This window comes from Pelmatolapia mariae, linkage group LG10_11 (genome assembly GCF_036321145.2).
Source record: "Pelmatolapia mariae isolate MD_Pm_ZW linkage group LG10_11, Pm_UMD_F_2, whole genome shotgun sequence".
In the NCBI taxonomy this organism is placed as follows: domain Eukaryota; kingdom Metazoa; phylum Chordata; class Actinopteri; order Cichliformes; family Cichlidae; genus Pelmatolapia; species Pelmatolapia mariae.
The window spans coordinates 69,990,802-70,116,479 of NC_086236.1; the positions used below are offsets into that span (position 1 = coordinate 69,990,802).

The 125,678-nt window shown below is 41.5% G+C and overlaps 3 protein-coding genes across 7 annotated transcripts in view; 2 read left to right on the forward strand and 1 right to left on the reverse strand.

The window, feature by feature from the left end:
• efhb (EF-hand domain family, member B) overlaps positions 1–6,581 on the forward strand; it is a 9,300-nt gene extending 2,719 nt beyond the window's left edge. The window contains exons 5-13 of the mRNA XM_063487848.1: positions 169–279; positions 396–525; positions 659–736; positions 848–915; positions 1,020–1,174; positions 1,501–1,708; positions 1,855–2,067; positions 2,387–2,568; positions 6,435–6,581. Of these exons, the coding sequence (XP_063343918.1) occupies positions 169–279; positions 396–525; positions 659–736; positions 848–915; positions 1,020–1,174; positions 1,501–1,708; positions 1,855–2,067; positions 2,387–2,568; positions 6,435–6,581 (1,292 nt within the window). The remainder of the gene's footprint in view (positions 1–168; positions 280–395; positions 526–658; positions 737–847; positions 916–1,019; positions 1,175–1,500; positions 1,709–1,854; positions 2,068–2,386; positions 2,569–6,434) is intronic.
• Positions 6,582–9,497: 2,916 nt separating this feature from the next.
• si:dkey-82o10.4 (uncharacterized protein LOC797793 homolog) lies at positions 9,498–14,945 on the reverse strand. 2 transcript variants are annotated; one of them, XM_063486370.1, is made up of 5 exons: positions 14,435–14,945; positions 13,648–13,719; positions 13,326–13,452; positions 13,098–13,242; positions 9,498–10,742 (listed from the first exon to the last, which is right to left on the reverse strand). In XM_063486370.1, exons 1-5 carry the CDS (start codon positions 14,828–14,830, stop codon positions 10,658–10,660), a joined length of 825 nt encoding a protein of 274 aa, XP_063342440.1. In that variant the 5' UTR covers positions 14,831–14,945; the 3' UTR covers positions 9,498–10,657. The 2 variants fall into 2 exon arrangements, with proteins under 2 accessions (XP_063342440.1, XP_063342441.1); XM_063486371.1 differs by lacking the exon at positions 9,498–10,742 and having other exon boundaries at positions 13,136–13,242; positions 13,331–13,452.
• A 37,875-nt stretch (positions 14,946–52,820) lies between these two features.
• On the forward strand, positions 52,821–111,435 carry satb1b (SATB homeobox 1b). Of its 4 annotated transcripts, none has more exons than XM_063487025.1 (13): positions 52,821–53,144; positions 66,637–66,875; positions 69,693–69,869; positions 70,762–70,888; positions 75,184–75,307; positions 80,791–80,902; positions 82,074–82,151; positions 85,049–85,548; positions 87,790–88,002; positions 91,038–91,109; positions 91,559–91,714; positions 106,929–107,135; positions 108,970–111,435. In XM_063487025.1, the coding sequence occupies exons 2-13, from the start codon at positions 66,662–66,664 to the stop codon at positions 109,588–109,590; spliced, it is 2,601 nt and encodes an 866-aa protein (XP_063343095.1). In that variant the 5' UTR covers positions 52,821–53,144; positions 66,637–66,661; the 3' UTR covers positions 109,591–111,435. The 4 variants fall into 4 exon arrangements, with proteins under 4 accessions (XP_063343095.1, XP_063343094.1, XP_063343096.1 ...); XM_063487024.1 differs by lacking the exon at positions 52,821–53,144 and adding an exon at positions 63,776–64,752; XM_063487026.1 differs by lacking the exon at positions 52,821–53,144 and adding an exon at positions 63,776–64,752 and having other exon boundaries at positions 85,052–85,548.
• The last annotated feature ends 14,243 nt before the right edge of the window (positions 111,436–125,678 follow it).

The following is a 125,678-nucleotide window of genomic DNA, read 5'->3' on the forward strand; positions in this document are numbered from 1 at the left end:
ATGTGGAGGCCAGGTCCCAGGAGGCTAAGTTTGTAATGGTTGTGTGTGCTGTCATTGAAACATTTTAAAACTTTTACATTTTTTGTTTTACATTCTAAGTTTTCTTATATTTTTATATTTCTTTATATTTCTTATATTTTCTGAATATCTCCCATTCCTTTCATCAAGGTTTGGGTGTGCGTGAGATCATTAACCCTGCAAAAACAGCACAGGAGGTAGAGAGGGAAGCTGAGGTGGCACATGATGCTTACATCCGTAGCCATAATGCCTATTTTGTTGGTAAGAATGAAGAAAATCATACTATTGATGCTGTCTTTACTCTTTCCACTAACAGTCTATTTCTGGAATTCATTTCATCATTTTCACCACAGTGTGATTATCTTACTTCATTCCAGGTGAACAAATTAATAGAAATTATGACTGGACTCGTTACAGTGAAGACAGCAGGTTTGGGATCCTCACACCTCATTTCAACGATGGCCGTAATCTTGGCAAAACTCTTCATTGGCTGGGGGAATCACAGAAGTAAGCACTGAAATAAAGTGGCCATGCAGCAAATTTTTTTTGTTTTTAATTTCCTTAACACTGCATATCTGCTCCTTGTCCTTCTAATTTAAAAAGTGAAAGCCAACTCGAATTGTTCATATTTTTTTCTTAGGTTTTACAATCCAGCTGCTTGGAAGAGATCTGGGAACAGAGAGAAGATAGCACAACAAATGGGCAAAACTATCGTCAAGTACTTTTTTTCTTTTTTTTTTTTTTAACTGTCTGTAATGAAACATATGACACCTGTAATTATCTCACTAAGATTTTATTTAATTTTCCCATTTCTTTTCGTGTTCTTCAGGAGAGAAAAAACGTTGCCTGTTCCGCCTGATCACACGTTTGGAATGGTCTTACCACCGGATGATTTTGGTAAATTTTGTACAAAAATGTTCTCCCGCCTTACATACGGGAATATGTGGTGTGTCCTTAGAAAAAGCTTTTTCAGTTGAAGACAACAAATACTTTCTTTGCAGGCATTGGAGAGCTGATCTACTCCACAGATCCAAGGCAGTACACGAGAGGCCCAGACAGACAGCGCAGCCTGGTGAATGCAGTGAGGCATCACCTCAAGAAGGTCAACTTTGAAAACTTCCCCTCCTTGCTAAAGGCATTCAGACATTATGACAAGGTATGAATAGACTCACAACAGGTTGCCAACTTGTGTTTGATAAGTCAAAGTGCTGGTAGTAAGGAAGTCAAGCTGTTGGTTTTAAGATAAAGCCAGTGATGTGTGACTCTGTGGTAAGATGATTTTTAAAGTAATAAAGCTTTAATTCTCATTTTGCAGACTTGTGTCACACTTCTAAACACATACCGAAATCGGTATGGGTTCAAAGGGTTGTTATTTATGAAACTAGAAACCAGTACGAAATATTTTGCCCATTGCCTACAGATTCTACATGTTCAAAATGTGTTTATAGGGATTATGAATCTGTTTTTTATGTTAATTACCAGAAAGGAAAGGGGATGATTGACAAAGAGGACCTGCGTGCAGTGTGTCATCAGTTCCAGCTGAACGTCAGTGAGTCGGTCCTGGATGACCTGATGAACTACTGTGACACAGACAAGGACGGGTTTATCAACTTTCTGGAGTTTGCCAACTTTCTCAACTGGAAGGACAAAATGCCCATCAACAGTCGAGAGCAGTGCATTATTACAAATGGTAAGAAGAAGGCAATTTAATCTATCAGTTTATTTTATGCTTCGTCACAGACCTAAAACTGCACTGATACCACCGACAATATGGAATGCCAAAAGACGACAGATTTAAGTCGTTTTTACATTTTGGTCTGATTAATTTATCTGCAGAGCGTCAAACCAGCTCAGCTCCAGGTGACATAGAAAGACTGACAGCACAGCTTCCTGCCTGTCGGTTGGTTGATCCTGAGGACTTGGAGCCTGTTGAGCCAGGCAGCTCACTGAAAACTCTTAGAAGCCTTAGGCAGACAAGGGCAGCCCCAGACCACTTTAGAACTACCTCCTCCCTCATCGGGGCTGCAGGTGCTGGTCGTTTCCCATCAGGTAAGTCAGGAGACTTTAAGCTGACAAATATGTTTTGCACTATTAAAGCTGCCTCTCGCTTTGGACAAGATTAAGGAAGGAATATACCAGGAATCCACTGTCATTCACTTCTTCTTAAACACACATCTTCCTCATGACACAGTTCAAATCACTGTCGTACCAACTTATCAAAACCAGCCATTTTTAATAAAATCTAATACATGAGATATTTTAGATTGTGCATATTTGAAAACATCCTTCTGTATTTTAGAAATGTTTTACGTAGTTTGCTTACTTTTCACTTCCTTCCTTGTACATCATCTGGTCTCTCTTTAAATAGATGGACGTAAGTACGGGATCCCATCTGTGCGCTCAGATCTTCCAGCTCCTCGCATTAAAAGAGTCAGTGACAAAAACAATTATGGCGATACATCCACAGCTGCAGATCTTCTACATCCATCAGTTCATGCCCTGCAAGGTGTTTATGAGGAACATTTCTTCTGTCCTCGCAGCAAGGAGGAGGTACAGCCAATAGATGAGACTGGGATGGCACTGTCTATCTTTAAAATCTCACCATCTTTTATTATTTGTATGAAAAAGAACATTATTGTTATTATTATTTGCCGATAGAAACAATTTTACATTTTTTTTCTGACACAGAGGAAAATTGCAAGTTATTACAGCATTGTGTTTCTGAAGTTGAGATAAGTGATGCCTCTGTTAAAAAGTTATTACACTATAGGTCGGTTGATGCACAACAATGGGGTCTGTTCCATAAAATAAACACAACTGATGTGATGTGGGTAATCTCATTAACTGCATCAAAGTCTGGCCCATATAATGTATCTGCCTAAGAAAGGCTTATGTTTGAGTTTTTCTTTTTTTTTTTTAAAGCTCAATTCAGAATCTTTGCTGGCAGTAAGTCAAACTCATTTCTCATGGGTGCTGAACTCTGACCTCTGCCAGGGCTGCCTTTTGTCACTGATTCTGTTCATAGTTTTTATGGACAGAAGATCTACACATAGCCAGGTGGTGGAGGGTCTCCATTTTGGTGGCCTCAGCAGTTCATCTTTACTTTTGTAGATGATGTGGTTCTGTTGGCTTTATCAGACAGTGACCTCCAGCTTAGACTGGAGCAGTTCATGGCTGAGTGTTATGTGGTAGGAATGGGAATCAGCATGTCCAACTCAGAGACCATAGTTTTCAGCCAGAAATGGGTGGAATACCCTCTTGGGTCTCGAGACGAGTTGCTGATCATTATCAATCTCAGCTGATATGTGCTCAAGTCCAAAAGAGCATCCCAAAACACAGATAATGTATGTGTGTGTTTTGAATGTGCACAAAAGTAGCCTTATATCTTGTGTTCTTGTTAATGAGTGAGGGGAGAGTGGAGCATGAGACTGACAAACAGATTGGTACAGTTTCTGAAGCCCCAATCTGTTGTGGTGAAGAGAGAGCTGGGTGTAATAGTGAACCTGTCGATTTATTAGTCAATGTACATTTCTACCGACACTTATATCGTACCCACAGATACAAGCGACGGAATGGAGTTTCCGTATAAGGATTGCTGAGATCTGCCTTTGGGATAGCAGCTTGGTTATTCAAGTGGGACTTTTCATAACGAAAAGAGCCAGCTGAGGAGGTTCTAGGAGGTCTTCTATGAAAGATGTTTCAGGCATGTGCTACTGGGGGGAGGCCTTGGGGCAGACTGAGGATTTGCTGGAGAGATTTCATGTCTTGGCTGGCTTAGGAATGACTTGGTGTCCCCCCCAATGGTGGAAGAATTACATGCATAAATACGTCTAAATGTGAAATTACTGAAGGCAGGGCTCTAGAGTGCGACCAGTTTGGTCGCAAATGCGACCAAATTTTTCAATTTCGTGTGTACTTTTGAAAGTACAGGTGGATAGAGAGAGGTGAGTAGCTGGAATAAAGCGATATCGATTCATTAAATCGTGAATCGACTTTTAAATATAAATGTATTTTGCCAGAAATGGCAGAATCTCAGGTTAAAGCTCACAAAACTATATGAACAACCACCAAACAGTAAATGAGAGCAGGTAAACGGATTCCACACAAAGATGTAAACACAGAGCGTGGACCCGACGCATCAGAATCAGCTTTCTCTTTCTCGGCGTTCTCACCTGACAGCATGGACACGCCGTCGGGGCTGAAAGCCGACAGCTCACTGATTCTGAAACATCGGCAGGTCCGCTTTGTGTTTACGTCTTTTTTGTGCTAGATTCTGAGCTGCAGGTTTTGTCTCTCTCCAACCAAATTCACTGAACCAGCGGCAAAACAAGATCCAAACTACGCTTCACATTTAATAAATGTCGTCATGAATTCCCTCTTACCTTTGCTGTTTTGCTTGCACCACGATAAAAATCACACTTCATGCACAGTTCTCTCTCTCTCTCTCTCTGTGTACTTCAAGAACAGTTTCCCATCTCAAATCTCTGGTGGGTAATAATAAGTGAATGAATAATGCAGAAAACAGTCTACCGTTGTTTACAGCGCTGTTGGCCGCTGTTTTGTTTTTTGTTTGTTTGTTTGTTTGTTGTTGTTTTTTTGTTTTTTTTTTTTACTTAAATGACCTCTGATGAGAAAGCCTAATTTATGCTGTTCAATACTGAAGAAATTTAAACTTTTTAAAATTATGCAAAATATGCATAATTACTACTGCAGTATATTTTCAAGGTTATCTGCTAGAAAAAGCCAGGCCAGGAAAATCTCCTTCATGTTTTTCTGTGTTTTATCCTCACTTACTTTGATACAAAGGCATCTGCTGCTGTGATGCTACACCTCTGATAAAGTCTCACATGTATCAGTACTGATAAATGATCAGAATTATAATATTTCTGACTGTCTGAGTCAAAATTCAATCGAATCGAATCGGGACCTTGTAATTTGGAATCGAATGGATTATAGAAATCAGTGACGATACGCAGCCTTAGTGAGTAGCCTAGGCCTGACAGAAGTGGATGTAGCTGTGGGTAATAAGAAAAGATGAAAAGAACTATTGATAACTTTTTTGTTAAGTTAAGGCCTGATACGTCTGAAATTCATAGCCAGTGCTCTGACACGGAGCCATCAATCTTTGAATGCTGAAAAAGCACAGTGTATCCAGAAAACACATATGCTGCAATAAATGCACTGCCCAAGTGTCCCCTCTCCCCACTGCCTTTCAGTGGCAGGCAGCAGCAAACAGGTCGTCAAAGGAGGCCAATGTGATGATTAAGTTTAACATTGTCTACAATATTGCCAAAGAGTGCCAAAGCATTTTAAGCACAAGCACTTTTTCAGTAACTTATCTTTCTTGTAGAACTGTGCTCCAAATAAAGAACTTTGTGTTGACAAGATTGTTAGTTAATCATTTGCAAATCAATATTGTCTGTATGGACAGCAATTTCCCCGCCCCAAAAAGTGCAAAGTGTAAAACTGCGGTGTTAAGCGATGCAGTTGAAAAATTTGGGTGCGCCTAAACTTAGTGCTGGTGCGCCTAAGAAAAGGCGCACCAGTGCAACCGTGGCAACAAGTTAGTCTAGAGCCCTGGAAGGTGTAGAAATACAGTATAAAATGCAAATGAAATGGTGAAAGTAATCAGGAGTCCTTCCAGAGAGCTGAAAAATAAAGTCAGAACAGAAGTACCAGAAAGTGCAGTTCCTCTAAGACCACTTAAGGCTGGCTTCAGAAGTGTGTCAGCTCCTCTAGAATCTCATGTTTAAAGTAGAGCAGATATAAACCATTTTGGTATCCACAGCTAATTTCCCGCTTCATTAGAACATTTTTAAAAATAACTAGTTTAAACTAAACGCCAAATGTAGGAATAATTAAGTGCATGGCTGCTCTGAGTGTCACGTAGGTGCCAAGACACTCTTCTAACCTCAATTAATTCAAGTTACTGAACTGTATGTTTCAAATATATTTGCATTAATAGACTGTCCAAGAGGTTTCTACTCATGATTTTTCAGTTAAATTGAAGTAAGAATTTTTTATGTTAGCACTAATTAACAATCTGTGGATGCAGCTTACTGTCAGGTTGGTAGCATTAGCTAATAGCGTAGCCCCCCCTCACTCTTGTCCATTTACGAGCCATTCTGGTTCCAAACACATAACCAAAGATTCAACAAACAAAATACCCGTCAAAGTTACTGTCTATAGTCCAGTCCAGTCTTTTATACATATTATGGTCTTTCTGTTATCAGTCTGCCAGATTTTAAAATATTTTACCATAGAGAGTTGGGGGCTGCCAGACTCCATTTATGAAAGAATAACAGAGCGATGACAGTGATGAGTAAGAAATGGCAGACAACAGTGTGCCTGAGCAGCTTCACTGCTTGACTTCATTGCTTGAATCTTTCTTACTGTTACTGACATATTTCTTACAGATTGCAACGATCTTCAGGAATGCTGGTGTGAATATTTCGGAGGAGACGTTTGAGGAAGCCTGGGAACTCGCGTCAATGAAGCAACCGACCAGGGAGGTTTGTGTGGAGAATTTCCGCAACGTTCTCAGGGAAATAAAAGCAATGTAATACTGAAGGGTTTTTTTTTTTTTTAACACTAGCAATTTTCCTCATCCATAGAAGTTTGTCCTTCTCACAAAACATTTTTTAGTTTGTTAGGAAAGCTTTTTTTAAACCACCATTCTCATAATTCTCACAGCTTATTGTCAGCTAAAGTCTTTTTTAAGAGCAGGAAAGAACGCTGTTTGCATTTCCTCTGTCTTTGCAACAGGGAAACTTGCAGTGCATAGGCTGTTTAAATGATTTCAGAGTCAGCTATGAAAGATCTGCATTAATATGAAAATATTCCAAAGAGACTGAGTTAAATTTGAATCCTTTCTGTGCTGCTATAGTCTTTAACAAAACAAAAACTACTGCTGATGAAAACTGCATCTTCTACACAATCGCGTGTTATATATTTTATGGATAAAGATCTACTTACCTGAATTAAAATTAAAATGTAAAAATATATAAGGAGGACACAAGAAATGAAACTGTTTTTAAAAATCTTGACCTATTTTTTGGATTAAGGCTTTGTAGGTTGCTGCCTTTTATGTTATTTAATGAATTTGCTGGAAGCCACTTAACAGTTTCTGGCAGAACACCCATTCAAAAAGGAGGTTATGTGAAGAGACATACTGCACTTGCTGTGGTATTTATTTATTTTTTTTCACTATATGGAATTATTTCTTGCGTCATTGAATTGGTCGTATGCAATGTTACGCTGAAGACCTGAGATGTTCTTTGAAGCTCTATTTTCATCACTGGGAACAGCAACAAACAACTTATCTCCTTTATGCATCACAGAGCAGATTTTACAGCCATTAAGCACATTTTTTACTTTAGGCACTCTTGAGATTTCCTCAAAGAGCCCACACAGGTGTACTTTTTCATACCAAACATCACAGATTTTTGGGTCCCATTCAAAACTTGTTTTGATCTATAGTTTGTTTATCTTGCCTGAATATCGTGTCTGTATCAGTATAACAAAAGTGCACACACACAAATAAATGTCAGAGAAATTGTGATGCTGAGTGGCATAAACAGTTTTAATCAAAAATACTTCATTGTTCAATTAATTTGTTTTGATTTTTGTTTTAAAAACACTGATCATGTTTTGGGCTTTGTATGAAGTTGATGTCACCCATCATTAATAGGAACAGCACATTTGCCACGTCAGCATTTCAGTATTATGTCAAAATTGTTCAGATTGTAGTGAGGTTTCTATCCACTGATCAGAGTGTTCAGGTGCTTCAGTAGTTCAGTCCCTGGACCCTTCATGTGCTGACGTGACTACTACATTGCAACTTGCTCCTAGTAGTTGCCAACCCTCTCAAATGGCAGCAGTATATGAATAAGTGAATGAAAATCAAGTTGAGTGTTTTTAGGCGTGCTTTGTTTGAGCAAACATTTTCTGTTTATTGGAAACAACATGCCATCCTTTGTTGGCATATAATAAGCTGCTGTGAAGCAGTGTTCAGTTATGATTAAAAGGCAGTTGTCAGTAAATACTAAGTATGTTCTCTGAATCTTATCACTTTTTTTCTGTCTAGAAGTAGTATTAACTTTGATTTCCACACATATTTATCCCTTAATTCTATTAATCAACCTTATAATGAGACTCTGACAGAGATAGCACAATGAATCTGAAGCGTCCTGGAGCTGGGACACATGCAAACATACAAATACACATTAAAGAAAGCATGAGGAATTGTTTGCAATCTGCTTCGCTAACCAGATTAATGAACTAGTTGGCGTCTAGCCTGGACTGATTCACACGTCAGAACATACAAAAAAAAAACCAAAACAATAAAATAACTAATAAAAACATTAGCTTTTGTATATTCACCACTTGTTTATGTTTTCTTGTTAATTTCCATTGAAGTGAGTGATGCACAGGCATGTTAAATTGTTTAATGTACTCTCACCATATCCATGAGCATATTGACACATGCTAAGCTAACCACACTCATTTAATCTCATTATGACTCGGTGAGATGCTTGACTGGAACTATGAAAAAAAAATAAAATAAAAAAAAAATCCCCCCCCCCACGCAAACTTCCGCAGACCCCGCGTATTACCATGCAGGAAAATTAGACTAATCCTCAGCGTGTTTCATTATGCATGAATTAGCGGACGCTAATGACAGAATCCTCTCTGTTTGTCAGATATGTTGTCAACATTAATAATACTGCAGCAAGCTTTAACAGAATTGGATGACACGCAACATTCACGAGCCTGTCAAATGTGATGTCTTCGACAAGTGACACATTGCTGGCAGTGACTGTGGGCACAAACACAAGCTAAGGTGGAGAATTTTATGGCAGAATTAGTCATTCTTGCTTGGAGCAAAACTGTACTATTATAACTATTTTCATTTTGTACAAGATTTGTGTTATGCTCTTTTTGGCCCATCAAGAACTGGCTTCAACTTTGTCGCTGGCAGCCATCTACTAGAACATATGTCCCTTTCTGCTTGCTACAGAAAGTGGATTTTCTTCCCTGATGCTTTTTTATCACTAACAGAATTCCGGTATTAGTTGAATACCAGAATACAGATCTAATATTAACTGTATTCCTCATTTTTAACAAAGTTTTCTCTTGGCCTTTATATTAGTCACTTGTGGGAAAAACTATTCTGCAGTGCTCCACAAAGTACCAAAGTACTCCACAAATTTGGCACTCCATGTCTTCACAAGTATTCAAAACCTACTTTAACAACAATTTAACCACTAACAGGTGGGATTTCAATGTGTTGTTCTAGTTGCTGATGAAGCTGCAAGCAGAAATGAATAAAGAAAAAGAAATGCTAAACTGAACTGCAGTGTGAAACCTGAGCTATTAGCTCACATGGATTACTTTTACATACACTGACTTTATTTAAAACTTTGGCCACTCTAGCAGTATATATAAAGCAGGAAGTAAGGAGCATAAGCCCTTAGGTTTTCTTTAAGGCTTTTTAATGTGGGGATAAGAAACTGCAGAGGCAACCATTGGTGTAGAGCAGGGGTGTCAAACTCCAGTCCTTGAGGGCCGATGTCATGTCAAACTTATAAATGTGTCCCTGCTGCAAAACACCTAAAAAAATGTAGCAGGTCTTTAGCAAGACTCTGTAGAACTTGACTGCATGCTGAGGTGGCAGCCCCTAATGTAAGTGTTTGGAAAAATGTACTTCTAAAAAGTACTTTTATTGCACCATGCTCATTCACTCATGAGCTGCTGTAACATGAATCAAATGACTGAATTGCCACCTCAGCATGCAGTCAAGTTCTGTAGAGTCTTGCTAATGACCTACTAATTTTATTCAGGTGTGTTGCAGCAGGGAGACATTTACAAGTTTCATGACATCAGCCCTGGAGGACTGGAGTTTGACACCTCTGGTGTAGAACAAATGGAATCTGTTGGGTCCTGATTTTCATCAGGGAAAGGCCAGAAATTGGTGATGTAGTTTATAGATAGAACATACTGGTACTCAGACACCAATCAGATCATTATTACTTCTTAGTTTCTAGAAAAAATACCTGTGTATCTCCATCATAATTTGTAGTTTATTTTTCAGATTTAATAAAAATAACTTTTGGAACGTGACAAAAGATATCATGGTTACAGCTGTAATACAATGACAAATGACCAAACTCAATTTAATAAAGCATGTAGTTGAAAGGTCCCAAAAAAATAAGCATGTACATGAAGATGGTCAATGATCCAGAAAATAACTTTACCAATCTGTTCATATACTGTTTTTGTCTTTGGAGTGTCTATTAAAGGGATAACATTTTCAACAGGAAAACACAAACGAGATAGTCAACAGACCATAAGAAGAGTAATGGTGAAGCATATACAGAATCTCATTTAAAAACACCTGACGGTGGTCGACAGGTGAATCAGAGAGACTGTACAGTACCACTACTTCTAGTCTGACATGTAAGGCTTTAGGGGCATCAAAGAAAAACCATCAGGTAGTACTCAGTGTCTGCACAGCTCCAGCACTCTGGGTCCCATTTAATGTGATCCAAATGGAAAATGATCAGTACAGTTTCTCACTTTGAAGGTTGCCTTCCATAGGAAAGCAAAAAATGACAAATCTGAGCAAAGCTGAGTCAGATTATTCAGCTAGTTTCCAGTGCCAGTGCCAAACAGTGGTAACAGTCCAGTCAGAAGAGGCTCCCCTCGTCAGCTCTCGGTGGAATCTGCGACGACACGAAGCAAAGATGGTTAAAAACTTCCCACACTTAATCATGCACATCCTAGATTAGTAGTACAAGTTTATTGAAAGTGCTGAAAGAAAAGATGGACCGACTAACCCTGACATTCAAGCTAAGTTTTGCTTCTTGTCTCACCTTGAAAATAATTATATATAATTCTGAAAATGGCGCCCGTTTCATGCCAAACTGTCGGTTTCATGCGAGCCTTTAGGATAACATTTGAAGTGTAACAGGATTTCTCAGAGAGGATTTTAAGACCTGGAACAATAGGACAGAGAATCTGGCTAACTAGATAGGTGGGTATTAGGTAGAATAGCCACACACTGTGGTCCAACAACTGGATTACTGGCTGAGAACAGAAAGAGGCTTTGACTGTTAGCACTGTGTGGGTGTGGAATGATTTGTCTTTTTGTTTAACCAGCAAACTTTATTGAAGAATTTAACATACTCAGAGCTGGATTCCAAACTACAAGAAGTTAGCAGACCTTTGCAGTGAAGGAATTGCAGTTATGCCAACGTTTCTTAACACTTTAAGGCAAAAAAAAGGAGCCACAATTCTTTGTTGATATTTGGTGAAATAATAGAAAATAAAGTTACAAGTTACTGCTTATCTTTTAAAGTCAGTCAGTGATCAAGCACAGAATAACAAAGGTTTATGATGTGGCATCAGATTTCTGCACAGCCAGGTTGCTTTCAAAGAAAAAAAAAAAAAGATTGATTCGTTTTGTTTCAGGTATGTGACGGTAGTGTGTGTTGTTCTAAACACTGACCAACAGACACAACTGTGCCTGAATGCATCATATATCAACAGTGACAGGGGACTAAAAGTTGCTGCCTCTCAGTTTGTTTTTTCACACATCATCCCTGCACACATCGTGTGATAGAAGAATCAGTCACATGACCATTCAAGTACACTGAACATGCATCTGCCATCGTAAACAGGAAGCTGAAGCTGTTTGATTTCTTGATGGGGAGGAAGAACCATGATGGTATAAATGAATTCCTTTGCCTAGATGCATGATTTTAAAGAATGGTTACATAAAGTGACTAGAAGCACGAGGAGGTGATGACTGTGAAAAGAGCGTAATACGCTGATAAGATTTTCAAACTCCAAGTAGCTTAGCAGCATTTCCAAAAGTCTCAGTTTTAAAGGTCCATAAGCACCGCAGTAGTGTGGCTGTTGGTCATAAACCAACCTGCAAATTCAGAGTCTAAAATGAATCAACACAGAAACTTAATAAACTGCAGATCCTCACATGGCCACAGTGGCTGGCTCCAAAAGAACATGATATTTGACTCCAGGGATATTAGATTTCATATATCTCTGGATGCTGGTAAAGCTCAAATTTAACTGTGTGGGTGATTTGGGGCAGGTTCTATTTTAGTGTAGTGGTTAACACATTCACCTAATGAATGATGGATCACACACAAATCCCTGGGAGAAAGCACACCTGGACATCCAGCAAAAAAAATCAGCCAAATCAAACATTTAGATCCATCTGTTATGGCGATCATAAGGGAGCTCCAAAAGAAGCTTCTATCTGTCAAATATTATTAACAACTATATTACATAAATATTCCTGCTAACCCAGCTAGTAAGCAAAATTCCACCTTCTCAATGAAATATGGTCACTTCTGATTTAAAACCCCCCCAAAATGGTAACAAGAAGGCTTCAAAATATGTCAACCAACCCATGGGTGACATCCCAGTGAATATGTTCATCTGTTATATAGTCTATGCCACAATTCTAAAAAGTTTTTAAAAACAAAAATGAGTTTTTAAAGCAAATTGAAAGCAGAAATAATTGTTTTACCCTTTTTTTCCTACCAGTACTATTTTTGTTTCTTACTTTCAAGTGACTGAAGTAGCAGTAGAAATATACATGTCACTTTTGCCACTTTCCCCAAGAGAGGCATTAAATACAACACAGACCCTCATCCATGTGATCCTTCTGAATATTTCACTGTTATTCTTTCTGCATTTACCTTCAACTCACCACCAGCAGCTCTGCTCTCCTCCCAACAAAAACAGACCTGCTGTATGCTGGAAGGCCTGCAGGTAGCTTTGAGCTTTTGCCAACATAAAATTATCTCTAAGCAAATATTTGTACACTTTAATTTTGCATCAGCATAGCCTATATGGAGAAGTAAAGCAAACAAAGATTTTGGCATATTTCAGCAAATTAATGATCAAAAGTTTTCTTTAAGCAAAGAAAGAGCAGACATAGCTTCAGCTCTGCTAACATGCCAGAGCTGAATGAGGAAATATTTGTTTCTAAGCCATGCTTCTGGATGCCCGGCTTGTTTGTGATGTTGACAGATGACGAGATGAGTGCTTACTCATAAACAGCAGTTACAATTTTCTTCTGTGGGCCGCCGTCTTCACTGGAGCCCACTTTGAAGATTTTTGTACCCTCAGGGTCATCGGGTCCTTCATGTGATGACAGGATCCAAAATCTCATGACGATAAAGCAAAACTTCCTACCTGCAAGAAAAAAGACAGAAATCAGAGTCCGTCCTGCTGTTCATATCACTTCCTCATCCCGTGTTCTGATTTCACAAACTGACCGTACTGATCAAAGACGACAGAGATGTCCTCTGGAAGCACAAATACAATATCATCCATTTGGACACCGAGCTGCTTCCTCTGAGCGTCAGTGAGAGACCCGCACCTCTTCTCAACATATTCCAACATCTGGAAGGAAAAACAAGACGATCATTACTAAAAAAGACTGAAAGTGAGAAAAAAAAAGTCTTAATTTGACATAAATACTAAATGTTAGATTTTATTAGCACTAACAGTGTGATACAGTCCTGTACTGTCTGTGTGGGACAGTCTCAACAAAGTCAGCTTTTTTAATACACCTTTGTTATGTCTTTGATGTGTTACCTCATTGGACACTATCCCCTTTAGCTCATGATATCTGCCGTTGGACATCTTGTTGGAGACATGAACCAAGGCCTGGAATGGATGAGGAACAAAAAGGTGGCTTATTCACTTTAACCACAGTATTTAGTGAAAAGCCGCGATTCCTGTCGGTACAAGTGTGTGTTTGCGTCTTTAAAACAGGTTTACAACCTTCCATGTTGCCTCAGGCTGGGTAATAACCAGAAAAATAAATAAATACACAATCTTAAAAGTCTCTAGTTGAAACTGTAACTGCTCTGCTGCTTTCAGTCGTGTTACGTGTTCTTCAGTAGCACAATGAACCTGCCCAGTTTTCACCTTGGCAGGTTCATTCAGTAGGGGTGGTTGTAGCTCAGATAGAAGAGCAGGTCATCGACTAATCAGAAGGTTGGTGGTTCAATCCCTGGCTGCGTGTGCATTCACTGAAGGTGGAAAGCACTTGTTTATGGGGGAAAAAAATGCTTTTTTTGGGGGGGGGGGGGGACAAGCACATGTGGGACAACACTGCTATTAAAAAAAAGCAAAGCTGAAGATAAACAGACTGATGAAGGTCACGTGATGTGATGCAAACTTTAGCACAGAGCAAAATGTTATTTAGCGAGGTATAGTTATCCAATCCATGACCTCTTGATGTCCTAGTATCAGATGTAAACGTGTATTTACCACTAAAGGTAACTCTTTCAAACAATGGTCCATATAAAGCATGGAAAATTTGCTTTTTATTATTGACAGCACTGATGAAAAAGTAAAACGGCCTGTCGGTAGTTACCTGCTTCACACCTCTTTCAAACTCCTCAGAGTTGACGTCTAACTCAAAGTACAGATCGAGTGCAAACATGATGACCTTACACCGGATCCATGTGATCGGGTCTGGGATGCCGACCACAGAGACAGCGGGCCGGCGGCCGGAGCTCTCCTTGGGCCCGTCAGCTCCATGCTGCGAGCAGAACAGTCTGTGTTTCACACCGGCGAACACGAGACTCCGTCCGCACAGCCTCCGGCCCGGCGCCGCGGTGTAAGGACGCACGGGGCGCACAACCGGACCGTCCCACTGCCGGTGCGCAGCCGGCTGCTTGCAGCTGTTCTTGCGGGCACAGACCCCCGCTGTACAGGCCACGAGGCCGCCGAACTCCCGGCATGCGGCGAGGCTGCTGATCCGCTGCATCAGAGCGGGAAGGACACAACGTTAAGGCTCCGTGTCCACCACAGACCGGGGCGACAGCCTCCATCCACACTGCAGCCTCTTGTAACCTTATGCAACTCACCCCATATTGTACCCATAATGCCTATGGTGAAAACGACGTACGCATAACAGTGCTGCTTTCAAGAACTGTTGGAAATTTTAACAATCGGAGCAGTTAGTTTGGCCCAATGACTATGTGTGTTTGGCCTTGCCTGTGCTGGGGTTCGTCTTCGCTTTCACAGAACTCTAGCACTCGGTCTGCTGCTGTTTACTTTGAACAATCACTACAGTATTGTTACATTTTTATAAATATGTTTTTATTGCTTTGAAGTCTTAGACTCTTGAACTATCTTCGGCAACATTTTCAATAACGATCTGCTACATTTTATTTCCTGTTTTTCTAATATTCATTACCGATTTGAGCACAGACAGACCATGTTCAGTATTTTCTGGCGAAATGTGTGACTACATATTTATACCGTATTTTACACAGTCGGTCCTTCAGATTTGCATTTTAACCAGCCGCACGCTTCACATGGTTTTGAAAGACTAGACTGGATCTGCGTAAGAGTTGTATGCGTGAATGGCACTCACTGGGGGTATTTAAAGGCAGCAAAGTGGTTTTACTGATAGGGTCCAGTAGAGGGAGGTAAATACTCATTTATCCCGTGTGTGTGTGTGTGTGTGTGTGTGTGTGTGTGTGTGTGTGCGTGTGTGTATCGAATAAGGGAACTAGAAAACAAACTTTACGTGTGTCTCTGCCCGCATGTAGTCTATTATAAAAACAATAAAAGAGAACATGTAAAAAAAAAAGAAGAAAAAAGCAGCAACACACACACACACACACTCACACACAAACAAACACACACACACACACTGAGTTGTTCACACGGGCCAGCAGTTTTAGCCAGGCTTTTGTTTTCTGAGCAGGTGCCCAAAATGATTGTGCGAAAATGTGAAATTTGATCAGCAGACCAAAACATCATTAAGTCCCCGCTGTTCTCGGTGATTGCAGGTCAGCTCCGCTGTATCGTCGCGCTCTCCCTCCTCTGTGCGCACACGCGCACACCAGCGCACACCAGCAGACACCTGCGCGCGGCCCCGCCCACCTGAAGTTCTCCCAACTAATTTTATTTATCAATAATTAGCCGCGCAGCACTTGGTTATTTGAAATTGCGCTCAGACACGGAAACCTTTCCGGGATGTATCATAGTAATTATATGTGTCAGTTGAGAATGCTTTTTACATCTGCCAGTGGAGTGGAGCAGAATATTAACGACTCCTCACTGGGTGGGATTAATTGTTGGAGAATCTGCAGTTTAATACACAAGCGAGGAAGAGTTAGAGTCCGGGCTGCGGTTTATTGCACCATTGGTAATTTAAAGACACACAGTCTGAACTGACATAGGTTAGGTCCCCAAGACAGGGCCACGCTGTGTGCTAACAATGCAGGGCACGATCAGAGACATTATCAGAGCAAGATGTGGAATTCAAAGAATCCTGGACTTGAAATCTGTGGGAGAAGTAGCAAAGACTGGGGTGGAAGTATAATTCAGATGGGCAAATTTCCCCTTATTTGAGGGCAAATTCAGAAAAGTTTGAAAGATTTTTCGTCAGATTTAGAACAGATTCTATACCTGCACTTGTTGTATCATGGTAAAAATGTTCTTTTAGATAAATTTGTAAGCTTTGCAGGGTTGTAGAAGGACTTTGGTGTTATTTAGCTGATAATAACAAATCTGAAGCTGCTCAAATCCTTGAAAAGTTCACATTAGTGAAACTTTTAGGTCCCCAGGTCTCTCCTCATGTTGTTGTATTGTAAGTGTAAGTAATTGTGATGTTGTTTAAAGGTGATCACATACAGCCATATTAAAGTCTTGTGTATTGTTTGGGGTCATTTGAAGAGTTGAACTTGACTTAAAGGTAGCGTACCTTCTTCAGTTGAACCTCGAGGTTGGTTTTGAGATTTTCTAGAGGCAGTATCTTCAAATGGGACTGTAAATGAGCCATAATTACTAAATTAATAAATGAAGGTAATTTCCCTCCAAAATATTTGGCAGATTTATAGCCTTCGAGGCCCAGCAGTATTTCTGCTCTTTCTGAATTCATTCAATCTAATTTCCCGTTAGTCTTATAATGTTGTAGTGTCGGACCCTCAGGGTGTTATTATTGTCACTCAGTATCACAGCGTGTGAGCTGTAACACTGCAGCCTGCGTCTTCGCTGGGTCCGTTCCTCTGTTGTGCCACTGAAAGGCACTGTTGTCCATGGCTGAGCTCCACGCTGGTGTAACGTGCTCTAACAGAGATGAACATACCGTGCTGAACAAACCCTCCAGAGTGCATGAGGCAGGTCACTGAGAGTAAATATGGACACTGGTTCATCAGAGGCAATGAGACAACTCCATCAATAAACAACATGTGGATATAAAATATAAGGCCACGCTGTCTGGGTGGAATCACAACTATAGCACATCTTAGACGTCACAAAATGAATGTAGATGACACTTTAGCTTTGCTGTTCACGTGGGAGGACGAGGTGAAACGTCTCACTTTAACTCAGTGGTTTCTAACCTGGGGATTAAAACAAATAATGACAAGAAAGCAGAAACATTTCTCAGCTCAAGAAAATGATGACACTCTCCAAATAAGTACCTGTTAACTGCTGCCTATAACGCACTATATTTACTGTAATTTTTTTTTGAGCTGGTATTTACAGTGCTTCTATAGCCCTACTGACCACACACAGTGATATACTGTACAAGCCAAATGTATCAGTTTCTTTATATGTTCTTTATTTTTCTGGCATTCACACCCACAGCCATGCATGCCAGTGAACTTTATCTGTATACCGAGTGAAATTTAAATATGCAGTCCCTCAAAATTGTCTCAGTGAAACAAAACGAAACAAAAGTCATAGAAGCTGAAATTACAGTCAAAATGGTAATGACTTATAAGTGTGTCACATTATCGCCTAATATTTGTAAAGCTGAGGTGTTTGGATGTATCCTTTTTTTAATCTTTGCCATTTAAAATGCAATCAGTAAACTAAAAAAACCCAGTCATTTGTTTAACCAGATACAACCTGTACCAGTGTGCCACAAGAAGAGGTTGTGTTGGCTCATATATAACCGATTCATATATATATTTATATATACATTTTCTTTTTTACAAAAGTCGTATTTTGCAATTTCAAATTTTATTTTATTTTTTACATTTCTTCATAATCAGGTTTTTAGAACTACTTGGTCAACTTTGTGTTGGAAAGGATAGCGTGTTAAATCTGAAAATATGTTGTTTTTGTAAATTTGAATTTAATCTGGGCCACAGGTATTGGATTTTGTGTGAGCTGGCAGGGAGCCACACACAATAGCAGGCACAGGTGTTGACCAGGAAAAAAAAAAGAGACAGAGCGAAAGAGAAAGAAAGAAAAGGTAGAGGTGGAAAGTGATTTGAATTATCATTGCAGAATACATTTGGCATGGCTGCAGCGGAAAAAGCTTTAAATAGAGTCGTAAAGTTTTTATTTAAAACGGACGCACGGCATTTCCAAAATTCACATTTCCGCACCTCTTTTGTGTCTTTTTTTTCTGCCGGGGTGAACCGTCAATTTCCAAATGCAGAACTCGTTGATCAAGAGAGCAGATATCTTTAACTTAAACGTCGGGTAATGAGAGAAATTAGCACAAATGCTCTTAGTAATAGTTCCTGATATTTTTTTTTCACTCACAAATTATTTTTCAACTTGTTTTTGTATCTGTGCATAAATTAAAAAAATCGGCTGAAATTTATTATTCATCTGAGATGTGATTAATATGCAAAATTATGCAAATTAAGATGCAATTAGGCTCCAATTCTCTAGTGGAATTTTCCATTATAATTTAATACAAAGTAACAGAGTAATTGGTGTCACGTGTAATTACGGTTACTCAAGTGCACTTTCAGGCATGCAAATGATTCGCTATATGTTGGTTATCCTATGCAAATGTACCATGTGGTGTTTTAACAAGTTGAGGAAAACACAATGGGCGCGTGGTTACCCAGTGGGGTTGGAACAAGGTAAGTGTATTTAGCTGGAAAACTTTCAGTGCTCAGATTATCACCAGTTAAGACTTCCAGTTACTTCTTCTTTTTTTTTTCTTTTTTTGAATTTATGATGAATGCTGGAGAGGCACATACTTTCATCCGCCACCAATCAATTAATGAGGGAAAAGTGGTTTTGGATGTGACGGTTCGAGGGAAAGGAGGTGGTTTCCAACATGAAACTGTTGCTTCAGTTGACATAGTTCACAAGAAGCATAAGACACCCCCCGACCCCACCCCTCCTCTGCCACCTCCTCCACCCCACTTCCTCGCTTCAGTCAGAGCTTTTCTGCGTCTTCATTAGAACTGTGCCCTGTTTGATCAATGACATTGCAAATGTCACAAGCAATCACAAAACATTACGACGTGAGGGGCAATTACACCGCAGCTCGGTGTGACAAACTTTGCAGCCGGCGGCCGGGCAGAGGGAAGAAAAGCGATTATGTAATTGATATCTATTTAGATAGAATGAAAGTCCTGTAGAACGCTCGGAGGGAAAAACTGTTCGCAGAGCAATTCCTTCTTGGGAGGCAAATTGATTTTAAATTGTTACATGGCTGGTTACATGTCCTGACATCTTGCTTTGCTCTCTCTGACACACACACACACACGCACATAAACACACGCTGTCTCTCTGGCATTTAAACACACACAGATACGCTCACTTGCATGCACACACTCCTGCAGACACACACCCTCCGCTATCTGTCTTGTTCATGATCAACGCTCTGAACAAAGACATCCTCCCTCCCTCCCTCATGCCCCCTCCCTGCCTCACCCATTTCTCTCTCTCTCTCCCTCTCCGCCTCCACTCTGTGTGCCTGCCTGCTTGCACAACTCTCTCAAAGAACATAATCCCTCAACAAAATGGAAACACAAAGGAAACTTGAGCTCAATCCTATAAACGCACGGACACAGCAGACAATGCCTCCTCCCACCCGTTTCCCCCTATCCCCGTCCCCCTGCCTCCCCAACAGCCATAAATGCCCCGTGGCACAGATCAGGCTTTATCAATCCTCCCTCCCTCCCTCTCTTCCCCCTCATCCTCCTCCTACATCCATCCCTCCTTCCCTCCCTGATTTCCACCCCACCGCCACCACCTCTACTTTCCTCCCATCTCCCATACCTCCACACAGGCTGTTCTCGTGCAGCAGCCGAGCTGAAGGTCGCTTCGCGATTTGGCTCGCAAATTTACTCGCTTCTTACGAGTCTTTGATTTGAGCAGCAGTGGTAACGTCGCAGGGGCTGACGTGGAGGTAGACGTTGGAGTTGTTCAAAACTTCAAGGTGTGCAGCAGCCCGACTACTACGATTTTAACTCAGCGTCTTGATTTTGCAAGAAGTTCCCATCGCCTCGTCTGTTTCTTTGGTTCTGCCATGGCACCAACCAAACATGAATCAGACGACTGTGTCCAACACTTCTACATCTTTTTCCCTTAGATTTCTTTTTTTTTTTGTTGTTGTCGATGATGACGTTCAAATCTCTGTAGGTGGTGCTCGGGCTCAGTCATTAGCAAGTTTCTGTATCTCATCCCAAACAAACACTGATGTTGCTGTGTGACAGGTTTCTCTGGCAAGACCTATCACACATATGTTTTCAGAACCACAGCCTTAAAAGTAAAAATTTTCACTACTGTCCAAAAGAAGTTTTCTATATTCATCAATCCTCCTTATCGTCCCTTCTTAAAAGCAGGTCTAAATCAATTTGTCTGGGCTTCAAAACCATTGAAAAGAAAGTAGTTTGCAAGTTAACATGTTTTCTGGTTAAGTTTATAATATTTAGGTTGTGTTGTGGGTTGATATGACTGCTTCAGATGGTTAAACTTTTACAGTAATAAACCCTCGGTTACGGTTAAGGAATCATGTTGGTCATCTTTTTAAAAACAAAACAACAGTGACTGCCGAACGGCGGTTTCCTTGTTGTTCACGCGACTTCCTTGAACGTAAAGATAAGCCCGTATGAGGGGATTTCTCTTACAGCTCATCATAACTCACTTCTTCTTGTTTTTACTCAAACAAAAGTTTCTGTTCAGATTTATGACACTGTTGAGATGTTGATTTGTTCTAATTTGCCCGGAAATTGGCTCATATTGTATGAAACGCAATATAAGCCGAAGGTTGCGTGACACGAGATACTAAGGAAACTTTGATTTACAGTCGATGTCTTTACTTTAAGGTGAGAAATATTCTCTGTCTGAATTTATTACCCAGGATCTTACAATGAAGTGTCTGTGTGACTTTAGTATGAAATAACAATGTTGCGTGCAGCAAACCGAAGATGTTTTGTGGCTTTCCATTATGTAGGTCAGTGTCAGTTTCCAACTTTGACTAAACTGTTTTGCACCAGTTTGTTATTAAAGCTTAACCAAACCCTGCACCTGAGCTCCCACCGATGCCTCGTGTTCCCCTCCTGAAAGCGATTCCTGCTCCGAGCCCCAACCGTGCCCAAGAAAGAGCCCCCTGGAGGTGGAGGTGAGGCGGGTGAGGTTTGAACTGCTCTAATCTGATTGTGGGTGGGAGGAGCAGATGATAGGGAGGAGGGTGGATGTTTGGCACCGGTACCGGGACTCTGTGACTGTGTGGTCTTCGGAGAACCACTTAGCGCCCACGTGCTCTCCTCCATTTCCAGGCTTTGGGAAAGGTGAGGTAGGCCGTCTTCCTCCTTTACCACCCGCTCCGACCTGCTGATTAAATCAACCCTAAGCAGGGCAAAGCGAGATAACAGAGGCAAAGTAGGCCGCCTTTGCTCGCTGTCACAGGAAGAGGAAGTGCCCTAGTGTACCTTCACCTGTGCTCGATGCCTCGCTGGTGCTGCTGCTGCTACAACCCGTTGCACAGCTGGAGACGAGAAGGCAAGCGTGTTAGATCAGAGAGCAGCGAAGCTCACATGTTGCGTTTCCTGCTACCGCGACGGTGTCGAGTGACCGTCTGAGGCCTCAGAACAAAAGACTCACAAAGATTGCGGCTTTTTTCTGGCATAACTGAAATTAGCAACCGCTCTTTGAGAGTGTCAGTATGTGCTCATTAGGCTGAAATGAAAATAAAATGAGGGCTTTGCACATTTAACTGAAAATATTCTCAGTGTTTAAACTAATCCCATGAAAAGTCAGGTGACTTGTTTGAAAATGTGTTCAAACATCTCAATAATTAAACCCTAATCAGTTTGGAAATGTAGCAACTAAAGTAGTGGATGGAAAACATGTTTTGGATTATTATATATATTCTCCTACGTTTAACATGCCAGTGAGCAAATCCCACAAACATCAGAGATCTGGGATGGCGAGTCCTTCTCTATAAATTCTATAAATGTCTGGTCTCTTTTCATGGATTACTGTCATTTGCCATCCACTATTGTGAGCGCCTGCCAGGCTGGCTTGCCATTTCTGGGCCTGTGTTTCCAACCTTGATATATTTGCCAAATGAATATTTGAAGCTGTAATTAAATTTATCCCACCTCTACACCTTCTGTAAGACGGCCACCTTGCACATTTCTCACACGCCATATTTCAGCTATTTTTTGTGTGGAGAAAAAAACACAGCTTGTTGCCATTTTTTAATGATTTGAAATGAGGATATTTTTACTAGAATAAACCTGATTTCAGGACATTCATAATGGTCGTGCTTACGTATTCAGACATAAATACACTCGGTGCGATGACACCGGCTGCATCTGACTTTGTAAACAAACTTTATAACATGTCAGTAAACATGGGAAAAGAGATTAGGAAAAGACTGAAATTTTAGCATTTTTAAAAAATAAAAATCAGGTGCTGCTGATGACAAAATAAGCCTAGATGATGGTGGATAAATAAGAAAGTGTGTTATGCAGCTTTGTCTCGTTTTCACATTTCAAAAGTAAATGCAAAAAGTAGATGTGAGATTAAGGCTGGAGGAAAGGTCATGTTTTATTAAGAGCCAACATGCATGAGGACGCAAGGCTCCGCATGCAAGGAACAAACAACGCATTAAATAATTCATGATGAGCAACAACTCAGCACTGTATTTGCTTTTCGGGCTTTTCCTTCAGTTGGTGAGGATGACTTTTTCACCTCAAACACATTCATGAATAAACTAAATGAAAAACATTTGGCAGTTAATTTATAAAAGGCTGCATGATTTTATTTAAATTACAGAAGAATCAGCAATTTGTTGTTTTTTTTTAATTTAAAGTTTTAAAAAAATGTTCAAATTTTTTTGGGACCCACTTGTCTCGTCCGTCCTCTTTTTTTGTAACCAAAGTGCTTCGGAGTGATTTGTCCCATCATCGCCCTCCTTCTGAATCCTGTTAGTTACACTTTGAAGGAGCTTCCTCCTGATAATTAAAATCTCCAAGAGTCCCAATAATTACCACTGGTTCGCACTGCACTTTTCAATTGCACTTGTGGTGACATAATTCATTAGTGTTTGTCCAAAGAAGTGATTTAGAGTCTTTAAAGTGCTCCTCCATGCAGAATAACTATTAAAGCAGCCATATGCACATATGCTTGGAGCGTTAAACGGTTTGTTGAAGTCAGTCGGGGTACAAGGGATGATAAACATAAATTATGACTAATACACTGCACCAGTGGCTTTTTGGAAAATAAAAAATTACTGACACAGGGAAACCACTTTGGATTCACTACTGCAGCGCTGTGCCCCCTCCCTCCCCCCCCTCCCCCCATCATCTGTGTGTGCTGAAGCGAAGATGTAGGAAGTACAACACAAATGGCTCGGGCATCACCTTGAATATTCAGATGGGTAAGCTAATTGTTTATGCCTGGATAACCCATTGTCATTACCTGGCTTCACTTCAGAGCTCTCTCAAGGCGATGCAGAGTGCCTTTTGTTTTCATGCGCTTCCATTAAAAAGTTTCAGAGCGCAAAATGAGACTTTATTACTGAAGTTCACGGCATGAATTCAGACCAATAAATGACTTTTTTTCTTTTGCTTTAGCAACCCGTGATTACTGTGCGAACAAGTCTTCATTTTTGTTTTGTTTCTTGATTTTTTTTTTTTTGTGGCAAACACCCTAAATGAGGGGTGTGCCTTAAAAGATTGATTTTACCACCTAACAGCTGGTGCAAATTAGCAATATTTCCGAGACTTTTACACCAATTTTATCACTTGGTTCTTGTTACTCATACATAGTGTTTGATTTATGGATGACTTTATTTGAAGACACACACACACACACACACACACATACACACACACACACACATTACTTTTCATAAATATTTTTATCTGTGATTTTCAAATTTTATTTCATTAGCTGCAGCTCTGCAGAGCTCTTTGTTTTGCCAATTTCCGGCTCAAATTAGCCAGTTAATGCATTAATTGATCAACAGAAAATGAGCAAGTGTTTGATGATGTTTTGCCAAATCTTCTTATTCAGTGTAAAAAGGATTTTGGAAGGACTTAAATACAACCCATGCAAATCATTTAAACTTTAACTGAATATATTAGTTTGAAAGCGAAATATAAAATAATGTGTAAATTCTGCTGCCTACTTTTTAAACACATCCTGTTTCTGAGTTTAGATTTCTGAGTAAACCTTTCCAGAATAACTACAAGTTAATCACCAATACTGATTAAATCTGGTGAACAATAGTTATTGTCGTGGCTTATTCCAGATGAGTGGGAAGTTCTGAGATTATGACTGCAGAGCCAGGGTGTCAGACTCATTTTAGTCTATCTCAAGTGCACTGGACCAGTAAAACAGTTGCATAATGAGCTACCTGTTTTACTGGAAAGTATTACAAACGCGCGCGCACACACACACACACACACACACACACACACACACACACACACACACACACACACACACACACACAAATTTAATGTACATTCCATTTATAGAATACTCTGAAATTCATTAAATAACATACAGTTTCAACGCTACATTGTTACATATGCTTCACAATTCACAGTAAATGTACAAAGTGGCTCTGTTGTTATAGAGGTTAGCTATGTCAGTTATCATACCCAGTAGTTTTTACTAACCTACATTAACTTGGGTAAAGCAGGCACACAAATGTCACCAGCACTCATTGTGCGCCTCACTTCTTGGCCAGCATGTCTGCTTTTTGATCTCACGCTTCCTGTCTCCCTTATTCTGTCTAATAAAGGCAAAATGGCCAAATAATAATATTAATACTAAAGAAGCTATATCACTGATTTGAATTAAGAGTGGACAATATTGTAATTGTATTATCATTATTGCTAGGGATGGAAAATACAAAGGTGCTGGATGTTGTTAGGGACATTTCCCCACTATACTCTCCTGCAAACACCTGTAAAGTAATTGTTTGTATAATGTTTTGAGAAATTTTGGGTAGATTTCCTGTGATTGCCTTTAAGCTGTTAAAGCATGCTCAAACATAGCACAGAATATACATAAATAAACTAAGATTTTAACACAAATTTTTGAGTAGGTTCAAAACATTTTTCCCTTATGAATGAAATTTAACCGGATATTTTGGGGTTGTGGACTCTTGGCCAAACAAAGCAAGTATGTGTGAGTTAGACACAACTGACTGCTGCTACAGTTCGAGACAGATTGATTATAAAAAGAAGATTTACTCTCAGCCTTTGTAGATTATGACACTTTTTTGCTTATGCAGAGTTGCTTTCTATCATTTGCAGCACTTGCTTCAAGTGCATCAAAGTGCTGCTTAATATCTTTTTAATCTTTGCTTTTGTTGACCCATGTTACTGGCCTTTCCTCTTACTCAAAGCTTCCAGCTCATTGAGAACACCTCCTGATATATTAAGCTACAGCTTGCATTCATCACTTTGTTTCCCCTTTGTGTTTCTTCTTTTTTTTTTTTAAGGGAACTGCAGGAATTATTAGGGGCTTAGCTGCAAGAGGCCTTTAAGTAGATCTCAGGGTGTAAGCCTCTCTCCCAAGTCAAGGCCAACAGCACTCTGAGCCCTCAGTCCCATTCAGTGATAATGTACATGTCAGCAGGGACATGCAATGATCCCTCACTTCTCCATGCTAAATAATCATTTTCCTTTCTTACACTCTTTCTTTCATTCACGTAAATCCACTCTCCTAAAAAAAAATTCCCAGAAAATATTAACACGCTGTCAAACAATAGTCCTCAGAAAGCATGAATCAGCAGATGATTCCCAATTCCATGCACACAACAGGGGATTGTATTTAGTCAATGTGTGTGTATGCGTGTGTGTTTGGGTGGGTGGATGGGAGCCTCTGTTAGCAGACACTCCCATCCAGAAAAATTCCAAACCCCCAGCATCAGTACAGAGCTTATGATCTGTGGGAAAGCCAAGGCGAGTTGCAGAGCGGCAGAGCACCTCGCCCGAGTCTCCAGACGGCCTGATTTGGGAACGCCGTGAAATCCATGGCACCTCTCCTGGCTTCCTGGCTGAACGGTTGCCATATCTTGTGATGGACTGAGGCAGGAGAGAGCGAAGCAGCCAGGGATGAATACGGCTTAATCTTTACCCAGGCCACATGTGTGTGCATGATAACATGGTTGCTTTCTTCCTGTGCTGGGTTATTCTCCGCCAGCTGCCAGGTTAGCTGCCTCGCACAGCCGTGTTTCGCTGCGATATTTGCCCGCTGTAAAAAGAACTATTGCACCTAAGGTGGGGGCTAATGCATGTTTTTGGAATTGGTGGTAATTCCTGACACATTTCGAGAGACAGATAGGGTGTCTTATAGCAAATGACAATATATGTAAAGACACCTAGCTTTCTCCCCCCTTTTAGTTCCTAATATTTTATTTGTGAGGAGCCTCCTTGCACCAAGGATAGGGGTTATTTTTATAATTAAATGGAGGCATTGTGATCAAGAGCAACTAGACATGTAGCAAACACCTAAGCGCACATTTTAAGTGTGATTCTCGGCCTGCAACCATACGGAAAATGCTATTTTAGCAACATAACACTCAAATGTGCCTCCAATGAAAGATTCAAATTTTACAATTTTATTTTGCTAAATTTACACACAATAAAACACCTTAAAATAGCTTTATCCCCATTCTTCACCAGTCAAATCCTTGAGTGTACAGATGATTTGTATGTGTGTGTGTGTGTCGTGAGATGCAAGCAGGTGCTCATTACGACATACATTTTCTTCATCATCCACAAAAGCTTACTGGAGTCAATTTCCCTCCTTTCTCTCCATCTTGCATAAACTTTCTCCTCCGACACTCATCTGCCCGGCTGCACACAGCCCATTTATTATGACTGCATTACCATAAATGATTTTATAACATCTGCTTGTCAATAATTATCGTACAAATTCCCGTGCCCTCTGACCTGTGCTCTGAATGAACCCCAGGTGTAAGGCACTGTCTGGCTAATGAGTAGCTCTCCGTTAGCACATTGTCCTCACATCAGCGCACACAGCCACTTCAATTAGTGCCTGGCGCACTCCTTAATATTAGCTGAAAATTGAGGAATCGTGCACTGATTGAAAATACTGTATTCAAAGAGAGAGTGGCTGTAAGCAAATGGTGAAGCATATTTGATCTAATATCCAGAAGGATACGATAATCACTTATTCTCATATTAATATGTGCTGTAGTCTTTTAATTCTCCTTGAAAACCTGCTTTTCTGTGTGGATATGAAGTGGCAGTAATGTGAACAAAGACACTTTCAGATCCTCAAAATTATTTGGACAAGTTGAGGCCTGTTTACTTAATGTGTTTAACTTATATTTTTCACTGTAGTGTTAAATACACGGCTCAAAGAGGTGTCAGTGGAAATGAGGGCCTATCAGGTCAGAGAGACAGTAAACACTGTAGGAGTGGCAAAATCAACAAATCAGCAATGAAAAGAAGGGATGCAATGGCCAGCTCAGCAACACCCAAAGGGTCTGAAAAACCACAGAAGACAACAAAAGTGCATGATGACAGAATTATTTCCATGGCAAAGAAAAACAGCTTCACAACATTTAACCGAGTCTTTAACGCTCTCGAGGGGGTAGGCGTATCATCGCCAAGGTCTAAAATCAACAGCCGCCTTTGTGAATGGAAACAACAAGGTGTAAACCACTGGTTTCACTTAACAACAAGAAGGCCAGATTCAGAACTGCGCATAAGAGCCTTCACAGTTCTGAAAAAAGAAATATTTGGACAGATGAAACCAAGATGAACGTGCACCAAAATGACGGGGAGAGAAAAGGATGGAGAAGCAGCGAAACAGCTCATGATTCGAAGAACACGTTATCTGTCAAACATGTTGGAGGCAGTATTATGGCTTCAGCATGTGTGGCTGCCATCCACCATGACCGAAAGCAATCCAAGAGTTTCGCAAGGCAAAGAAATGGGAAATGCTTCAATGGCAAAGTCAGTCACCTGATGTCAACCCAATAGAACATGCTTTTCAGTTACTGAAGACAAAGCTGAAGGCAGAGAGACACAAAACAAGCAGCAGCTGCAGTAAAGAGCTGGCAGAGCATCTCAAAGGAGGAAACACAGTATTTAGTGATGTCCATGGGCTCTAGACTTCAGGCAGTCATCGACTGCAAAGGATTTTCAATACAATTTCATTTAAATAGCTCTGTATCACAACATGGGATGGAGCCCAGAGCAGGTTTTAAGCCTAATCTTAAACTAAGTAAGTAAAGAGGTCAATTTGCCCCCTGAACCCAAACTGGGACACGAGGCGACTAACAAAAAACTTCTTTAATATATTTTTGTTGAACAACTTGTTTTGAATAGTCATAATTTTAATAATATAATCATAGTAATAAAATGTTTTAAAAGATTATTTACAGAATTTCAAGCATGTTGCTAATATTTTTGTGCCCTGGATAACACAGGAAAAATGGATAATAAATCATGAACAACTTAACTGCATCAAGAATAATTCACTTCAACACAAATATTCATGGGGTAAAATTGAACTGCATGATATTTGAGCTCACACCATCTAAAACTTCCTCAAGCACAACGATAGCACCGATCTAACGACAAAATTAAAACAAATCCAGAGTACAATCTCTTCACTTGCTCACATTACAAACCATTATTCGATCGCTCAAACACTGAAGTGCATCAATCTATTACATTACACAAGCCTGTTTCTCCCTGAACAGCAGTCTAGTTGTTCTATAGCAAACAAAACTTGATGTCAGATGCAGACTTAATTGAAAAGTTAATTAACTTTTTGAAGTCATCAGCTGTCATTCTTGCAAATCAGATTCAAGTTCACCCCCATGAGACCAACTACAGCAGTCTTAATGCCTGGGGACCTCCACCGGGCTACATGGGAACATTTGGTCATTGAAAGTACCATTTATAGAGTATTGTTTAATTAAAGTCAAATTAAGAGAACTCTATGCAGAATTTAATTTCTGGTATGAATTACTGCTGAAAACAGAGTGCAACTCAGATAATCAAACTTTTCATTATCCTGTCCTCCCTCCTGAGGTGCCTCTGCTGCTTTGCTCTACATCTTTGTTTCTCAACTCCCAAAACATAAATGAGAGGAAGCTACCCACAATGCATTGCATATTGATCCCACAAGTTTCTGTTTTTCAGCAAACGCCACACCACTGATAACAACATCACTGTTGCTATCAGTGATATATGTTAATATAACCATTAGATCAGCGGTCCCCAACCTTTTTTGCGCCACAGACCGGATTATGTTCGACATAGGTGTTGCAGATAAATACAAAAAGAAAAAACAGAAAAAAGATGATTTATTCATAATACACAGGAGAAGACCCCGGGAACCCAAATTAACGATAAAAAAATAACGATAAAAACCCTGAAAACTATAAATTTCACACCCGAGCCTCAACTCCCGCAGCCCGGTACCAAACGACTCACGGACTGGTACCGGACCTCTGCATTAGAGCGCATCCGAGTCAAACAACAAAATCTGTTCTTTGAAGTTTAAATAGGAATTAATTTTGTGCATTTTTGCATAAAATGTCACAAGTGAGGGTATTTTTGACCGTATCTAGACATACTTTGAAAGACACCATTTTGAAATGTAAAAGCAAATTTATAAGCAGTAACACTTAGAAAATACAAACATTTTTAAATATTTGAGGACACTTTCAGAAATTTAAGGGCATAAATGAAATGTAGAAACAGCTTTATGTTTGTATATTGAGAACTTGTTAAATTGTTTCCAGTATCAGACTGGTTAGTATCGCAGTATTGGTACCAGTGTGTATGCAACATTGATTTAGCTGACAGTTTCAAATTTTGAACAAACCAAATTCCTAAAAGTGAAGCTGTTGGTGTCAAGCAATTATGTGTGAGTGAACCCAAAGATCGGGTGTAACAATTCAGCGTGGGAATTAAACTGACTCTGAAATAAGTGGTGTAATAACCTGTATTGAAGTAGATTTTGTATACAACTGAATACAACAAGATATAAGCAAATTATTCATGCTTTGCCTCATTTCCAACCTCGAGACACTACAAAGCAGTTTACAGTATCAATTCCAGCTTATAAAATTTTACTTGAATAGTCCATACCTTTAAAAACAATCACCCATCTTCCTCTCTAGTCCTGTTTTGTAATTCTTACATCTGGAAAATACAGCAGCTATAGTTAGCAACACACTGTGTGAAAAGCTTTGCAAACATTTGTTTCTTTGGTGATATTTTGCTGAGCTTTTTGAAAAACTGAAAAATCTTCTATTGCACTAGGACCTTTAACGCATCACTGAGATGAGAAGGAAGAAAAAAAGATTTGCTGACATGTAACCAGGTTTTGGGATGTCATCATTTTCTGATTACTGAGCAAGTGTCTCCATGTTGCCACTGGAAGCAACGACAGGTGGATTAAAATGAACTCAACAGTAATATACACTAACCTGCCTATTAGATTTAATTGCTCACTAACTGAAGGTGTCACTTTAACTCCTGGCTATATGTGAAAGGTTGTTGCACGTTAACCATGTAGCACCACCAACTCATACAGATACCACATTCATTTAAACGGAAGTAATGCAGCATGTTTGACTGCTTTAACAATGCAGCTGATGTGTCATGTTAATGGGATCTGGCAAACTGAAAATGCATTTGTCTCGAGTCAAATTAACACTTACAAATGTATTTGTGGTTTGGACTTTGGCAACAGCATCTGTTTTAAGTGTTTGTTTAAATGCAACTCGTGCTTATGTGAGGAGTGGCAACAAATTTGTCACTGGACAGCTCTCAAAAATGACGCAGGAAAAAGTGGCACAGGCTGATAGCTAGCTTCGTAAGTCAAAGCTAGCATGGCAGCAACTGCTAACTGCTAAATAGCAAGTCGCTGTATCCCTATTTATACTGTCAGCTGTCCTGAATGCCTAGATACCTATTTCACTTACTGACCTAGGTCAAATATGTAAGATTTATTTCTTTTTGTTATGTTAAGTTAGCATGATTCTACATTTACTGGTAGCCTGTCTAACCTGTTAGAAATAGGCTGGGATTGTGAGTCTGTTCAAGTCCAGTTAGCATACATTTTGTGTTCAGGTTCTGCTTGAATATCGTGATCCTAAGGACGTCTCTTCAATGAACGTACATTACAGTGCACCAACTACACATGAGCCCCAGGTGGGCAATGTCCACTGGGGTGCATGTGGAGTCCTGTTATACTTCTATGAAGCAGACTTCATAGAAGTATAACAGGTGATCTCCAGCTGTCCATGTCCACAACAGAATATCATCGAGGTCTTAGAAGGAAACTGAGGTTTCCTTCTAAGACCTGAGGTTGGAGATGGGATAAGGATCAGGCCTTCTTTCACATACAAGCCGTTTTCTCGTGTTCATTTCATTGCACTGCCTGTCCTCCACAAATAGGCCAGAGTGGTCAAATTCATCTGCAAGAGGCTTAAATTCCCGCCATCATATTGCTGTCTCATTTTAAAGGTTGTGTGGAGACGGATTCTCCCATGATGTTTCCAGGGGTCAGCGCAGGTTTAATTGATTCTCCTTCTCCCTCCGTCTCTTATTAGGGCCACAGTGTCTCTCCATGGGAGCTGCTAATTAGCCCTCCCCTGTGGCCACTTGGATAAGCAGGCAGACATGGCCCGATAGACACTTCTGCGGGTCCACAGAGGTACTGGTGGAAAAGAGATTCACGCCAGCTATGCGGCTCTGTATATCGCTTCTTTAGGGACGACAGTATGATGTTTCCCTCCTTCACCATCTGGACACCAGATTTACTGACAAACTGATCGGGACCAGAGAGACTCATGAACATGATGAAACATGATTTTAGACGATAACACCTCTGTTCAAACTGGTGCGTGCATGTGCTCTTGTCTTTCTGAGGTCCAAATTGAGTCATAGACTTTTCGGAGCCATTTATGCAATGAAGGATACTTGTGGGCGTTTTTTGTAAACTACAGGAAGACAAGAGCATGTCAAATACTGTTGTTTTGTTAAAGACACGAACAAGGTTTCCTTTAACAGAAGTGACAGTTGTGGCAATAGTGACATGCCTGTCACATTCCCAACTTGTCTAACCCTTTAGCACTTCATTTAAACCAGGGGTGTCAAACATAAGGCCCAGAGACCAGAATCAGACCTGTAAAGACTCCAACTTTCATTTACTACAAGAGCATTTCTTTATGATGTTGAAAAACTGAGACCTACTGTTAAAGCACTTCTTTTTTTATATGATATCTAAGGGATTACATTTGTGGTTAAACTTCTATATACTGGCAGAAAGGAAACTGTGGAAAATGAGTTAAAGTCCCAGATTTAAACACAATCGGTAAGCATAATTTTCAGCGTGTAGGGTTAACCCAAATTATCATATAGATTAAAGCAGTCTTTAAGTAACTACTCTACTATAGTAGAATACAAAAGTTTTGGTGTCTAAAGCTAAACTAGCATGCAAGTAAAAAACAAACTCAAATGATACAAATCAGCAGGAGAAAATAAGGAGAAACAAAGCCTTAAACATGGTATGAACCATAGTGCCGTCCCTTCAACCTCTTTAAAACAGGGCGATTATTTCTTGGCTGCTAATATTCACCAAGGCTGTGATGCCAAAAGATATCTTGTGCATAGCTTTGTGATGCCAGAACATCAGAGCTTTTCACTATTTCTCTTTTACATCTTAAAAACTTATTAAAACAACTTGAAATCTTCTCAGCACAAATTGTTTCAGATGGTTCTGAGCAAGGCCCCCAAAGGACTTTTTGTGCTTCTTTGTGAAAAATATTTGCAAAATTAGAATATTTTTATTCAGATACATTTTGGAAGAGTGATAATAGGTTCTGCGCAGTGTGACGGGGATGTTTAAAACAAAAAAAAAGTGAAGCCATTTTTGGAAAGTCAGGAAGCAATTTGAACGTGAAATATTTCAGAAAGGGAGAACCCGCTGAAGCAGTTTTAGTTTGCAGGGCTCTTTTGGGGGGTTAAGCTGTTTTTTTAAAACAGTGCACATTGTTGGAATATGCAGATCTATATTTGGGGGAGTGTCTAGAGTTTTAGACAACAACTCCCCCAAAACCTGATGGGGGTTTTGGGGGGGTTGTGGTATAAGTAATATATTATTTCAGTCTAAGACCTCAGAATTCAAGAAGTACAAGTATGTGTGTGTGTGTGTGTGTGTGTGTGTGTGTGTGTGTGTGTGTGTGTGTGTGTGTGTGTGTGTGTGTGTGTATGAACGTGTTTGAGCGACACAACTGTGAAGACAAAGCGATACTGAGAGAAAGTGTAGGATGATTTAAAGGTTGTTTCTGTTGTGGGCATAGCGGGTGCCCATGCACTGTATGTCTGGTGATGTGTAAAGTTCATGTAGGTGTGTAACTGCACTGTAGTAAGATTTGTTGACTCTTTGCATGCGTGTGCATTTTTTGAACGTATGTACACAGCTGGTTCCTTTGGAGGTTGGAGGGACTGTGTGTGCAACACATGTAGCAGATGGAAAATGCCCTAAATTCTGTTTTGGTCACGTGTGTCTGTAAGTGTGCTTATCTGCCCGTGTCTGGTGTTTATGTGTGTTTTTGCAACTGACCTTGATGTTTGTTACCCAGAAGTGGGGATGAGCAGACAAGCGGCAGACTGTCACCTCAGTCGTTCTTTCCTCGCTTCACTCCAACCACAAAGACACAGAAGAAGGTGCTCTGTTTATTCCATGTCAAACTGAAGTCTTTGCATCCTGTCTGCGCTCGATATAAAACCAGCACGTTTCCTCGAATATGACATTTCAGTGCTTTGTAAGAGACCTTGGAGTAGGATTTTTTTTCCTGCCTGTGGACAAACTGATTTTCTTTTCAGTTTTTTAAATAAACCTGAGAAACAAACTGCGACACTGAGAGAAGAAAGAAAGTTTCATATGACATATTCTCACGGTGCTGAAAGGCTGAGGACACATAATTTTTACAGTAACATGAATAATATCAAAACATTCACTCCATTATGACTCAACAAGTGCCCGCGGCTAAAAGTTTGTCTTTCAGAGTCTTTGTTGTGGCACACGTTTTAATGAAATGCCCCAAATTTACCTGAAGTGCATTTTTTTTCTGTTTCTCAGTTTCATTTTTTGTACATCAAACGGAAATCAGAGAAGGTTTTCCACTGCCTGCTTTTAGATCTTAAAAACATATTCATTAAAAGAAAATATATTTTTATGTCCACGTGAACAACTCTGGACCGAAAGAGTGCAAAAAGATCTTCTCTGCACAAATTATTTTAGAAGTTATTGAGCAAGTAATAAAAAAAATCATAACTAAACTGAGTAGTCATAATGGTTGTAAAACCACAGCGAAGTCACAACTGTGCAGGAAGATTGGAATTGAAAATGAATCAGGCGTGAAGTTTCTCAGCGTGAGTATAGAGAAATCACAGTGGATTCCAGAGAGAGCCTGCGAGTCAGGATTAGCGTCTGAAGGCTAAATGGTGTTATCGGTTCTGATTAAGGAGCATGTACGTGGCGCTCGCTCCACCTCTGAGACAGCCATGGATGTCAATAGGGCTAATTGGCTCATTAGACCAGGTATTTAACTGTGCTATAATCATTCTGTGTCATCACTTAAGCCCTGGTGGAGCATGAGGGGCTCTGGCGATTGAATACCCCCTTAACCTCTGTAATAATCTGTGGTACGTGACGGAGCGACTCGTATGACAGGAGTACTCAGCCGTGGCTCACGATATCGTCTGCTGTGTGGGTTTGAGTTTAGCTTTAATGCTTAAATTTTACTTTTCGGGAAAGAAAAGACGAAAGAATTTACCTCCAAAATATTTTTTTAAAAGCATTTATTTTTCAACATTGTAGTTTTTTAAATATCTCAGATATTTAGCTCAACAACCCTGAATGATGTGGGTTGTTGATTGACTGTAATCAGAGAAATTTTATCACCTAGGATGAAGCTACAAATAACTGAAACCCACAACCCATAGAAACCGCTCATATAAAAATGGATTTCCCCAAAACTCAAATGTTGTAATCATTAGACTCATTCATTTAAAAAGAAAATCCAAAAACCAGCTCAGTGATTACAGTTGAGCTCAAACTTTGTATGGCTTGTAGATGTCTTATAACACACATCAGAAGGAATCTGCACATGAAACTTCACATGCAATGTCCAACTCAATGCCAATGCAAAATGCATTATCTGTGAGAGGCAGAAAGTTCGTAGTGGATTTAATAGCTTTTCATGTGATTATAACTTGGACTGTATTAAAAAAAATGGGTGTAGCCACCATGATATTACCCCTTGGCCTGGGAAAACTTAAGCAATAAATTGTGACCTAGAAGTGACCGTATTAGAAGGAGAAAGTGGAAAAGTTATCAGCAAATCCTAAAAAAACTTTGCTGCTGCTTCAACAAACTGCATGGCTGCACTGTTCAAAGACATATACCTACTAATGAGTCCTCTGTAACATATTAATAAAGAATTTTAATCAGTAATAAAATCAACTGCATCCAAATATATTGTTAGTCTGATAATTGGCACCAACCATAAAAACGAGGATAAAATGTCCAGTTTTGCTGCTACACCTGTGGCCCAACCTACTTCTTACTCCAAGCGGCTGTATCCCTTATAAAGCAGTTACTCCCTGCACTATTGCCATGAAGGTGGAAATTAGCTTTAGAGCCCAAAACTGTGTATAATTATGTTGTTGCTGTTTTGTTTTTTGTTTGTTTGTTTTGTGTCCAGCTGTAAACTTGTTTTATTTTGTTATATTATTTTCATATTCCATTTTAACATGAGAATCTCTGGGTACTGATTTGCTTTTAGACCGAGCCAGGAAGTGCAGTTTTTGGCACTTTTCCCCTGTTTGGTTTGCAGTGATAGCATAAATATTTATGGTAGGTATTACAGTTACACAACAAAAGAATTAAATGTAAAAAAAAAAGAAAAAACAAAGAAAAAGAAAAAAGATACATTGTACATTATCAGGCTAAAGCAATAACATTCATAACATCATAATATGTATATATGTAATAAAATATAATATGAAATATAAAGTACTATTTCATTTTTATGTATTTGGATTTGGACACTGAGTGATTGAGGCCAGTTCCTGAGCATACACCGCTTTTACACATGCAAATTGAACGTAACGATTGCACGTTCATACGTTTTGAAGGTTTTATTTCATAGCTTTTACCATTCTACACACAAGTCACAACAATGTGAGGGTTAAAGTCTCTTGTCCTGGTAAAATGTTGAAAGTCTTAACTTTTCCTCTTTCAGTGACCATGTAAACATGCAGTTATAATCAGAATCAGAATACTTTATTAATCCCTAAAGAAATTTTGCATATATGTATGTATAAACACTGCTCAAAATCATATTTAGTAGTATTTTAGTTTTTAGTGGGAGGATCATTTTTTACAATTAACAAAAAGTATATGTATAACAAACAACATAAACAATAATACATGCACCGCATTCAGGATGGAGCTGTTGCCACTCCGTAGGGTGGGTTTCTGCTAGTACAGTTAAAACAAGAAGCCAGCAAATGCACATGTTTTAAGTTACACCACAAATATCTGGAAAGTTGGAGTGTCCTGATTAGTTTTGTCAAAAACTAAAGTTCACAAATGCTGAATCTGGCAAACGGATGCAATAAGATTCCTGAATTTCTAAGAGCGGACACTTTTTTTAATTGTAGTTTTTTTTTTTATCAAACATTTTTTTTTAATCTTTGGTCCGCATGCAGTAAAATGTGTTTGATTAAAAGTGAATCAAAGTAAAACTGCAGCACAACAACAACAAAAAAAGGGAAGTTGAAACCAAGCACATCTTTTTAGTTTGTTTTCCCTTTTGCACGGTTCCACACATTCGTTGGAAGTTCATGCCATCACTGCCATGGTCTTTGCTTAAAGAAGAGGAGAGACGAGAGGAGGGGCTGTCCTGAGGGCCCCTGGAAGCTGGCATGGTGCTGACCGCACTGCTGTTTCTTCTGAAAGGAATGTCTGGTGTGGCATCAGTCACTGCTGGCATTCAGGAGATGGTCTGCCAGTCCCTCATCATTGTGCCACTACTGCACACACACAAACACACATACACTGTCTAACGCACAAAAACATAAACGCATCACACCCTGTGCAGGGTAGTGATAGGCAGAGGACGAAGAGCGCACATCCTTATCGACGCCAATCCAGATGAACCTACAGACATGCTTCCCCAACACCCCAGACCCTCTCGCTGCACAGTTGGCCACCATTAGCCTTCTTTTAGCTTTGACAGTCCTAAGGCTAAGGGGAAAGAGGAGGGGGGGTGTAGCATTGCCAAGGTGCACCCATGATTTGCTACGTTTCCCAGGGCTACGGGGCCTCTAGGCTTACTGGCCCATGGAGACATAAGCCCCGGCCTCCCTGGAGGCTCTCGGCCAACCCAGATGCTTGGCATGGGCCGAACCGCCCAATGGGAGCCATCCAAGAGCTGTGGATGGCTATGATATGTTTCCACCGAGGGCAATTTCAATCATGTGGAATTTCGATGGATGAAAAGAATGTGTCTCGCCGGGGGTGGACTGAGCAGGAGAGAATCAGACTGCTGCCTTCACACATTACCTCATCCCATAGTCGAAACAACAAGGCGTTCTTCTTTTTTAATGAAATGTACCTAAAAAGATTTCAAGGGTCATTCATAGAAATCATATTAAAACATTCTACTCCTTTGTTGAAAGGTCTGGGTTGTGCAAAAGTTCTTGTAAGAGTAAAGAACTTTTTCACTGTTTATTGTAAACCACCTAAGGTTTGTTTGTGGTGTTACTACCACAAGCTCTTTGCATTTTTGCTAAAATATTAGTCGAAGTAGATGTTTTCTCATTGGACATTCACAAAACATCAGTGATATTCACAAAACTTCAGAATATTATAAATGATCCATTTTTGACTACATCCAGGCAGAAATGGTTTTAAGAATTATAAATGAAATAGTAATTATCCCCTGAAGTTCACATGGTGGGAATGTGTTCTCCGAGAGTCAAGAAGGCTCCATACCTTTACTTTGAGACTTAACTTTGAGGAATTTTTGAGAGCTCATTACTATCATCAAAAGAGTTAAAAGGCCTATTTCTCCAGAATCTTGGTCACTTGTACTTAGTTACCTGTAAAAACAAAAGACAAAAAAGCACATAAACCTACAGCAAATTCACTTTTTTTCTTTTTCTGTTTATTCAATTGCAATTAAGAAAAAAACTTTTCAAATATAAAAAGAAACAAAAAGTTTATGAGTGAAAACACTGGTTAAACTAGGCAAGCTAACTCTAGCTCACAATTAAGGATCCACAGTTTACAAGTGCAGATACATTTGCAGACTAAAAAAGGTGACCAAGAACTAAGATCTTAAAACAACAGCCAATCATTATAAAAATGTGTTTACGATGATGCAATATCTCATTTGTTATCAGAGTTGAACACATGTTGGTCTTAAACTTAACTTACAAGCTTACATTGAATCTCAGTAAACTATAGAGACTGATGCAATGGAAGACCTCATTGTGGGCTTGTGTGCCCACATCATGAGTGAAACTAAGCTGATCACGTGGACTTGTTACTAAAAGATCTTTATAAACAGTTACTTTTACTGAAACACAAGAAGGAGAAACGATCTATACATCCACTGTCTGAGCTGGGAGGAAGTCTGCTATTTATTAGCAAAGTGAGCAAACTAAATACAATTGTAGCCAGTTACACTTTGTTTCTCTGAGGTATTGTTCTTGTTTTTATCAATACTGTGGTTACAGAGTATATTACTACCAGGAAGGAAGGTAGGTACACATTAGTCTACAGTGTAGGCTATGGTATAGAGCTATGAATTATTGTGAATCAAGCCTTACATAACTGGCAATGGATGCAAGCTGGGCAGTGTAATTTAAAATGAACAGATATCAGAGATATATGGCTGCGAAAAGACACCAAAATTATGGTTGTATTACTCCTTCTACTCTTCAAGTGTCATCAGCCTCAAACATTGTCAACATTGTGAGTTTTACAATTCATAAAAAACTGTCATGATGTCAAAGGCATTCATTATAGATGGCACACACCACAACACACCTCAAATCAGAGGGTTAAAAGCTCGCTGATGAAGGATTACGGTAATTTTTAATGTAGACATGTTGTTTTTTTAATTCGCTCTGACTACACTGGCTTGATGGTTTTGATTAATATGGCGAGGAAATGTTTGTGAGCAAGACATGTACAGCGATTCATCTGCAAAATAATCCAATCATTACCAACTAATGACGGGGGGGTGAAAAATGATGTGCGCCTGCCGCGGCTCCCCAACATGCATCAGGGCCCCACAGACGCAGAGGATTGGAGGCCCCACCTGTCACTGCGATGCAGTAATTGCATTGTGGGCTCTCTCCTCTCCTCAGCTCAGTTTCCTCTCTTCCCCATCCACCGCCGTTCAGCTGCGCAGACAATGCTCGTCTTAATGAAGCCGTCTGACGAGGTGGCAATTACAGACTTCTGTCACTGTCACCGGGGGCAACAGGGAAGGAGGTGGAGGGGGCGATGGGGTGGCGTAGGATATCTCCCCCCTGAGGGCTTTTCCACACCCGCTGTGTTACGCTGGATGGCAGGGTGGCTAAGCTGCTGTCAAAGGCAACTGGAGAGCACGAGCTGGATTAGAGGTTTACTGTATGAGTGATTGTTAGGAGTGAAGTGATGCATTACAGCGTATGGAGATGTCTGTGGATTGATGGATGATCTGCTGACACTTCCACGTACACTTAAAAATGGAGAAGTGCTTCCATGTGCAGTTAGAAAACTTGACTCCTTTGACATTTTCTGGGTGATTCCTTTCAAGTATTTTTTGCCCGTTGAATTAGCACAAATTTTACATATTAAAAATCAGTTTGCTTGGCATCATCAGGACTTCCCACCCTCATCTAATGACTTATGTCTTCTGTGGCTGTGGAAGAGCTTGTTAAAGAGATTAGCCAAGAAGTTAGCTAATGCTATTAAAAACTATCATAAGCAAACCGTCACAAATAACCTTAATTTGGCTAACGATAGACCTCATGTGATAATACATTTGTTACATTAAATAAATTAATAACGAAAATGCCTTTTTTCCCCTCCAACTGTGGCATGAAAACAACATGATCAATAAGTTGCAATGTTGATTCTGAACTAACATTTTTATGATAACGCAGGAACAACACCAACACGATATCAGATGCACTATTCATTTTGCCATCTCACTATGTACAGTGATATAGTAAACATAAAAACTATAACATGATAAGTTTACATATATGTCTGTGTACAGACTTGAGCAACACAAAGTACCTCAAGTTTGGTAAAAACCATCTGTAGGATCCGTAGGATGGGTTTTTGCTGGGGGGGTTTAACGGTCAGCATGACAATAAGCAGGCCTATCTTATAACTCACTACTTCATGAGTGTGCAGTGTCCTTTGGTTTAGAGGTTAAAGCCAGCCCAAACTTCTAAAATTAACAACCACATTGTGGTTGAGGCTTCAAAAACTGTGATTCACAGACTAGGCCCTTCTTTTGTATGCAAGCTAAACATTTACCAGGTATAAACAGCCTAATGAAAGTCACTATGTAGTATTAAAAAAGGACCAAGCTTGCTTTCCATGCTTTCATCTCATCACACTTTAAGTCTGCTGTGAACTTCTCTCCTTGAACTTCAGCCAGAAGTCCCTATCGGCCTTCATCTCATTTAAAAATCAGCTGTCAGACTTAACAAATTGTCTCCACGCTGGCTACCTCAAATTGATTTTAAACTTTTATTAATTACCTTTCAGGCCTTACGTGGCCTTACTCCCTACTTACTAACTACATTATAGATTTAGTCACTCTTTATGAACCGAGATGCCGCCTGGGTCAGATTCTCCAAACTGCTCCCGGCACCATCTCATTACTGAAGGAAATTGGGCATTTTCTGTTAGCGGCTTAGCAGAGGAACTGAGGTTAGCAAACTCAGCATCCACCTTTAAATCACTACTCAAAAAGTAATATAAAGAAGTCAAGTCAAGTCAGCTTTATTTATATAGCACATTTAAAAGACATCAAGTGTCAGCCAAAGTGCTGAACAGAGGGATAGTATGCACTTTCTTAAGATTACTATTACTATTATTACAAGTATTATTTTTATGCTTAAAGCTGCAGTTAAATATTGGACTTAGAGGTGCAGTTTACGCCCAAACTTTCCCAGGTTCAGCTCAGCATTTTCTTGAATTCAGCGAAACTTGGTGACCACCAAATGCCAGAACACATTTGAAAAACTCAGCAACAATGTCCTGAAACCATAACTTCATTACTTCAAAAAGAAGGGAGGAAAAAAAAAGCTCAAACCTAGTTAAGAGTAGTTTCATGTGAGTTTCATGTGAGTTTCATGCGAGATGTAGGTTTGTGGATTCCTTTTTGAGTAACAACTTCATGATTTCTAGAAATGCTGCAGCTTTCTTTTTTTTCTGTTGCTTTAAACATGAGACTTTCATAGAATTCATTTCAATTTGATTTGTCTAGTCTAATATCACATGTAAAGGTTCAAAGGGCTTCACTGGCATAAAAACATACTAAGAGATGTTTTCTATCTTTCATCTTAAACTCAGTTTGCCTCGCTGTTATGGGGTGACATCAGTAGACACATTTGTGAAATGCGGGTGAATCGATCCTGCAGCTCAGTGCTCATTTTGATCTGCTCTTTTGCATTAACTTTTATTGCAGGCTTTAAGCTTGTAAACGGTTACATTTTTAGCATTTGTTCCACCGCATCCCGTCACATTCAGTGTAACAGTGCTGTAGGTTTGTTCACGGCCTCGCTAACAGAAATGAAGCGATTTCAACAGTGGGTATTAAATTGGACTTGAATTCCTGCACAGGTGCCATTACAACTCAGTCACAAAACAATAACTTACCATAAATTCTTAACCTCGCACAGCTGGCTGTGTCTTTACTTGAACAGCTCCAGACATTAAGAACACAATTAGGTTAGCCAAGCTTTGCTGAAAAATTATGCAGAATTAGAGATTCCTCTGGTTGCAGTGGTATCAAAAAAGCCATGGTGGCTAAAATGGAAATGTGCATAAGAGGCTTAAAGGCATTCCAATTCTTAATGGTGTTGTGATGGATGTAGTACAAAATGGCGTTGCAGGCCTGGATAAATGGTTGAGTACAGATATAGCCCCCTTACAAGATAAACCTGCCTCTGTGTTCCATGTTAATGAAGACAACCGGAGAAAGTTTTGCCAGAGCTCATTCAAATCCTCTGAGGTCACCAAAACTTTGTTGAATCTCTTTATCTTGCTCTTAAAATCACTATATATAAATACCATCAAGTCATAAAGAAATTGTGTATTGCTAATTTATTATTAGCAGCAGACCACCTTTCTTGAGCCCATATTTATGTGGTTGGTATGAATCAGAATAGATATGTTTGGATAATTAATACATACAGTGCAGCTAACGCATTCGCCGCACTGCAGTTTAACATTCCCGTGGCTTTAAAGTAGCGCTCGCTTGGACAAAAAGTTAATTGAATCATTCTTGCTACTTCATTGTTTTCATGTCTCCAGTGAAGCTTAAACTAACGCTGTGTTTGTAATGTTCTTTAAATACACTCTCAAACGCACACACACACACAAATGCTCCCTTTCACATCATTACAGGTGTTCCCTGGTGTCGACAAACTGTACATGTTGCCATGGATTCATCATGCCTACCTGCCCTATGTAATTATGTAGAGTACCATGACATTGTTCTTGAACAAAACAAAGTAGAGTAAATACTTCCTCTATCCCTCCTGTTTGCTTCTTTGTCGATATAGAAGGGAGTGTCTTCTCTTAATCTTTGTAAGAAAATGACTGTAGGCAGGCAGGAGAGTAACCAAACAAAATGTAATATTTATATAGTGTCACACGAGCCATATCAGCTTAGAAAAATATATCTATAGTTTTACCTTTTTAAAATAAAATAGCCTTAAATGAGCACAACATTTTAATAGAAGATGATGATCTTATAATAATAATAACTTTATTTATACAGCACTTTTCAAAGCACAGAATTACAAAATGCTTCACAGTTTGTTTGTTTTTTAAAAAGCCACAAACTGAACATAAGTGTACATGTTAAAACATACAGACACATAATCACACACATATTCAGCCATACTGATGGACATTCACTCCAACATAAACACATACCTGCATGTGTGGTTTCAAACTTTGGCAACAAACGAAATGCAACAGTTTAAGGAAAGGCTAACCTAAAAAACTGAGTTTTCAGCATTGGCTTAAAAAAAATAACAGAGTCAGCCAGCCTGATTGACTGAGGAAGGCTGTTCCACAGTTTGGGCATTACAACCTCAAAAGCACAATAACCTCTGGTATTAAAGTCAGAGTAAGGGTCAGTTCAAGATGATTGACTGACAGAGAAAATTTGATTTTTGCAGTATGTCTCTTTGAGATAAGAGTTCCAAAATTCAGATGCTGCTCAAAAGTGATACCAAGGTTTCTAGCCGATGATTCGAGGTTATTGCTGAGGGGGCTGATGTGCTTGACTAACTTCCTTAGAGAAACTGCCTCGGCTTAGCACTAGAACCTCAGTTTTACTAGAATTAAGATAGAGGAAATTAGGATACATCCAATTAGTAATATCAGAGAAATACTTATGAGGAGAGGAGAGGCTGTTGAGGCTGTTGGGCTTCACAGAAAAAATATAACTGTGTATCATCTGCATAGCAGTGGTAGGAGATTCTATTAAAACCATTAATTAGTTGGCCCAGAGGCAACATTTCTAAAGAAAACAGAACTGGTCCAAGGATTGAGCCCTGGGGCACTCCACATATGAGCGGTGCAAATGAGGACATTCATAGATTAATATGAACTCTGAAGTGTCTGTTTGATAAGTATGAAGAAAACCATTTGAGAGCAGTACCAGTGATGACAAAGCAGTTTTGTAGTCTGCTAATAGCAGCAGCATGATCAACAGTATCAAAGGCTGCAGATCAGTCGAGCAGGACTAAAGTGGAATGTTCACTCTTATCCAAGCTCATAAGGATATCATTAGTAATGTTCAATAATGCTGTTTCAGTGCTGTGGTTGTAACCGGGTTGGGTGTTTCCTTCAATAATTTGAAAGAGCTGACGAGCACCTCTGGGAATTCAAGAACTTTTCCCTTGGTGAGAGGGCACAACAGCCACCAAGTTTGAGCCAGATCTCAGTGACAAAGAAAATATCAAACTTTTGAGAGGTGACAAAATTGTTAAGGCTGAATGATTTATTGGATAAGGGTCTACTGTTAAAAAGGGCAATAACTGCAGGAGAGGGACAAATAATTGAGAAACACATTGTATCTCTCCCTGTTGTGATATGATTGATGATTATCAATGGGTCCTCTCTCTTTAGTCCAGAGGGTGCAGCGCCCATGTTTCACATGTTGACGTCAGACGTTTCCCACTTTGCTTCATTCCCTTTTAAATGAGCTTTGGGTCAGCTGCAGCTCTAACTTGCATTTGTGGACGGCACGGTGAAGACAGTGTTCACAGACAGTGATTTCTGGGAGGTTTCCTGAGCTCATGCAGTGCATGATTTCCATCACAGAATCATTTCTGTTCTCTTGATCGTGGCTCAAGAGTTAGCAGTTCGTCTTGTAATTGGAAGGTTGCTGGTTCGAGCCCTGGCTCGGACAGTCTCAGTCGTTGTGTCCTTGGGCAAGACACTTTACCCATTGCCTACTGGTGGTGGTCAGAGGGCCCGGTGGTGCTAGTGTCCGGCAGCCTTGCCTCTGTCAGTGCGCCCCAGGGCAGCTGTGGCTACAATGTAGCTTGCCATCACCAGTGTGTGAATGGGTGAATGACTAAATGTAGTGTAAAGCGCTTTGGGGTCCATAGGGAGTAAGTAAAGCGCTATACAAATACAGGCCATTTGCCATTTTAATGCAGTGCTGCCTGAGGGCCCAAAGATCAGAAGGATCCAATACTGATTTTCAGCCTTGCGCACAGAGATTTCTTCAGATTCAACAATTTGTGGACGCAGCTTTGCTACAGATTAGTGAACCTCTGCCCGTGTCTCAAGGTTTTCTTTATACACCCCAATCGTTTTACAGACCTGTTGCCAGTTACTGTAATCAGTTGTAATACGCTCCTCCACCTTTGCTGCATCAAATTCAAAATGTGCTAATATTTTTCTTAAAATGGTGCATTTTCTCTCTTCGGACATTTGATGTTTTCTGTGTGTTATCGTGAATAACATTCTGCACAGCGTCTCAACTTTTTCACAATTGTGTTTGTAAATATTAGTTCACACACAAAAAATAGAACTCCCACTTTTGTGTATTTATTTTTTGTTGTTGCTGTCCTTGTTTTTCTTCAGATAAAGAAATATCATGATGTCCAACATTTTTACTGCAGCAGGTAAACCAGGCTGACACAGGTTGTTACAGTATAAGCCCCCATGCTCTTTTTGTTCAGGTTTGACCAGTATGGTTTCTGCAGCCTGCTACATGAGGCTGCCAAAATTCCACCCAGACATCAGATTTATTTTTGTCATGATGCAAATAATTCCTAATCAGCTTTTACCCCCTCGGCTGACACTAAACTCTCCACATCGAACTATTGGCGTTTCGTGTTTTCCACTGGTGTTGTGTATTCTGCAGGGTGCCACTGCGGAGGCTACTGTACCTGTAACATATGCTAGGTTGCTACTATCCACCTACTCCGATTTTATTGCATATTGAAGAAGCTGAGATAGAGGAAAGCAGTATGTTGTTTTTGATATAAATACCATTTCATATCTACAGTTAGCAAGTTTTAAAAACTAACCAAGTCATGAAGATACTGAGGTTAAACTTTGGTAAGTAACCTTACCAAGGGTCACTTCTGCCAGAAAGCATTTTATATTATAATAATTATAAATCTGAGATAGCAAGATGCAAAAATATTGGTACTGAGTCACCAATCCAGCCCAAACACAGTTCCTCTGGGTGTCAAATATTCCTCCAAGCACACCACTTCAGGTTAGAGAAACACTATTCAGGAGGAGGAGGAGTTTAGCACCTTGATGCTTCCTGAATGTACCGAATTGATTGTTCTCGGATGCTTTGAGTGACGAAATGTAGTGCACGACACAAATAATAAATGAAAGGAAATATATGACACAGTTGTTGTTTTAAGGACGGTGTGTAGATGAATTTATACCGTTTTGAAACTGCCTGACCCGAGAAGCCTGTGGAAAAAACTCGACTACGGGAACTCTGCTATTTTTGAAAGACGAGGGTTTTAAAGGAGTCATTTAATTGAACTAAACTTGGTGAACTTTTTAAGAAACTACCGGAAGCCTCATTATTTGAACTGGCATCCACCCAGTTAGATATCAGAGCCATATTACCTGCAGTGGCTCATTAGAAGCCCTCAGTTCACTCAGACATAGACAGACCATTGTTTTAAGCAGCGCTGCCCTGCATGTCTAGGTTGTCTGTGATTGACTAATGAGTGCACAATCAAATTGAGGAGATGCAAGGGCAGAGAGAGTTCAAACTTTAACTGAGTTTCTGCAACTCTGCATCTTTCTGCTACTTCTTTCCTCAACTAAAAACCTACTGAGTAGCAAATAATATTTCTTGACAGAAACAGCTTATGCTTGACGGTGAATTGAAATGACTCACAGTTAAAATCCCCCTAAAATATTAGCACATGGAGTTACCTTGGTTTCTCTCTCATCTCTCTGTCTCTGTCAATGATTCATCTTTTTCAAGTTAGTGAAAATTTCCCTGTTGCTTTCCACCCAGTTACAGCAGACAGCCGTGGCTAAATCCCTCCCACGTATTTTGCACTAAATTACCAGTAATCAATCTCTTATTAGTTATCACCTTATCCTGATACTCCGACTTTCGTTTTCTCTTTGTACGTCAGCACTAAACTCTGATTGACAAACTTCAGAAGTGGACCCGAAAAAGTCGCTGCCCGCACACATTACTCACACGTTAACTCTGCAGCTTGCAGGGCTGTGCGTTAGTGTGTAATAGGCGCTATTAATAAAGCCAAGCCATGCGTGACTCGACTTTCTCTCTGCAGCCTCCTCTCATGGTTGACTTCTTACCGGGGATTCAGTTGTGTGAGTTTGGATCAGTCTAATCACATTTGTTTAATTAAGCACAGCTAATAGACTCTCCAGGAGATAGGGTGTCTCACTGTGACGGCAGCGCTGCTCTGAGATGCATGTCAAACACAGAGGCCTAGTCGCTGTAGTTCCCCTAGCTCTGTGCTGGTTGACATGCCCGACATCCAGCCGTGTTTGCAGACTTGACACGACCAAGCTACGGGTTAAATGTTGCGTGGATGGATGCCAGAGGAATGTGTAACTTTTTAACAACATACATGCTCTTTAGCCTCGTTTCTATGACAGAAAATCCAACTGTTTGCGGGTGGTATCATCCTAAATAATGTGTAATATTAAGAAATACACGACTGCTTTTTTGCAACATATAGACACTTTAACCGACTCTTTAACCAGATGTTCTTAACACCTGGTGTTTCTTTGTTCCTTTGACAGAGACAATATGGTCATTTTATATATTCCAGCTGCATTAAAAGCATATTTTATAAAACTGGCATGATGTCGTCTACACACAAGTGATAATAAACCAGATCTCAGAGCAACAATACTACACTGCAGAAATATTCCATTCAAAGTGCTCATTTCACTTTTACATTGTTTTCTACATGAACACACACAAATATTTGAATGATTCATACTTACGGTCCCAGGTGAACTGCATGACACTGATAACACTGTGTTGTGTCATTGTGTGGACTCTAATTTGTTAGTTGTCACTCATTTAAACATTGCACACTGCAGACACACATGCCTCGTGGTAATGGCACTTCCCAACGACATTAGCCTCCCTCAGTGGGTCAACTGCTCATGAAATCCAATCTGATCAACATCTGCAGCCCCACCCAAAGGCTCTGATGTTCTAGAGACAAATGCTACAGGACACTCCAGAGGTCCTGTGTTCAAACCTGGGGAGGGTTACACACTATTAGGTAGGTGAGTTTAATGTTGTGTCCTTTTTAAACAGTTAGTTCAGAGCAGTGATATGTATCAGAGTGAAAGACTGAAACATATCTGATTTTCTACTTTCCTTTAATCTTTGATTCTTTTTCCAGCTGTTGAACAATTCAGAGATTATCAAAGTGAAACCGTGTGACACGTTTAGAGCAGAAATGCCTCTGAAAGAGCTACGAACAACCCAACGACATCCAAAATATGACAAAGAGCTACAACTACATCGTAATTTCATATGCACACTGCCACCAACCAAGAGCCACTCTTTAATGCTGCGTTGGATTTTTGTAAATAGAATTCTTGGACTTTCAGACTCTTCTGATTAAAGTTTTCCTCCAACAAGAAAGGCAACAAAGTGTTTAAAAACAATGTTGCTTGAAATACAGAGACAAAACCCTCCAGGAAACAGAGAAAGTCAGTAGGCACCCAGAGTAACTTAGGGAGGAGGGTGGGATGGATGAGCCCATCAAACATCAGACTGAGGAGACAGGTGTTTCCCACTGACAATAAACATACTTTTCCCTGACACTAATCAGGTAGTAGTTTCTCAGCTTTAAGAAGCTGATGCATCACCATTATCAGTAAAAGGACTGTGGATAAGCGAAAAAAAGAAATAAGGGACAAAGAACACAGTCCTTTTTTGACAACCACTAAAGTCACAACTGTTCCCGACGATCCAAACTACTTCACATTCTCTCTGGGGATCAACAGACACAATGTGATATAAATTTAAAACTCAAAACTTTTTGCTCAATTAAGCTTTAAAAAAAATCCTCCTTATGATCCTCCCTGATCCTAGGATCAGTTTGAGGTCAAGACTTTAACACTGCAGGGCTGGAGATTGCTGGTTTCATGATGTTCTCATTACCAGGATGCTCAAGGACAAGAAATCCCACTGTGCCCCTCACTGCATAACTGACACAAGATCTTAATGTGTTACACAAAAAAACAAGCACATCAGTATACCTGAAGAAAATTTGTGATCACAGAGTCCTCTAACATCTGGGCAGCTGCCACCAATGTTCAACTGATGCTCTCCACGTGCAGTAATGTACTAAGTGACATTAAGCTGCCACATCTGACGGGAGAGTTCACACCAGAAAGTAATTACTCTTCTGGGCTGTTTTCTTTCGCCCAGCTGACTGACATCCCATTAACAGCTGTAGGCGTGTGCGCTTTGGAGTTGCTGCTGCGGGTCAGCTTTTGTTGTTCTGATTGGTTCTCATCTCCACTGTCCTCGTTGGCAGCACGCAAATGAGGATTAATAGTGTTTCATTTGAGAGGTGAGCTTGTGAAGTATACTCCTCTCTCAAAATTTGAAGAGATGCTGTAAAGAAAAGCAAGGAGAAATCTGCACTTCCATTTCGATTCCTGCCGAGGAGATCAGAGGAGGAGAAAATGTGGGAAGCCAGTGTTTACCCTTGGATGAAGCCAGGTAGACAAGTCATAGGTAGACAGGAATCCTTGTTAATCTTTAAAAGGTGAAAGATTATAAAAGATCTATTGAGGAAAGTTACAAAGGCTAACCACAAAACCAGAGCTTAAAAAAGAAAACACACCCGCACACAAAGTGGCTGAGCATTCCTGATTTAGACGAGACGTCTGTCTTATAGCTCTTGGGCATCTTTCTGAGACAAATTACTTTGAGTAGTCAATAGCCTGTAATTAAAATATACCCACTTGATGGAGACGCAACAGTGTCTCTCTATTTAGTTATGGGTTGGAAAGATTAATTCTGGGGTGTATAACCCTTGTAATTTTGCAAGTGCTGTTTATTGTTTTCAGAGAAAATTTTTTTTAGTGCAGACGATTGAAATGTCTCAGCTCAAGGTCTGCTTTGATTTGCTTGCGCTTCACACACACTTGGTCCTCTCTTTGTTCTTTATATGTGCCCTACTCATGCTTCAGCAACATAGATGCACATTAACAATTTGCATTAATGTTTTGGAACACATCCACAGCTCTTGCACATCGCTGCTGCACTAATGTTCTTTGTGTTTGAATCCAGAGGTCAGGGTTTGCTGTTTTTTTACTCTCAGAAATACTGGTACAAGCTGCTGGATGCCAGCATATTAAACCCAAAGAATGAAAAGAGTCTGATAAAGAGGGGCCATCATTTGCTGACCTCCTCTCCTCTTACTCTACCCTGTTTAACATGAAACTCACTGGTCCCCCTTGTGGTTAAAGTAACAACTGCAGCACATGTGGGCTCAGGGAGGCAGCAACATGAATTGTTGAATAAAACAGAGGCTGCATTGAAATCACCAGCTGTTGTCCGTAATGATGAAAACATCCCCAACTTAGCATGAATTTATAATTATGCAAAAAGCAAATTTGAATCTCTTTACTGGAACTTTTCAATTCCCATTCAATCTCCCGGGAGAGAGCTGTTGTGAATCATATGCAGAGATTCTGCGTATCTGTGAGAGAGTGTGTGTGTGATTTTTTTTTCCTCCCTGTTTTTTTTTTAAATGCAGATCTCAGATACTTCATAATGAAACTTTTGTGGAGTCCCAAAACCACAACAAATGAACTTTTCTGAGAAGTATTTTCATATATGAGCTTACAATAATGACTCCAGTCCTTTATGTTCAGTGTGGACAACAAGAGAAACTTCCAGAATTTTTTTAAGACTAACACTATCTTCATCTCACCTTCTGTTGCCTTGTGTCAGTTTCTTTTAGCTCCTTTCCCTCCCCTCACTAATTCTATTTTCACGGGGGTTTGTAAATTAAGTGTAAATGTAAATGGATCAGTGTGTTATTATGCTAAATCCAGCCAAAGAAACACGTTCGTATTGTAAGTAAACAGCTGCATTACCTGTGGGCTCCTGCACACCTGCTAGTGCATAGCAGTTAGCCTGTGCAGATGCAAACTGTCAATCATTTCACACACGCAGGCAAACAAACAAAGGCGTGCATGTGACAAATGTGTATAAATGTGCAAGGTGCAAGAAAGTTCAAACACATGACACAAATTAAAAAAAAAATTCTTGCAAACCACAATCTGTGATGCACACACACACACACACACTGTATAAAACACACTCACATTATAGTGTCACATCCACATGATCAGCAGCAGCTCATGCACACACACGATTGGCACAAATAAAGTCAAATATAATAAATTATTTTTGCATTAAACTCTTTAATCTTTTCTCTGATGTGGAAGGATATTGTTGGGGACGTTCAAGCACAACATGTAGACGTATAAAAATAATTTCCTTTACTAAGTGTAATATGTACTTCATTAAGACTATTAAATTGAATTTACCATATTTACAGATGTTTCCCATCTATTTTCAGACTTCAGCAGAAAAAGCGACCTATATCTCTCTATATTGGTTTTTTTTTTCACGTAAATACAGCACTCAGTATATAAAAATCAATTAAAATATCACAAATATATTTAGACGCTATCAGGGCGGAAAATAAAAGGTTTTTTTCTCTCTTCTTCTTTCTCTGTCAGCATCCTCAGTGTCTCGGCTGATTCAGCTTCTTACTGTGTTCTTAAAAAAATATCCAAGACAACAAATAAAATGAAATGATCCTCTCTCTATGCTGGTTTTACAAATTTGCAGTCATTTAGTATATTTTTATTTTTTATTTAAACAGGCCTGTGTTGACCTCGGTTGGTGGATCTGTGTCTGCGTGATGTCCGGAGTTAAGTTATAAGCGCAAAAAAGCACACAGCAACAGCTTGCGTTGATAAAATAAAAGTGAGTGTGGTTCAGTAATGATGCATTAAAAATGTTCACTGCCGAATAGTCGGAATAATAATTATTTCCCACTAAAAGCCTTGTTTAAATTGGCGAAATTAATTGGAAAAATAGCTTTCGGCAAACACAGCAGAAGAACAGACTGCAGCATTAACACGCCTTTCAACCAGCATTGTTCAAACTTAATTATTCTTGAAAACTTTTTTTCCCTTCCTTGTTTCCTATATTTTGGCGGCTTTCAGACAAATCAACCCATCTGCTTTAATAAACAGCTCTTTATGTCGATACGAGCATGTGATGTATACCAGACTGTACCGGGCTGCACGGTTTCATGCTCGGCTCAGGTGTGCGGGGAGGGAAAGCTGGCAGGTTGCCCTCCGCTATTAAAACAACAGGCTTTGAGTCGCTTCGGAGCAAAACGCACGCCGCTGCGCGCACTTTTACTATTTACCAGACTTTTTTTTCCTCCCTTCTTCTTCTTCTTGACATGCAAACATGTGGCGTGTAAATATGAAAATGAATGAGTGTGAGAGCTCTCCTGGCAGTGACTTCTCTCTCTCTCTCTCTCTCTCTCGCTCTCTCGCTCTCTCTCTGTCCCCGGAGAGCGGCGCGTCGGAGAGGAGCGGCTGTAAAAACCAAAGTGGGGCAATGAGACAAGCTGCGCCACAGCTGGCAAATCATCGATTTGAGCATCAGAAACGGGGAGGGGCGGTTCATTTACCTGCCACCCTCTCAAAGCAGCCCTCCTCACATGCCGCTACTCTACTCTCCTCTTCTTCACCCCCGCTGCCCGCAGCGCACGGTTGCTCGCGTTTCTGCGCTCCATCAGCCGTGTGCGCTCCTCAACTTCACTCCAACCTCCGCCAGTGCGGTTTCTACTTGACGACCCCCTCCTCCTCCTCCTCCTCATCCGTAGGACTTTTGACTTTTTTTTTCTTTTTTTAAAAAAAGCAGTTCTTCCTCCCACAGAGCAGTCGCCTATTTTTGGATCTCTCGCCGTGGAGCAGTGACAAGAGATTGTTCAACTTTTGATGGAAAACAAGAGGTCGGGCGACTGCTGACTTTAAAGGTACGGTCTCTTACTCTAAACTGTTTCTGCTCAAGTGATCACTGTCCGCTGTCATTCTGTCACATGCCTCTTTATTAGAGCATCTGCACGGGTTTGAAATCACATTTTTTATTGCGTGTCTCATTAAAAAAGGGGGGTCTCCTTGGAATTAGAAGAGTGAGATACTCTAAATGAATTAAAAGCAATTTTGCAGACCTTCATCTTCCAAATCACTTAAAACCCGCAGACCAAAAGTGGCTGTAAGAATTTAATATTTCAGAGAGATTTTTAAAATAAAATAAATAAAATTAAAATCGAGATTGTGAGCGGTGATGCCGAACCTAAACGTACGCATTCAGAACTTTCTAAATTTAAACGGGCCCGTGTCGTTTCTGCACAAATAAGCAAAGGACTCGTGATATTCGCGGGGTTAAGTGCACCCATCTCCTCTAATTCATTTAACAACTTACTCTGCGGCGCAGCAGAGTAGGAGGAGAAGTGATGCAGCCATCGCCACCGCTGCTCCTGGCCTGACCGTGTCACAGAAAGTTGCTTAGTTTTCCGTAGTGTCGTGAATCTTGTAGAAAATACTAGACTTCCAAATCAGGCCTTCCTCTCTTACTTATAATGAAGTGCGTGCTATCAAACAGCTGACACGTCTATTAGAAATGAATCTACTGCAGCCCAACTGCCCATCTACTTTTACTACTTTTTATTAGGCCATTAGAGCCACTTCATTTATTTCCTCCACATACTTACTATTTAATTACGTGTCAACTTGCTTCAACATTTTTACTGCTGTGACATGAAACATTTTGTGTAACTCTTAAAAAAAACCATACTGACTGAGCCCAACAAGGTATAAAAAAAGGTGTGAGAGACTCAGAAGGAAACAAACATTAAATGACTTTATTGCTTTCTTTCTGCTTGACTTGGCGTGAGGCAGTCAGAAGGATGTGATGACAGAGTCGGCGTGGTAATGCTGTTTTGGTCTGCCTTATGGCTTTTGTCACAGTGCTGATAAAGTAATTTCAGGTACAACCAGACCTGTGTGTGTGTGTTTATGTGTGTGTTAGATAAAGAGATAGAGAATAGGGAGCAGTTATGAGAAGATGTATTAGTGTGTTCAAAATGCGTGGGCACCGATCTTCTGTGGTTTACAGGTTTTTAAAGGTTTCACTCTCTGTCTGTTCTTTTTGAAAAATAGCTGACATTTCACACAGCAGCAAGGCCAGTGGCTTTCACTCAGATATTCGAGATTATTTATATATAGATATCAGCATAAATACACACATGTAAGACAGAGTAGAGTTTGCGTTTAAGGCACAAGCAAGATGTGGCACAGGGGTGATCATTTGTGACAATTGTGCAGGGAAATTAATTTTATACAAAATAATAATAATCTAGCGGCGTTTTGCATTTCAGAGACTTGATCTGATAGCTTTGTGAAAAATAATAATTACTTCACGGTGTCACCGGTTGTTTACCATGTTGCTGCTGTAGTCAGGTCGTGTGCGTTGCTCACGCACGTGCAAATTACAAGGTCAAGTGTGGCACTACTGCATGGGAAAAAGCAGGTTATGGCACAACACCGGTGATTTTTCTCCCTTTTATCTTTGCAGATCTGTGGCAGTTCAAGGTTCTGTGGCTTATCTGGTCAGTGCCTTAGACAGCAATGACAAACAGCCTTTTTCCTGTCTCGGGCTGCCATGTGTCACTTCTTGTAAAAGTCCTCAGACAACCAGAAGAAAGCCTCAACGGCAGTTTGTGAGCGTTGAAGCAAAACTTCTCGGTATTACTCCTCGCCTTCATTACAACCACTCCTTATCAGCTTGCGGTTGTGAAAGTGGCACAAAAAAATGTTTGTGTACATACGATACCAAGTCAATATGTTTGGCAAAATTTCTCCACTCGTTCTAGTTTAGCAGGAATGATAAGAATCAGAGTGTGAAGATGTCAGCGTTGCTTCATACTGCCGGGTCACACAGATCCAGCAGTAAAGCTTAAACATCTGTTACAGCTTATTAGTGCCTAATGAAATCCTCTGAATGTGTTCCCAGTTCTTACAATAACCCTACCGTGATTTACAATAAACCTGTGATCTGAGAAGACATTTAAATATACTCACCCTTCTTCTTTTAAGTTACAGGTTTAACCTTGTTATACTCAGATTTTTCCCCTCAGAGCTTAGTTTTGTTTTCATTACGACTAATCGAAACTAGTGCACGCGGCATTTACTGTACTGTAGTAGTGTTGTAATAGCAGGAAATCAGCGTGTAGTGTGCACAAACACTCAGGGTTTTCTCACCGTCTTTTACTTTTAAATCCCAGTGACGCTTCTGCATCGCATCTCTTTTAATCATCACTTTCAGGTCGTCAGGTCAAAGGGTTTCTTAGGACTGGCAGGATGACAAATTCAGTCTTATCTCTCAGGTGGTGGTGGTGTTAGTTAAGCGTAAATCAGCGTCTGCACGTTGGCGTGCCGTGCTCTCGCTCAGTGTCAGGTTCACAGACTCTGAGGGGCAGGTTGTCAGAAGAGAGCGGGAGCAGAAAGTTTGTCCTGTGACCCCGAGACACCAATTAGCGTGGACATCGGAGAGCACAGGTTGTGATTTTTGTTGTTGTTTTTGCTGTGCAGTCTGCACTCAAATTATATTAGGAATGCTTCATCACTTTGCTTTAAAATTGAATTATGCTCTCAATCATCATTGCTTTCAGTAAAATTAGAAAAAAAGTTCAGGGAAAGTAGCTGTCCCTAAACACACAACAGACACTTCTATACGTCTCCATAAGCTTTGCTGTGTCGGCTGTGTGTCGTGGTTGTTGTTTGAATTCCTCCAGCAAAAGATGCTGTTTATTAAACCCCCCCACCAGCACCACCACCTCACTCGCTGAGTATTTGCTGGGAGTTTAGAGCTGGGCTGTGCCTCACTTTGCTGAGGCTGATATCTCAGGCTAAAACCATTAATCGTCTTTCTTTACCACCTCGATAATTATCGCTGTAGCAAAATAACAGCTCAGCAAACAGTGAAATTATACCTGTGGTAGGGAGCAGAGTAAATACCTGTTTAGCTGCCAGCAAATGTATTTATTAGACTGTCGCCAGTAAATAAGAGGCCTGTCTCGTTTTTTAATGTGTGGCTCTTTGGGGATTCCATCCCTCCACACTCCCCGCCATGCCTCCTCTGTATGAAATAGCTCTGTTATGATTGCTAATAGAGGAGAAAGATAACAATGATTCCCTCTTTTTTTTCCCCTTTTTTCTTTTTGGTGGCGTGTTACAACTAGTGTGGAATAAGAAAACGCTGGCGAGTTAATAATGACTGCTGCATTCCAGGGCTCAAAAATGTAAGAAAGCCCCCCCCTGTCAGTTACAGACATACCACCCTGGGTGCATGCTTTGAGTGTGTGTGATTCAGGAGTTACAGCTCATTTTGTCATTATCTGGAAAGTTCCCTATAAGAAAGAAAGAGGGGTGGGGGGGTGGGTTATGTTGTCCCAGCATGTTCAACTGCATTTATTTTGGCATATGCTTTGCATACTGTTGATCCAGATTCCTTGGCTTAGTGATAAAAGCATCATATTGTTTTTGGGTCCCCACAGTCAGCCCCGTTCGCTGAATGGCTTGGCGTGTCCTCCCTGGGACATAAAAAAAAAATATCCGAAGTCCGTCACATTGGTTTTGTCACGCTTTTATGAAATGACATCCCTCTTATGTTAGATTTTTTTTTTTGGAGTGGGGGGGGGGTGTTCTTGTTCTTTATTGTGCTTCATGCTCCTGTATCAAATATAAATTACAGACGCAAACACATTCAAGTTTTCATGATTCAAATCATATTATTACCGGTCTAATCGTATGTTTTTTTTTCTCAAGAGGGAAAAAAAACTCATTGTCTTTCATTCCGATGCTTGTCTTCATCCGATCTGTGTAGGTTTTTCTGAATCCTTTGTTCAGAGGGAGGAAAAAAAAACAGCGATTTAGAGGAAAGCGCATCCCGCTAAGATCAGGTTGTTAATACCCACCCACATACCCCAATGAAACAATTTCAACAGATACTGTACTCTCTCTGTCTTACACACACACACACACACACACACACACATTTGCCTTATCAACTGTTTTGTTCGTCAGTGGATGGATGATGCATCCTTTGACAAGGGATTAAATATGCAAAGAAAAATATGTAGATAAAGAAACACATCTTTAAGTCTGTGCTTCTTATTCAATACTTCTGCCTAAGCCTGAATATTAAGCGCGGTTTCCTTACACGCTTGCGTGCCATCTTTTTTCCCTTCAACTCACTGCAGCCTCACTTCTTGCACACTGAGGCGAGTAACACCATCCCGTCACCTGCCCTCATTTCCTTAACACTCCCCACAAGGCCAGGGGAACTGTGCCCTTCACCGCCTCTCACCCACTTCAGGAAAAACCCAGCGGGCCATGACAACCTTTCTCGCCCCTTCAGTGTGCCCTCTCTCACAAAGCCGTCTTCAGTATCTCTTTCTGCGTCTCACACACTAACGCCCGTGTCTCTCTAACTCTATTAATTGTTTATTTTTTGCCGTCCACGAGGCAGAAATTAGAGTTTAATTATTTGATCATGTGACGACCGGCGTCCAGCGCGCAGTGACAGAAAAGTAATTTCTCCAAACAGGGCCCTGCCTCTGATGCCTGTTGATTGTTCTATGACTAATTGGTTTTATAATTCGATAAAGGCGCAGAGGCGCAAGAGAGGGAGGGGGGTGATAAACAAGGCGGTGAAGGGTCCTCTGGGCGCGCCTGGGCGGGGATGTTGGCTTTGAATCGTTAGCGCAGATTCCCGTGAGGAGGCCTGACACAGGCTTGAACCAACACGGTGCTGCTCGGCGGTCATTACAGCCGATGGCGGGGGTCACGGGTTCGGGCAAAAGGCACGAACTTCCAGGGCAGAGGGGCCTCGTTATAAACGGCGCGGAAACACGCTCGCCACCGCTGAGCGGATGTACATGTGTCTGTCTGTGTGGCGTGCATCTGTGTGGGAGCTGCACAGTGTACAGTGTACACCACACGCCATCGGGGTGGCTGCTGGGTGTGGAGACTTTTAACCTGAAAACAAGAGGTGGGAGTGCAGCGGTCGATCTGTCTGTGTATCAGAAATGGGGAGGGAGGAAATCCTCGTGGCGTCTGCCGTCTGCAGCGACGCCGAGACCCTCTGAGGGGAACTGGCGTTAGGCCTTCCTGTCAGCAGGCCTGAGGTGGAGACCACTTGCTCTGCTTCTATTTCTGTCGACTTCATGTGATTATAAAACAATTAAGTACTTAGGAGCCGACTCTCAGTTCATTACATCCCCCTTGTTCTTTCTTTCTCTCTTTTCTGCCTCCTCCCACACCAAAGCGCGGACATATGAGAAATGTAGAAATCACCTTCTCCTGCCGCTAATTGAAAGCCACACTCCTTGTATGAGAAGCTAATTTAAAACACGGAACTAATTCGAGCTGAAGGATATCTTCACGGCGGAGTAGTTTGTCTTTTTGTGGTCACCTCGCAGCAACTGTGTAAGCAGCTCTTTACGTCTTGCATGTAAATATTAATAAACCACCTCAAAGCTGAGCTCTGTACAGAGCTGAATGCGAGGTGTTTGTGCGCAACAGGAAAACGCAAGCACTACCTGTGACAGCGAACACACACACAGACCAAGGGTGAAACCGGTCACTCTTAAAAAAACATTTCTGAGAAAACAATGAGCACCTCTGAGACAGCATTGAACCAAATGATGACACATTGCGCTTGTATTGTTGAGAAAGTGTAATATTCTGGGTTGGGTTAGTGGAGTCTGTAGCGCCTTTTGAAACTTATTTGCCCACACACTGTCAAAGAAATGTCAGTGGCACTAAACAAGTCAAACGCCTCCCTTTTTCCTGAATTCATTCATGATAGAAAAATCAATTCTGCACCAAGTGCTGTGCTCTTGTTTAGAAAAGAGGTTCGCTTTATGTTTGTGGCTTTTTTTTTTTTTGCTACTCATTTAACTGCTTCTTGGTTTTGCACGGCATCTACTGTACAACACCCTTGTTTTCATTTTTTCTCTGCACATGACATATTTTTGAGGTTCGTCTGCGCACCCACACTGATGCAGGCGTGTTTTGACACGTTTCCTCGACAGATTATTAAATCCTCTTCAGCCTCTAATAATACTATTATGTTTATGTGTGTGTGGTTTTTTTTGTTGCGCGAGACACTTGCAGAAAGAGCTCAAAGTCGAACCAGTGACAGCGCTAACCCCCATGCTGCGTCTGTGTGTTTGCTCAGACTGGATCCGCAGACTAATTTGTATTAGTAACCAAATAATCGCATTAATTCCCATTAGAAGCATCACAAGTGGTGAGCATGAAGACATCACAACACCTACGTAGAGTAAGTGATGGCGCTGCCGCTTCGCTTGACACACTAAATAAAGACGCCTCTCGATGCTGAGCCAACAATAATATATTTTCTTATTCATTTTCAGCCTTTTCTCCCCCTTTTGTGTGCCGATTATTAGTGTCCTTTTAAATGAAAGGCACATAATACTTCATTTCTTCAGGGACGTGTGGTTTAAAAAGCAGCGGGCCAGATATGATACCACTGATAAGTGTGTTATGGGAAAAAAACACATGCAGTACCTGTGATAATGCACACACTGAGGGTGAAATATATTTAAATATTATTTAAATATGAGGTGTCTCTTTAGCATCCAGTCTGTCATGTCATTTTTCATGATTTCTTTACAAATGTAGCCATCAGGCACAAAATCCTGCCTGAACAATTACACTTGTGTACATGCATCTCCCCAACACAAAGCCACACAAGGCTTGTAAAAACCCACCTTGAACAGAGCTAAATCTGCATTCAGCACATGATTATAACACCGCACAGCTAGTATTTTTAACACGGCTTTCTGTGTTTCAAAACCCATTTTTCCCTCTTTTCTGTGTGATACAAAACGGTATATGTTAATTGATAATCAGCAGTGTTGATTCAGTGGTGCATTCAGTGCAAATCTGTGCCCTTCTGGATGTCAGAGGGTTTTCACAGCCACGTCGGTGCCAACCTAGCTGGCAGTGCCGGCACCTGTTGGCGGTGCCAAGGCCTGGCAGGGGTTATCGATGCTCTCTGATGGTGCCCGACAATCACAGTGGAAATGACTGCGGCTGCTTGCGTCATGCCAGATAGAAAAGAGCATTTGCCGACAATGGCTCGCTTTCACCATCGCTCCTGTTTTCCGGATGCTGCTAACGACGGCCAAGGAAGAAAAAAACTGGTTAAAAAAAAGAAAGAGAGAGAAACGGGAGCCGCTGCCGTGAACATCATGTAAAACATGTCAAACGTGGAAAACATGTCAACGTGCAGAACGTTGAGTAGCAATGCTGTGCAAGCCGAGGTGATGCAAAGCAATCTGCTAAAGAGAAGGTGTGGGTGTAGGGGGGCTCCAGCCTGTCAGATTCATGTTAGTACATATCACAGAGAACCTGAAAAGGAGGCACATGCATCCACACACACACACGATATTCATGATTATTATTTCTATTCATGAAAAATAAAGTCAAATGTCCTTTACTTTCATGTATCTATGATGTGGTAAACTTACAAATAATCCATTCGTGACTTTTATGTCTTAAAGGGCTTGGTGGAAGTCTTGTTGCTGAATAATATGAATCTCTGAAGATGTATAAATAGTATTTACTCCACAGTTTGGGTCCTTTAACCACACTGCACACCACAGCTGGGTTTAGTGCAAGTGTTGGCAGCTCACTGAAAACCAGAGAATGGTTGAGATAAGAATTGATTGCTGAATCTTTGAGTGACAGCCTCTGCACGTGAATTCAAACATGCTGGGGTCGCATATCAGCGTTTTCAACAACTCTTCTACTTCCTGTTAAAAAAACCACACAAGACGTGGGACCCTTTTAAAATGCAACCGCCTCCTCAAAACTTACACCTCACACTAACTAGGTGTCAATATTGCAAGACGTTCCATCTCAGGTCCGAAAGGTGAGTTTCACTTTGCTTTTTTTTTTTTTTTTCCATTAAAAGCCTCTTTGATGGCCTCCTGCTATGAATTCCTAATGCAGTCTTTTTGGACACAAATGTATTTTAAAATGAACAAACTTTTGACCCCACGAAGGTGGGTGGAACAATGATTTAGTTTCACAACCAGGGGGGTGAATGAGAGGTGTAACTGTGATGCATCACTTCTTCCGTGATTGGTTTTTTTGATCGGTTCCAGGTTTGGCTTTATTTTAAAGACCTCCAGGTCTTTCCCTGCCTAAAAGAAGCACTTTATGTAAATTTAGAACCATTTTCTTTGTCGGGCTTCTCCGACTGCCGTCACTGGCTAAGCTGAGATGCTTACAACTGCCGGGCTGCATTGTTTATGAAACAGCAGCTTTGTGTGAGACGATTTGCCGTCTTTTTTTTTTTGCGGGGATGAGCTTTATCAACCCTGCAAAGACATCGTACGTCAGCATGTAGTGTTATGTAGCACTTCATGCACACCTGACCTCCACGATCGACAACATTCAGGTTCTGCCGATGTGATAGGTACACACACTTCCTGTTTTCTGTTGGTTTCCTGTTTTTGTTCTTGCACAGCCTGGACAGCCGTGCTTCTTCATTTCTCTTTGATGTACACACTGGCCTGACGACAAAGCCACACCTTATGTTAAGTGTGAAGAAGAGCACGCTTTTTATGAAACAAGTGTCCCCATGTTTTCATTTAACGTGCAAAATCTATTTCCCCGTGTATTCTCAACGCTGAACTTTGCCTCACACACTCCCCCATCTGGCTCTTTCTAGGATCTAAAGATGGAGAGTCAGATACAGCCACCCCTCACACCATGTGTGGGTGTGTCCATCATTAAAATGACCTTTTTCTCATGAAGTCAGAGTGAGGATCTTATTATTGGGTCACCTTAATGGTTCGGTAAAAACACCAGATCAGGCCTTTATTGACAATACCAACAGATTAACTTGTGTGATGTTTTGGCAGTTCGGCCAGCAGGGACTGGTTTGAGAAATAATTACAAAATAATGACAATAGCTTAACATCAGCCTGTTCAGGGTTTTTGTTGACAATATCAACAGAGATTAGCTCATCTAATATTTTGGTCTAACTTGCAGTGGAGGTAAAGTTTTAGCACATATGGGAAGACTGCTGAAAGCTAAATGTTGAGAGAGGGAAATGAGAGATGTGGCAATGAAGACTGCTTTAAAAAAAAAAAGTGTATTACTTGTACTATTTACAAAGCAATAAGTCAATAATAGCCCTGAGAAATCACTAAAGCTTAATATTCAAGTTGATAAACAACCAACGTACATATTTATACAAAAAATATGAGTCTAAATTGTATAGTATTGCTGTAAGGGTGGAAAATGTAAATAAATATATTAATATGTAGTCACTTTTTTATTTGGAATAAAGCTATCATCTGCTTTTTAGACTTATATGTGTAATTTCTTATATTACTTTGTAGCGTATGTAATTGTATATTTTTATTTAGTCTTTATTTAACTAGGCAAATATGACTCTTGAGATTAAAAATATCTTTTGGAAATATGTGTTTGCCAAGATAAACATCAGCACAGCACTGTGATCAGTAATCCACACATGGAATAGGAAAATGCACAAAATAGGTACTTATGTGTATGAGACAAAGCAAAACGGTTAATGTTAAAGCTCAGACCTAAAGCAGGGTCAGTTATGGTCAGCCATCACATTTGCATCCTGAGGTCATTTAAAGTGGCCTTAAATATATTTAGTGTATGGTTTGGATCAAACTCCAAACAATATTTCTACTCTGCAAAAAGATTATTTTTATTCCTAGTTATGAGATTATTTTGGAGTTTTAAATAAACGGTTTTTGTTTTTTGCAAACACAGCATTTTTTAAATTTTTTCTCACTTTTACTTTTTAATTTCAGTTTGTCTCAAAGGGGCAACCACCTTACTTATTTTGCTATTCTGACTACATCTGAATGTAGATTAATTTGTCAAACAAAAGCTATACATTTGGCCCAAAGTAAAGTCCTGAAATAAATAAATAAATAAATAAAACACATCATAAATTAAGGTATCGCGCGCGTGTGTGTGTGTGAGCATCTGTGTGTTACTCGGTAATAAATGCAGGACCGCCTCACTCTAATCAAGCTGATTAAAAATTCCTGCGCGCACAGCCGGAAATCGCACCACCGTTCCTCCCCGTTGTGTGTGTATTAGTGAGTGTGTGCGAATGCATGTGTGTTTATGTGTGTGTGGTTTCGCTCCCGGTCCACTTTCTCCACTTTGTCTCCGCCAGGACTTTTCCTGCCTGAGATGCGGAGGAATCATCTGTTTTTATTTTAATAGGGAAGGCTGCTGGTGCTGGTGGTGTGTGAGGGGATTATTCCTCTTATTTTCTCTTATTCTCACACACTTTACACCCCATCTCCTGCGCTCTCTCTCTCTCCCACACACACACACATCCCCATCCTTTCTTCTATTTTTTTTACCCTATTTTTTTACCCCCTCTTACCACGCCATTTGAAATGAGGAGGAGAGAAGGAAAGCAGAGGCAGCGGCAGCACCAGCAGCGAGGAGAGGAGAGGGGGGAGTGATGAGTCAATACAACTAATAATTTAATGGGGACAGAGAGGGAGAGACGGAGTGAGAGGGGGAGAGACAGAGAGGGAGATAGAGAGAAAGAGGAGCTCCGTCCGGACGCCAATCCCCAGCCAACAGGACACCTCCTACTATTACTATCAAGGCAGCTCTCTTATGCATCCACAGCGAGCCTTATTCATCCTCGGCATCGGAAAGTAAACCGCACTTTTTGACCCCCCTCTCCTTGTTTTATTTTGCGAACCTGTTTCGACTGTCCGCATATCGTCTCCACATCGCCTCCATGGCAAGCTCACACAGTCGCTTCTTAGTATTTTTGCTCTCTCTCAGTCTGCCGGCAGTCAAATCTAGCTAAGCCGACGCTGAGCTATTTTTTCCCGTAGTCCCTCCGTGAACACACACAGCGAGGGTTTGTTAGGTCTCGGCGGCGGTTGTTGTTGTTACAACTGTGTCCGAGGTGCTTGTGGTTCGTGCTGGCCGTACTGTGCGGCTGCCTGCTCGCCGTTTTGGATGTTGTGCTGCGAACTAAAGCCGAAGTCGCCTTCACTTGTAAGCGTTGCTAAATGTCGCCGGTTTTAACGCTTTCCGTTGCCGTCCTTTTTCCTCCACTTGGACGGAATTGGCTGTAACGTCAGGGCTGCACACTCCTGTCTCTCTCCGCTCCTGCCGCACACGCACAACCGCTTACCAATGTTCGCCTATCACGGTCCATCTCGACCTCGTCCTCCCTTGCACAGACCCGGGTTGTTGTTGTTTTTTCGCACCGCCTGCCAGTCCTCCGCCAAGAAGAGCAGGAGAAAGCATCTTTTTAAACACTGATTTTGGGAACCCCTCGCTGTCATGCACACGTAGAGAGATAACAAGAGAGGAACCGGGAGTTGTTTTTGGGGAGGGGGGGTTTCTTTCTTTTTTCTTTTTTCTTCTTCTATCTTTTCTACCCTGGCCAAACTTGAAGAAGAAGCGTTTTCCAGCCGGTGTTATATGCTCTCCAGTGCTGAAGTGCTGCGGTTCAGGTTGGTTTGAAGTTCTTTTCTATTTCTTTTCTTTCTTTCTTTCTTTCTTTCTTTCTTTCTTTCTTTCTTTTTTTCACTCAACTTGTCCTCTCTTAACTCCCACCCCCCTTTGAGCAGGGGCGTCCAGGATTTTTGTAAATGGGGTGGCCCAGAACAAAGCAAGGGGGGGCCCTGTAGAAAGCAGTGTTTGATGAATTGATTGTGACTTGTTTTGTATTAAGTAACTCTTTTACAAAGTGGTTAAACTCTTTATTTAAGTGAAAGTCTACAAGTACAAAAACTTTAGCAGTACTTTTAGGTACCTACAGTTAAAGTATTGATGATGCAGAAGCATATACATCATGTTATCATCATATTCAATAATGTATATAGCACTTTATTTTGCATCAAAAGACTAATTTAATTATTTTCTATATTGCTGGGTAGCTTTATTTATAATATTACAAATTTTTATTGGATTTTTTTTTAAATTGAACAATAATAAGTGGCAAAAACTTCAAAGATATCCTTAAAACTGTGCTTTAGTAAAGTAACTGAATAAATGCACTTGGTTACATCCCACAACTCACCCTGTCCATATTTCATCCGGTGTTGCTGGGCATTGTGAGATCAAAGATGCTCGAGTCCACTGTATTTGGTGTGAGTGCGGGGGGCTGTCTCTCTGGAGACACCTCTGCCCTTTAGGGGTGATTTGAACTATCGCTCTGGTTTTTGTGTTTTAAGGTCATATAAAAATCCTGACCTGGATCCAGACTGTATCCGGGTCTGGATTCCTTTGGCTCCCCCTCTGTGGGGAATTAGTTGCTTCATTGGATGTTATGAATCGAGGAGTTCATGATCTTTTGAGTGGGGGTGGATGATTTTGCCCTTTTCACTCTTTGACAACAGCATTCCAGTTCAGTCCACCGGCACCCACTAACCACCACGAATAATTATTTTTTGTGTCGTGGCCTAATATTATTCATATTATTATTATTATTGATCAGATTTTCGAAGTTTGCCCGAGCACTTCAAATGATGTAGGAAGTTGTGTGTGTGTGTGTGTTTGTGTGTGTAAGCACACCTGTGGGTAAAGCAGCCATCCTCCATCTTTCCTTTTTGTGTCTTCCTCCCTTTTCTTTCCCACTTTAGATGACTACCCTCATGAGTCAGCTACTGCCTGTTTTGGAGTTTCCTCAAGCTGCTTTCTCCCCCCACATCCTAAAGTTGTAAACTCATTGCTCGCCACGGGTGTTTCGCTGCACTTGCAGAATCTAAAAATAAAGTTCACACCTGTAAAAGCTTGTAACTGATTTTGTTTGTCTGTCACAACAAAATGACGGTGCGGCCTTTTGCCTTCTTTCTTTTTTTCTCCAAGCTGCGTCACGAATGGTAAGCCACACAAAGTGACTCACAAACTGAATTACGTTAGTTTCCCCTTCCGTGCGTGCTCCGCAGCACAACCTTGTTCCTTGAACTGTACTGTATTTATTGAAGTGGAATCTCCCAGCAAATTAATGTATTTGCTCTAAAACCTCGGCCTGTTTGCCTCCGCTCGCATGGGAATTTCTAGCGGGACACCCATACATAATACATGCGTTAAAAAATGGGAACATTACAGCAGCAAGATGACATCACCGTGGCCCGAGTCATCATAACCGAGGCGAATTGACAGTTACTGCCGTAATGGGTCCGTTTTCAGAGGTCTCAATTACTTAAAGGACTTTTTTTTGCTCTATAAAAATGTCCCTTCACATCTTCACAGTGTCAGTGATATCAACACAAAAGATTTCGCGTTCATTGCTCCTTTCGTATCACATGGCAGCTCTTCATTCTCCTGCTTCTTTTATGCCACACACATATCTCCCCTGGCAGCTGATTATATGCTGTTTCTGCCTCCCCCAGGTGATAGTGAGCTGAGGTGCTGAGAATGATGGAACATCTCAGCGAGACGTGTTTGGGCAAGGAGAACTCAGAGCTGGTCAACAGCATGGCAGACGCCAAGGGCCCGCCGGCCAAGCTGCCCCGGCTGGAGCAGAACGGCAGCCCCCTGGGCCGGGCCAGGCTGGGCAGCACCGGGACCAAACTCGGAGGGGTCCCGTACAAACCCACCAGCCACCTGCTGAAGACCTGCCATAAGAAAGGTAAGAAAGACCGAAACGGATCAAAAGGAATTTATTGAGAATAATTGTAAACATTTATAGTTCCTAATATCTCAGATTGGTGTATTCTTTTTTGTTTTTTGGAGTGTTTATTGGAAAAATAATCAATTTGAAGACTTCCCTCTCGGTCCTGGGAAATTGTGTGGCGCTTTGTGGGTTAATCACACAGGTGAAAATTAATTACAAATCAAGTGATCAAGCACATATCCCAAATATGTGCGTCTAAAATTAGAATAGTTTCTGCTTTTATTTGTTTTATATGACAGAAAACTGAATATTTCAGGGGGTTTAAGTGTTGGTAGGAAAAACAAATGATCTGAAAATGTTTTCACTGCTTTTTTCTTTTAAGAAAAAAAACTTTTTATTTTACAAACAAAATTATTTTAAATTCAAAATAACCATTTACTTTCAGGCCTTATTTTTTGACATCTTATATAGTTGTCCTTTATACACAACAAGATAATCTATGAAGGTGTTAAATGTTAGTCGCAGTGCCAGCATGTATCAACCGCATGCAATACAAATAAAGTATACGCAGCTCTGTGTGTATTTGTAATGACTGAGAGGAAACATAACCAATGTAAAAAGAGGAAAGTAATTTAAATGCAGTTTAAATAGGCCCCCTCCCACACACACACACACAGCACCTTCCACCCACCACCACCCCTGCATGCTCTCCAAAACTCTTAAACCTTTTTACAATGCTTCTTTAGTCATCTCAGCACGCACACACACACACACACACACACACACTCCCACTTATTTGCCCAGACAATAGCTAATAGAAGAGCACTGTGAGAATTATTCCTGTGCCGTGCTGCATAGCGCTGTGTCACTGCTGCTCTCTCCAACCCCGGCACTCCTGCTCTGACATTTGTTTATTAAGGGAAAGTTTCAGTCCTTTAAGAGCCATTGCTGCTTAAAGGGAGCCTTTACTTTGAGATTATGACATAGCTTTTTAATATTACCAGTGTCATCTTGTGAAAAACACGCCGGGCAAAGCCATCCAATATGTGAACCTTCATTTTATGATTATGTTCCTTTATTTTCTTTTTGAGTTTGAAATCCTGCAGGTTTGGAGTTGTAATAGCACTTGGCTGCGAGGGCTCAAATGTTTGTTTGTTTGGCTGTTTGGTTTTCTTTGGCCAACAGGGACTAAGGAAGTCTTGGAATGTAGCTGCGCGAGTGTCCTCGGATGGGCCATTTCTCTTATTCGCTGCTTTTTATCTACGTGTTGCACGCCAGCTGAGAGAGCCTAATTTCTCACCTTCATCATCTCTGCTTCTCTTGGCCTCCTACAACGTTTGCTCCTCCAAGCATCCTCTTTGCCCTCCCCTCCTCTTCCTTTTAATCTCATCCTTTTTTTTCATCAAATTTTAGAAAAGAGCGAAGCAGCCGAGAGAGGCGGCTGGTCAGCCACGGAGGCTTCGCAGAGGGGCCACAGTGGGCATTGTGTCCGAGCCCGAAACACTATTTACCGCAGCCCTCTCTGGGCTCCCTGGAAACAAAGCCAGTATTGATCCCCCAAATGAACCTGCACAGCAGTCTTTATTGTTAGATCTTTATCTATTAAAATCAGGGGAGGAGAAAAGCAGCTCTTTCAGCACATTCTTTTGCATCTGTTGGCTTATTGATTGTTTTGCCAGAGCTGTGTGCATCTTCTGGAATGCTTGGGATTGGAAATATGGGAATGTTTATCATTTCTATCTGCACTTACAGCGTATGTAAAGAAACGTTCCCAGGTGGCAGCAGGTAGAGCAGAGACCTACTGAAAAAGTGGGGAAACAGGGCAACATTGACAAAGTACAGTAAGCGGAAGATTACCTCCAATCAGTACTTTGACATAATTTTGACTTTCTGTTTTTATTCAGACTAAAACTTCAAAAGGCCAAGCCGCCCCTGTGCCCTCAAAGTCTAAATTTCACACCTGTTATTTTAGTCAAAATGGCATATTGGATGATATTTGCACAGTTGGTCCCTTGAACATTTGACAGTCTTTGGACAAGGATTGTTCATTCCACCTAACAGCAGAGCCACTGTTGACACAGACTCGTAAACCTCAGGGCGCAGAGGTGGCTCGGGATTTGAAGCGCTGCATCATGGGAAGATGATTTTGGGTTGGCAGTCAGGGGGAAAAAGGCTAATGTGATTCCAGCACCTTGACAGTGAATAAACTGTGTATTGTGCCAAAAAGAGAGACGAGACTTTCTGTTTTTTCCAGCATGTTTGTTCACACGCGCTTAAGGTTATCATTCTGTCTAATATACAGTATATTTTTGCTTGTCACAAGCAATACCAATCAGTGCAGGCCATAGTGCAACACCTCTGCAATATTATGTCATCATCTTAAAGCTTTAGGCAACATGAAGGAATCCTACAACATTTAAAATGAATCTTAAAATGGGAATTTGGAGCAAAAAGCATCAGGGGGGAGATGATGGAAATGGAGAAAAAAAGAAAGAAAAAAGAGGGCAATTTCTTAAAAGACGAAGCAAATTCTGTGTCTAAAATTATGCACCCAAGTAATATTTGATCCCTCAAGCTGATCATAGAGTTTGGCAATGGGACAAAGAGGTGAAGGTGTTGAAGGAAATTGCCCTATAAAAGATGAAATATGCCTTTGTGGTCCAAACTTGTGTTCAGAGCTTAAACCTGGATGTTCACTTCTAATCCCTCGACAGCCAACCTCAGTGTAACTTAATCATCTGCACTAAATTTTAATCCCATTCCTCTGCAAACAGAGGACTGAAGGTCAGAGTTTTGCATGTGAAGAAATGGCTTGTGTCTCTTTGTCTGCAGGCAACATGCTGCCTGTGTTCTGTGTGGTCGAGCACTACGAGAATCCCATGGATTTTGACAGCAAGGAGGAGCACGCTGAATTTGTCCTGGTGCGCAAGGACATGCTCTTCAACCAGCTCATCGAGATGGCCCTGCTGTCACTGGGCTACTCCCACAGCTCAGCAGCCCAGGCCAAAGGTAACCCCTCACCCACTCTCATCATTGTCATCTCTTTCTTCTCTGATCTGATGCTCTTTTTTTTATGCTTATCAGCGTCTTTTCTACAGCATTTTCTGACATGCTGGTGCTTGTGCACACACACACTCACTCAAACCTACACACACACATACACTCTGTGACCATAATAGCCTACCGCCAGCAGATCTGAAGCCACAGTAACACAACCTGACACTGATCCCAGAAAGGAGATGCTCAAGTCTCCCAGGGGTCATACGCTACATATTCCCACACAAGGTATCCTCGCACTCTCACAGAGGCTAGCTGCAGAGGTTTACACACTAAAATGTTTACATGCACATTCACTTGAGCGCTCATATTGTATATATTTATATACATATACCCTCGGTGACAGTGGGTGGGAGGGGCAGGTGGAGGAAAGGGTCTGCTAATTGCACTTGAGCACACGTAGGCTGAGTGCGGCTGTTTCAAGGTGCCTCGATGCATGCTCTTTTATTATAGGCTGTCCATCACGCTGCACATACATACACATCCTAGGCCACCTTTCTCATGAGCAGTCTTCCATCTCTCTTTCTGCTGTGCGGGCTGCCACTGTTTTAAAAGCACTCTCAGGAAAAATTCCTGCGTGGTTGTTGCGATTTCAGTGAAAATTAAGGAAATAAAGAGCATTTATGGCACCGGAATGCTTCTGGGGGTATCTACGCGTGGCTTCGTTCCTACCGTGCATGTTTACGGCTTTAAAATGAACAGTGAAAGCGAGCTTCGTGCTGATTTATTTGCTTCTGTGTCCATTGTTGTGCTTTTGTTTCCAAATCTGTGATTTTTTTTTTTTCATGCGTTTCCACATTTTGCCCATATTTATGTGTGCCTGCATGTGTTTTGCATCATCCAGGTATGATTCAGGTGGGGAAGTGGAACCCCGTCCCACTGTCATATGTGACAGACGCACCAGACGCCACAGTGGCAGACATGCTGCAGGACGTCTACCACGTGGTCACACTTAAGATCCAGCTGCACAGGTAAGCAACCAATCCACAAGTTCGGGCACATGTGTACTGGAATATTTACAGTTGTACCAGCCCAGAATGTGTGCACATGTTCATACATATTCTTACCTGAGTGCTAACCACAAAACTGTGTTTGAAGAGAACAGTTAGTCATGATCACATTAGCATTTTCCCCCCTCTGATCTGTTGCGCTGTTTATCCATCTAGATAATTTCGATGTGAGTTTCAGCGTTTTGAAGATATATTGGTTGTAGAAATGTCTGCCTTCTCATCGGTGTAATGGAAATAAATGACACACATCTTGTGGTGCAAAAATGCCAAGAGAATACATAATTAAACAAAACTCAGCAGCAATATGTATTTCCAGAAACCATAACCTGGTTGCTCAAAACAGTCCACCAACCTAGCTGCGAGTAGTTTCGTGTAGGAACTATTTTCTTTTTGCTGTCTACATCCGCCACGCAAAAGATTAGTGCAGCTAGCAAACAGTACAACTCAGGCAAAGGAGATACCGTCAGCGTTTATCACACTGTTTATTACATGTGCTAGTGGTGTTTTTGTCACTAGCATAAGCCTCTTGTGTCCCTTTTAGAGAGTGACACAGTGAACAGCTGTAGTTAAAAGTTTTTTTTGGGGGGGGGGGGGGGTTTCTGGAAAGAGAGATGGTCAGCTTTTCAAATGTGTCACAAGTCCTTCAAGCAACTTGGCAGCCATCTTGAAACACATGCAGGCACTTACTTGGGTGGTTATTTTGAAGCATTTTTGTAAATAAGCGTGATTTTCAAGACTTGTTTAAAATCACAATTTTTTTCAATTACTTTTTTCTTGACTTTGTCCTAAATTAAGGCTTTTAAAAAGCTTTGTTTTTACCTTAAAAGCTCTGCTACTACTAGCTTCTTTGCTGTTGTGTGAATTGACCATGATTCAAACGGGACATCAGCTGACATCTCCAAAACTGGACAGTTCACACCAAAATCAGTTAGATAAATACCACAGCAGGCCAAATTAAAAACTTTTTTTTAATGAGCTCTCTCTTGAAAGTGTGTAGAGATAAACCACTCAATCTCTGCTTCTAGCAATAACACATATAGCATGTGCCATTTTACGTGTTTAATACCGAGAATAACATTATTACTCAGACTGGCCGTTCCCAGGAAGTGGGAAAAACCCATTCAAAACCCCAGAAAAACCACTGATTAATTGATCAGAACACGGATTCTGGAGAATTCTAACTCTTGCTAACAATCTAGCTTATCCATAGCTGAGAAGTGATTCTATGAAATTAACCGCTGAGTGATTTTTAACATTTTGCAGTGGAAACGTGAAATATGATAAGTAAATAACCGTTTTTAAACCAAGCTCTGCTTCAGCTCAAAAAAACCCCAAATAAACGAATGTGGTCGGTGACTGCGTGGCTAAAAATGACTCACCTGAAATAGTTCCATAAATAAACCTGGCTGCAGCGGATATTTTAGGCAAAATATATTTCTTTTGAGTCTACATTGTGAATGATGAAGATGAAACCTTTCCTATACTGAATACTGCTAGCTTTCTCCTGTCATTGCTCACCATATTGTATGCTAAATTATTCTCTGTAGGTGTGAGGCTTTGTCATATTTATACACACGGCAAGAGCATACAAGCATTTATAGACATGGACACAAACAGGCTCATATGCACTCATGGACACACACACACACATGCGCACGCACACAAGCAGCCGACTGGCTCTGGTGTGGAGGCTTGTGCCAGCTGCACGCTAACCCAGTGTTCTGCAACCCTCTGGAGAGCTGTTTCTACTCTTTTTCTACCTCGCTCTGCCTCTTCCTTTTCTCTTCCCTCTCCTTCTGTTTCCCCCGCCACCAACACCATCACCACCCACCTCCACCAATGAAACACTCACACACACACACACACACACACACACACACACACACAGGCACGGCGACTGATGTGAACACGTCCACCAGCCAGACTACAGAAGGTTGTGTTTATTTCCGGCTTGCTAGCCCCTGAATGCATGGATAGCTGTCTTTCTCCGCTGCCCCTCTCTCTCTCTCTCTCTCTCTCTGTCTCTGCCTGTCTCTCTCTCTCCCACTCTCCCTCCTCTTGTTCACTTCCGTCTCCCCAGAGGCTTTCTAGCTGCTGGAGCAGTTTAAGGTGTTCTGGAAAATCCATTGTTTGTGTGTTAGAGTGTGCATGTGTATGTTTTCTTAGTAGCAGATGTGGTGTGCATCCCTTTTCTGTTCCATTCTCCTGCTATCTCCTCGCTCATAACATTTCCAACACACCGGTTGACAGATTTATGGACAGGCACACACACACAGCATCTCATGCACCCTCATCGCTCTCTTACTCACGTCTCAAGCCAGGTTTAACGTAAAGTAATTCAGCGGTAAGTGTAATGCGAAACACACACAAAGTCACGGGAGCCCAGTTGAGTTATTCTCTGCTTCCACCCACCACGTAAATATATTTTACGTTTTCAAAACCCAGAATTCAGTCGGTGTCTCTGCAGCTCGCGATTCCAGCACAGGCGAACAGCAAAGACAGTCTGTTTGATATACAGCTCCATTTTGATTACGCCGTATATACGCAATTGTCAATATTGTTATTGGTTTGTATTTGTTTTTCCCCTTTTTCTTACCCACACCGCCAAACTCTTAAAGCCCCCCCGCCCCGACTGCAGCAGAAATCTCGCCAGTAACACCTTAAATTGTTTCGCCGAGCACAACAAGCCAGGAAGGTAGAAGTAACACGAAATAATAGTCGCCACATGCAGCTGATGTATAATTCATGCATCAATCCAGCAGATGTGTTGTATAAAGTAATTAACTAATCAGAACAATCAGGAGAGAGAGAAAAAGAGAGAGAGAGAGAATATGAAAGAGGGAGAGAGATCGAGGCAGGCAGATACAGAGAGAGAGAGAGAGAGAGACAGAGCAATCTCCAGATGCATCTGCTTGATGCGCCAAATGAAATCTGTCTGTCTTGGAGGGGCGCTTGCAGCAGGAAAAACGAGCAGGGACCCGTGTGCGTTCAGCTCGCTTTCTCTCTGGTTTCCTCTCTGTCTTTGCTGCTCTGCCTATCTGATGCAAGCCAGCCAATTTATCCACGTATGCATGTATATGTTCCTCAACCAGGGTCAGGCGAAATGCTGCAAGTGTGTTTGACACCTTTGTTTTTGGGGAAAGTGATTTGCTTCCAGAATTTTCAGCTCAGCACTTGATTAGTGGAGAAATGATCAGTCGAGTTGACTGACAGAAAATTAATCAGGAGTAATGATGATAATCGAAAAAGGTTCAAGCGTCTCCTGGCTGAGGATTTGGTGCGTTTCTCTTGTTTTTAGAAAATAGAACACAACAATTTTAACATGCGATTTGAGACATTTTGTTATGTTTTCTGACATGTGTAGGCTAAATCGAATAGCAAAAGTATTGAAATTATGCTACAATAAAATATCCACTGGCTGCAGGTGATAATGTCCACAGGTTTTTCAAATATTAGACAGACGTTTTACTGTTTTAGGAGTAGACTGAAGAAAACACCTATCTCGACTCTTAAATTTTTCTTATGCTTTTATGTTGTACACGCTGGATACTGTGCACTTATCATTTTCAGTGGGGTAGCATTGTATACTCACTAGATATGTCATTTACAACATTTCACTACAATTGTCTGCGTTTTGTATTAGTACACAATAGTAATTTCTTCTAATGAAAATTTCACACAGAACTATGCCAACATGTTCAATGTGTAGTTTTATTTTTCAGAGTAGGAAAAAAGCTTCTACTCTTAGCTAGCTAGCCAGTATTAACATCACGACACCTGCTGACCCTTTCCAAAAGCTGCAAATTGTTTGGTTTCCCTCCGTCTGGCAACCTCTAAGAGTAAGATGTGGACAGTGTTTCACACCCAGCTTTTTGACTGTTACACTTGAAATATCAAATGTAAATGTGAAAATATGTGATTTAAGATGCAGCGAGATTTTTAAGATCTATGATGTTGGATTGAAGTTGCACAAAAATACCTCTATAGTTCAATGTGTAATACACATGTGTAATGTCTATACTCAGTTGCAAGATTGTGAATTTTAGCATTTCATTGAAGATCCCATCAAAGCTGCTGCCTTCCTGTCTCAGTCTCCGTTCCATCTGAATTTGTTTTCATGCTCTACTCTTTCCCCCCTTCTCCTTTCTATCCCTGTCTGTCCTTTCCTCACACTCATCCCTTTCTCCTTCTCCCCATCCTTATCCTCCCTGTCACCCTCCACCCCAAATCCCTGTGTGTCTCCTCTCTCTTCACAGTTGTCCTAAGCTGGAGGACCTGCCGCCCGAGCAATGGAGCCACTCTACAGTAAGAAACGCCCTCAAGGAGTTACTCAAAGACATGAATCAGAGCTCTCTGGCTAAAGAATGTCCTTTATCACAGGTGCTGAAGACCAAACTGCTTATTCCAAAAAAAAAGACAAAAAACAAAACAAAAAGCCCAACCCTACACCCTTCTATCATACCGCACAACTAAACAAACACCACTGTGTCCATCACCTCCGTGTTTTATCTTTAACTTATCAAATGCCGTGAGTTTGATCACATGGGAAAGAGAGTCAGCATAGAAAATCCAAATCAATGGCTATTGTCATTTGTTTGATTTTTTTTGTTTGTTTTTTTCTTTTACCACCCACGACACACACACACACACACACACACACACACAGGCTCGTATGTACCAGCAGCCAAAAAGCAGAGGTGTTGTTGAACGTATGGTTATTGTGAGATAAACACTGGCCCGGGCCCAGAACGATCTGGATGCTTTTTGTTCTTTTCTCATTTGATTCACTCTCAACATTTCAGGCTGGAGGTATGTTTAGGTTTTATATTCTGTGTCTTTCTTTTCCTCTTTTTTTTTTTTTTTTTGTGTCGGCTGGGAGGTTGGATAGAAAGCACTAGTGCAGATATTGTATTAACAGGCGGTGTAGTCAGTATATCACAGAGGCAGCTCTGGAGTGAATGGAATGAAATGGCAGTATATCTCTCACAGGGGCCAATAATGTGCGTGTGTGAGGGAGTTACAGCGCAAGGAGATATGTGTGCACCTGTGTGTATTTGCTTGTATATCAATGTGCAGAGCGCATATGCGAAACTGCTATTTGCGTTTTGCATGCGTGTGTGTATTCACATCGGAGCGTGTGCGTAGGTGCCTTCAGTACGAAGCCAGCTCTCCTCCTAGGCCACCGTATGGTCACCTGGAGACCCTCATTTGCGCTGTGTGCGAACGCGTGCGAGCGAGCTGCTGCTCTCGGTGTGTGTTCGTGTGTGTGTGTGTGTGTGTGTCTGTTTAGCCGGGCATGAGCAGTGCGCTGATGATGTAAAGAGTCCCTGGGTGGCGTTCAGGCGGAGCCCAGCCCGGTCTGGTAATCACCCTGTTTACGGTCCATATGTGAAGACGGCTCAGAAGAGAGCACACGCTAGCTCAGAGGATTTACCACACAAGCACACACACTCCTGCTCAGACACATTTTTGCTATATTGACATACACACCAGTCTCAAATTAAACTGAAGATTGTTTTTGGTTTGCAGAGAGGACGAGCTGCAGACCTGAAATTATCTGATCTTTTTTTCTTTGTGAATATCTTATGTATTTTAACAGCCAGTCTGGATTTCAGCGGCAACATTTAAATGGCAGCGTCCTTTGTAGATTTATGGCAGCTACAGTCAAAATGTAAGGCAGCGAGCTTAAAAAGAATAATCCAGTTTTTAAGTTTTCGTGTAACTTGGCAGCTTTGCCGTGTTGCTGCTTGATAATCTGATGATCTCCTCGCATGTATCTCTATCTGCCTCACTGAAACATGGCTGCCACGATGGTGTTTGACATCTGTTACTCTGTGGGGTTGCATGTGGCCAGTTACACCCATGGAGCGGCAGTTTGCTCCTCCTAAACCCGATTGGTTTACGACCGTGGTCATCCGCACGTTGCTTCGATACACGGACTCCCTGCCTTGCGAGCGGTGATGTCACCGCCTGTGTGCAGTCTCATGAGAAGGTGAGAAGCCAGGAAGCATTTGGCCCACCCGCTGAGATTTCTGAGTTGACAGAAAAAAAAAGGAGAGAGAAATGAGTGGGAGGGGAAAGGGGCGTTGCAGGAGGGAGCAGAAGATTGGCACCTTTTTAGGATTAGTGTTTCCTTGATATTCTTCTGCGTAATCCCAGACCGAAAAGAGAGGTTAACAGATGAGAGAATCGCAGCGAGTGAGTGAAAGAGAATTAGCCCACCTCTGAACAGGGCTCTGAAGAGAGACAGGGGTGGGGGGGAGAGGAGGAGGGGGAGCAGAGCAGCGAGGGGAGGGCGGCGGGGCGTTATTTTGTGAAATGCTTCTTTTGTCCAGGGCCTTGTCAAACATTTAGTTTCATTCTTTTGTAGCGGAGAGTCATGCTTTGTGTGTTCGGCCTACAAATGGCTCGAGGAAACTCAGAGAGAATGTAGTGTTCACTAATGCCCGTTGTCATTCTGCTACAGGAACTATTTCTGACCCGTGCGAAATACGAAGCACGCTTCAGGATTCACAGTTCATAGCTGGGAGAGGCATCTGCAAAATACAACTTCTCCCTCAATCAGGCTGATTTTGTTTTCTGAGGTTGCTACCAAGCTTAGCATCCCCCTTGCCCATATTCTCAGAAACTATGGCAACAAACGAGATTTCCCCCCCACGCCCCCCACCATCGCCACCACCTCACCCCACTCTTTCCCATTGCCACCACTACCTCTTCTTGCCCACCCCCTGCTCACTCTCGCTGGGCGGCCCCTGATGCACCAGCTGCTGCGTTGTGTAGCAGCAAATAGTCATCAAAATGCCATCTTTTGCAGGCCTTCACCACCTCGGCTGCCACAGGCATAACCTGGCTGCCAGTGCATGTGCGTGTGTGTGTGTGTTAGAATGAAGGAAGGGGAGGGGTCATCCCAGTTGAGGTGGATATGTGCCATAATTGAGCTCTGTTAGATGTTGGCGAGAGACGAGGCGCAGTGTTGCAAATGGGATGCGCTTTTTCCCCCAGCTGATTCAAGACATCAGGCTAAGTTGGAATGCGTGTTGGTGTTTAATTGTGTATGTGCTCGTGTGAGTTTGTGTAACGGCACCATGTGTGTTTGTCTGCAGGGGTTGTACTCTGTATGTGTGTGTGTGTGTGTGTGTGTGTGTGTGTGTGTGTGTGTGTGTGTGTGTGTGTGTTTGCCAGTGTGTATATACCACACTCTAACACTAGCAGCTGGGTGCCTACAGTACCTGCCTGCTGCACTGCTATTTTCTTACACACACACACACACACACACACACTCGCTCTTTCCTCGCTCTTCCTGTCTCCCATGTTGGGGAGTGGAATAGATGTTGGGGACCGATAGTAGCCCAGTGCCACTTCCTGGTCTTGCTGATAAGCTCTCTGTGCTGCAGATGGCTATCACTTAAAGGGTCCACACACATGCTCATGCACACAGACACACCCGCAAACTCTCTCTCTCACACACACACACACACACACACACACAAACGCAGTCATGCTACCTGTTGACAAGCCCTAGCACAGCCCTCCCGCTGGCACCGCAGTGGCAGCAGAGGCTCTGGTTATCTGCTTGATTTCACTTAGTGCGTATGCATGTGTGTGTGACAGAGCGGTGGGGAGAGGGAGAGAATAGGTGTGTGTGTGTTGTTTCGTTCTCACATACACGCAGGGCCCCCTGTGAGAGGTAGAGTGATGTATTGAGGGAGAGGGCTGATTAATGAGGAGCGTTTATTAGAACATCTGTGTCAAAGATGGCGGAGAAAGAGGGAGCGAGAGAGATAGGGGAGAAAGACGGGAAGTGAGGGAGAAAAAAGCACACCGTCTTTTGCAGGCCTCCTGTTTGTTGCCTGGAGCCGCCTAAGCCCAGATATACTGTAAATAAAAGATGCCAGGCTGGAGGAGAGGAGTTCATTATCCCCCTGACTTAAAGGCGAATTCTTCTTACGTTAAATATGTGGTTTGCAGACGGATCTTTGGGTGGGGACGTGGAGTTGGAGAGAGACTGTCAATGTAGGACCAGAGAATTTTGAACTTGCAGCTACTATTTCCTAATACCAGTATTGTATAAATATAAAAATGAGTCAGTTCATGCATAAAAGTGTGACCCATTAAAAGGATGAGTCTGACTTGCTAACCCTAACCTGAACTCCGTCAGCGCTTCCGCTGAATGAAGGCTTTTCAATATATTGATAAAAGACTGCTTTGTTGTAGCGTACAAGTCCAAATGCAGACCTTTTCACCCTCCTGTTTTTCATCATGCCGGGATGATGCACCGCAGCATGGTTGGCACAAGTTCTCACCCAGCTGCAGTCACGAATGTGACTCGCCTCAGCTGCCTGAATTTGCCTTTAAAGAAAAATAAATAAAGAAATATTAATAATAATAATAATAAGCAGCTGAATGTTGAACTTGACTCCACCTGGTACAAGCAGGTATAGTAGTAATTGTGTGTGTGATAGTTGGTGTCTTTTGTCATTTCCATGACACAAAATTCGATGTCTTCCTAAACATGTAATTGCTTCTTTTCCAACCTCGGCTGGGTTTTAATATTACTGAACCAAGACTTGGCTAGCACAGAGCTCTAGCTTTTATAACGTCTCCTGTGTGGTATTCTCTGTCTCAAACAGCCAATGGAAAATATTCCTCATGTAAATCTTTTAGGAGGAAGCTGGTTAAAATTGTGCCTTACCTGCTGCTTTTTTTTTTTTAACAAAGGGAACCTGTGTCTGTCTTGTTTCTTTTGGGTGGCTCGTTCCTGCCATGTCTAAAGTTTTCGGTGCGTCACACTCAGCTGCAGCGCTGCTGTATAAGGTGCGGCGTACGGCTTTAATCCGGAGGTCAGGAGTTCAGAGTTTGATCGACCTTTTTGATGGCACAGCTGTCACCCTTTAACCTCCTTTTGTGGTGAAAAAAGCTGGAGCCGGAGAACCAGAATCATCCTGTGGCTGTTCATTTCTGCTCACACTGCCATGCTACTCTGCCAGAAGGTTCCCCCCACCATCCTCCAAGCGCATATATTATAGAAAATGATAAAGATGGCATACCTATAATTTGAAAACAGATGGTTTGGTTCTTTTGAATATTTATAACAATCAAAAACAATTTCTCCTGCGCCAACCTCGCTATTCACCCGGAGGCCGGCAAGGTGTTAAAACATTCATTTTAATGAAACTGGATGGGAAAGAGGAAAAAAAAACAGCTCTTTGTTTTTCCCAGGCGAAGTAGAGCGGTTGAAGTAAATGTTGAGAGGGCAAAGAGGCGACTGTATAGGGGGGAGATGGGAGCACGTACGCATCGGAGAACGACATGCTCGGTGCGGCCCCCAATCTGCTCGAAGTCGTTGTCTTTAACAGATTGTATAAATAAAGAGCTGCAAAATAAAAGAGGTTTATCTGTTTACATCGCCGAGCTCCCCAGGTGCTGATATTCAATAAGCCGCTATCTTCTTTTCCTTTCAAAGGTAAATATCTTTCCCACTGCATGCTCATGGAGTGAGCAGATGTAGAGCTCAGGTGACCTTATAAGTAACCCAAAAAGTTCAGACAAACTCATCGGCATTTGATAAAAAAATAAAAGTAATTGATTAATTAATAACAGATAAATCCCCTTCTTTGGTTTAATTTGTTTTACCTGTAGAAGAAAACAATCTCAGATTTCTGCATGTCTGATACTTTTCAGTTACCTTTTTTTCCCCTGGTGCTGGGTTTTACTCGATCCCTATATTTTATTTGTTTTGACAAGCTACAGTGTTACTGCATGTTTCACAAGCTTTACTATTATGTCTGCATTTTCCACAATGAGAATCTAAAGTCTCTCTCTCGTTCTCTCTCCCTCTCCCTCAATCAATCTCTCTCTTTCAGAGTATGATTTCCTCCATTGTGAACAGCACTTACTATGCAAATGTGTCGGCGGCGAAGTGTCAGGAATTTGGGCGCTGGTATAAACATTTCAAGAAGACAAAAGATATGATGGGTAAGCAAAACGGAGGGGCGCAAAGTATGGCGCTCACACTTTTGTCTCTTTGCACACACATTCTCACACACACATACACACACTCTCACTCACACACACACACACACACACACACACACACACACACACACACACACACACACACACACACACACACACACACACCAGTCACCATTGCAATATGTTCCCTAACCAACCGTCTCTTTGTCTTCCTGCTGTTGCATGAAGCAGAAATACATTTTTATTTTGTTGTCTAATAATTTAAGCTCACTCTAGGCAGTGTTACAGTTACACACAGTGTTAACTTTGCTTTATCCATTATTGCTTTAACTAACACTAATGCAAGAGCCAAAGTGACCCAAGATGTTTTGTTTTTTGTTTGTGTGTGTGTGAGTGAACAAAAGGCAAGGATGACTTCAGCTGGCCTAGTCTAAAATTCAATTAGATTTTCTTATCAAACTTCTACCAACACATGCTTTATATAATCTCAGAAAAATCCCCTTTGACCTGCCAGGAAATGAGGTTATATAATAGCAGTAGCACCCAAGCTGCAGATAGCACGCCGATATATTTTTATGTCTTTTGATTTAGCAGAACAGCGCTCTGTTGTGAGCTGGTTTAATGCTGAGATATTAGCTTTACCAATCTGTTGAACATTATCTTTTTTCTTTACCAGTGTGCTGCTGCTGCTGCTCGCAGTGATGATAGGCACAGATATTATATCAAAATGTTTTCACAGCCTTCCATGCAAATAGTGTGTTGTGATCATATCTTATCTGATGTTTTTTTTCCCTCCATCAGTTAAAGTGGCAACATACACTGGGAACTTTATTTACTCGAGACCTGCTGTACTTTAGTACTCTCTTGCATACACCTACACATTTTCTGTCACAATTGTTTTCTTTTTGGTTTTATGTTCCCTAAAAGTGGAAGCGCTGCAGCTGCCAGTCTGGCCTCAGTTTTAAATGCTGATGTTTTAGATGTCATATTTCTGCTTAGCTGGAGTGGGAGAGACAAATTGTAGAAAGCCTTAACCCTGTCTTTCTTTCCTCACAACTCTGCAATGTGTGTGTGTGTGTGTGTGTGTGTGTGTGTGTGTGTGTGTGTGTGTGTGTGTGTGCGTGCGTGTGTGTGTGCGTGCGTGTGTGTGCCCCGCTATTTGACTGTTCAGGCATGCGTCAACCCTCCCAGCTGGAGGGGTACCTGGGGACGTGTGTCCTCCGTGAGAGCCCGCGTGCCAATGCACTAGGTATGTTGCAACATGGGCGCACACACAAATACTCACACACACACACACTGTAGAGGACTTTGCTTTGGCATTAATTAATTGTGTGGAAACTCAATATAGCATTACTTACGGTGATGTCAAACCCGATCCTTACAGCCATTCTCCTTGTTTGTACCTGTTTCTTGTAATGAGATTACACAGATTAATACACGAAGATAAACACAGTCACTTTTTGAGAAACTTTCCTTTATACTCAGACTGTGACCTTAACTGCCGTTAACGACCAGACTTTCCAAAAACTGAATCACAATTATAATCTTAATCTTGATCCAAAAACCAAAAACAGTCATTTTAAAGTCACAATTAAAACAAAAAAAAATCGCTCCGTTAACTTTAACCCACGAGCTACACGTGGAAATCTCCATCTCGGTCACAACTAAACTTAGAGTTCCTTTACAATTTGAGAATCAATCTAAATGATTTATGCTTGTCTTTTAAAAAAAGCAATGATTACTACACAGTTGTGTTTTTTCTTTGTATGATACTCTCTGAGGACATCGAATCCTGATAAGAACCTAACCACAGATGTGTACGCACACAGAGAAGCAGCGATAGCATCTCAGGATGTACTCATACACACTCAGATAAACTCACACGCGCGCACGCCATGTTAGCCAAACCTCAGACGCAAAACTTTGGCACATGAGCCTCAGGTGCCCACCACATGCCTGTGGCAAAACCTCCTGCCCCAGTCCAACCTCAGTATTTATGATGGGCTGTTGTATGTGGCCACAAATGGCAGCAAGAGAAAAAACACTGGTGAACTGCCAAGCATGAAGGCTGCGAGAGAGAGAGGGGCGGGGGGCACAGCAACCCTTTGTGTTTTGGAAGCAGTGTCTTATGTGACTCTGAATTCACTTCAGCACATCACGTTCAGTGAGTAGCTTTAGCCTGAAGTCAAGGGGAACAAGTACCTGGTCACAGGTACTCTCTGTCAGCTGAAGTGGGTGCCAGCGAGTGAGCGCAGGGAAGGAAACATAGGAGCAGGAGTTGGGTCAGTGTCTCTCTCTCTCTTTCTCGTTCCCTCTTTCTCTCGCTCTCTCTCTCACTCCCAGTCACAAACACACACTCCCTCCCTCCCTCAGCCCACATCCCATTCCCATTGTGTGTTTAATCCGGGGCTCTTTTGTGGCAGGATTCCACACGAGGACTCCCGCTTCTGTGGCAGCCTTTTTCTCCCAGGGCCTGCCATGCTCTTCTGTCACCCCTTCTCTTTTCAATTTGCATGGAAATGCCTCCATGTGCCTGTGTGTTTGTGTGTTGCGAGTATGCCCCCCAGCAGTCTGTGTGAGCGAGCATATGCACACTACGCACATACACACATTCACATATGAGTGAAAAGACACGCCATACCATCAGAGCCAGGGAATGCCAGGGATTATGGAAAGAGATGTGATTATTACCAAGATTTTTATTTTTTGTTGTCCCCCCCCTTCCACATCATTTGTTTTCGACAAACACTCAATAGACCCGTCTTGGCCGGGTGTTTTGTGCTTGCTGACAGTTAAGAAACAGGCAGCTCAAACACACGATTATTGTGGGTATTTTTGGAAAACATCCATGCACTTAATCTTTCATCTGCTGAAAAATTCAGCTTGTTGAAGACCCCCCCCTCAAACCACCCCTTCCCTTAACAGCAATTTATGCTTTTCACATTCTCATACGATGCTTTTCTGTGGGATGTGGAGGCCGCAGCACACTTCTGAGGTGTTAATGTTGCCATCCGTATGAATTCTTAAATACTGCCCCCTCACTCACTCGGCATAGTACATGCAAAGAGCCTCAGCATATGTGAATTCCTTAAAGAGAGGCGGTAACCTGAAAACATTCAGCTGCTCCAAATGCTCATTCACTTCGTTGTGGGTAGCACTTTAAATGTTAAATCATTGTTTTCATCCTCTAAGCACATAATTTAAACCTGTCTTAAAATATTCCCCAGCAGCCATTATGGACTTAAAGATTCCCAAAGCAAGAGATGCTGCAAAAATCTCCAAAATGCCATTAAATGACGGCACATAGATTTTTTTTTTCTCACAGACAGTTTGAGTCAAAACCGTTTCAGTATTTCAAACAGGGCAGTTTCTCAGGTTACTCGTTCTGTCCTCCGATGTACCCCTCCTTTCTCTCTTCGCTGTTCCCAACATTTTATATTTAAACCATCCTCCCCTAAATATGTCATATTGGCTAGCTTGTGTTCCTTATTTTAGAATTAAGGATGCAAAGAGAGAATCAGATTTAGCTGTATTGCTTCTGCCTCTGTGCATGCACATACACACAAACACGCACATATCATTTCTGTACCTACACACACACACACACACACACACACAATTTTTTTTTTTCACATGATGAGGCCACAGACATTCTGTACTTAATTTTGAAGGCATGGTTAGTGGAAGACACAGGTCAAACACAATGAGGCTCTTTTATCTGGGTTTCCATCTTTTTCTTTTTTCTCTTTTTTTTACCCGGTCATTGGCAGGGAGGAAGAGGCCAGTGGAGAGTTCTGGTTAGGGGGAAGATTCTAACCTCCCGTTGCTTTTCATTGGTTTCTTAGATATGTGCAAGCTTCACAAATGAATTCCCTTCTCATATAATGTAAACAGGAATGTAAGCTGACAGGCTTAGATTGACTCGAGGCAAACATTTGATCTGATGCAGACCGGGTCTGTTTCATTTCTTCTGATTAGAGAGTATGACTATGGTGCCATTAAACTGATGTTCATGATTGTTAGATGGCTATCTGCTAGTTTTTCTTTTTACGTCATTCTCCGCTCCTGTTTATTTCCTCCTCTGTTTTCTTTGTGGAATTTAAGCCAATCATTTGTTCGTGTCTATTTTTCTTTGTCTTTCTCCAGCAGAAATGGACGGCCTGTCCGACCTCTCCCCACCTGGCTCTAACCACAACCACAACCACCTGGGTTTCTCCCAGCAGCAGCAGCCGATCCCCGGCAGCACAGCAGAGCAGACTCCTTCGTCGCCGGTGCCGCCGCTGCCTCATGCTCCGCCGCCGCACGGTGGTCAAACGGGAGGCCGACAGCCCCAGCTCCCCGGTCTGCATCACCCGGGTTTGGTGTCCACACCCATCAGTCCCCAGCTGGTCAACCAGCAGCTTGTGATGGCACAGATCCTCAACCAGCAGTATGCAGTGAACCGGCTGCTGGCGCAGCAATCCCTGTCACAGCAGTACCTCAACCACCCACCTGTCAACCGCAGCTCCCACACCAAGCCTCTGGAGCCACAGGTGGCATCGAACACAGAGGTTTCCTCTGAGATTTACCAGTGGGTGAGGGACGAGCTAAAACGGGCCGGCATCTCACAGGCTGTCTTTGCCCGTGTGGCCTTCAACAGAACACAGGTGAGGAGATCGAATTGTAACAGAACTGACCTTAATCAGTGGGTTATATTTAAAATGTATAATTTTTTGGTCTATTGCAATTATTTAAACTGGAAGAAAATTATAAAAAAAACATACTGCATCTGCCTACATCATACAGTCTTCATTCATTTTTTTATCAATACTGTGTATATTCAGATGTTAATAAAGTATTTAAAATATGGAAAAGGTGCCTTTACATCCCCTTAAAGTTCTCTAGTTGTAAAATCAAGTGGCACCGGTGAAATTCAGCCAAATACTCTCAACCAAAATCAAACCAAAAACATCAGCTTTTATCTCCCGTAGTAACACATCAAGTGTATATCTTACAACAACATCCTGTTTGAAAAGGAAGCATATCACATTATCATTTCTACAATTTCACGAGATCTCTCTCGCTATGAAATGTTAGGAAAGGCTTCTGTATGAATCCACTGCTTATTCATAATTCTCACACACTCCAGTAATCTAGCACCTCTGCTTCACTCGAAGACAGCTGGCAGGCTGCCATGTGAAAGACCCAGGTTCGGTCATGGCATCCGTTCTCTCTCTGCCAAAAATATGTGGTTTCACTGCAGAGTCAGAGGCCTAACAGACATATCAACAGACACACAGATGGCAGCGTTAAAGCCTTAAGACGTACTATCTGTGTTGGGGGGTTGACAACAAACCTCATTACTGCTCCATTTTCTTTGAAGTTCTATATGTGAAAAAGAAAAGGGGGAAAAAAGAGCGATAAGGATCTATTGGAGTTAGAACGTACAGCAACAAAAATTATGTGAGTGTGTGTGTTACTTACTCAGACAGTGGTGGTTTTGTGCAGCATGGCAGGCTCCCACACAAATAGAGCCTTATCGGTGGCTGATGTTAGGAATTAGTCCAACATGCCTTTGGAGGATTATTTATTAGGTTTGTGTTTCTTCACAAAGTCTGCATTAATAAAAGGACAGGGGAGGGAGGTGTTGATTAGCAGGGTGAAGAGGCCTCTGTCAGTGCAGGAGGTGGATCAAAGGAGCAGAGGTCGCTTTTTTTATGGGGTGGAAACTACTCAACTAAAGAGACAGACAGAAATGGTTGATGGTGAAAACTGATAAGCATGTTCACACTAAAGAATGCAAACAGACACACACAGAGTTCAAGCATAAAAAGGATATACTGCTAATCTGTCCTCTGACAATGTGTATCCATCAAGTACACAGTCACACCAATAAAAATGTGTGGTTTGTTCACACATGTCTGCATACCACAGACCTGCATATTTTAAACATGACATATATGGCTGCATATATTTTAATAGTCACAGAAGAAACACCGCCAATCGCATATTGCAGTTCTGTTCATTAGCCCGAGAGGACTCGAATGCTTTAAAAATAAATAAATAAAAGCACGAATATGTTTTTCCCATCACTTTGTTTTATTACCAAATCACACGTATTGATGGTGAGAGAAGCGGAGCGATGGTTTGCACAGTGTGTGGCCAAGAGCTGATGAAAAGGCCCAATCACACGTCTCTGATAATGGAGTCATCGCCGTCTCATAATGATGGAATTGAGCGCTATTGAAAAGTAAACAGAGGATACACTGATTGCCCGCTGAACAAGACAAGATGTTTCAGGCGAGTAGCTCCGCTCTTATCCAAAGCAGTACACGACTCAAAGAATATGTCCAAGATGTGCTAAATACCACCCATGTGCGATGGGTTCAGAGGCCACACACAAGTTTCAGTAAAGTGGGGTTTTTTTCCCGTCATCTCCACAAATGATCATGGATGAAGTGCTTTAGACTGACAGAACAGTATTGTTGTACTTCCAGACAAAAGCCCTGCAGAGAGTCATGAGGATATGATGGGATGATTTTATAACATTAATAATGGACTGCTCTCTGTAGACAAAGCTCCTGCAAGTCTGTGAGAGGTGGAGACTCATATAATCAGTTGACTCAGAAAAGAAAGTGTGTGTGAGAGCGTCACAGCTCCATTGTCATTAGAGTCTCCATTTACACTTTACTGTCTTACTTAAGAACCCTCTAATGTGATTATTCTCCTTATTGGTTACCACCGTGACCCCTGCTTCACATCTATTTCCCGCTCTGGGAGCCTCTTACTCTCTCTTCCTCTTTCACTCTTCTTTGATGCTGCTCTCCGTCCACTGCTCTTTTGCCACCTTTTTGTTTCTTTTGGTTTTTTTTTAAAATATATATACTAAATGTGGTTTCATCATGTAGGGCTTACTGTCTGAGATCCTGCGTAAGGAGGAAGATCCCAAGACGGCGTCCCAGTCGCTGCTGGTCAACCTGCGTGCCATGCAGAACTTCCTGCAGCTGCCGGAGGCCGAACGTGATCGCATCTATCAGGAGGAGAGGGAGCGCAGCCTCACGGCGGCCTCTGCAATGGGCTCCGCTCCGCTCATCAGCACCCCATCCAGCCGACCTGTACAGGTAAATTATTGTTTCTGTGGATGCTCTTCTGTGGTTATACAGCATGTTGTAATAACCTAAAAAAAACTTGCTTAAGTAGAACAGGCCCCTGCTGCTTATAGTGGATGCTGGGGTGGTGGATGGGTTCAACCAGCAGACAGACATGCAAAGTTATGGAGCTTAAATACACCGCCAAATTAGGACGGTGTACTTGACATATGATGTGAGATGAGGCTGTGCTCCATTGTTAGCAGAAGTTTGATGGATAAAACACAAAGCATCAGCAGTTGTAGTAAATACTTTGTCAACTTTGGAACCCAAAAATCATGTAATATTGCCAACCGAACCCAGATGTTTATTGCCATTACCCTGCTTATTAAACTCCACAACTATTCTGTTGTGTGGCCAACTCAAAGAAAACACTTTCTGCTCCGAGTCAGAGTAATCTGAAATGAAGTGACAGTTCTTTAAAGTCCTGTGGCTGACAAAAAACAAAGAAAATCAAATTTCTACACGGTTATAGTTTTCAGTGTGCACACAAAACTCAGGGGTGATAAATCTACATTTCTACCCCATAAAACAACATATGTGAAGGGATCTGTTCCTTTGAACTGTTGAGCCAGCTCTGTCGAGATGTTGTTGGTATTTCATGAATGTGTTTACATGCAGTGAGCGACGGGTAATGGTATGCACGTGTGAGAGCAGGTTGGATTGAGCTGAGAATGTCTGTCCGTCCGTCTTTGTGTTGGGATCACAGACAGACAGACAGACAGACAGACAGACGTGTGAAACAAACCTCGTGACGCGGGCGCTGTTTTAGAGGTGCTGCAAACCACACAAGGTCAAACAAAACGCTATTTCCTTTTTCTTTCTTCTTCAGAAGATTCAGTCAGTTGGTATAAAACATTTGCGCGATGTTAAATATTTATACTGTACAAACACAGGCACCTCATGCACTCATTAGCACACTCTGTTTTCTGGGACAACAACAAGCGTGTGTACAAGAACAACCCCAACACATTGTTTCATTGCATACTTCACATTCCCCTCTATTGTATCAGCCTCTCTAGAAACACGTGGAACAAATAAAAGTCTGTCAGTGGTAAAGAGAACATACTTTACATTCTTCCTGCATGTAAATGAGTTGTGCATCATCCCCGCCCTCACCACACAGGTGAGAATGGTGCACAAATGATGGATAATTTTTTGTGCTAATTTTGACCTTTTACCATGCATTAGGCAGCATTAACAGCCCTCCCATTTCAAAAAAATAAAGCTCACTCGGTGATGACAAGCTCTGTGAAAGATCAAACATCGTTTAGTCAGTGCCTCTTTCAAAATCGCTTCGTACCACAGCACAACTTTGTACCCTCGCCGCAAATCAGTGTCCCTCATTTGAAAGGTATGTGGCAACTTTCTACCACTTAAGCCCATTTGAAGTGCGGTCAGCTGCATTTGGGAGGTGAGAGGGCCAGACAAAGGCTTCTTCTGTCCTGTCTCCGGTGAAAATTTGGCTTTTATTTAGGTGCGGAGGAGAGTGAGATAGAAGCCCCAGCCCACCCATCTTAAAAATCAATCTTCCCTCTGAAACGGCTCAGCGTGGTGGCAGTGGCCGGCTGAAAAGAAAGAGTCGCACTGTGAAGCAGCGGTGCTGAACTTAAAGCAGGACCATTTTGCAGTTCACGGCTCATCTTTACAATCTCAGGCTGTGCCGGCACAGGACGGGAACTCAAAGCAGGAGAGTGAACTATCGCACAGGAATTAATTGATGTAAAAAAAGGAAAAGATAAAGAAGGTTTTGGCAAAATAATCTGCTTCTAGTGTTCGTGTTAGTGTCCTTAAAGCCAAGGCAGGAACGTGGAACTATGAAGTGCCTGTTAAGTTCATGTCAGGCTTATCTTAGCATATCTGCAGTGAGCTCACAGAGCTGCAGAGGCACATAACGAAACAAAATAAAACAGAAATAAATCTCCAAGGCGGAGAATAAAGGCAGTGGCTACAGCACGGTGTAGAAAATTCAAATCCTGCTTTCTGATTTTTATTTTCACATCACTCAAAATACTGTTGGCACATCAGTACAATATCTCAAGGCCTAATATGCTTCACCTGTATGACTTAAACCAATTGACATTTATCATATAGACCTGTTTTCTGTCCTTCCCTCTCACGCGCACACACAGATTTGCACACTCATACACCTGGCCATCTGCCAGCCTCTCCTATGGAGCAATGCGGTGTGAATTTAAGCACATAAATCAGACAGGGTGGCAATTGAGCCTGAGACAGAGGAGGGTTTTTATTGGCCTCATAAAAACAGATGCAGAGGTATGTTTCTCTCACATGTACCGATGGCTCGGCTCGACTCTCCCAAAGCCAGTTAGTGCATGTCTCTGCCTTAACAATTTGCTTGACATGGTATCCTCCTGCTCCCACTGACAAGCCCGTGTCGAGCTGTCATAAAACAGGATAAAAGGCCCAGAAATTCTCAGACATTCCACTTTCACCACAAATTTCAGAGATTGTTTTTTAACACATAAAGGGGCTCGTATTAGGTGTCTAGACAAATGCTTGAATATATATGTTTTTTGATCACCAGTTCCATGGTGAGATGGTAGCTGTTGGTGTTATTATGGTTTATTTGAATGCCATTTACTTGTACCCAACCCTGTCGATGGTTCCTTTCAAAAAGACTCGTATGGAATGATTCATATGCTAATGCTTCTTGGGTAATGCTTTTATTAGGATACTTGTTACCTTGTCAAAGGATTTTCGTCAAGATGCAACAAGCCGCTGAATGAAGATGATTTGATTTCACTTGACTTACATTTATTTTTTAATCACCGGCTTGACATAAGAATAATAACGTTTCACACAACACATCTAAGTGTTTTTGAGCAAAGTAAGGCTGGCGCTGTGTGTGGGTGTAATCTACACTCGAGCGCGCGGGTGTGTGTGTAAGAGGTGGCTGCATGCATGATCATGTGTTCAGACAGATTCCCTTTATTATTATTTTTTCTTATGTGAGCCTGAACAAATATGGTTGTGTTGTGTTCTAGCCCCGAAGGGAAGACTGTAACAGCGTAAGGCCGGAGGATTGGAATCCCCGAATCCCTGTGGGCATTTCACCTGTGAGCAAACAACTTCACCCCTTCACTTCCCCAACCCCAGCACTGCCAACTGAGCAGATACATTCTCATTGAAAATACAACTCACTCTCATTGACAACAATATCCCTATGTCAGTGCAATTTTAGTGTTTTCTATGTTTATGAAGCTGGAAAGTTATTTTTCAAGCGCGAGGCAAATATTAATTTCTCTGTCTTTCAGCGCAAAGTGTTATCAGAAAGTCTGGAACAATAAAGTTAAATTACATTACTCTGTTGCAGTATTTAGTAAACCAACTGTCACACGACACTAATAAAAAAATAAATAAATCTTCAGACAGAGTAGAGATTCCAGGTCCACACATGCAATCTAAACATGTCAAATACAAATAGAATCTTATATCTAACAACATATTAGAGTTTAATAAAACCGGGAAAGCCTTTAAATCAAATGTTTGTTCTTTTTATTACCAGGTTAAACCGTCACCGCTGCCCAGCGAGTGGAACGGCAAGGCAGACAGCTGCATCCTCAACATCAACTCCACCATCTACGATGAGATCCAGCAGGAGATGAAGAGGGCCAAAGTGTCCCAGGCCTTGTTTGCAAAGGTGGCGGCCTCCAAGAGCCAGGTACTGAAATACACACTAAAGAACTGTCGCAAATTGTCCTCTGTGTTTAGGTAGCATCATTTGTTAATTGAACCGTCCTTTCTAAAGTAGAGCTGTACTGATATGCCATAAATCCAAGCCTGAAAGTCCAGACGGGCATATGTAATTGTCCAGTGTCCACACACATGCAGACATTGTGTTTAAAGCGAGAAATTGAGGACCTTTTATCTCTGATTGGTGAATTCTGGTGAATTTCCTTCAATGCGTGTGTGCAGGAAAACTGTACATCTCCATCAAAGGTTGGAGACGGCGCATAAGGAAACTTAGCTCAGTGTATCAGTGGAGCGATTTATCGTCATAATGACACATGTCTTCTTTATTGTGGGTTTGGAGTTTAGCAGTCGACACTGTTTCAACACCAAACAAACCTGTTTATATTAGCTCCACTCAGTTAGATGATGATGGGAGCCCCTGTCATCTTCTCACAAAGAGCGCAGAGCTCACACAACACAAGCTTGTGTGTGTTGGAAACAGAGGGTGAAAACATAGCGCCAGTTTAACTCTTTATTAAAAGCAATTAAAAATGTAGCACTGAGGACTTATTATTAAAGGTTTTCGTGTGTCTGTCGCAGGCAGAGTTGGGAAGATTTCCACAATTGTGCTTGATGAAGAAGATGGTGGGGGGGAGAAATAGATCACCAAGGGCGGAATAATCTTGAAATATCTGCAAAGGCTTTATTTTTTTCTTGCTGATTAGGATGATTATAGCCCCAGATAGCTTTGTTTTACCAAATTGCAGTTTGATGCACAAACCACTGTTTTTGTTAAGGAGTTCAAAGACTCCTTGGAAGGATGGAGAAAGAGAAAGGGGGAGAGTGAGGCGGTCGCAGTATTAACTCGCTCATGTCTCTCTCTTCTCAAATGACGGTTTGTCTGGGAACAGGTTTCCATCATGCTGTCTCCACCTCCCTCCCATCTCTCTGTCTTGCCCCTCTACCTCTCTCGTTCCCCTGATTTCTGCCTCTCTTTCACGTTCCATTCATGGCAGGCGGGTGTGAATGTGAATTGAGCAGCAGATAAGAAGTGTGCTAATTATGCCTCTGAAAAGGGGCCTGGGAGAGCACTTATCTCTGGCTCTATCTCGTAATGGGCGCTCCCCGGGCAGCTGGTCCTCCCCCCTTACTACCCAGCCGGCATTGCCACATCTACCAGCACCGCCAGGCCAGCGGCTGCTCCTCCCCAGCAGCACCCACGTACTCTGAAAATCAGATGCTGGGACGCAGCTTTCAGCTGCAGTTTCCTCAAAAATATTCAAAATGAAATTGTCAATATAATTTTTTTAATTTAAAGCAGGACAGTGGGTTCATTGTTTTAGTTTCATGCTCTGGGCAGACAGTTCAAGCATTTTTATCTTACTATCCTCAATGCCAGCATCGCAGTCTGGATAAAAAAGGGTTTCCTTTCCCTCAGTGCTGTGTATAGTATCACTGCCATACACAAAAGTAAATAAATATGGCACTTTGTGTAGGCAACCGCAGGGCTGCAATGATATGTTAAATGATAGATTAGCTAGTTTGCTCATCAAGCAATGAGTCAATCATTTTTGTCACGTCTCGTTGTAAAGATTTGCGGGAAGAGTTATTCACCACAACTGAAATTTACGGACGTCCCTAAACACCTCGCAAACAGGCAAACGGCTGTGAAAGGTGATACACAGATATAGCGTTACTGTATTGAATAGAAGATGCCTATAAGGATACAATTACTTAACACAAACCATATGGAGCAAGTCTGAGCAGCAGAGCTAATGCTCACTGAGCCAGTTGGTAACTAATCAAATGTAATCTCGCCCTGTATTAATCACTTCCTCTGACATGCAGATAAGGAACAAAGTTGTATTTAGTGAGAACCTTTATTACCATCTTTGTACTCAATTTTACTGCAGTGTTTCGTACAGATTGAGAGTATTCTTGTGGCTGTGAGTGATGAAGCTGCAGTTTACCAATATTCTCTAAATGCCTCACAGACAGGCAATCGGTAGATGTGAAAGTGTAATAGAAGGCAGCTCTTAGTCAAAATACAAAGACTTGACACTGCACTAAATCAGGTCTCTAGCAATACACCCGAAGCAGGTGAACAATTGTCAAGAAATGAGAACAAACCCTCCCGCTACCCACACACACATACACACACACACAAGCCCGTTCAGCTATCTTAGTGAGGACCTTCATTGACATAATGGTTTCCCTAGCCCCTTACCCTAACCATTAAAAATGAATGCCTAACCCTTACCCTAAACCTAACCATAACCTAATTGTAATCCTGACACTAAAAATACATTTTGAGCCTCAAACTTGTGAGGACAAAGTGACTGTTGGTTCTCACAAGTATAGTAGAATGCAGATTTCGGTCCTCACAAAGATAGCTAGACAGGAACACACACACAGATTCCTAAATAGATAAGAAACAAGCAGACGTCCTGTTCTCTTCCTCAGTGCGTCACCTTGGTTCCTGGGAAATTATGACGGCCATTTTTTTCAAAAGATTGTTGCCGATTTAACAAAACCAAGTGATTAGTCAATATAATAGTTATTGAGTAACGATGAAAATATTAGTAGATTTTGAACTATTAAACATGAAATATCATATCCAGTAAAAGTGTGCTGCCTTTATGCTAACTGATAAAAGATGGCAATAATTTTATTTTAACCAGAAAAAAACATTTTAAAATGTGGTGGTTTGTTGTAGAACACATACCCACAATATGCTCGTTAGTGATTAGCAGTGATTCGTGGTCTCTTTAGTCATACTACATATTATTGGCTACATTGGTTTCTCATTTTTAAAAGAGGTGTTGCTTTAAAAACATTTTTTAGGTTTTTAAAATGCTAGTATTGTCTAAATCAGTGAGAGGAACAGCTGAATGTATCCATTTACAATGTTCAAAATCATCACTTAAGCTTAGGTCAAGAGAGGTTTGCAGCCTTGCAGGGGAAAAAAAATAACCATCCGAGCCGTGGGTAGAGCACCATGCCAGCAGAGACTGCTGGTACTGTGGTTGGTGATGAGGATGGAGGATGGGCTAGACTGGCAGAATGCCCATATGGGGTCCAGGGAAATAATCATGGGGGGAGGGGAAGGAAGAGGCCTCATCACTGAAACTGGCACTGTCCTGTCTGCTTGGTTTGCATTTCAAACTCTGCCTGTTCAGCTCAGCTTAGGGTTTCCCAGTATGTTTACATAAGCATGGGACCAGGTGACTGGGACACATGCGAGTAGGTGCAAACCACTTAGTGTATTTAGCGTATCTGAGACAGCCGAGAAGAGGAGAACAGATCTGACAATCTTTAAGGAGAGAAAGATGGGAGATGGTGACCTGACGGAGGCCACGGGCAGCAGTACTTTGAGTAGAAAAGTTAACCCGAGCCTGCTCATTGGTTCACGCTCCACTGAGCGTGCGGTTAGGTGTGGAGCATGTACTGTGTGTTTTTCTGAGGAGGCACATTGAATGCGTGGACCAGTGCATGTGTACTCCAGTGTGCATATTTATGTCGGCTGGTGTTTGGGGAGTTTTTGGAACGCAGCCATTCTGTCCTCTCTTAGGGCTCGTAACCACTGAAGGCCTCTGCCAGTCCTCACCCTCCACATGCACATATTCAACGTTGCGTTTCAATCACTCTTTTACTGCCACATATTCAGAGTAGTAACTATAGAGCAGTGACTCTAACCCGAGCCATAATACTTTATCAGATTAATGTTTGCTATTTACTTGAAGTCAGAGCATTCATTTTTTTAAGCAATCCACAAAGCCATTCTGATTTATTAGGATACATATTGTGTTTACTCTTTGATAAAATCGGAATCATTATTCATGATCCGTTCCTCAATGATTCAGACTGATCGAACGCTCCAAGAATGCTCCATCTCCATTTAGCTTCAGGAGATGTCAGACTTGGAGAAAACAACTGCGCGCTGCTGGTTCAAATCCAGCGTTGACACTGCCAGAAGTTGTGCTATTTGCCAAACGGCCCATTTCATTTTAGCCTGCAGAGGTGCAAGCTATGATCTGGATAGCCTGGAGTTGATGTCAACATTATTAACTGGCTCAGTAGGGCTAGAGCACTATCTAGCAAGCTGCAGTGCTTTGTTTTCATTCATGTTAACAGGGGAGGCTTGCTGTGTTGGCTAGCCTGACAGAGAGGGCAGCTAATATTCAGCTGAGCGATGGGAGGTCGGCTGAGGGTGGGGTGGAGCGGATCGGGGGCATTGCTTTGACACGACTTTCATGTCTAAACATTCCCAACACTTCCTGAGAGGAACTGTGCGGTGGATGGAATCAGAGTCCCTGCTGTCATAAAACAAGCACCCTGGGAGCCCTGCGCACTGCGGGGCTCAAAGCCCTCCGACTCCTCAATGGCCAGTGGAGTACAGAACGCAGTCACCGCCACAAACGGCGCCCTCCCTCCCCATCTCTCTTTCTCTTTCTGTCTCCCTCTCTCACTCGCTCATTCTCCCCTGGAAGAGGCTACGCTAATTAGCCAGGCTCTAATGAGACAGAATGGCACTGATCTGGTCCGCCGCTGCGCCACCGGGGGGGCCGAGCAGGGGGGCTGGTGCAGTAGGGGAGAGAGAGGGGGGGAGGTTGGTGTATGCCATCTGTCACCCTGCACCCGCCTGGCACGGCAGTCCCTGGAGTGGAGGAGGGGGGTGGTGGGGGGCCGGTGATGGCGGGGAGTGAGTGCCTCGTTGGTCTAAGGATATGGACTATTGGGTGAAGGTGGGCGGCGGCGGCGGGTGGGGATACTGATAGGAGGAAGGGAGGGTGACCGCATAACTGTGACTGCTTCATGTTTCCAAAGTTGCTAATTTCCTGTTACGAGTAGAATCCGCTTAGTGGTTTTACATGTTTTATATGGACATGAAAGCTTTTCTTAGCTTTAATCTCAGCCAACTATACCAAACCAGACACACACATGCAGCTCTGCTCCATCCAGTGGCTGCTTTACAAGAGGGGCAGATGGCTGACCTTTTCGGTGTCTCTGTCTAGATTGTGACCGTTCAGAGGTTTGTCTGTTGTGAGGAGCTGCTCGGGGTCGGAATATTGAAAGTCGCATTTTGCATAAAAAATCGGTGGCATCCATAGATCGTCAGAATCGACAGTGAAGATGTTACACTGGTACTTGTTACAGTTTTGCATCGCTTCCCACAAGTTTGACTTTTCCTGTTACACCAGTGTTGGCATCAAGTCCTAATTTTTGTTTGTGTGCTTCTCCACACCTCTCTCTCTCAAATTAGGCAGATCAGAGTGAGCATATCACAGCCCCTGGGGATCTAAAAGGGCCGTGACTGTTTATTAATTGATTTATTTATTTATCTCCCGTGCCTGCTTGGTTATTAGGTTGCCATGGGAAACAGGCTAGGCCAGATCCCCTCCATTATTAAAGACACAATTTCTTGAACTGGAGACCCAGCTGTCTGAATAATTAATTTAGTGAACGAATTATCTTGCAAACGGTAAGTCTTCCCCTCCCTCTGAAATGAGCCTTTCTCTTATTGTTTAATGGACAGTGGAATTCCCACCAGCCTGTTTTCTGAGCCCTCCTCCTCTTAGTGGGAGCATGGGGTCTCACTGAGCATGCTCAGAGCACTTTGTGTCTCTCCTGCCATCTCTCTCACTTACGCCTTACGTGCCACCTCTCACCCCATCTGTCTCCAACCGCACAACTCCCTCCCCCCTCGTCGCCCACCTCCTTCCCTGCAGTCCAAACTAGGAATCTGCCCCGACTGTCAAGACTCCAAATTGTCTCATCCTCATCACCTCTAGTACATTACTGTATGACAAATGTTTCGTGGCGCACAGCAGCTGTTAGCCAGTTCACTACATAACTGAAGTAGCACTAGAGCTCTCTCGATAAACAAGCCTAACCGATGCTTATTCTGTCACACAGCTCACCTCACTAGTTCTTACTGTTTTCTGGCTTGTTAGAAAAAGTTACTCCTATTCCACTGACAGGCACAGGGTTTTGCTAGCTTTTTCTTTCCTGCAAATGTTAGCAAGCTAACCCACTCCCACTGTCTCCACTTCTCCTGACAGACCACACAGGGCTTGTTCTGAGGCCCATTCTCGCTAATCTGATCAGGCAGGCAAATACGCCGGGAAAAGCGCTTTAATGATCCCCCTAATTACCTCAAGTCAATACCAACTGTATTATTAGACTCGGGGAAAATATTCCATTAGGGTGCCCCCCGTGGGAGTCCCCCCTGTGCGCGCTGATGTCACGCGCTGCGCGCCCCCTACGCTTGTAATTAATTTTATTTACACACGCAGGAATGCACAAGGTCGCACCTGCAGCCCGGAGCCGCCCGACTCGGCCCGCCTAATCAGATCTGTCATAATTACCATTCTGCATGCTTCTGACACACGCCGGGAAATATTTCAATTTAACTACAGCCACTAGCTCCGGCAGATGCAGCGTGAGAGAGAGAGAGAGTGTGTATCTGTGCTAGTGTGCGTGCATACAGAGTGTGAGAGAGGGGGAATTGCATGGGGAGATATTAGGACCTATCTAAGTCCTCATCCTGCTTATGTGCACTTGGTTTTGCTAGCATTATTTGTTCTCCCTCTGTCTTTCAAAATCTCCTCTCTGTCTCTTTGCTTCCTCTAAGGATGACTGCCTCTCACTACTAATCACTTTATCCACATTGAATTCTATTAGTAGGTAAATTTACAATATACTGCATGAACTGAGCCTGACGAAGGGCTTTCAGCCATGTTTCACAGAGGCATTTGAGGTTTTTCAGCTATTTTCTCGACATTTGAAAATTGTGATTTTATTTTAAGACAAGTCTCTTCAAATTGAACAGGAAATAAAAAAAAACATATATCTTTTGTCTGACTTTAAATATTTGCTCAGTTTCACTAAAATCTGCAAACTTGTCGACAATTAAGAACACTTATTTAGCTGACATAGACAATTTGCAGGTTCTCTGCTATTTCAATCCCTAATTCAATAAGATCAGTCATGATTTATCAGCTTAATTATGCTTTGATATTAGCAATTAAACCCCAGCTTTGAATTAAATCTCAATCAAGCTCTTATAATTGATGGAATCAGACTCCATGTAGGTGCTTTCTGCGTTTGTAATGTTGCTGCAGTTGTTGATTATCTGCAGTTCATCTTCGATGTGTTTGTTGTCTTGTGTGCATTCATCCTCCATCTGCCTCAGCAGTATTGAATAGAAAAGATTATAAACAAGAGGTAAATTTGTGGATGGAGAACAGTGTTTGAACATTCAGTGTGTCTGTGCAGACAGTGCGGATATACAAATATCAGCCCACCACCAGGCTAAACTAGATTATGGTGCAATTTCAACAATACTAATATTTGATACAGAGAGACACGTGTACTGTAGCATCATCAGTGACTCCATTTTCAGCCATTTTGTACACATGAAAAATCTGTGGTGCTTTCCTGGACAAAGAGTCCACTAAAATGTGAAGTTTACCTTCTTAGGAGAGAAAATATATTTCCTGCAAGTGTTTGGTCAGGACTGAGCAAAATATTACAACAGTTTAATTTGTGGATATGCAAATTATAGCCATTTTTTTCCTCGGGCTCGGGCAGCGCATTCATCCTGCAGAGAATCAGGATTCTCTGCAGGATGATGACTGTGGGAAAGTCCCTGGTCGTACAATTGTTACTGTGTTATGTGCAGTTGTGTGTGAAGAACTTTGCTGGAAAAGAATAAAATGTGTGGTTAAAAAAAAGAAACTGTAACCACACAGATGTTTAATGTGCTCCATTTTTGATGGACTGGTCATTTGCCTTTGGTTATTCTTTATGCTCCATCTGCCTCTATTTGGTTGCTCGAAAATACCCTCAATGCTTTATTGGTTCGGCAGCCATGACGTAAACTGCCACACAGAGCTAGTCGGTATTGTTTCTGGGAAGGAGTGCTGACACAGAGACAGGGCCATTTCCTGCACAGTCATGCCTCGCCCTCACAATGTGTGTCGCGTTAGCTGTCAGTCTGTTATTGTTGTCAACTTGCTTATTGTATCTGGAAAGGTCGCGACCCCTCTTCAGAAAACGCTCGCTGTTTGGCTAAGACTTCTCCGTGTCACAGCTCGAATAGAGATTAAATGTTTGGCATGTATGATTCAGACTGGCGAATCTCTCTCCTAAAGCTCAGCCACTGACATCCTCACAAAAGAAGATAGTAACACAATCTGGCAACCACAATCTGGAAAGCATCCTCTCTGACAAGACATCAGAGTCATATCAACGAGATTTAATAACTAAAAAAAATAGAGTTTTAAAGGCAAGTTTCTAAAGATTTAGATGACTCAGTTTTTAATCCTTAAAAGCTTTCCTTAAGAAAGAAGCGTACTAGAAATTTCATCATTAATTTCTGCAGTCGCAAATCCAGCCATCCTTGGGGCCTGTCTGTCATTTTACAAAGATGGTCGTTTGATCTGTTTGTTTTGTAGTCTGCCTCCTTCATGGGGGCCTAGGACCTGCGTGTGAATTAGAATCAGATGGTGAGGTTATGAAAAATTATGCAGAGGTAAATAAAAATGTGGCTTAACAATAAATTCAACTCTTTGATCACCATCTGGTGAACAGCCTTAGATACGATACAAAGAAGGTGGTATATTATTAGAAAGTAATAAATGCGCTGAACGTTTTTCTCTCGATCCATTGGAAATGCCTAACACTTTCAGTGCCGTGTTGTCTTCTGAAGTTAATATCCACTCATGAGTTGTCAGAGAAAAAGCTTAGAGAGGCAAACTAGTGATCTGGCGGGTCCCTAGTTTCTCCAGAATTGATCAGATTTAGTATTGGCTCTTTAGTATTGGCGTGGTCTTTCTCAAAAACTATGCATCAAGACATAAAGTCTAGCCAGAAGCGGCATTATAAATGCAACATAAAGCGGCCTGAAACAGAGCTCAGTAATCTCCTTTTCAGCAACATTGGATACATTAGTATTTTGTGATCTAGCAAAGCCATTTCCAGCACAAACCTTCTCTTAAGTAAAAGAAATAATGCAAACACGATTACTTTGCATTACTTTGGATATATGATGAATGCACAGTTCAGTAATCTTTTCCATTCCAGTAGCGAGACAAATTTGTATGTTCAAATCTTGCTAGCAGACATTTTTAGTGCAAATCTTGCCCTTGTCCTGATCATCTGCCTATCACACGGAGAATGAAAGAAAATAAACACGATTACTTTGGCTACATAATAAATTCCCCACATAACCCAACATATTCATCTAGCTGCAGCGGTGCAACGATAATCAATGTGGTAAATCCTTAGCTGAACTGCAAATTAATTCCTTCCCTTTAAGCATTGATCACTGGATCACCCCCACAGAGGAACATATATTTGGATTAAGGCCTGTCCTTTTGCTAAAGGGCTAGATGGAGTTTGTGGGAGTTTGTACGTTTGCTCCGAGAAGGCAAACAACACAAACACAATTGAGTTGAACTTGAAGAAGTGTACATTTTTGTCACAGAGTTCATCTGTTACAAGAGATGGGAACAATGTGCTCTTAGTATATTTTTTGGCCGTCCTTCCAATTGCCACTGCAGTTCAATTAAGGCTACTGACCCCGTTTCCACTGCCTTTTCATCCTCACTGTATGCCAGAAACAATTCGTACAGTCAAAGCTTTTCTGTTTGCATATAAAGACCCACACGCCGCAAAGGAATCTGGCCCAGAAATGTGCAGTCAATTATTGCTTATTGTTGCGGGAGATTCGCATATGCCGAAGCATCGGGAACATCTCAAGACTCCACCGTCGTCAGCAGATGGGCGTCCACCGTGCCGTAATGTATTTACAACACGGCGCACGTTACCTCGCAGGGTTGAACCTGCGTGCGCAGACACTGGATTGGTGTGCTCGGGGAGGAGAAACAGGTTTGAACATACCGTGTTATCGGCTGCGTTTATCTGCATAGTGTTGCCTGCCAGTGCTGGGCCTCTGCCAGGTTCAAGGAGGAGGAAAGACAGTGATGCATTGTCTTCCCCTTTCTTTTAGCTCGCTCCCTTATTCAGACACAGGAGGTTTGTCTGGCTATCTCAGAAACCGTCTTCTCCTCCAACCAGCCAGCCACAACAATAGCCACAATCATTTCTTCATCACCGAGTTTCCCTTTTCATTTTTTTGTGTCATCTTGGCCTTTTTTGTCCAGATGGTTAAAATCCAAATGGTGCTCAAAGTACTTTTTGTTGGGTTGAAAGTGAGGCATTATTTTTGGTCACGCAGTAATCTGAGAAAGGAGGGCGGGAAAAACCTCAAATGGCAAATTGATGGACATCTGTTGGCTTATTTTAGTTATTTATTTTTGCGGTGGCCGAGGTCAGCTTGATGGGGCTGATAACAAGCAAATGAGATTAGGGGGAAGGTGTTGGTCCAGGCCATGTGACAGACCTCTCCCTGTCTGTCTGCCTGTCTGTCCACTCGGCCTGTCTCACAGCAGAGCCAGATTGTTTTTTTAACGTTCCTCCGAGCTTCCATGTTGGGGGTGTTTGCAGCAGTAGTTTGGTGGCGAATGGGTGGGTGGGTTGAGCGGTGAATACCATGCTGTTCTCTGACAGAGCAGGCCTATGCTCTCATTGGCAGCTTGTGACTGCAGCACACATACACGGTGTACTGCATTGCATAGCTGGGTGAATCTTGCGCATGAATTCAACTATTGTGTTGCAAGGAAACCGTTTCTCTCAGAACACCCGGTTACTATTTATATCAATATTATACAATGGTCTGCTGAAGCTCATGGGGCTGTGCTCAGATCTGACCTCTAGGGCCCCGAGGTGCTCTTTTAATTTGGCACCCCATGACCCCGTAGCCCCATGAGCCACCGGTCATGTCTGTTTCAAAACAAGAAAAAGAATTCTTGATTGTCAGTCCAGTTGTTTGAAAGTAATTAATAATTAAGCAACAATGACCCAGAGGCAGCGGATTACAGCGCAATATTGTTGCAGGTGTGTGCCAACATAGCAAGATAATCCTATGCCTTTCAGTACTTATTGCTTCAATGAACCTGTTTGCAGCATCTGTGAGTTCAACTGAGAGATGTGCTTTGTATCCAAATAAACTGCCTTTCCAGTTCACCACTTAATCTGTGATTTCTGAGGTTATCTAGGTTGGAAAAAATGTGTTTGGATGGACGGGTATTTGTATAGTGCTTTTCTAGTCTCGCTGACCGCTCAAAGTGCTTTTTATACTACAAGCCACATTCACCCATTTATGAAACATTTTTTTCACTTTAAACACTCGAATGCTAATAGATACACGTGGGGGCAATTTGGAGTCCAGTATTTAGAGTATCCTAAGGACAAGCAGCCTGAGACCTGACCTCTGATCTCCTGAGCCATAGCTTTCTTTATTAGGTCAGCTGTAAAGCTGTTTGTCCTTAAATGCATAGTAAATATGATTTATTAACCCTTAAACTGAAGGTTAATTGTCAGTAAAAAGTCAGAATGTCATGAAGAATTGCAATTTTTGGGGTCAAAGGTGTGACTTTGAGGTCAAACTGATGATTCAAATGAAAACAACGCAACAGTTTTCACCCGAGAGAAAATTTAGTGGAAAACCGTAAAAGGCCTACTTTGTGGCGTTTTCCAAAAGTGCAAGTGATTTCCCACCATGGGCAAATTACAGGTGCGGCAGACGCAGAGGAGACTGAGGAAAATGAACGTTTACACCAGTTTTAGGTCGCCGTTCGCTTCCAGCACAGACATTTGTTAAGTCTGGTCATCGTTTTTCTGCTGGGTGTTGAGTTCTAGCTTGGCTGACATTGTTTTCTGCGGTTGCAAACTGTGAGGGGGGATGAGAGGTGCGAAGATTAGAACTGTAGAGTCCACCTAATAAAAATAAATCTGTTACTTCTGTTTCTGATATGAATGTAGGTTTGCTGTAACTGATCATTATCAATGTTATCAGCCAAAGACAGTGTAGCAAGTATCAGTAGACTTTTGGTTCCTGTTGCTGCAGCATTTTGTAGTCATGCGATATGAGAAAATGCCTTTACAACAATGTTGTTGTGAAACACTTTGAGAGAGCGCCGTATTCTCTATTGGTCGTCAAACAGGCCTGTTCTGAACTACCTGTTCTGTTTATTTATAGAGAGCCCTTAATGATCTTCAACAAAACACTGAGTACACTGCATTGAAGAGCCCTAGATTTTTGTTTTCTGGGCCGTATTGGAACACTTTAGTGGCAGGGGCAGCAAGTTCCATGATCCAATCAAGAGCAGTTGGTGCTTGTCAGCTGCAGTGGAGAGGCTCAACAAATTACATTAAACAATAAAGGGGAAAACAGATTTGAAACAGTATGGTAATATCAGTGGAGTGCGGGAATGTTGAACATAAAGTCTCGTTGATGGGGTAATTTTCGTGAAAAATAGTCATATTTAAGTAGGTTTTATATCAAATAAATTTCATGGTACGCCGTATTTTACAATACATTTGTTACTTTACTTTATCCCAACTTTATTTCTTCCAAAGTTCAAGAGGGAACTGCTCACTTCTTTCTCTCTCTCGCTCTCGTTGTCCCTCTCCATCTCTGTCCTCTCTGCCGTCCCCCTGCCTCTGCCTGGACTGTGGAAGCAATGCAATTAGACAAACACAAACAGAGCTCTTGAAGCTGGAAAGTGCTGACTGTCCACTGTCCGCAGTGTTGGACAGGGGCGGCGTTTAAAAACATTATTTTCTTCGTGGCACGTGATTCTTCCTTCAGCTCTGTCTATGGCAGCCCAGAAACAGTCGAAAGCAAAAAAGAGAGAAAAAAAAGCCACACAAACGAACATTCACACTTGTGAACTAATAAACTCTGTACTTTATTTCATCAAATGGACTTCCTGGCATTGGAATGGAGTTCACGTCGCGCCTTTGTTTGATTGGCTCTGCTACTTTGGGTTTAATCCTGCTGGTTTGGGGAGTGTTTGAGTTGGATTACTCCATCGTTGGGCTGGGGTACTGTTTCTCTGGCTTTGACAAGATGGTGTGTGGTGGTTTGTGTGCGTCTGTTTGTGTTTTTTTTTTGAGGGGGGGGGGTCTGTGTGTGTGTGTGTGTGTGTGTGTGTGTGTGTGTGTGTGGTGTGTGTGTGTGTGTGTGTGTGTGTTCTTCCTCACTACCGAATCAGCTGAAACCACAGACAGCCCAACTGGAGCGCCGTCCAAATCCCTCTGCATGCAAATTAAAAACGCAACAATAAACGTGGCAAAGGAACAAGGTGGGCACGCAGGCTTTATGGCCCCCTCTCCCCCACCTTTCTCTCTCTCCTTCCCTCCCTTTATGTCTCTCTCTCCCTCTCTTTCTCCCCCTCTCGCCTTCCTCCAAAACCCCTCCTGGGTTTGATGTGGCTTATGGGAGGAGTTGGAACAGGGGACAACCAAACTGCTGAGTTATCTCTTGCATGCAGTGTGGCGGCGTGGCTCTGCCCTCTGTGTGTGTGCATGTGTGTCTGCGTGCAGACCAGCAGCACGGTGTAATCCTGTGGAAATGAAAGGTGCTGCCGCGCACTGGCCGGGAGATTACAGCGCCGCTCTGTCGCGCTGCCAGGACAGACTACCCGACTGAGAGAGCGGCCCTCTGTAACACACACACTCGCACACCTCGCTGCCTGTCTTTGACGCCGCGTTTCCTCCTCGCTGCTTTTTGCTCCCCGGCCATCCCTCCTTCTTCATCCTCTCTTGTTCCTTTACAGCTCTCTTCTAGCTTCACTACAATTTCATGCCCACATCACTGCAGGCCCCCCCACTTCGTTACCCTTCTCTCTCTCCCACGCAGCTCTTCAGTGCGTTATTTCCTTTCACTCTTACTCACACACTCACACACTGGCCTGCTGAGGTTTAGGTCATCACGTCTGACCACGTCACTCAGCCCCTGTAGAGCCCTTCTGTCTGTGCAGTCCTCAGTCTTTCACTCGGCTCCATGAGCAAACATAAACACACATTTAGCAACTGTGACCGTGAGGCGTTTCTATTTGTAAAGAAATGAAAGGGAAGTGAGATTAGTAGTTAGAATCGAGTAACACCGATGTTACCAACGCTTTAAATAATAGTTTGACCAAGCAACAGTTCTGATCATTTTTTATTTTTATTGTGTTCTCCCTTTATACTGGGGAAGCAAACATTTTAAATTTTTCATATTTTGACAGCAAAACGTAGACTGACTTTGCTAAGTCTTCATGTTTTTTGCTGATTATGTGGATATCAGTTGACATCAGCAAAATCTGATGGTACCAATAGTAAGCTGACATATTGGTGCATCACTACCTGCAGCTGTTTTTATGAGCAATAATCCTGCCCACTGATTTCTTGGTCATTTCAATTTATCATTAGATTCGTATGTGTATTGTATCTTGATCTTCAAACATCCAATGAACATATGAACTCGAACATCTTGATTATTTTAGCAACTGATTAGTTCCCTATTTAAACAACAAAAATTTAATATAACAAAGAATAAAATATCAAAGCAGTATGACCAAATGATGTGATGTCTCTAAAAGGAGACCAACTTTTATCATGCATGTTTAAGTCACGTTTTCAAATACATGAACAACTACGAGTGAAATATATGTGGGGGGGTTTTCTGCCTTCCCCGCTGCACTTTGAGTGTTAGCGCTTCCTGTGTCGGGCTCTCGCTGAATCTTTTAATCACCAAGGTCAGACCTCTTTGTGCATTGTATTAATCAAATAAAGCCTTTTCTTAGTGCACTTGTCTTATACTGTTCTCAGCTCTGTCTTTCATGGCCCTCTGCTGGAGCATTTTAAACATGGGAGTCACTCACTTCCTCCCAAGGGTGCTACTCAATATGCCAGTATGTCTTTCTTGTCATATTAAAATGTTCCCTCCTGCTGTGCTGCTTGACCTTGTCTACCTTACGTCTTCATCTTCAGCTGTGTAACCCAAAAAAAAAAACCCCAATGGTGCATTTTATGAGTGTGGTTTTCGTTTTATTTTGTTCATTTTAGTGAACAAATGTGTTAATTATTTTGAAATGGTGTAACAGTGGCTTTTTCTTCCCCACAGTACTTTGATGCTTCCGATAGAAGCAGCTCTGTTTTAAGGTTTCGTAGTCTGGTTGATTGTTTGGCCTTTTTAGGGCTGCAACTGTGCTTAAACATTTTGTAGATCACGGTCCAAATTGCAGTACATTCTATTCTTACTGATTTGTATCCTTTTTCTCCTTCCTTTCTTTCAAATATTTTTCCAGGGCTGGCTCTGTGAGCTGCTGCGCTGGAAAGAAGATCCGTCTCCAGAGAACCGAACACTCTGGGAGAACCTCTCCATGATCCGACGCTTCCTGAGCCTCTCTCAGGCCGAACGCGATGCCATCTACGAGCAGGAGAGCAGCGCCGGCCAGCAGCACCACAACGAGCGGCCGTCGCACTTGATGCACATTTCCAGTGACCAGCTACAGGTGAGTGTGATATTTTTCACAAGATTATGACCTGAGCCAGTGCCTTTGGGCAAGGCACCGAGCTAAAACTACAACAGATGTGTTCCAGAACATGAATATTGAATCACAGCAATATGTTTCTGGGGCTGAATCCACTGGTTGGCTGTGGCTGATCACGTGTTGGGTTAACTGCTTAGTCTAAACTGCCCTTAGGTGTGGATGTCAAAGTAAAATATAAGGTGCTCCCCTCCCCCAGCTGTTAAAAAAATGGATAGATGGATCATTAATTGCTAAATCAAAGCAATTTGATTATTTGTGCTTGTGATTTGGATCTCTTTTTGGTACAATTTCTTATGAAAAGCAGTTTAAAGATATTATGTAACAGTGGAGAGAATCATTTTTAAAAATCCTAATGAAAGTCTGATTATTGTATCTGTGCATATCCTGTTTTCCAAAGGTCTGTGTCGAAAATAATTTAGTTAAAAAAAAAAAGGGAAACCTTAATTTTCCCCATTTGACTTATTCTTTCAGTAATTCTCCAGGAATTCGAATAAACAGCACTCAGGAGTTTCTGTGAACACATAAATTAACAACACTGCAACACTTAAAAGTTGCTACTTTTTAAGCAAAAACCGTTTTCAAAGATATCATTAGGCTGAACTTGCTTAACAGAGCTGCTTTATAAGAGACATCTGGCAGATGAATAGAAAATAACACACAGGCTCGGTTAACGGTCGAAACATCTTAATGAAGTACAATAATACTTCTATTAAAAGTCTGAGCCACAGCAGAGTGGTTGATTAGTTATTTGGTTACTTGGATACAATGGCAGCGTTTCACAAAGACTGTCATTTACTGGATATAAATAAGGTAATAGGATTTCTTTGACAAATCAGTTTGAGCAGCAGATATGGAATGAGGGAATTTTGTGCATACTTTGCATGCAAATGCAAAATGGTTGCAGATTGATAAAATAGGATTATTTCTGATTTAATGGTGCAGTTTTACAGTGTCCATAAGAGACTGGTGTTTAACTATTTTGTGCTGCTCTTTTACTAACGTGATACATTAGCCAAATTAGCTCACATTTGCTCAACAAGAACTATCCCGGCTCAGTATATGGGTACAGTAAAAATCACATCTTTGGGTGCATTTATGCAGCTGGCAAGCAGAGTCCCTGCAAAGTGCTGTTTTGCAAACTTCATTATGAAACACCTATCTACAGTGTCTGACTCAGAAATGAAAATAAAAGAGCGCCCATTTTGTGGGGTCAATAGAGACCACGAGTTGCCCACTCACTCGCTCTCCAACCACACAATGAGACATTTTACGAGTACTGTGTCATGTGTTTACACTAACGGGACTCTGACGGCAGAGCGAAAGCCATCGATAGCATTCTCACACGGCGGCAAATCTGCCAGACCATCGCGATGTGAATTGTGCACAGGGAGCTTGTTTATCACTGCCGGGCAATAGAGGCCGATAAGCAGCACAGGATATAATAGAGAGGCCAGTTTGCCTGTGAATTCCCAGTGTGCGTGGAGCTGATCGTGTCACTCATGTGTACGAGTATCTCTGCTGGTGTGTGGCTGTTGCCTCCTCTACCTCCACAATGAGACTCAATCTCCCACTACCAAAAAAGGAAAAACATCATATCTGCAGAACTGATTGCATTCAATGAGATATTACATGGAAAATTCCTTCAACCAAGTGCCTGTTCTATACACAGCAGGCCCATTTTTCCTCACAACTCAATTGATTTTAATGAAAGGCCTTATTAAGGCGCCGATAAGTGTTCACTGATAACATCCCCATCTCTTTTCTCTTCCCTCTTTCCTTTTTTTCCTCACTGCAGGCTCAGCCGCCTCAGACACAGCAGCAGCACCAGCCCTCCTTGTCCCTCCACCCCTCCCAACAGCCCTTGCAGCAACAGCAGCCCACCACCGGTCCCCGGTTGCCACCTCGCCAACCCTCCACCGCCTCTCCGGCCGAAACGGAGGACGAAGGCAGCCGCGGAGGGAGCATCAAATCCCGCACGGGTGGAGGCAAGATCTCCCTGGAAGCTCTAGGTATCCTGCAGAGCTTCATCCAGGACGTGGGCCTGTACCCCGACGAGGAGGCCATCCACACCCTTTCAGCCCAGCTGGACCTGCCCAAGCTCACCATCATCAAGTTCTTCCAGAACCAGCGCTTTTATGTCAATCACCCAGCAAAGGCACCCAAGGAGCCCATTAACAACAACAACAACACCACCACCACCGCAGCCATGACCAACAACACCACCAGCAGCAGTAGCAGCAGCAGCAGCCCGGCCTTTGAGGAAGAGCTGACGGACTTCAGGGAGAGCGGAGAGCTGCTGAAGGAGCTGGACGAGAGCACGCAGACCAACAGCACCATCTTCTCCATCAAGATCGAAGAGCAGCTGGGCCGAGGCGCCGAAGCCCAGTCCGAGTCGGAGCACGAGGCCAAGGAGTAGGACTCTCCCTCTGAAACATGTACTGAGAGTTTTCCTGTGCACACAGACTGGTGACTGTGCTAAATGTAACGCTCTGGCCGCCACAGAAACACCACACTGCAAACAAAGAAAAGTAGTGTTTTCAATCAGTACAGCATCTGGACTGTATGAGGAGTGGTCATATATATATCTATATATATATATATAGATATATATATATAGATATAGATATATATATGAACTCACAGTGCGAAATGAGTGTTCACACACTGGAAAGCCCATTTCAGACTCAGTAATACAAAAAGTACTACTTTTTCGATTTTGTAAAACTTGTATTATTCACTGTAAAGACTGATGCATCATTTAAATAATCTGCACAAAAAAATTATTAAGTATGTTGCCGTGGATATTTGCTGACTGCACTCTATGTCTGTTGTTTTACACTGACTTACTTTATCTTTTTGAGCTACTGATTATATTGAAAAAGGAAAAAAAAAAAAGTTCCCCTGGAGTTTGCTAGGACTTCGATAGGTGTTTACGTATGTGATGTTTAACTGGATTTTTTTTTTTTTTTAAGAAAATAGCAAATGAAATCAAGGACCATGTGGATGACAAGGCCTTAATTATGAGGTATCAAGTCTGGAGCCTGCTGGCAGATTAGTTATTCTTTTTAAAAAGCGCATAATGTGATTATGGATCACTCCAAACTCTGGAACGCGATCACCCAGCCCAGGTGCATCTACGAGAATAGCTCAGTCTCTTTACATATTATTTGTTAGGGAAGAAATATAAATATATATATATATAGACATTATATTGTAACTGTAAAAAAATACAGTCTTAAAAAACTATGCCAACAAATGCCTTGTACTATACGGCACTGCCGATGTTAGATTATTTTGCAAAACCTTTGTCACTGTAACTTTCTGAATCACCACACAGTTGGAAATGTGAATTTCACAATGTTTATGTTGTCTGACATTATTTATTTGCAGTTCATGCAGTGTTTCTGATGTAATTACTTTTTCTAAAAAAAAAACTAAAAAAACAGTTTATGTTTCCTTGTGCGCGCTCTCTCTCTCTTTTTTTTATTCCACCAATCTTGTTTCTATTTATAAATGTAATTTCAGTGGGCAGTAAAAACAAGAAGTGTCTTAAACGTTTTAAATGGAGAAATGTGCTTTAAAGGTTGCCTATAAAAAGTGCTGTATGTCAAGCAACTCATGCTACAAGCTTCACAATTAATGTTGTATGCAATTTTTACTATCATGCAAATAAGCTTAGGTAAAATGACTAACCTATAGAACACCTTAGAAAGAAAAACATATGCAATCTGTGTGAAAATCGATGTCTGCGATGTGTCTTCCTTTGGTTAAGAATCCAATTCAAAAAGCTACTCCTGTATAAATATTCTGTAAAAAAGTGTTTCTTTTTTATGAGTTCATTTCAATGAGAACACCAGTTATTTTGTTACGACTGACTGTTTTATAAGTGTTTCTCGGTTCCTTTCGGCAGAAATGTTCTAACTAGAAGTGGTTATTGATTGTTAATTACACAATTAAACTGTTTGTATTGTACCACAGATTTCTTGGCATTAACTTGACCAGGCTCTTTTGACACCAGAGGCGTGTTTGTCTCCTCTGGAAACAGGAGAGGAAACAATGTGAAATGTGGGGTTTGTTTTGGTTCTTCTTGGTTTTCTTTTTGCTTTTTTCTTTCAAGTTCTGCTAAGAAAGATCAACTCCAGTTACTGACTCATTCCGCTGCGATCACTGAACCCATGTCACTTGTAATATCTGTAAATATCACATCTTATGAATCATTGATTGTTTAATATTGTAAATATATTTGAAGTTTGTGCAAAAGCTCACCGTACAAAGCTGAATCGCCATTCTGTCATGCCTCTTCCTCCCAAACCGACTGTACCGGGGCTCTTCTGCTGCATCTCCACTTCTACATGCTGAGTGTATGTGAACCACCTTTGAAATCTAAAATAAATAAATGTTAGGTGTGAACACCTGTAATAGCAAAGCCCTCCGCAGGAAGTTCGGCTATAAAACAGCGCAGGTGTCCTGACCTTGCCGTAAACCCCAGGCGAGGCCAGGTGTCTACACCTTTAGGAAATTACCCCCACCCGTTCACACCCTGAGATATGTGCCAGCCTGTCTGGGCCAGCGTTCCCTTTGTGTTGTGCTGTTTTTATCCCATAAATATAGAAAGAAATCCACAGTGCAATGTTGTGTACGTTCACGGGAAAAGAACAATCAAACGAAACAGACATATAGAAGTGTCAGATGCTCTCCAGAGGACATCCTTTTGTCAGAGGTGATCAGAGGGTACACGATAAGTGTTAAGAGGTGATAAAAAAAACATTACCGCATGTCACAGAGCAAAGAGGCGCCATTATGCTTCATTATTTCTCCATTTTGACATTACAAATGGCTTACTCACTGACAAACAGAGGTGAAGGCACCAACAAACAGGAACTCTAGCGTAATACTCCTCCTCATTATCACTGTTTTCATAAGGATCAGCTATATTTGCCGCACGCTTACAAAAGGTTTTTCTACACAGATGGCTAATACTTTGCTCTAACAGTGGTTCAAGACTTGATTTCTGATGTTTTCTGGAAAAGTTCAGCTATAAAGTGAAATATCCTACAGAGGGGTTATCCGGTGTTCTCCAGCAGCTGTAAAAAAGTCTTTGACAAACATGGTGTTATTTCAGGGGATCGTGAGATGAGGTTTGCCATGACAAGAAAGAGCCAGTTCTGGGCTAGATGCTGGAGTTTCACCATGGGTGGGTATCATGGGTGATTGCTCAGAGAAGACTGGCAAGCACCGAACAGGTTTGATACTCCATCTCCATTAGGCTGTTCGCTGGCTCTCCACGGCACCAAACGCACTTCAAAGACTTTCCCAGATGTCAAAATAGAAATCATAATTACGACAAGAATGGTGACTGATGAATCACTGACTCCGTTACCCCCGGGCGCCTCATGCTGTTGCTTATTTAGAAAAAAATTAGCAGGCTACACAAATTTACCAGAAAGCATCTATAGATGATGCCACATCATACTGTGGTATGCCACCGGTGGAAAAAGAAGCCCAGCAGATACAGTGTCTTCTTGTGATATTTGTAGAAATCTTCAGCGTCAGAGCAAATAAACAGCTTCCACATAAAGACGTGGCTGGCAGACGGTGGGCTGGAGAGGCTGAGGCCAAAATGCCAAACAAAGTTTAATTTTAACTAAATTCACAGGTATGTATATTTGGAGTCACGGGAGGTATCCAACTGTAAGCGGAGATATCATGTCACATATAAAGTGATATTTTACCTGCAGGTCATAGCAGCTTAATGGATTTGGTGTAGAGCTTTGCCTTACATTTACACAGACCAGGCGTGGAAGTTCAGCAATAATGCAACATACACAAAAAAGTCTGTTTTTTAATTGCGTGTCAGTTTTACATTCATAAATATATGATATATATATATTTTATTACATATATTTTTGACTGACAACTATTCATCTCAATTAGGTTTAGTGCTTTATGTTAAAATTATGTTATCCAAATGAATGGAAGATGCACATTTTTAATATTTGGTCCAAATATTTTTTAATATATACAAAAGCCTGTGATGTAACAAAAAAAAGGACATTGTCAAAGTGGATAAAGATTTTTAAAAAGCTGCACTTAATATTCTTTATTCTTTCTTTTTCTTTGTCATCTTAATGTAGTATCTTATTTTTAGCATGTTTTCAGAGTTAAATTATTTTCTGTCTGATAACTAAATATGTCAGTGCTGTGCTGTAAAAAGTACCTTCTGTGCTCCGTCAAAGAGAAGCTCCTGAGTGAGGCCTTTAATTCCAACTGCCAACATGTCAGATTGTCGTGCTGGACGGCTTCCAGGTTTGTGGTGAAAAGTGTTTAAGTACAGTATTTTAAAAAATTGTACATAGCTACACTCCACCAGCGGCACAAATTGAAAAAAAAAAAAGAAAAATGGTGGACAGAAACAGAACTGAAGTGACAATTTCAAATCAAACATCCCTGATGAAAAACCTACAGTAGGAGTATGTTATCCCACTAATGTGTATTTTATATTTCTGGGCTGCACAGCTGCACGATGGACACATTCAAAGAACGTATACATGCTCCACTGAACACAACCCCCCAGGGTACATGCAAAGATGTCAATCAACAATGAACATTAACACTTCACAGGCGATTTGAAGGAAGCAGGAGTTTGAGCTTTATGAATGCAGATTTGAGGGGATGCGTCATATTTTGTGTGTGTGTGTGTGTGAGTGAGTGGGTTTTTTTTTCCACTTTGTGTTATCATAACAGAGGCTTAGCAACTCTGAAAAAAGAGCTCTGAAAGTGTCTCAGTGTTGGGTAAACCAGGGGAAGGGCTCACGGCTTGGCCCGGTCCCTCACAGGCTCTCTGTTTCGTAATCGTTCACGTGATATGTGATCCAGTGTTTGCACTCATCAGACTAATAGTCGACGTTCAGCACTTAGAGAGAAATTCTGAGAATTTTACAGCATCATGAGGTGGTATAATTTTATTTCTTAGTGCTGGGGAGAAATAGGACATCTTACTTGGAAAACAGAGGTTAACATAAGTTTTGTGCAAAGTGGTTGTGACATAGAGCATGACCTTAAAATTTCCATCCAAAGGAAGCATTTGAAACTTCAAACATGGAAGGAAGATGGACTGTGTACACGATGATATATGACTGATTCAAATAACACCCAAAGATGTGCAGTTTTGCATTGCTTCAGACCGTGTGTAGCTTATTGTCAGATTTTATTATTTATTATTGTCAGATCAATCGTCAAGGACTTTCCAAGTTGCAGCAGAATCCAATTCAATTCAAGTTTTCAATTCAGGCTCATCTATTTAGCACCAAATAACAACAGCAGTCTCCTGAGGGTGCTTTGTATGATAAGGAATAACACAGAGAAAACCCCAACAAGTAAATGACCACTTCCGAGCAAGCAACAGTGGGAAGTAAAAACTCCCTTTTAACAGGAAGAAGCCTCCAGGGCAGTCATCGGCTGTGACTGGTTAGGGGCGATGGGAGGAAGACAGAACAAAAAATACACTGTGGAAGAGAGCCAGAGATTATTAATAACTAATGATTACATGCAGAATGGTGTATAAACACATAGAGAATGAAAGAGGTGATTGAAGAAGAAAGACGTCCCCAGCAGCCTAGGCAGCGCAACTAAAGGAATAATAATGCAGAAGTGCCAAAAACTGCATTTCCTTTAGTAAGCTTGTTCCAATGGTGAGTGACTCCTCGCACACGGCCTTCATAACAACTCCAAGTGGGGTGATTAAAAAAAATGTTATTAACTCTTTCATTTAAAAACTGGATCTCAGACATGGCCACTTTGACACCTGATCGATCAGATAGGCCTCATCTCTGCTATTTGGAGTCGCTAAACTGGACCTCTCTACTGTGTTTGTGCCTTTTTGAGAATTTTTAAAAATGTAATTATTTTACAGCTAAAATATCTTATTTGTGATGCCGACCAAGGTCTGTGCTTCAGTTTTGGTGAGTGTCTGTTACTCAGCACTACTACTTAGCAAATATCTATGACAGTACATTACACTCATATAGTTTATATGTAGACCTCACTAACCAAGATTAACAGCACTAGCTTGTAACCTCAGCTTTTAATCCAAATATGGTCACTTCTAATAAAAAACAAGATGGTGGTGGCCAATACAAACCAGTCCCTCTTTTGCACATTCTTTATTAGTTACTCGTTTGTTACATGCACTCTGAAAGGGTAGTGTTGTCTGAAATAGAAGCGCTGTGCTGTGCACCATAAATAGCCTGCAATATCTGACTGCAATTGCTGTGCTAGCTACTGCATTTTGTGAACAGTTTACCACACATGATACACATGCAATGTTTGCTCTCACCTGCATGATGAAAAAATCTGCTGCAGTTAGCTAGCTGCCACTGATTTCATCATCATTATCAACAATAACTGAAATCTTTGCTTGCCTCAATCTTTCAGCTATACAGCCAAAGTATTGACTGTTGAAGATGTACAGTGCTCCACACTCAACTTTTTGATATTTGAGTACACCATTCAGATACTCATAGAACACTTAATGGTGATGTTGATGATGCAGTTCATTGTCAAATATGGAGGTTGTTCCGCCCCTATCCCCAAAATGAGTAGCAACAGCTAAACAGGGAAAGGGTTAACAGTATCTTTACACTGACTTTCTCACAGCTTCACAGCTTCACAAGAGTTTCAAGTGTGTGGTTATAGGTATATCTACTTGTTATCATTCCAGCCTGTGGTCACTGTAAGACATAAGTTAGAATAGTTATTGGTTTGGGAATTAGCATCAATTAGCATGTTCAGTGCTCTGGTAGGATTAGCTTGAGTCGGTACTGTGGGGTTAACATAAACTGTACATAAAAGATGGAAGTAGGCTCTGTGACTGATTTTGGACTCCCCACTTTGCAAGTCTCAACGTTAGCATTGTGGCTAGGTGTTTAGACAATGGGGTGAAGTGCTATCATCAAGCTATAAGCTAATGCTTGCAAGCAAGGCAAGCCTAGCCACCTAGCTCAACACAGCCCCAGTTCATGGTTGTTATAGTGTTTGTGTTTTATTTTTAGTCTTTGGATTTTAAATTCCTGCTTTGATTTCTTTGTTCCAGTATTGTGTGAGTCTTGGTGTTATTACTTTGTTCATTTTAGTGATGAGTTTCCATTTTGTGTTTTTGTTTAGGTCTGTTATTATTGTTATCTGTAGCAGTAGTGGTAGTAGTAGCAGCAGTTTATTCCTTAGTCCCTCTGTGTTCTCTTGTTTAGTGTTAACATTCATGGTTATTAGTCTCTTTGTGTTTTTTCCTGTTTTACTTTGAAGGTTAGTTTTCTTTTGTGTTCTGTGGTAGTTTTGCTTCCTCTCTGTCTTCGCTTGATTCCCTGATTGTTTTCATCTGTTGTTGACAGTGTGGCCCTGTGTCTCATTCCCCTCCTGTGTCTAATCCCTAATCAGCCATCTGTGTGTGTATAAATAACCCAATCCTCCCTGTGTACTTTGTCAAGATGTCTCCTGCAGCCCAGTTACTTTGTTTCCGTGGCTGTCCTTAGATTCCGCCTCTTCCTTGTGTTTTTGGATACTTGTTTACTTTATGTCCTTGTTTTACATCTACTTCACATCTTATTGCACTGGAGTCCAAAACTGTTTTGTATAAGGTTGAAAACATGCTTTTAATACTGTAAAGTTGGGCACTTTAACATGGGAGTCTTTGGGAGCCAGCCCCTAGCGCCCATTAGAGTTTTTGGCAATTTCATATTGGTTTCATTTTTCAGTCCTGGACATTGTTACTTGGCTATGAAGCTGCGTGCATTTTTAAGCTTTGTTTTGGGGCAAATATAGCGTTCATAATGTCCATTGTTTGTATACAGTCTAAGTCCTTAATGGGCCAAAGGGAACTCAACAAAATAGTTTAATTCTTTAACACACAGTTACAGCACAAGGCAAAGTTCACCTCTGTTTATTTTCTGCTGCAGTCCTTGAATAATTCCTTGGTTTACACAAGATTATAGGGAAAAGTCACACAATCAACTGGAGAAAGTTGTAGGTTGTTTATTTACACTGTTTGCAAAGTAGGAAATCTTTGCTCGTTAACAAACACCACAACAAGGGACAGTGACATAGACTGTTTGTTTGCTTCTGATTGTTCATTGTTGTGTTTGAATAGATTCTATATAATCTATATTATACATTTTTACGCATTTAGTAAAATACTGGTGTCACATATGCCATGAATTGATAAAACACCTGAGCTACTTTTTTTTAATGCATTTATTTACAATCATACACTTTTATATGAATATACACAATATATTTAATTGCACTTCAAGGACTAAGCTTTGCAGTACCAAAGCCGCAAATGGTTGTTAGCTTTCTGCTAACACAAACACTGACGTACCAATGCATACACATGCTGATGTAAAAGGTCTGCAGCAGATTTATTGGGCAGTGTCTTTGTTATGTTTCTGCTACGTTTAGCTCCAGATTAATCGGGACGTTACACTCAGGTTCCTGCGCCACAACATCGGCAGGTCTGGCTCGCATAGCGGAGTCCTCTGTGCCTACACGCGAGCCCTCGGGACTGCGCAGTAAATCAAACAGGAAATGCAGCAGAAAGCCTAATAAAGTTATTCTAATGATAGCAATCTCTGCGGGATCACCACAACGTAAATTGGGAACTTGTCTCTCCCTCGCTCCTATGCCAAGCTGCTTGGTAAGAGCAAAATGACACACTTCTCAACAAATGTAAAAGATGCAGAAACAGGTTAGAGGTGTGGAAATTAATGACATTCATCACAGAGTTGATTTCTGCCCTACTCTCTCGCTCGTTGTTTTAAGGTGATAAAATTAAACACGGACTTACTCAGGGGACTCAAGGTGTCCTTCTGGTCACATTCATGTAGAAATATTACTCTCCCATGCATATATTGTCTGATTTATGTCACAAGTGGCACATGCCTGTGCTTTATCCTATTATGTCATTGCAAGATAAAGGGCTCATCTCACAAAAGGTTTGCAGATATCATCTTTAGCTCGTTTCGAAGGGCCTAACCTGGCACACTTTTAGAAGTAGGAGTACAATAATAGTCCATTTCTGGCCTTAAAGGTACAATCTACACAAACCCCCACACCCACAGTTCGTAGGTTAAGTGATGATTGTAAATGTATCTACAGATATAGGAGAGATAAACTGACAACTACTGTTTCAATGGAAATTCATGGAATATTAAGATATTAATATTATTAGAATATAAAGCAATTTATACCACTACGCTAAGGTACAGAATTGTCACCAGACATGCTCGACTGATATCTATAATGTCCAATTCACCTGGGTACAAATAAGGGTACAACAGCATTATTTTTATAGCATATGAGGCGTATATCACACACAGAAATTAATGCACACAAACAAGAACATGTGAAGCAGGGCTGCTGAGGATTCTGGAGCATGCGTTGGTGATGCATGTCCATAACGACAAATTAAAGCCTAAAATGATTTTTTTGTGATGATCTAGTGTCTTTGCCTCTTCTCAGCTAACGGCCAGATGCCCAGGTAAACTGGTAATACAGATTTATTTTTGTATTTGTATTGAGGGTGCTGCCCTCATCTAACAGATGTTCCTTTTCACAGATGCCTCATCTCCACATCACCCTCGTACCTGAAATAAGTTCCCACGGCTATGACATCAAACATCGGTGTAATGTGTCAGTCATAGCTGTGCACAGACACTTTAGGAGGCATGTGTTCAAACCGAAAAAGGAGCAAATATGTAAGTATAATAAAAAATATAAAAATGAAGTTGCAAAAAGTAACACAGCTTTTACTTGCTTGAGTTATTTTCCATTCAGCACTCCTGCAGATCTATCAGATCAAAAATTAGTATATTAGTAATTTATATTTATATGATGATCTTTTGCGTTGAATATTTCCAACCTGCACTTGGTTTTGCTCCAATTACCAAATGCTAAACAAAAAAGTGCTTTGAATGTTCAAGTAGAGCAGGAGAGCGTCATAAGAGTCAGTCCATTTAAAAATACTGTTTTTGATGATATCTGTATTGTAAAATTGTAAAATGTGTAAAATTTAAGAGAAAAAAAGCAAAACTGATAAAAACTGAGTGACACTAAGTGGACTTATGTTCTAGACTTATATATTTACACTTGTAATGTGTCTCAGCTCTTCCTGTGCACGTGCCTGGTGTCACTTCAGAGTAACTGGCACTTTTATGCTAGATTATAGGTTTTTTAACCATTACTGAGGTTGCTGTTACACTTGTTGTCTGGCAGTTGTATTGTGTTATGAAGGTTTAGTCAGCCATGATGGCTGAAACAGAAGAGCTGGAATTGAATAGAAGTACTCCATGAGCCGTTATATCAATATGAACTCTGGGTGAATTAAATGCACAGCGCTGCATTCTTTCCTTGTTGCCCTCGTGGGCACTTTGAGAACCCTAGGAGCGTACCACTAAAAGTACAATAGGGTACTTCATTTTCTGAGAGTGTAAGTACCACATTCCACTGCTTGTATTTATGTTTGGGGCCGACACCTATGGCTGCCCTTTTATTCGCCTCCACTGTTTCAGACATAACAGCTTTTGTTTGAAGTCTGGAGGCAGACACAACAGCACAGCGGTGGCTCCATGGCGCTCAGACCCTTCCACCTCTGTTTACAGTTCAAGCGTCTCAAGCATAATGTTGTGAAACGGGCAGATGAATCTAATAGGCCTCCAAGAATGTTGGCATCTGCAAACTTAGGGATGTACGTATGAGTCCATTCACTCGCCTTGTTGTCTGAAGAAACGGATATGAGTATTTTTTTAATGTATTTTTAAAGAATTGAGTAATCACTTTTGCTTTTTAGGAAAAAGCAACGTAAATTTGGGGATAGAAGTGAGCTGATATATTAACGAATGTTGTTTTTTCTGTCTTTTTGCTAATGAATTATACCTGACTGAGCAGCCACTGCAGCGGGCTGCTTTAAAATTACAGCGAAAATCAACTACTCTCTATTTATCGAGTCTGCGGCCTGTTGTTCATTTTCTAGGAATTTAGTTGAAGTGGCCACTTGTTATTTGAAGTACTAATTGAACCCATTTTCCTTTTCTAAACCTGTCTTACCACTTTCATTTTAAAGCAATAACTCATCGATGAACAACACCACTCACCAGGCTCCACTTGTCACAATAGTTCCACTTATGCATTGACCAAAACAGACTCAACAGTGAAAGTTGCATTGCAGATTTTTAGGCCGCTGGCACGTCAAAGTGCCTCGCCACTTATCGGTGTGAATTATGTTTAATGTATTCAGTGCAAGGCTGTTTTTAAAAGTAGAGAGCTGAAAGCATCTCTGTAGGTAAACTTAAGGTATGAGCACTCACTCAAAATCAGGCAGTTTAGGAGGTCTCTTCACAAGCCTGTCCTTGGAGGTTTCCACACTCCGGCCTTATTAAATTCAAAAACAAAAAGGAGAAAAATCCTATTCAGTCTTTGTCTTTGATATTCCTAAATGTCTTTAAACCGTGTAGAACCTTTGCAATATTTGAACCTTATTGAAGTTAATTCAGCGGATTTAGGTAAAGCATGCTTGCATCTGCGTCAGTGTTTGTAGATGTGAGTTGTGATCTTCCAATCATGGGGATGCTTATCCAGGAGAAGTTGACACGTCCTGGTCGGCAATCTGCAGAGGAGCCGAGGTGCAGATACTACATTCGAGCATTTCTTTCCCCTGATCATAATTGCACAGTGACAGATGGGCAATGGTGGAGCGCACAAGTATACAGCATGCATAGAAATGTGCTCATAGCTCCAAACAGGAACAGCTTTAAAGCAGTCAGTTGGGGTTTTTTTAGACTTTGCTTGCCTACCCAACACCTACGTCTTCACAGCTGAGACAGAGTTGCATTAAAAACTGTCAGAAGTTCCAGGAAAGATGCAACTTTGAGATATGAATAGTTGTAAATCTTTGCTGTTACAGGTGAATGGTGGAAATTGTGACCCTTTTTGAATCAGACAGTGTCTCTTGTAAGATAATGGAGCAGTTCTGAGGCTTCTTGCCACCTTTCCCTCCTCGACAAGTAAGCATCAAGTGAAAGCAGGGAGAACAGAGAAGAAGCAGTTAAATTGCCTTAACAGCTGTGCAGGGTATGAATAACTCGTTAGCTGTGTGCATTTTAAGTCATCAAATCCCGAACCCCCTCACCTAACCCTCATTTGCAAAGGGGACAGGAGGGAGGTGCTAATTAAAGTGATAAAGAGAACAAATCTTATCAAATCTGGTGCTGGATTTTTGTTAGAAGGTGGGGTGGAGGTGTTGGTGTGTGTGTGTGTGTGTGTGTGTGTGTGTGTGTGTGTGTGTGTGTGTGTGTGTGTGTGTGTGTGTGTGTGTGTGTGTGCGCATGCGTGCAGGTGTGTGCGTGTGTGTGTGTAGAAAAAAATCTATGGTTACATCTGTATTCTCAAACACTCAGGAAAGGTGTTATTTCATGTTTAATTAATTAAGCAGTCTCTTTAACTGTATCTTGACAAATGTGATGCCAATTAGATAGTGAGGAGAAATTGTTTATTGCTAATTAATGGTTGATTTCAGGGGAAAAGAAGTTAAATCCTTTGGTATCATACCTTTTCCTAACTGTTACATTGTAAATGAGCATCTACATCTTGCTCTAGAGTGAAAATATCGACTTCACGCTTGAGGGTCAGAGGAAAGTTTTTACTGACTCGTTGATGGTTTACATGCAAATTTGTAGGTGCTTGAAACGCATGTTGTGAAGCCAATGTTCCTTCAGACATTTGTTTGAAATTATATTGTGAATCTCTAAATATCTAAATATCTTGCCCAGAATAGGTTTAATAGTAGTTAATGTGGCAAACACTGGTTTAAGCCAATTTTAGCAAACGGCTGTTGCATTTATGACATCTGTACAGTAACAAATCAATGATCTGCACAAGACAAAGTCCAAATAGTTGAGAATATTTGAAAAATACAAACACATATCAAAAAAGTCGTCCCAGTCACAATAACAGACTGGAAAAGTGCAGTGCGTTTCATATGTGTAACACCTGATGATAGCATTGCGCATCCCACAGCCAATTAGGTTAAATAGTAACAGGTCTGATGGAACTTGACTGAATATTTAAAAATAAAAAAGCTTTCCAGAGAGGCTGAGTCTGTCCAAGATAGACAGAGGAAGATCATAAGGTTTTGAAAAAAAATGGGAAATAGGGTGAAAATACAGTTTCTCCACAAAACAAATAACAGGACATAAGATGAATGTGTACAATTTAAAGAAAACACAGATGATTAATAACAAGTTTCTTTGTGTAAATTGTTACATGGACTCACACAAATGTTAATAAGTTTAAAAAATATATAGAACAACATCCAGACATTAATTTACTGATTTGAGTTCATCCATCCAAGTCCACATCCACTTCACATCTGTGAAGGCACCATCAGTGCTGGATGACATGCATCCAGATTTTACAGCAACATATTCTGCCGATCATATCACAGTAGCATGGCACTGTATTAAGTGCTAAAATGGGCTGCCAGCAACAAAGGAAGGATGCGAATGCTGAAATACTATTAAAAAAAAAAGAAGATCTTGCTTCAAAATTCTGATAAAAGATTAAAATCTGGTCTTGTTGCACCATTAGCCTGGCATCAGCTGAGCTCTCCAGGGTGTACCCCACCTCTTACCCTATGTAAGCTGGGCTGGACTGGGCTTTTACCCCGACCCTAAATTGGATAAGCTTAACAATAGATGCGTCATGGTTCTGGGTCCTTTTGACCCAGCATTTTGAGTTTCTTGTGTTTTTGTGATATTTTGTATTTTGGTTTAGGTTCATTAGTAGCCTTAGTCTGAGTTTGTTATGTTCCCTGTTCAGTTCCTCGATTATTGGATTCCCCCCTGTGTCTTTGTCCTGTGTGTCTGTGTTTTAACTCTTTGCCTGTTCCCTTGTCCCTCTTCTTGTGTTCCACCCTGTCTCCCCAGTTAGTCGTGTGTTTCATATCTGCATGTTCCATGTCCGGTTGTCACAGTCTAAGTCTCACCATGTTTCCTGTTTTACTTTGACAGTCCATGACCTGGGTTAGTGTTTCATTTTTGCTTTCCTCCCCGTCCATTCAGTTCTAATATGTGTCAGCTGTGTTCCCCGTGTGTTTCCACCTCCCTCGTTATCATTTTGTGCATTTAGGTCTGCGTCTCCCTCTGTTCTGGTGTCCCAGTCTCCCTTATGGCTGTGTGTTTCCCTGTGTGCCTCTTCATGTCTTTAGTTTCTGTTATTTCCCAGTATAGTTTTGTATGTTTTTTCCCTTTCAGCAAATAAAGCTGTGTTTTGAGTTTAAGTCCCGTCTCCGTGAGTCTGCATTTTGGGTCCTTTCCTGCCCGCATTACACAGCCGATTCATGACGAGATGGATTCATGCCGCAGCATTTAAACAGCATTGGAGCTGTTTGTGTTGTACTTTTTTATTGGGTTTCTATAATATTATACAGCAGGCTGGTTCAGCGTATTCTCATCCCGAGGTGTGATGAGCCATTTTCTCAAATGTCACCTGCATCTTACCGTTGCACACAAGGTGTCCTTGATGCACTGGCCGTGGCAATAATGGCCACGGAGAGTTAAAGGTCCCATTTTTAGAAGGCGACAAAATCTACATTAAAAGGATCGAAGAATCATGGGACAGGTCACAGGTTTATCAACCAGGAGATGGTAGTGCTTGATTTTTTTTTCATTTTCACTCACTTTTTTCTTTCAGTTTCACTCACTGATTGGGTTTGATACTAAAAACTAGTTGGTCAGTTGTAAGCACTAACACCTTTTTCCTGAGGTTAAGAGAAAGATCATTGATGGGGTTAAACTACTCCTCTTCACAGCAGTAAATTAAACAAAAAATGTTTAATTCAGAGCAACAGACCCATCTGACTAGTGCTGTAGCCTGGTGTCAGGGCACAGATGAAGTCAGGGTAAGAGGTCCGTGTCTTCTGGTTCAGAAACAGATCGCTCTCTCTCTGACTCATGAACGTGTGCAGAGAGTTTCACCTTTCCAGCGTCCATCCCTGGAAGGTTAAAGATTTTAGATCTGGACTTCTCTTACATTACAATTCTGAAGTGTGAAACACTTCTAACCTCAGGTGGCTTCAGTTTAACTCCTGCAGCTAAACAAACTAAATCCGCACCACCAGCGAGTCATGTGCCACTCATAAGACTAAATACTAAAAGTGGCCTGACCTCAGCATGCGTGCCAATTTTCACAGCATTCATGTCCCACAACACCACTGCACCACAGTCAGAAAATGCCTTTTGTTCCTCAACACTTCCTTCCATTGAGTCCACATGTGAATTATCATTTTCTCAGGGAATACAGTGTGCCGTCATCTTTCAATTACCATGTGCCAAAGTGAATGAGTTCTCTTAAAATAGCAACATGACACGCTGTGAGAGTGTTGCCGTGTCTTTGGTGCCTGCGACAGAACAACTTTTCTGTGTTGGGCTGCTAGAAACATTTCCTAATGTGTCATGTCACTGGTTGATTTAAGTTGAGTAGAAGAGCTCTGGTTGAACATAGTCTGTGACTACACTCGTAATGAAAGTACAAGCCGAGCAGAGCTCTCATGGTCAACAGGATTATCATTCAGATACCAAGTCCTATATGTGTTTAATTTATGGGTGCTGGGTGCTTAATCGTGTTGAGAGGGGCCTTCCAGACTAAATCTATTCTGCATATAATCAGAAATTTACAACTTTTCCATCTCGGCGCCATCCAAAGAAGAAGCATCTGAGCATGCTGGGGAATGGGGACGGGGAAAGTGTGCGTGAATTTTAATTGTGCTCGCAGCAACACAGCCGGCGACTGCAGTGACACACACCAGCGTTCCCTAAGGTATAAAAATTTAAAATCAACTAAGTAAAAAGGAAAGTTGTCTTAAATGGGGTGGAGGGGTGGTGAGGGTGGGGGTGGGGGGTTGTTGCAATGGCATATCCAAATGAAACGAGAGAGCGAGTGAGGGAGAGAGAGACTGAGGGACTCAATTCCCCAAAGATGGTTTATTATTCCATGCTAAAATGAAGCCGGAGCAAGGAGTGGTAGTCAGCGATGCGTCAGAGTTGCTCTTTGAAGACATTAAAAAGCTGAACGCACAACAAAGACCAGATGTTCCAACATGCCTTATTTATGCACCCATCAGCCTGCTTCCCATGTCCACAAAACACCAGCATATTTCTACCTTTTAAAGTCGCACACAGCGCACCCTGAAAGAGAGAGCGCTGCTTTTCAGTGATTTTTTTTTCTTTCTTTTAATTAATTAATTATTTTTTAACTTTACCGAGAGTGTGTGTGTGTGTGTGTGTGTGTGTGTGTGTGTGTGTGTGTGTGTGTGTGTGTGTGTGTGTGTGTGTGCCTGTCATCTGGAATTGTGGGACAATCAGCGAACATTCCCGGTTTGGCTGCAATCATTCATGGTTGAAGTTTAACGAGATGGAAACTGATGCAGAGTTCTTCTGTTTGTGCACGATGATGGATGCT

Excerpts from the sequence above, each read along its gene's own strand:
- satb1b (XM_063487025.1), top strand. The coding sequence starts at position 66,662 with ATGATGGAACATCTCAGCGAGACGTGTTTGGGCAAGGAGAACTCAGAG. Across the intron at positions 69,870-70,761 it reads CTCAGCAGCCCAGGCCAAAG|GTATGATTCAGGTGGGGAAG; the intron begins GTAACCCCTCAC and ends TGCATCATCCAG. Across the intron at positions 107,136-108,969 it reads TTTCCAGTGACCAGCTACAG|GCTCAGCCGCCTCAGACACA; the intron begins GTGAGTGTGATA and ends TCCTCACTGCAG.
- si:dkey-82o10.4 (XM_063486370.1), bottom strand. The coding sequence starts at position 14,830 with ATGCAGCGGATCAGCAGCCTCGCCGCATGCCGGGAGTTCGGCGGCCTC. Across the intron at positions 13,720-14,434 it reads TTGAAAGAGGTGTGAAGCAG|GCCTTGGTTCATGTCTCCAA; the intron begins GTAACTACCGAC and ends CATCCATTCCAG. Across the intron at positions 13,243-13,325 it reads TGTCGTCTTTGATCAGTACG|GTAGGAAGTTTTGCTTTATC; the intron begins GTCAGTTTGTGA and ends TTTTTCTTGCAG.